Source organism: Plectropomus leopardus, chromosome 11, assembly GCF_026936395.1.
Source record: "Plectropomus leopardus strain MGB_pleo_1.0 chromosome 11, ASM2693639v1, whole genome shotgun sequence".
NCBI lineage: Eukaryota > Metazoa > Chordata > Actinopteri > Perciformes > Serranidae > Plectropomus > Plectropomus leopardus.
Window position 1 is genome coordinate 24,154,560 of NC_142186.1, and position 136,889 is coordinate 24,291,448.

General features: G+C 42.1%; 4 protein-coding genes and 1 long non-coding RNA gene across 9 annotated transcripts; 1 reads left to right on the forward strand and 4 right to left on the reverse strand.

Moving 5' to 3' along the window:
- Positions 1-936: 936 nt before the first annotated feature.
- Positions 937-52,149, reverse strand: pou2f2b (POU class 2 homeobox 2b). Of its 3 annotated transcripts, XM_088084353.1 has the most exons (16): positions 50,735-52,149; positions 20,349-20,414; positions 20,221-20,255; positions 18,716-18,772; positions 17,781-17,900; positions 17,211-17,561; positions 16,770-16,875; positions 16,575-16,666; positions 16,304-16,444; positions 16,077-16,218; positions 15,831-15,979; positions 14,613-14,810; positions 14,324-14,526; positions 13,123-13,191; positions 12,677-12,750; positions 937-9,636 (listed from the first exon to the last, which is right to left on the reverse strand). In XM_088084353.1, the coding sequence occupies exons 1-16, from the start codon at positions 50,832-50,834 to the stop codon at positions 9,308-9,310; spliced, it is 2,232 nt and encodes a 743-aa protein (XP_087940479.1). In that variant the 5' UTR covers positions 50,835-52,149; the 3' UTR covers positions 937-9,307. The 3 variants fall into 3 exon arrangements, with proteins under 3 accessions (XP_087940479.1, XP_087940477.1, XP_087940478.1); XM_088084351.1 differs by lacking the exon at positions 12,677-12,750 and having other exon boundaries at positions 9,459-9,636; XM_088084352.1 differs by lacking the exons at positions 12,677-12,750; positions 50,735-52,149 and adding an exon at positions 25,088-25,219 and having other exon boundaries at positions 9,459-9,636.
- Positions 52,150-82,392: 30,243 nt separating this feature from the next.
- dedd2 (death effector domain containing 2) lies at positions 82,393-96,416 on the reverse strand. Of its 2 annotated transcripts, none has more exons than XM_042489392.2 (6): positions 96,307-96,416; positions 95,871-95,967; positions 94,147-94,664; positions 93,856-93,984; positions 92,797-92,937; positions 82,393-84,441 (listed from the first exon to the last, which is right to left on the reverse strand). In XM_042489392.2, exons 3-6 carry the CDS (start codon positions 94,619-94,621, stop codon positions 84,035-84,037), a joined length of 1,152 nt encoding a protein of 383 aa, XP_042345326.1. In that variant the 5' UTR covers positions 94,622-94,664; positions 95,871-95,967; positions 96,307-96,416; the 3' UTR covers positions 82,393-84,034. The 2 variants fall into 2 exon arrangements, with proteins under 2 accessions (XP_042345326.1, XP_042345325.1); XM_042489391.2 differs by having other exon boundaries at positions 95,769-95,967.
- A 1,128-nt stretch (positions 96,417-97,544) lies between these two features.
- Positions 97,545-102,130, forward strand: rabac1 (Rab acceptor 1 (prenylated)). The gene is made up of 6 exons (XM_042480920.2): positions 97,545-97,660; positions 99,504-99,639; positions 99,897-100,109; positions 100,388-100,485; positions 100,833-100,934; positions 101,189-102,130. The coding sequence occupies exons 2-6, from the start codon at positions 99,518-99,520 to the stop codon at positions 101,275-101,277; spliced, it is 624 nt and encodes a 207-aa protein (XP_042336854.1). The 5' UTR covers positions 97,545-97,660; positions 99,504-99,517; the 3' UTR covers positions 101,278-102,130.
- LOC148188274 (uncharacterized) lies at positions 98,974-99,497 on the reverse strand. The gene is made up of 2 exons (XR_015777926.1): positions 99,140-99,497; positions 98,974-99,049 (listed from the first exon to the last, which is right to left on the reverse strand). It is a non-coding gene; the product is annotated as an uncharacterized LOC148188274 (long non-coding RNA).
- Positions 102,131-104,769: 2,639 nt separating the features above from the next.
- atp1a3b (ATPase Na+/K+ transporting subunit alpha 3b) lies at positions 104,770-130,174 on the reverse strand. Of its 2 annotated transcripts, none has more exons than XM_042489308.2 (23): positions 130,028-130,174; positions 129,806-129,898; positions 117,007-117,084; positions 116,449-116,508; positions 115,487-115,690; positions 115,215-115,328; positions 114,637-114,771; positions 114,411-114,528; positions 113,332-113,600; positions 112,023-112,221; positions 111,674-111,918; positions 111,389-111,581; positions 110,445-110,620; positions 110,186-110,322; positions 109,938-110,088; positions 109,068-109,236; positions 108,651-108,805; positions 107,941-108,064; positions 107,584-107,729; positions 107,366-107,496; positions 107,103-107,204; positions 106,893-106,984; positions 104,770-106,327 (listed from the first exon to the last, which is right to left on the reverse strand). In XM_042489308.2, the coding sequence occupies exons 2-23, from the start codon at positions 129,809-129,811 to the stop codon at positions 106,299-106,301; spliced, it is 3,033 nt and encodes a 1,010-aa protein (XP_042345242.1). In that variant the 5' UTR covers positions 129,812-129,898; positions 130,028-130,174; the 3' UTR covers positions 104,770-106,298. The 2 variants fall into 2 exon arrangements, with proteins under 2 accessions (XP_042345242.1, XP_042345240.1); XM_042489306.2 differs by having other exon boundaries at positions 117,007-117,123.
- Positions 130,175-136,889: the final 6,715 nt, after the last annotated feature.

Here is a 136,889-nt window from a genome sequence, read left to right on the forward strand (position 1 = left end):
TGTGTTTTTCTGCAGAGTCCCTGCCCTCTGCCTCGATTGTCTTATTGTCTTCTTATTTGTTTGGGATGTTTATGGGCATTTACCTCCACAGCACTCAGATGAGGACGAGCTTTAGAAAAAGGTAGAGACCAGGTGACAGACCATAAGCAGCAGGCATCCAAGAGACACAGTGCTGGACAAAAAACAAAAAAAAGGAAACTTTAGCGATGCAAAATGCAGATAGTCAATTTGGGGTTGGATTTTAATTTCACTTTCGCTTGCGAATGTTGTTTATAACTCCTGATTTTATTTATTTTTCTGATTAATCTACTGATTCAGTGTTTCCCAGACCTCTCCTCTTGTACAACTTGTAATACCTGTCCTGCATGTTTTTGATCTCTCTCTGCTCCGACACAGCTGAATCAAACGATCAGCTCGCTATGAACACCTGAAGCTACCTGATAACAAGCCAATCGTAATTCTGCTGTGCTGCAGCAGGGACAAACCTAAAACATGCAGGACAAGCGGTACTCGCAGAGAGGTTTGGGAAACGCTGTACTAATTGTTTAATCTATACAACATCAGAAAACGATAAAAAGACAATTGGTGAGTATGGAGGACAGCAAATGTCATGAAATAGTTATAAAGTATTTAATTTGATGATAAAATAATTTTTTTTTTTAGAAATTGTTAATCAATTTTAAGATTGATATTTAAATGCTCGACACTTGTGGTCCTCCATAACTGAGAGCAAAAACATATCAGTCAGGAACGGAGTTGTATGAGAAGATATCAAGTTTAACAGCACCCTCCTCTGGTTAAAAAGTGGCACTACAGGTTGAGGTAAATTTCCTGTTACGGAGATGAGGTTTCCACGAAACCTGTGGTTCAAGACGAAAATTGATACAACGTGTGGAAACGAAACGAGACAAGAGACAGGGGAAGGAGGATCATCTGTACAGTTTTTGTCTCCTGTTTTATTTGGATGAATGAAACACTTTCAGTTACAAAAATGACTTAAAATGAACAACACTGTACAATGAACAAGTAGAGTTATTTTTCTTCTTTTTTTGGTTTTCAAGATAAATACACTAAAAGGCTAACCTGCTACCACAAGGGAGAAGAAGGGGGGAGACAGAGAGGGAGGTGGGGATTGAAAGGGAGGATGGGGGGGGGGCTGCTCACAGGATGGAGGACACAAAGGGAGGAGTGATGGTGATACAACCGTACCTGCACACACACACACACGCACGCACACGCACACGCACGCACACACACACACACACACACACACACACACACACACACACACACACACACACACACACACACACAGACTGGTATGACAGGGAATTAAAGCTACTTGGAAGTTGGTAAACAGGACGTTACAGTTGACAGTCATGTTTGGGGACATTATTGGCGTCCAAAGAACAAGGAATCTTTTTGTCTTTTTTTGCAAAGTGCTGCAGCGAACCACACCCTTCACACACACACACACACACACACACACAAACAAACACACACACATGCTCGCTTGCTTGCAGTTGGAAATGTAATAGACTGAAGCCCTCCCCCTCTGCAACAGCTAACAACAAGAAACCACTTCCAGAGAAAAAAAAATCATAAACTTCCCCTTGTCAATGTTGACAGTTCACTCTTTCACACTCTCACACTCTCACACACACACACACACACACACACACACACACACACACACACACACACACACACAGACACAGACAAACATCCCGGGGTAAAGGTCAGACAGGTAGACATTAGGACCAAACATTGGGTTGAACCAAATGATAAAGGGCGGGAGGAGGAGGTGGGAGAGGGAAGGTGAGAGAGGGCTGATGGGAGTTAAGCAGTACTCTCCGGCAGCACGAGCAGAAGGGACGAGAACTTAAGAAGGATCAGAACAGCTACAAAGATACCAAGAGAAACTTCATTATCATCATCATCATCAGCATCATCATCATCACCATCATCGCCGTCATCATCATCATGATCATCATAATTATGAGAAGATTATTTTTCCAATGACAAATACTTAAAAATATACATTTCATCATCATCTTAATTATCATTATTATCATTATTATTATTCCCCTTTGGATAGCCGAGGTTAACGCTTCACAGACCGGCTCGCTAGGTGATGGAGGAGAGAGCAAACAGGAAAGGGATGATAGAGAGAGAGAGAAAGAGGTGAAAGATGCAGTGGAGGTTTTGTGTTGAAGAGAAGGTCAAGTTAGAGCTCTTTGGTTTTATTCTTTAACATCTGACTCGCTTTGCAGTGTTGCTGGAGAAACCTTTGGACTAAAGCTGTATTGTAGAAGAGAGAGAGAGGAAGAGGAAAAAGCGATGAAAGAGAGGAAGAGCGTGTGTAGTGTGGATGAGAGTGGGTGGAGGAAGAAGAAGCAGCTTGTTTATTGTTGTTTTCTTTGCTCCGCTCGCTGTCTCTCCTTCTCCGACAACGACTACATCTCTCACGCCTCCGTGTCCAGAGATATTCTCTTTCTAATGGAGTTTTACTGATTCTGAGAAGATGCCACTGTCATATCTGTGCAGTAAATATGAAACTATTGCCAGGGGATGGTTAACTTAGCTTAGCATAAAGACTGGAAACAAAGTGAAACAGCTAGCCTGTTATCATCCAAATGAGGTGGAAATTATGAATCACTTTAGTGATTCAAATAGTTTTGGTTAGTTCAGTTATGGTGCAGTTTGCTTTTGCCTTTTTTCTAAGAAAGGCGAAGTCATCAATGCATCACCATTCCTACCAGTTATTCTTCATTTCAGTGCTAAATTCACGCTGTTGCTGGTTAAAACTTGTCGCATTCAGTACAAAACTTTGCCTATAAAACCTCTGTTTTAAAAATTAAGAGATCAGCGGCATCTATGCCTGTTTTCAACAGCGTCGTCATAGCATATAAGCCTTTAAAGCAGGCAGGGATGTACTGTGATTGAAGGCTGAGCTGAAAACCATTTAGGGGAGCTCCACAGCCAAAAGCTCCTGATTCTCTGTAGTTTGAATATGGTGTTAAAGATTCATTTGGTGTACGGCGCACCACAGGTGACAAAATCTGTCTGCCAGCAGCTCTGACGCTCAGTAATTTAAGGTGAGACACCCCAAGTGAAAGCACAGTTTTTCCTTACGTGGGTCAAATTAGAGATTTTGTCTTCTTTCAGACTTGTGGAAAGAAAACACCCACAATAGGCCTATGCATTTAGGTAGTTATTTTAGTTCACATTTATGTTTTGTTTTTTTATGCAAAAAAGTGCATATTTAATTAGATAATATGTCATTTGCATTTTTAACATAACATTTCAGAAAACTTGTAATATAAAAAAAATGTCTATGGTGACATATTTTATTTAAATTTCTTTCTTTCTTTTTTATCCCATTCACTTGCAGTAGTAAGTTTAAGGCAATTTCCTCAAAATGAGCTTTTTTTTCATGAAAATTATCCCCACTTAACTTTCCAGTTTTGTTTATACACACATTCTGAAGGTTTTTACAGAGGGGTTTGATCATATCATTCATTGGCTAATTTTTGGAAGCTTTTATTCCTAAAAAAAAAAAAAAAAAAAGCAAAAAATGTATTTTTAATGGATTTTTTGAACTGGAAATGTATGCAAATCAGCAAGTATTTAGTTAGTTAATACATAATTTGCATATTTAAACATAAAGTTTCAGTAAATTGTAATATAAGAAAGAACTGTCTTAAAGTAAGTGATCATCTGGGGAACTCTCATGGTGACATCTGTTAAAATTTTTACCCATTTTTTTTTTTTGTCTAAAAATGTGTGGAATTTTACAATTTATATCTTTAAAGGCCAGAAATCTCCTCTTAGTAGCATATTTTCCAGGTTTATTCCTATCGATGTTCTCGAGGTTTTCGCAGAGGGGTTTGTTGATATATCTTTCATACCCTGATTCATAAAGTTTATTCCTAAAAACTGGGCAAAAATTGATTTTATTTAAAATGGCTTTGTTTTGGGAATGCATTTCAGCACATAAAATAATGCCTTATCAATGGAAGAACTTTGACAGTGATAACAATGTTGAAAATTTTACCCTTCACACCTGGGGCACCTCGTGACATAGTTTATTTACACTGTACAAAAAGTGTAAAATTTGTGGTCGTATCATCGTATCAGATACTATTGTAAAGATTCATCTCTGAACGCTTAGAGACAACGCGTTGTGCGGAGAAAGGAAAGAATCTGCTGCCAAATGGAGGAAAGTGGAGTTTCTGAACACTCGGGTGGACATCATGATTTTGGGGAGTGAGTGCATCATGCTGGATCCCATGGCGGGGCATTGACTTTGGTATCATTCACTAAGGGGGTATCCCCACCAGAGAGATCTACACTTCACACCCGCTCCCTCAAAACCCTGAGGTTCACAAAAAAAAGTGCCTCGTCAGAAACGCTCTGCTTCCATTCCCTCTGAACGCACAGAAAACAACAAACTGGACTCTTGGGAGTTTTTGATCACTTGCAAACCTCTCCTTCCACCTTCCGACGTCTCAACGCACACTGAGTCGTGAGAGGTGTCTGGATGCGTCACCTAGCAACCCCGGTCTCAGCCATTCCCCAGTTACCTGCCCTACGGCGCTCCCTGCTACACGTGGACATCAACTGGTCAATATGGCCCCTCATCAGGCAATGAAGACCAAAAGGCGAGAGAGGGCTCGGCGACCGTGGTGATAAAGTTGCTCTGAGGCGCGAATCTTAAAGCTTTTTTAAGCCCAAAAATGGATCCAGATTTGATCCCAGATCTGCGCCAAAGAGCAGCTTTAAGTCCGTGTTTGACAGGGAGGGAGCGGTGAGGGACAGATACGGAAAGAAGGCTGTGTTCAAAGCTCAACACAGACAGCGGGGGGTGTTTTCCAGGGGGACGGGGTGTGTTTGTGTGTGTGTGTGGACCGGAGCATGAACCAGTGTGGCCTTTTGACCTTAAATGGCACCTTCTGAATCCTATGGAGAAAAAACTGCAATCTAGTCGATGATCTGTTACTTCCCAGATCAATCCCAACCCTCTGTGTTAACCTCCATTAGGACGACGACCTTTGACCTTTACTGTGTCTGCTCCGGGCCACACGAGCACACCGTCCACACGAACACCGATCCCCACTTGAACCCCGCATTTTAAAGCATTCATCTATTTGGTTTATCATCAAAGAATATGAGGTATATGATGAACTATCTCTCTTTTACATCCTACAGTGGATGAATTAAAAAGTTTAAACCAACTCCTAGAAAAGTGGAAACAAAAAAGAGGCAAAAAAAATTCCCTGAAAGAGACAAAGTGAGAAGTTAGAGGGCAATTTACAGCTGGGAATCCAAAATCACCCTCCTCTCTCTTGTCTCCTTCTTTCCTCTCTATCATGTAAAAAACTTTAGCCTTTGCCCCAGTTGATCTTCTTCTTTTGTGTTTTTGGTTGTGTAGCTGTAAAGCTTTCATCGTGTTCTCCCTGTGGAGAAAATATCGAGAACAGAAGCAGCACCGCGTCTCAAAGAACACCTCATGCTGTAACTCAGGCACACATAAATCACATTTATACGTTCTCGGTCTAAACAGAATTTCAGCTTTGCTTTTCTTATCTTATTATCAAGAGAAACAAAGGCTTTTTGTCTACCAAATTCATTTTTCTCCATTGAGAAGTCCTGGAAATAATGAGGTGTTCATCCGCACAGTGCTGCCTCTCGCCATGTGAGCTTCCTCTCCCCTTTAAAAGGAGAGTCGTCTCAGATAGGAGAATATCGTGATTGCTGACCATCCAATCAGCCATATTCTCTTATAAAGTCCCGACAGGACCCGCGGTTGCATTTCTGGTATTATTTGGTTTGAAGAAGTAAGAAAGAACTTTAGCAGGGGGCAAAAAAACAACACAAATACATCCCAGAATATGAAAAAAGCACCTCTAGAAATAAATTAACAAATAAATAGCAAGGCAAAAAAAGGTAACAAGCAAATAAATCAACCCTAACCTGAATAAATAGTACAATCAAAAGTCTAAATCATCATTAATAAAGAGAAATAAAATAAAAATAAAAAGTCCAAAGAGAGATAGTTAAAATTTTTGGTCTAAAATCAAGTTATTATCATCAATGTTTTTTAGGATCTTTTTTTTTCTCAAAGTCTTTTTTGTAAGTTTTTTTTCTTTTTAATACATTAGCGATAAGTAAGCAGTAGAACATAGATCTTTTTTCTACAAAATCTATAGAAGCACTAACAGATACATTCCGTCTAAGAGTCAATGTGGAGAAAAGGTTTCACCTTTAAGGTGCAAACCCCACATCTAAAGTTTGGTTCATGAGACGATTCTCGCGTGTCGACTGTTTTTCTGGTGTGGATCAAACCAAATATTCTTTGGATACGTTTACGTCCAACTCTCAAACCGTCAACTTGCCTGAGGCCGCTGCTGTGTGTGTTATTCTGCGTTTGAAGTGCGCGTTAAGCCTTCAACGGGGTCAAAATTATGACAAAACATCACTTAAGACCCTATTCAATTTTCTTTTTTTCTTTTTTTTACGATCTGGCGTCCTATTAACACTTTTACAGAAAAACTCAGCTTCAGCTCAGACAAACTGACCCATTTCTGTGCCCCCACGCAGAGAAGGCAGCTCCTGTTCCTCTCTACTGTGTTTGGTTTGGTTTTGTATTTGGTTTTTTTTAAGGTTTTGCTATTCTTTGTTTTTGGCTTTTTGTGTGTCTTTTTTTATCTGCCAAGACAGTCTGTTTCTTTATCTAATAAAAATCTGGAAGCTAAATTTTCACAGTATTTTTTCCAACCACCTGATAAAAATCTCTAGCACGACTACGAAAAAAATAAGGAGCTCTTGTAGTAAGTAAGCGAGTACGTTATTCCAAATGAGTAATAAGCACTAAAGTACAGTACATAAAACGGCATCAAGAGACACAGCAGAGATAAAACAATCGGAACCAACCAACAGAAAAATAAAAACAGATTTTTTTTTTCTTTAGAAGATTTCAGTTCAGTGAGGTCATTTGCGTTTAGCTCCATCCAGGACCAGAGAGCTGAGCCGGAGAGGCGGAGGAGGGGAGGAATTGTCTGTCCTTCTGTTTGTCCGCCTGTCTGTCCAACCCTCCATCCATGCTACACAGTTTCAGAGTGGGGCGAATGCTGCAGCCCTAAAGCTAACCGACAGACAGGCGGCTTCTCCTCTTTAAACTCCTGCACTTTGTCCTCCTCGCCTCCTCCCTCCAGCCACATTTGGTTAGGGTTCTTTTTGGTTTGCTTCTGTCGTTCCTTGGGTTTTTGGTTTGGGTTTATTTTTGGTATCCTCTTAGAAAAAAAAAAGTGTGACGCCTGCTCCCCTCACTACTCGCCCTGTCACCCTTCGTTCTGGGGGTTCGGAGTAAAGGATCAGTTCCCTAAATAAAGCTCCCCCCGTGGTTTTTTTGGGACAGGCCAGGTGGAGGGGATAACCAGCAGCGGGGCTCCTGTTCTCAGCCCCTCTGTGTCTTTATTGTGTTCACATGTCTTGGCCGAGGCTCTTTAAGAACAAGCCCAGCCTCGAGAACGCTTTGGTTTCCATTTGAGAATTAATGGCAGTCTGAGGTGGAAAATGACAGTGAAATGTGATCGATGGGAGTGATGATGGAAACAGACAAATACCAGTAAACATGTCTAGACAGACAGGTGTCGGGGGCGTCTATGCTGATTGACGAGGCAGGAATGAGAGGCGGCTGTGACTAAACTTGGCTTTATTGACTTATTTAGCCTTCAGTCTCAATGGTTATTACTCCAAATCTCCAATCACAGCCCTATTTCATACTTTCAAAAATGGTCGCCCACTCTTAACAAACGTCAATTTTTCAGCGTGTGAAGTTTTTCCAGGGCATGTTTCATTTAGCTACGGAGTCACCGATAATGGGTTATCTTTAAGAGTGAGGAAAGAGCGGTCTGATAAACAGCGCAAAAAAAAAAAAAGTGTTTAAGTCTTAATAAATTCATTCACACCTTGAAAATCATCTTGCGGCGTGCCAACTCTATTTTGGATCTGCGGCACTTGGTGAGCGTCTTTTTGCCCGCATCATCTCTGTTCCTGCAGACGTTAAAAACAAAAAAAGACAACACAGATGCATATGATGATGATGATGATGATGACGATGACACTGATGATGATTCATACCACAGAAGCTAGCAAAAAAAAAAAAAAAAGCTGCAACAATAAATAGGAACTGGATTGTAAAAATGGCACTAATAAATAATTCAACAAACAAATCCAAACTTCTTAAAGTGTAAAAAATAGATACTGAATAACAAGCCTCTGTCAAGGAAATGTGAAATAAAACGAGAAGTAAAGCTATTCTATGCTCTTCGAACCAGAGGTAGGTAAAGAGACTAACATGTGAAGATACAGCGGTAATCATTCGATCATGAGCTCTTGACTCATTCAGTAACAATCTTTTACAAAATTATTCAGTGTGAAAAACTAGAAGAGACACATGACAGAAAGGATGAGTCAATGGCAAGATGGATTGGCTCTGGATATGTGTGTGTGTGTGTGTGTGTGTGTGTGTGTGTGTGTGTGTGTGTGTGTGTGTATCAGTAGCAGTAGAATCCTGGTCCTGGATAGCTTCAGTATTTACACGTCCTTTGAATAAAGCTTTTCTCTCCGTATTTTTGGTTTTTGGTATTTGGGATTTTGGTATGGTTGTCGTTTTTTTTTTTTTTGTCATTGTGTATTCCTCCTCCGCTTCCTCCTCAGGTAAATTTTTGGTTTAAACTCTTCCTCCCTACTCCTCTTCTTTCAGACCCGCAGCTTTTTGAGAATAATTTTTTTAAAAAAAGGGAAAACGTAAGCACAGTCCTCCTCTTCAGTTTTTTGTCCTTGCCGCCATTCCTTTGTCACATAGTAAAGTTATCTTTTGTCATTTTTGGTTTATGCACTTCGACATGCTTCTCCGCCATCTCTTCCGTCTCTTCATTAAAGAGTCATTGGTTTGTTTTTCCTTCAGAGAGAAAGAGTGGAGAGGCGCCATGTCGATATCGCGTGTTATTGACAAAAAGGTCCCACGTTGCCTCCTCTCCATCTGTTTGGATAGATAAAGATTTTTGGTTTAAATCTTCCCCTCCCCCCCTTCTCCCCTCTTTCACCTCTCTCCCTCCCTCTCTCCTCTTTCATTCTGTGTATTTTTGGCATCGAAAGACTGGGAGAGAAAGAGAGAGAAAGCCATTGCGAGAAAAATAACGGAAGAAGAGCGCAAGAGAGAGAAAGAGATAGCTTTGGTGTGAAAGGCGAGGTTGTCGTGTCCTCCTTCCTCCTCCTCTCTGATTGGCCCTTGGTGCGGTCACTCAATCTTGGCCCCGCCCAGAGAGGGCGGGCTGTGTGCCATTTCGCTGGAGGAGCAGGAAGAGGCGGGGCTGGAGCAGGGAGAGGGGGAGCACGGGGTGGGGCTGATGCTGCTGGCCGAGGGGAAGGGGGAGGCCTGGGAGGCTTTGGCTACAGCGGCGCTGACCATTCCAGCGCTGGGGTTCTGGCCCATGTGGAGGAGAGCGGGGTGGTTGAGGAAGAGGGAGGAGGGGAGGCCCCCGGCCTGGCCCCCGGAGGCCCCCAGCATCACCTTGCTAGCCCCCTCAAGACTGGAAAGAGGCAGCTGGCCACCACTGGCTGCTAGGGCTATGGGAGGGAGAGAGAGAAGAAAAGGTTGACTGAATATTCCACTTTTACAGTCGTTCAGGATCAATTTTAGTTTAATTTTTAGGTTTTCGGTTCTATTTTCGGCTCAGTGTTTTTTGTTATTGTGTATTCCTCCTCATCTCCTACTCAGATTAATTTTACATTTAAACTTCTCTCCCCTTCCTTTAATCGATGGACATGACAATACAGAATGGAAACGCAGTCATCTTGCAATTATGTTTTATCGACATTTCGAAAATATCGCCTAAGTTTTGCACAAATCTGGAAACCAGCCTTCATGTGCTACTACGTGGATATAGTGACAGTTTCAGAAAATATGACAAGAAGTTATTTTCATAAAAGTCACTAACTGTAGCTTAAAAAGGAAATATTCTGCAACTTTGAGTAGTTGGTCTTTGATACAAAGTGTTTTAATTTTGGTCTTCTTTGGTCTCTCTGTCAGTCACCCTCATCTACCACTACTCAAGTTAATTATTTCTGACAGTACCCTGCCAAACCGGAGAAAGTGCCTGAACGTGTTGCACTCAGCAGAAGGAGGTGGAGATAACCGTCACTGCCACTTTAAAATGAAAAGCTCAGGAGTGCGGCTTCTCTTAAAAAAAAGTGCCCTTGCCTGTTTTTATGTTGAATCAATTGAGTGGGAGTTGAGAAACTTTTAAATCCCCCCACCCAACAAAAAAACCCCACAATTTCAACACTGTGCCACTAGAAAATAACTGAATATTATCTAAGATACTCTTTCGGGATCAGATACAGCACAGCAACAGGTAAGCTGACATGAGTGGTCTGTTGTTATGGAAACAAGGTCGACGATTGGCTGCGAACATCGCTTCATGCAGCGCCTCTTTCATACACAAAATGTTACATGTGAACTCAGCCTAATAATGTTTGTGATTGCATAGCAACAGCAAAAGAGAGAGATTTTTTCCAGTGTAGAGAAAGCATGAAGCAGTCATCCAGTTCTCCAAAAGTCTTGTGGGTGCGCTGCAATATCGTCTGTCGAGGCTACTTTTGGTGAAGAAACTGTTATTTCTGCCTCCTCAGTGATCGATCTCTTGGTGTGTGAGTGTTGAGCATCAAAGTGGTGTGAGTCCAAAATGCAGCTCTTGTTCTGCGAAGGTCTGATATTTAAAGTTGATGGTTTAAAGGAACAGTGTAGGATTTGGGGGATGTATTGGCAGAAATGAAATATAGTAAGTGTGTTTCCTTTAGTCTATAATCACCTGAAAATAAGAATTGTTGTGTTTTCATTACCTTAGAATGAACCGCTTATACCCACATAGAAATCAGGTCCTCGTCCACAGAGATCGAGATGTTGCAGGGACAAACTAAACACTGGCGGTAGAAAGGGCCAGTCGTGTTTCGTATTAGCCAGTGTAGCTAGTAGCCCCTCTGTTACAACATTGTCCAAAAAACACTGAATTTTATTTAGATTTATTTTGTGTTTTTATCTGTTCAAATCAGTAAGATACTGAGAATAAGAGCACCTAAATTAGCCCAAAGATTTCTAGCAAGGAGTCCTCACTTTGCTGTGATTTAGGCAAAATCTCAGGGTAACTCAGAGCTAAGAAGGGACAGAAAATTTATCTTAATGAGGAGGGGTGGTTGACCTCATAGCTAGATTGATGCATTATTTTAACAGATGTGATTGGTTGTCATTGACGCCCTTTTGTGACTCTGCAAGGTGTGCACACTGGTTGGAAATGAAATAGACTGCCGCACAATTTAAGTCTTCTAAAACTGTTGCACTGTTGCATTTTTCCAGTTGTCAGATACCTAGGTGTTGTGATCATTGGTGTTATACAGTTATTGCTTTGGGTAGCAGATGTGAGTGCATCTCTAATGATTTTCAACTATCTAATCTGTAGCATTTAATTAACTCGCTGTCACCCAGCATTTGGAGAATATTTGTCTTAAAACTTTTTGTTTCAGCCATTTACTCCTCTGCTCAGGAAACTTGTAAATATCTCAAGAGTCCTACTCCCAACCTCTAACAGTTTTTCACCTTGGGAGCTCTCTTTAGGACTAAGATACTTTATGATTTTTTTTTTTTAATCTTTAGCAGCACCTAGTCTTAACTTTGAGGGGGAATTCTAAGAAAACATAATTTTTCTAAGAATTTTCTAAGCACTTTGTCACTAGAGGCAACTCTTTGTAAAACAGTAAAATTCCCCGAAAGCTTACACACCGTTCCTTTAAATGTTTATCATGACCATTACTGGTGCATATATTAAATGAAGTGCATGAAACCACCCTAATAAAAAACGTTTCCATCAAATGTTTTTAGGCATTTCTCCCCTTAATCATCGACACATTTGATGAGATGAAGAGATGAAAGGCTGAGGATGAGTGAGACACAGACAGACGCACACACAAAAACGTAGCCCACACATTAATGTAGCGATCGTCACTCACACACAGACACGTGATGGGATGGAGTCATGGATGTCGATAGCAACATATGAGAAATTCTTCCTCTCTGTGTCTCTCTGCCTCAACAAACACCCTCTGCTGCCTGTTCATCCGCGTCTCCAGTCTGCAGTCTACCAGCGCGATTTGTTTCACCCACCATGCATAACTGTATTACTCATCATCACACTTCTGTTTTTAATACGTCTCTCCCCCCTTTCTCATCCTCACACCACAAAGTATGATTAAAAATTAGCTCTGCTGACGGTGGTCGGGACTGTTTGGTGGTCAGTTCTGCGGGGCTGTGCACTTTTTTTTCTTGTGCTATTCTTGTGTTGTTCTCAAGTGTAGGAAGGTGTGTGAGAGGGGATGCGTCGTGTCTGAGTTTTATATGTGTGTAGGAGGAAAATGTATTGCCAGGACATAAAAAGTCTTCTATGTGTGTTTTTATGTATCTTGTGACCCTAAGATTTTCCAAGAAATTAAATAATAAAGTACACCACCTCAGCCGTAACCTCTAAACTATGTTCTGTTTATCAGTAAGCTTTCGTTTTTTTTTCTCACTTCCCTGAAATAAACTCATTTCAGCGTCTCTCATTCTCTCACACACCTTGGATAGTGGCCAGGGGATTGTTACCGAGGAGGGCTTGGTTCATCCCTGTGTTAACTCCCATCACAGTGTTCCTGTTGTGTCACACACACACACACACACACACACACACACACACACACAGCACCACACATTTGCAAGCATATGTACGAACACAGACAGGCAGAGGAGAAAAGGTGAGAAAAAAAAGCAGGTTTAGCAGCAAGGACAAGAGGAGGGCAAATTCAGCCCTGCACAAATAAAGAGCTGTAGTCTGCTGACAGTTGACTGTACAGATGTAACAAACAAGAGGTTAGAAATGCAGAAAGAAACAGAACATCTTGCAAAACTCTCATTAATTATGTATTTATGTCAGAAATGATTCAGTAAAAGAACATTCTGCACCAAACAAAGGTACTGTATCGTGTTTGCGTGTGTGTGTGTGTTTGTGTCTTGGTCGCATTCACCTCAAGTTTGCAGCAAAATCGGTGATGTAGTTAGACACGTCACCGTTCTTTTTACCCATACGCCATAAGCTGTGAACACAAGAACCACACACACAAACACACACAGGGTTAGAGTGCACTGCAGCACGGGGGAAGCAGTGGCGCCAAACGGCATGTTGGGATATCAGTGTGTGTATAAATACAAACAGTCTCTGTGTGGTGTGGCGTGTATGTGTGCATTATTAACAATTTAACTACAAACTGCAGGTGAAGCGAGCATGTTGCAGTGCAGTGCTCATGGCGTGCATGTTTAAGTAAGTAAGTAAGTAAGTGTGGTTGTACGTGGTGGCACTGTCAGATGTGTATGTTAAATTAAAGACTATATTTAGATGAATGATGTGTATCCGCTTCCTCCCGTTGTTCAAAATTTAGCACAATATCTCAAATACAGCCACTGCCATCTTGCGCTGGTAATGTCATTTGGGGCCAGAGTCCAAATAGTCCTTTTTGCATAGTGAAGTTCCTAACTGCATAAAAAAACCTGGAAATATCTAAGTGGCAGTCATTATAAAAGATGTTTCAATTATTTAGATGTTGTAAATGTATTTTCCTAAGTTCACATCTTTCATTGACTTCATGCTGTTTTCCATTAATGTCAAGAAAAATTGATTAGGATTAGGAGGGGATATTTTTTTTAAACAACTGAGTTCAGACAGAATCTGTGCCGTGGTTATTATGAATTGGAGCTGTAGTATTAAGTTTTTGCTCCCGTCAGACCCAATCAGGAACTGCGGGTTAAATGCGGGGATAATGGCACACGTTCTTAGACAGTCTCTCCTAGAAGGGATTTATATTGCTGCACTTGTTTGTACACATGAAAAGAGGCAGAAATAGTTATTTAAATAATGAATAAAGAGGACTTCAATCTTCCGAAAATGGCTTTCAAAAAGTTATAGATATTGTATAGCTCCCCAATCTAAACCGTAAAAGTTTTTGTATGTTGAAGTGCACTGTCAACATATAGAGACAAATATCTTAAAACTTGGCCAAATAAATAAAAAAAAACTATCTGGCTAGATGTCCTTAAAAGTAAGTAGAAAATGTGTGGTTTTTTTTTCTCATTTGGATGAACTGACTCTTCAAAGTCTCCAAATTTGCCCTGATCATAACTGCTGTGTAGTGACTAATGGGGGAATCCCTGGAGGTGTATTGTGACTCTTACCCTGTGTTAAGGTTGAGTGTGCTGTGGCTGGGAGTGGCCGGGCTGGCCGTGCTGCGGGGAGGAGGAGGAGGAGTCACCGGGGAGGGTGCGGAGCTGAGGGAGGGGTGGGTGGAGGTGAGGCTGGAAGTCAGGGGGCAGACGGGGGACATGGTGGTCACTGTTGTGCTGAGACTGGTCACGGCCTGCGACAGCTGGCTGGACATCTGGCAGAAATGAAGAAAGATAGATTCAAGTTTCTGAAACTACAGTTGAAAAATAGAAAAACACATTTATTACCAAAAGTATTTACCATGTGAGGGCTGTAGCAGGGCGGTTTGTGCGTTGGTGGGGCAGTAGGGGGCTGGCTGGGCAGGGGAGGGGTGGCACTGGAGGGATTGATGCGTTTCTCTTTCTGCCGGCGGTTGCAAAACCAGACCCGAATCACCTCCTTCTCCATGTTGAGCTGCTCTGCGATCAGCAAGATCTCTTCTGAGGTAGGCTTCTGGTTCTGCAGGAAGGGAGAGGAACGAGAATTCAGATTTCAGCTGTGCTATGTGTCAGCCAGAACATTAATAACGGCAAGCGAGGATATAGGTTATGTTTCATAATACTTCGTAGGTTTTCTGCATGAATTAATGTTGGAAGTTTCTTGAATTTCATAAAAATTAAAGTGTTTTGATACTCTTAAATTACATTAAAAATATTTAGAATACAAAAAATCCGATATAACTCATTTGTATTAACACAATCAGCAGAAACTGACATGAAAAAGCTCTGTGGAAAAATAAGGACTTATTTGTGAAGTCATTATTGTCTGTCTTCAGCCCTCACACACTGTCCAGCATTCACAACATGCTTTAAGATCTCGTCTTTTCTGTGACCCAATAAACTTAAATCAGTTTTAAAAATTTGTAATAGATAACAATTTCTTAATTTCTCACTTAAAGGTCGAGTGTGTAGGATTTAGTGGCACCCAGCTGTGAGGATGCAGATTGTGAACCACCTGAAACTTCTCTGGTGTGTCAAGCGTGTAGCAGAAATATGCTGGCTGACACGACAATGCAAAAATACAAAAATACAAAAATGCAAAAACTCTAATAGCCTTATCTAAAGCCAGTGTTAAGTTTGTCTGTTCTGGGTTACTGTATCTGAACTGTATCTGGAAAAGCACCCTCTCCATATGTCGTTATAAAAGGCTGAGTCAGAGATGACAAAAACACAACGTTCTCAGTTTCATATGATTATAAACTAATAGAAATTATGAATATATTTCATGGGCTTCCCAATAGCTCAGCTGGTAGAGCAGGTGCGCCATGTTCAAAGGCTGCAGCGACCGTGGGTTTGATTCCCTTTGCTGCATGTCATCCCCTCTCTCTCCTGCTTTTCACGCAAAAAAATTTGCCCTTTCAAATATATGTGAAAACACCAAAAAATAATCTTTAAAACATATATTATGATTTTATTTCTGCCAATGTATCCACCGAAATCATATACACTGTTCCTTTAATAATATGGTTAATTCTCTTACCGTCATGAATGCGCGTTCCAGGGCCACGCGTACATTCGTCTCAATGCTGGTTCTCTTCTTTCTGCGGCGACCAGGAACCCCATCGAAGCCCAGAGAGGGAGAGGACAGGGAGCTGGGGCTGGGCAGGGTACTGTCTATGGACATGGTCTCTGATGAAGGCGAGCAAACATAAAAAAAGACTGAGTTTCACACTGATTGTGACACCCTACGAGCATGAAAAGTACTGTTATTTTGTTGAGAGCTCACCTGCGTCATTGAGCCACTTCTCTAGCAGCGGCTTCAGCTTGCACATGTTCTTAAAGCTCAGGTTGAGGGCTTCAAAGCGGGAGATTGTGGTCTGACTGAAGTCGTTGCCATACAGCTTCCCCATGGCCAAACCAACATCTCCCTGGTTGAGGGATAAAAACAGTCAGTCAACAAACTGCTGACGGAAACTGCACATGCACACGTACACAGTAGGCGTCTCTACCCACCTGTGTGAAGCCCAGTTTGATGCGTCTCTGTTTGAAAGTGCGGGCGAACTGTTCCAGCTCCTCCAGGTCACTAGGCTCCTCGGGGTGAGAGGTCACTGAGGGCACCGTGGTCACACCGCTCACCTCCACACTCTTATCTCGCTGTGGCAGGTGCGACGTCAGAGGAATGAAAGTGAGAACGAGAGGGAGAGACAGATGTGTTTGTTTATCGCTGGTGCAGAGGCTGTGTTTTCCTTTTTCCACTGACTAAAGCTTGAAAGTTTCCTTGTACCTGTGCTTGGAGTCCCATTCTAGTCGGAGCAGACAGCAGGCTGCCTTGGTTTGGCTGAGGTAGCGAAATGAGATTTGGTGTTGATAGGAGTCCTGAGGAGGAAAAAAAAAAAGAAAATGATCGGCCATAATAACGACAAAAGTAATTATGTAAACAACTTATTTTTATCACTGTCCTTGCAAGAGGTCTACCCACCTTGCTGGCCCTGCTGTGCCGAAGGGAGGAGGAACTGGGCAGGAGATGGGATCGAGTGGCCGGGCACCAATACCAACTGCTGGAGCTGCAGCAACTGCTGGATGTCCTGTTCATCAGGAGAGAATGGAGATCAGAGAAAAAACAAGACTTTATGAAGCTTAAAGGACAGACGATGGGCTCAAACATACAAAATATGTTATTGTGTTATCTCTCTCCACTTGAGGAGAGGAGCAGATCTGGACATGCAGAAAACATCACAGTAAGAGGAAAAATGTTGATGTTGGAGGAGAAAAGAAATGGAAAATGTGTGCATTCGTGCAAGGTGGAAAGTGTGAATCATGAAAAATACGATAGACATGCAAGAAGAATTGTTCCATGGCTTGATACTGGTTCTTCAATCAAGCCGCTCACCAGGAAGTGGCTCTGATTGGCAGTCAGTACCTGGGCGGTAAGCTGGATTGGCTGGGAGAGGGTGAGCTGGGGTGGAGGAGGTGGGACGGGGACACTTTGGGCTGTGTTTTCCTGTGTGCTCTGTCCCTGTCCCTGGGACTGCGACTGGGCCTGCTGCCCTGTTTGTCCCGCCTGATGCTGCTGCTGCTGCTGTTGCTGCTGGGCTTGCTGATTGGCTGCTGCTGCGGCTGCGGCTGCCTGAGCTTGCTGATTGGCTTGGGCTGCTGCGTGGGCAGCGTGAGCGGCGTGGGCTGCACTGGACTGCTGCACAGCTGCAGCCAGGAGCTGCGCTTGAGCCTGCTGCAGCAACAGCTGCTGCTGCGCTGGCAACAGTGCTGTCAACTGGCGAGGAGAAAGATGGAGAGGAGAGCAGAGGAGAGGAAAGAAGAGGAGGGGAGAGGAGAAGAGAGGAAAGGAGAGAGAGGAGAGGAGGGGAGAAAATAGACAGAAGGAGACAAAGAAGGAAACAAAGTGTTCAAAAAGCAGCACCAGAGAAGCAAGCAGGGTAAAAGCAAAGCAAAGTGTGTGTGTGCCGGTGCAAATGTCAAAAGTCTCTCTCACCCCTGCTAGCTGGGAGCCGGTCAGCATGAGCTGTGTATGTTGCAGGGCCGTCTGTGAGGGGGTCGGTCCGTGAGAGAGAGGAAGGGCTGGAGACATCTCACCACACTCCTCCATCTTAGTCTGTGTGGAAGACGGAAAACCGAGTGGAAATGTAAAAGAGCATTCAAATATTTATACACTTGTATCCAAAACATAAATCCTAAAATGAGTTTTGTTCCTCCAGAACATTTCCATCCCACCGTTACTGAAAACTACACTTCTCCTTTCCAACATAAATGTTTGTGAGTAACTCTTTAAACACAATGCAGAACTGGTTAAAAAGACTACTTAGAAACATATTACCACACAAGCTTACCTGGCTACTCAAGATAATGAAAGGCAGTGTTGAATTTTTAAATTCTGTTTGTAATTTCAATTGAATGCTCATAATCAGTCACAAGTAAGCTAATGAGAACGGTGTCTCTAGTCTGTCTCAGGCACTAAGAGTCCACTCGTCTCTCTTTCTTGCACAAAGGGAGGATGTTTCCTCCCTGGATCAGGCATGTTTGTACTGGCAGGGGAAACTCTTCTAGCTTACTGATTTGCATATCTCCTGCGGTATGCAAATGAGGACCATTCCAGCTTTTGGCAAAAGTTGTAGCACTATAGATTTATTGCTATTCTCAATGCGCTTTGTGAAGGGAGAGTGCCATCATACTCTCTCGGCTGTGAGCGAATTTGTTTACATTCAGCCGACACATAATGAACCTCAACGTTGAACACGACAAAAGGACAATTGAATGTGCAGCGACCAATACAAAGCTGAGGCAGCTATACTGTCAATAAAGCTATTGTGGGACGTTAAAACACACAAAAGATGCACAAACAAAAGCCCAGACATATGCACAGACATGCACAGGCAGTTCAGTGACATGGACACACACATATACACTCACCTTGCTGCCGCTCAGAGTTGGTGAAAGGGGGAAGGGATTGACTTTCATTGACTGAGCCTAAACGAAATGAAATAGACCTTATATCAGAAATGACTGCCAAAAATGACTTTAAATGCATTGTATTGAAATAAATCTTTTTTTCTTTGCTCCTACAAATACCCGATTTATCAAAAGAAATTACATTCTATTATCAATTTTTGAAAAAATCTTTTTCAACAATTGTTTTAGTGATTAATTAAGCAAAAATGCTAAAAGCTCACTGCTTGAGGAGTAGCTGCTGTTCTCTGTTTGATTCATTTGTCAACTGTAAAGAGTTTAGGCAATATGGCTACAGTGGGGTCTGAGAGGTTGGGCTCTCATACAGAATACATACGAATCAATTTACCTCTTCGAAATACATTTGTGCCTAAAGAGAAACCCACAGATGATTTTGGTGCCATTTGCTATATACACTCACAAAAGGGCAAATCTATCTCTGTCATGGTTTCCATTCAGTTTTTTTTTTTTTAATGGTAAAATAGTCAGTAGATGACAAAAGTGTATGCTTAATATAGAAAAACTGTAAAAAAGTATTTCTTATATTGTGGAATTTTTTTGTCATATAAAGATATAAAGAACGGTGATCGCTGGGCAATTCATATGTTGATCTTTTCAAGTTTCTATTTCGTCATGTGGTCAGACAGTATTAAATGTAAGCTAGTGTAGGTAGTTTAGGTGCATAACTCGTAACTGCAACGGAGTCCAGTGTAACCATCTTATGCTGCTGTTGTCAGATGAATTTTTTTGTACTACAAGCAATTTAAGATCACAGCTTCCCTACTGAAAAACTCATAAATGTCATATCATTCCCTTTTCTGTTTAAACCACGTTGTACAATGTGCTTTGGCAATACTGTGATTCAATATGGTCATGCAAATAAACAGGGCTTTTCTTGCTTCTTTGCTTGCTTTAAAAAAATGCTTTCTGGCATCTTATTTAGCCTGAAAAACAGTTTTTAAACTTTCCAGATTAATCATAATGAGAAAATTGAGAAAAATATGAATAGTTGTTAGTAATTACTATTGAGTACAGAATACTTGACAAATGCTATAATTAAAAAATGATTAACTACAGATGGAAAATTATTCAAATGTAGACTATTTTTGTTAATAACGGTGGAATGTAACCAAGTATATAAATAAAATGGCTTTTTGTATTATTAGGCCTATACTTATTTTTGATAAATATATACAGCCTACATATTTAGATCCAGGGCTATTTTTAAGACGTTCAGGGCTGAAGCCTCTGACGCCCAGGACTAAAAACGCCACTGCCAATAAAGCCTCTATGAGTTAAACAGAATACGGAATGAAGGATTAAATTAAAATTATTCCACACATCAATCGATAACGGAAACAATAAGCAGTGCGGCTCTCTGAGTGGCACTGTAATCTGTTTTGGTGCATTAACTATGTAGGTGAAAGAGGTGGGAAACAGACCATAACAATCGGAGGAGTCAAACGTACCTGGTGATTTGATTCAGGTCCATTCCGCTCTGAATCTGAGTGGGAGTGGAAGGAAAAAGTGAGAAATTAATCACGTGTTGGAGCACAAATGCACGCACAGACAACTGTGATATCACGTATGTACTTACCTGTGCCCTCCAAGGGTGAGTCAGCCCCTACTTTCTCGACCTCTACTGGCTTTGACATCCTGATATCTGTAACAGGAAGACACACAAATAAATAAGTAAACACGGGTGATTTTTAAATCCGTGTAAGATAAAAATAAACTGCAGACACAAGCATTTACAAAGCAGGTCATCAGAATCTCAATGACGAGAGGGGAAAGTAGATGGCCAGGGAGTTGATTATACATAGGTTATGGTGTTTTCAGGTCACAGAACAGGCCTACACACACTGTACAACAAACAATGTGGCTGAATCATTTACAAGCTGAACGTAGCCCACATTCATTCATACTTTCCAATTAGTGGTTTAACAAAGGAGTAGGCTGACCCAGGGTGTTTGCTTGTTCTAAATTTAACTTGAGGTGTCTCTACGTGGGAGAAAGTCAGCGCTAAAAAATGTTTTATGTTGTGTGTCATTCATTACATGACCACATTACTTCCTGGTTGATACTGTATTGGGACAGTCCCATGGCAACAGCAGTGAAGATAGGGAGGGAAGAAATTAAAGACTTTAAATCTATCAGAAGAGGAGTGGAGCATTTTGGCAGCAGAGCATTGGAAAGATGGGAATGAGGATGATTTGAAGAGTTTTAAGAGAATACATATGTGTGTGTGTGTGTGTGTGTGTGTGTGTGTGTGTGTGTGCAGCAGTTTTGTTTTATTAATCTCCCAATTGTATCATCTCACTGCAAAACTTTTTATTTGTTGGAAACCACAAACTGAAAGACAACTTTTTGTTGTGTCCAGCTGAAACCTTTCTTCCTCTCTCTCTCGTTCTCTCTCTTTTTGACAACACACACACACACACACACACACACACACACACAGAGCTACTTCCCTTTTGTGAAAACATGCAAATCCGCCCAACGACCAACTAATTATATCTGCCACCTGCATAATAAACTCTCAGTCTCCCTCCTTTTTCTCTCTCTCTCCCCCTTTCACCCTTTCCTCTCCTCTTTATCGCTCCTCATCTTGTTGCTTCTCATGTTGCAGATGAGAGCACGTCAACATTGTGGCACTTTTTAATTTCTCCATCCGCTTATTGCTGAGCTCTAATCAATAAGGCACACTATAAACACAGAAAAACTCTTGTCTGACTCCCGCAATGCCAACAAAGCAAGTGGTCAAGCATGGTTTTAACCATTGGGGGGCAGCAGTGACACATGGAGAAGATGACCGCTCTGCTGACCTGATGCCACTTTTAAAAAACCAAATCATCCGTCTAATGCAATCACCACAAAGACAGGCCAGATCCAAAGAGTCACTCACATTGAGCAGCACATGCATGTGTGTGTCAGTGAAACAGATGTGAGAACAGTGGACTTTTGAAGTGTCTTTAGGGGAAGTGGCAATGAGCTAGAAAAGCTCCAATCTGCTGCCACACTGGTTATAACCCGGGGTCAGGAAACGCACATAAACTGACCGCAGGGTTTCCCTCAAATAAATGGACTTCTGCAAAAAGGCTAATTTTGACACCAGCCATGCGGATGCAAACATCTGGTCGATCTATTATTAGGTTTGATTTGTGGTTATTCCAATATTACACACATCCTGCTCCTGTTGTGGCATTATAAGGCATTTTGGCTATTAGTGAAACTGAAAAACTGTCCAAAGTTGCTCAATTTGTGGTAGAAATGTAATGTCTCCCTCTCAAGATGCACACATTAAAAAATAAAAAATTAAAAAACAAATTAAAAACGTGTCACCTGTATTACATTGGATTGTCTTGTGCTCCAATCATCAATATGTGCGGGCTGTACGGTAAAGCCAAATATAAAATGACTGCCCAGCTCATAAAACAGCCATAATGTGAAGTTCCCAAAGTGCTGCCTCTTGTGCTGTGCTGCCCGCTCGCAGGACACCCGGTGGAACGTGTGTATTGATTCATGGTTCAAAATGGCCTACAGACAGTCGCATGGTGGATAATGTGGTCAGTAATACAGTGGTGGGACAGTATATCAAGATGCTGTGTCTTTTTCTCACTTCCCCTCCCGACTTCCCCTTGTACAGGGTTGAACGCAGAGTGCTAAACCCAACACTTACTGTCAGCGAGGCTATTAATATTAGCCTGCTCTCTCCCTCTCTTTCACTCTATCTTTTAAAAACCTCCTCTTCTCTTTTACATCACATTGCTGCACACACACACAGTTAATTTTACTTGACGCAGAGCAGAGTTACACATTATGAACACTTTTACAATTTTACTGATTTTGTTTAAATAAAAGCATGAGGCAGCATCTCATACCCGTGTCTCATTGGTTTTTTTTTTTTTGGTAACAAGTTAATTTACACAAGAATCTCTCAAACTGCTTTGTTAAATTACTGTGTCTATTTCTGTCCTCATTAAGCTGTTATGTTAATCTTACAGCAAAGCTCAGGGTTTAACTTTGTCACAGTGAGGCCAGAGAGCTGCATCGTACTTCGCCGTCTCTTAAACAGAGCAAATTTAATGCTGCATAATCCTGTGTCATGAATAAATGATGCAAGAGAAAAGGAACAAGGAACAACAGTGTCTGTGCTCAGTCTGGACTGTTTCTGGTACTCTCCTCTGGGTATTTTAGCTGAGATGAAACTCTGCTGCAACTAGACCCCGAATCTTTTTCCCCAGAATCTCTTTCCCCCCAACTCCCTCCACCCCACCCAACAATCCTCACCCCCCACTTCCTGATTCAGGACACAACCCCGGCGCCAAGGGGGGTGTCTGGGAACTGGAGTCATCGCACCTACTAACTACGGATTTGAAAAACCAAGGGGCGCCCGTTTTGATTGCAAAGAAACGTTTTTCGTTTAAAACTGAGCGCCAAAGTGAGGACAAGCTTTAGAGCGTCTGGATGGGGATGAAGACATGAGCTGATGTTTAAATTTAAAAATTAAATAAGGATCTGAACTTAATAAAAATACGTAAAAATAGAATTTAAAATTAAAACGATGAACTGACGAGAAAAATCTGACAATAAAGCGTTACATCTTAAGGAAAACCTGAGGTATCGCAGCAGAATCATTACAGTCTGTGCTGCTGACATTGTTGGCTGTTTTATCAGCGTCAAGCGTCTGTCCGTTTTGTCAACTACAAACTAAAATGATTAAAATGTTGAGCTCATAAAACTCTTTATGAATAAATGCAAATGCTTTTGGAACATATACAGATGTTAGTTTGTAAGAACCTCTCTGACAGTTTGCAGAATTTATAAAATTTTCAGTGAAAAGACAATTTTTTCACGTATTGCACTGAGCAGATAAGTGAGGTTGTATATGCAGAAGGCAAGGAGACTATACTGGCCTTACTATGAAATAAACTCGGGGAAATTCCGTATTTACTCACTTATAATTCTGACATGAATGAACAAAACTGCTGAGCTGTTTGATCAACCTTTATAACTGTACAAAAAGCCTCATTGTTTTTAACTAAGCAAAAATTTAGAAATTACATTTATTCTGACATTTTGTTTTTGCATTAACCTTCTACAATATTACACCAATATCGACCTTTTGTTTTATTTTCACTGAGATCTGAAGTGATGTATTAGTGCTCAGGATGTGTGACTATGGTCAGAGTAAGTTACCGAAGGTCACAGCGGCAACTACGTCTGGTTACAATATGAGTCTGTGATTTTTTAACCCATGAATCACTCCCTGATAACAAACACATGTCATCAAAGAAACTTGTAATTTGTAAGAAATGATATCAGGACATCAAAGACTGAAAAATATGAGCTAATTGACATTTAAACATTGATTTCTGGTAATTGGTGAGTCATTTAACAACCTGCTGCGCTTGTCTTCACAGCTCGCTGTCGGTCAGCTGAGACTGACACTTTTTCTCAGGTGAAGCTGACCACAAAAACAAGGCCCAGGGACAACAAAAGTCTTCTGCTTTGTTTTTGTCCATTTTTAAATACTGAGCATGACAGCTATTTAAGTCATTTCCCCCTTTTGGTAATTTGTCTTTAAAAACAAAACAAAACAAAACAAAAAGAGTCTTTCAGTGCTTTTAAGATGTTTTTTGAATTAATTGGCATAGATTTAAATTTGAAAATAAACAAAACAATAATCAGTGCAACTCCCCCACAACTCCGACACAGACACAGACACACACACACACACACACACACACACAGAAAGTTAACACCAGTTTCAAAGTTGCTCAGGAGCAAAGCTTATCAGCTAAATATCTATAAACTGAACACAAATACAACATTGCCGCAGTGCTGGTCAATAAAAAGAAAAGGTGTTTTATGATGACAAATGACAAATAATCCCAATATAGAAAAATACTGGCCGCAACGCTGGTTTTTCATCACTAGTGCATTTCAAAAGACATTTCAAAAAACTTTTCTTTTTTTACTTAAGCTATTATGAGCATTCAGTGTAAACACACACACACACACACACGGGTATGCTATGAGCTGCGAGGTGGCTGACCTTTCCCTCTGCATGCGACAGGCGTCCATCCATCCTTCCATCCATCCACATCTTTCTCCTCGCACCACCTCTCTCTCTTTGATGTTCTTTAATTAGCTGAGCTTGTTAGACCCGGTGGCATTAATCAACAGCATAGACACAGTTCTTTTTCTCGCGCACACACACACACACACACACACACACACACACACACACACTGCCCTCTGCCTCACGCAAAGCTTAATTGGTCTTGGTAAATGAAGGCCAGCAGAGAGCGGGCTGCACAGACAGTCACTCACCTGGCAACCACATACTGGTGAAGTCCTTTGCTGCTATTGCTGCTGTCTTGGTCATATCTGTCTCTGTGTGAGAGGGTGTGTATGCGCGGCGCGCTACGTAAAGAAAAAACTCTCCTTCTCCCCTTCTCTCACTCAAACCAAAAGGAGGAGTGTATTAAATCATATGGTTAGAGAGAATTACTCTCTCTCTCTCTAGTCCACACCCCCCAAGCCCCACCTCCTCCCCACATCCTGCAACACAACAGGAAGTAAGCCTAAAAGAGTAGGAACTCAGCACAGAGGGGTGAAAAATACAAGACAAAAGAAGAAGAAGAAAAAAAAAGAAAGGGGGACATGCAAGAGGTTAGAGAGTGGGAGAGAGTGAGTGAGCGAGGAGATCGACGAGATAGACAAGGTGAAAAAAGAGGGGGATGACTAGTGTCGACGGAAAGTGATGGCGCGGCTGGAAACAGCCACTCACTCACTCACGCACTCACTCAAGAAAAAAACAGCAGGCTTGACATTCTGACCGAGTTGCGTGATACATTTGCACGAGATGTGACCTAGTGTACCTTCAGAAAAACCTATCCAAGACTCAACGGAGCTTTGAGTTTTTCCTCAACTCTAAGGTGTTCAAACAGGCTCTCGTAGTCCGTTTGGTCTACCATGAGTCACGACTGTCTCCTCTTGGTCGTATCTGTGTCTGTGTGTGACTGCGGGGTTGTTGTTGTTAGCGAGTGCATCAGTGGGAGGAAGGTGGTCGGTCGAGGGAGGTCGGCACCAACAAGAGAAGATGTGAGACATCCTCAGCTGAGTATACCAGCCACAGTTCCACTCTAACCCGCGCGGAAGGAAAAATTCACTCACAACACTCACTGTACCACTGACCAACACACGGTGTGGGCTGCACACACTGATGCACCACATAAAGCCACACCGCCAATCTCCACATGTGACGATAGATGTGGCGTGAAAGAGGAACATTGCAGATGAACTAGATAAGAGCCGCTATCAGGGCCGCCCACCAGGATTAACAGAGTAAGAAGCTGCTAAATAAGTGAAAATCTGAAGTCGGGGAATGATCTGGAGGAAGCAGAATTGCATGTTTCAGCAGAAACACTGCCCAGATTTTCAAATCTCAAAGTGTCAACATGCTGCCCCGACAGTAGGCCGAGTCGACCACAAGGTGGCACTCTTGATTCTCTAATCCTGATGAACAAATAAGCTCCATCTGTGGAAGAGGGGACGAGGCAGACCACTGATCACCCGCCTCCCTCCCCTTCCTTCTCCCTTGGTCCGAGTTCACTAATTCAAAAGCTAACGGCAGCAGAGTTCCCAAGTTTAACCTTATAAATACTTTATGTGGTGATTTACAACAGCCCAATGTACTGCAGGATAGACGCTCACTAAGAAGTACATACAGCACTGCGCTGGAGGTGTTCTGTTATACAGAGACGTCTCTTTGAAATCTGTCCTCAAATACATACAAATACTGATGATCTGAGGTACATAAATATATATTTACCATAATAAAAATATCAGTACAGAAACTTGGGGACACAGTTTATTTTAAAGGACTCACAAAAGCACTTTTTTTTTGTAAGCAGTTGTATTTAAAGCTGACACAACTGGTTGGTTGATTGGTCGACAGAGAGAAAATTAAACGCCAAATATTTTGATAACTGATTAATTGTTTTTGGTCATTTTTTTTCGACAAACATACCCAACTTCTTAAATGTGAGGATTTGCTGCTTTTCTTTGTCACTGATGAGTAAACTGAATATTTTAGTTTTGTCTTGATGATCGGATAACATAAGAAATTTAAAGATACCACCTCAGACTCTGTTTTATGACACTTTATAGACACAATTCATTGATTAATCTAGAAAATAATCAACAGATTAACAAAAATTACAATAACTGTTAATTATAGTATTTACTTCCAAAGTTATTCCTTTTCTTCTGTTGCAAAGACAAACATATAACATCAGAGTCCAGCACCTACAGGCCGGGCACCGAACAGACTTAAAGACAAATCTATAGTTTATTTGACCACGCTATATCCGTGATAACGTTTTGGCCATCACTCGGACATGAACGGATAGACTGCCAGGCCTGTCCAAAGACATTGACAGACTGTGCATTGGGGAGGGGGCATTTCTCTCGGCCAGAGGTCGTCTGGGAAAGCCTGGCTTTGGCCGTGACCTTTGTTCAAACTCCAATCTACCCACACAACTACCAAAGCGTGTGTCTTTGCGAGTGTCTGAGTGAGTGTGTGTTGTTTAGGAAGCTACAATATGTGGCTGGTGGATTTCAGTGTGCTGGCTGTGTGTGTGTGTGTGTGTGTGTGTGTTGTACAAGTTCATGGCCATGGGGGGCCTTCCTGCCCCAAGGAGGTCTGAGCCTTGGTTACCATAGAGACCAGACCTAGCAACACTCCAGATGATTCACCACTTAGATGATTTTGGGCCGACAGCAAATGTTTTCGGTTGAAAACTACATATTAACACATACTACATAATAAACTGAGATATTATTAAAACGGAAAACATAATAAATAAATGAATGAATGAATACATAAATAAATGCTTATTATTTCTTACTCTTTTCATTACACAATAAAAGCAATGTTGAGGGTGTTTTGGTCACCACCAGAAGTTATGTTCACAAGATAATAAACACACACACACACACACACACACACACACACACACACACACACACACACACACACACACACACACACACACACAATCTGATAGTGGGACCCCAGGGAGGAGGATGGGGGGAGGCTGAGGCCTCTAGAGCGCCATCAATCACTCCACTGTCAGAGGGAGAGGGAGAGGCAGGGAGGGAGGGTTTGGGGGGCTTACTAAGAGGGAGAAAAAGAGGAGTAGCAAAGAAAAAAAAGGCAGGGAGTGAAGGAGAAGGGAAAGAGTGATGGGTATGAAGGTGAGAGATAGAGAGACAGGAATAAAAAGATTTGAGAGAGGATGTTAGCTGCGGGTAAGGACGCTGTGTGTGTATAATGGGTCATTGCAGGGACAATTCAGAGGTCTCCAAACCAGTTCAGTATCCCTCCACGGCTCGGTCCTCCTATATCTAGTGCAGCCTCAGGCCTGGAGCACACACTGGCTCTAATTCATATAATCCATCATATTCCTCTTCTTATAGAGCGGACAGAGCATGGCTCAGTGATGGACCCACCAAGTCCTGTACGCAGCCCAACAGCAAGACTCTATTCTACAAGGTGAGAGATTTGAAATCCAGTCTAGTGCATAGGTGTGTGTGTGTGTGTGTGCAGGTGTAGCCCCATGAGGAGTTTCAGGATTATAAACAGTGGGTCTAGCAGTGTGGAGACTACAGAGGTTGAGGTTTTGTGTGAGAAGCAGCAGGGGCTAAAACACACTCACACTGTTGGCTGCCATGGGACCTGCGCCATCTCACACACACACGCACGCCGCCTACACCTTTACAACACCTATTCCTCTCCTGTCCTAATACCTCTCAATCGCTCCTTTTCCTCTGGCCCCTCCGCCCCTCCATCCTTCTCTCACACCGTTCCCCTCTTCTCTATATCATCTCGGCAGCCCGTGGGGAGCCAGGCTTGTCTAGACAGACACCGTTCTCTCCCACGGCGCTACCAAGGTTGAAGCTCAAATCTTTTTCTTTTCGCCCCTCGCTCTCACCCCCTCTTCTTCTGGTAGAAAAGCGAAGGGTCTACTGGGAGGGACCGGTGGTCTTCATAGCTGCCTCGAGGAACTTGGAGGCCACTTTAGACCAAACTGTTCGCATAAGGCTGGCTATTGTGTGTAACCTCAATATTCTCTCTCCCAATTAAAATACAGAAAAATGAATGCACTTAATCATAACAAGCATGGTATATGTGTGCCCCCTCCACCCACCCATCCCCTCTTTCTCCTTGGGATGCTCTTCACCTGCTCTGCCTCACCTCCTTCAAACCCTCTCATCATCATCCCACTCTTTTCTCTGCAACCTTCCTCCTTTTTTCTTCCTCCAATTCAAACTTTTCCCCTCTCCTCCTCTGTCTCTCTTTCTCTCTCAGACCTGCTGGTCAGCAGCAGCTGTGACATCACTGGCCACTGTTCTCGGCTCGGATTGGACACTCGGCCACGTTGCCAGGCAACAGCAGTGAAAGGTCTCAGTGTGAGCGTGTGTGTGCGTCGCGCGCGCGTATGTGTGTGTTTATGTCTGTTTATAGCTACGTGAGTGAAAGGTGTGTGAGCGATTTTCCTCGCCTTGCCCTTTATCTGTGCATGAAGAATGATCAGAACAGATCTACTTCTGAGCTTTATCTCAGATCAAAGCATGTAGATGATTGGGCTGCCTCGCCACTCTCCTTCACCACAGAAGAAGAGGGATGCGTGTGCATTGCGTTAATGAAATAGAAAGATGGTACGAGCGTGCGGGCGTGTCGGCGTCTGCACTTGCGTCGAGCCAAATAAATGTGTACGCTCGTGTCAAAAATACGGGTATGTGTCTGTATGTTGCGTGTGTGTCTAAATGTGTGTGTATGTATGTGTGTAAGCCCCCGGGAGCGGGTGGTTATTGTATCTGACACAGCGGCTCTTTCTCGCGCCTCATATTTCTGGGCCGATCGATTCCTCTGACTCCCGACAAGACAATAATCGCACCTCCCTCTCTCACTCCATCACTACCATTATTACTGACCTCCCCAGGGAACGAACAGGGTGGAGGGAGGGAGAGAGAGGGAGGGATGTGGAAAGAAGGAAGGATGGAGGGGAGGGAGGGTGAGGAATGAGAGGGGGACATGGAGTTGACAAAATGAGCGTATGATGATGAAAAAGCAAAAAGGGACAATGTTGAATATGAGGCGGCCTGGAAAAGGGACATCAGCGGGGCAGAGAGGGAAAAAAAAGAGGGTGAAGTTGAGATAAGGTGATGGAGGGATGAAGTCCGAGGGAGAAAAGAGAGCAGGAAAGATAGGGATGTGACATCCGTGTGAGGTGATAGAGTGAAAGAAAGAATGAGAGGAGAGGACAGGAAAGAGGCCGGAGCAAAAAAAAAAAAAAAAAGGAGCAATATAGATCACAGCAAAAAAACAAAGGAGGACACAAGTGAAGGAGTGCAGAGACATGGAGGGCTGAACGAAGGGACAATAACGGAGAGAATTAGTGGAGGAGAGATGAAGGATTCGCACTATCTTCTTCTAATAAAGGAGAGAATGAGAGACAGGGACCAGGGGAGGGAGATAGAGGAGGGGGGGTGGGGGTTAGGCTGAGGTGAAAGAGAGAAAGACAGAAAATATATAGGAACACACTCGTGCCAACACACACACACACACACACACACACACACACACACACACACACACATAGAGCGATGGCTGTGGAGGTCAGCGCTCAGAAATATTATTAAATTGACAAGAGTACAATAGTTGATTGGCAGGCTGACTCCTGCACTGCCATTCAGTGGAGAAGAATGGAGACAGGGGCTCACACACACAACACACACTCAACACAAAACACACAAAATGCATGTACATCTGCAGTTTCACAGAACAATCAACACAGCATGTAGGGAAGTAGAGACACACACGTGCACGTTGTCTTTTGTCTGTTTTGTGCGTGCGTGTGTGTGTGTGTGTGTCCGCGGTTGCCTGCGTGAGCCTGTCACTGCTGTGTCTCTATGCTTTGAATCCAGATTACAATTACAGTAATTGGCTCTCAATTCAAGGGATTGCTGTTTGACCCCCTCACCTCTCTTTCTCTCTCTCTCACTCGCTCACCCATCCCCACATATTTTGCCTCTTCCTCTGCCCCTCTCCTCCTCCTCCTCATCAATATTCCTCCGCCTCCTCTCTACCTGTATCGCTACATCCATCTTTCTCTGGGTGCAATCCCTCTCCCCCTCCCTCCTTTTCTCTACCTTATCCCTATTCTCCCCTCCTCACACACACACACACACACACACACACACTTCATCCCCAGATATAACTATCCTTCCTTCCTGTTTTCCATCCATCCTACTCCCTGGCTTTTCCCCCATCACACCACCATATTTTTCACCACTTTTCCTCCCCCCTTTCTACCTTTCTCTCCGATAGTTGGGGAAGCAGGGAATCTATTGTATACTTTATTCATGCTGTATTTATTATGGAGAGATAGCTGCTCAGCCATACAGTCGGGGGGATATATCGTGCATTTGGGGAAAAGAGGTGAAAGAGCGATAGATAAAAAGACGGAGGTAAGGAAAGGGGGTGATAGAGGTGGTGTGTTGGGGAGGTGGTGGTGGTGGTGGTGAAGCGAGCGAGAAGGAGGAGGGGGGTTAGGAAATTGGTCTGGCTAGCGGAACAGCTTTTCACCTCTCTCCCTCTCTCTCTTTTTCTCTCTCTCCCTCTCTTTCTCTCTCCCTCTCTCTATTCTGCTTTGTATTCTGCAGAGATGACAGGGGGAAAGCTTTATTGCTCCGAGTTTGTATCGATCGGGGCCCGTCTAAGGGGGGAGGCCGGGGGACGCGCTGAGCTGGCCCTTTCTCAACGACCGCAGCTTCAACCACCCCCCCCCCACCTCCTCCCCCTCCAAACCAAGCCTCCCCTCCTCTCCTACTCACCCCCCTCCACCTCCTCCTCCATCCAAACCCTCCTCTTGGTCGCTAGCTCGCTCTGAAATTCAAATTCAAGGCTCTTATTCTCAAAGGTTAGGAGAGGGAGAGCACGAGAAAGCAGGAGAGACAGAGAGATTGAATGAAAGAGAGGCGTCTGCCTTCTTCCCCTGACTGAGGCCCTGAATGGAGCTGAGATCTGATAAGAAGACCCCACAAACACAAACAAGGGAGAAATACAGAAATAAAAGAGAGCAAAAAGAAATGGCAAGAGGAATGTATCAGCACTCTTCTTTTTTTCCTTATATCCTTTCCCCTCTCACTAACTGTCTCCCATCCTGTCCTCCTCCCCACTGAATCTCCATTTTTTTTTTTTACCAAGGTGAGAATGATTTTGTTGACAGGTGAAGAATGAGCAGGGTCCGGGCATGCATAAACCTCTCTGCTTCTGTCCTCGTTAGAGGGACACTAGGGGACCTGGGATCCACTGGAGACAGAAAGAAAGAGTCCATGTGGATCACATGGAATACTCTATTCATCTATTTCAATGAGTGAAACGTAAAAATATTTTTAAAAAATCCCACAAGGGTTTGCGAAACAGAAATCTCAACAAAAAAAGAGACAAGAATCAAAACAACAAATCGTCGCGCTTCAGCCTTCTTTTTTCACCCCTTCTGTTTGACAAGCATTTAATAAAAAGGGGGCAAGACCCAACGTCAAAGCCACAGCCAACTGACCAACCACTTGACTCATACATGGAAGTGTCCCTGACACACACACACGCACACACACACACACAGGGACACACACAGCCTATTTATCCGTTAATGGCATGCACAGCGCTGCAGTGAAGCTGGGGAGAGGAACAGATTGTCCATCAGGGGGTTACAGGGTTCAAGTCCATGACCAGAGGGCTAGAGGAAGGTTAGGGGTTTGTAGGTTCAACTCCCAAGGGGCCGAGGAGGATCCCTGCTGTCTCCCGTCCGACCCCGACCCTCCCCCCTAAACCTCCTCCAGGACAATATAACCCCGCTGCATCACCTCCCTCCGCCCTCCTTTTCTCCTCTCCATCCCGAGGCTGGCCCTTTTAAGCCCTGCTTAGTCTGATCACACACGTGTAAACCTGAGCCTAGCCTCCAGACTCTCTCCATTTGTCTTAGATGTGTGTGTGCACGTGCACGTGCACACGCTGGCCTGCTCACAAACAAACACACACATCCACATTCACCCGCAGAGATAACTCACAGACGCACAAACATATTCAGAAACTCATACAATTCAAATACAAATGATTTGCTCTTGTTATCTTCTGTTTTCCCATATTACACCGGATCATTGTATTTTGACCGACATCATGATTGAAATGGATTCTTTCTTTCTCCAACTCCATTTCACTTTACTCCTCTCGTGAAGACCAAACAGAAACACAAGGCATTGCCTTAAGCTATCAGCTGCAGCAGATGTGAGTGGATATAAGATATTTGTGTAAACATTGGATACATATACTGTATATATATGTTGTCATTGATATTGCCTGTGTGGTTTACGTTGCAGCTCCAGATGGAGTTCAGTGATAGAGGGTACATCAGAGACTTCTGCTGGATGTTACATGTCTGATTCATAGAGGAATACAAACACACACACACACACACACACACACACACACACACACACACTTGCATGTGTACACTCGCACACCCATGCACATACACACACAGAAGAATAAGCTGCAGGCCTGTAACCTGTCTTGTTGGCTGGATGGGTGGATGCATTATTAAACACACAGGATTTCATATGTAGAAACAGAATATGAATGCCGCACTGAATCCAACTGTGGACATTCACTTGCTCGCTTCAGTCTTCTTTCTTTTTCTTTTAACTCTTTTACACTAAATATTTACTTCATACTTGAGGTAGTTTATTTACCTACTGCATTCTGTTTCTCCATATTGTAATTGTAATAGTGCTGCTTTTGTTTACTCTGAATATGAAACACATTGTTATTGTACATCTGCCCATGCTGTTCCTGAGGGATTTTCTAATATTTCTCTCTTTCTTCTCTCTCATTAAGTTTCAGGTGTTTTTTTTGTCACCTTTTCCTAATTTCTTGTTATTTGCTCATTGCCTTTTTCCATTTTTTGAAGAGATTTAAACCTCTTTACTCTTTTTTCTCAGGTTTCAAAGGTTTAAATACTTGTAAAAGCAGCACATTAAATACTGATGTCCATCCAGGTTTCAAAGGGTTAAAGGTTGTTTTCTGGAGGATTTCCTAACCTGAATCAAGGGTCTAAGGAATGATGATAGCGAATGTTGTACGGATTTTAAAGCACTCAAGCCAGCACTCTAATTTTAGGCAATACAAATAAAATGAACTAAGTTTGACTTGAGCTGCCTCATTAAAGGCTCAGATTCAGTCAAAATGTCAATGGATCGATTAGAAATTTGACCGGGGCGCTCTACTGGTCAGCGATGTCTGCCTTCACGTCACAAGTTTTAGAGATGAAAGGTCACAGGCTGGATGGTGAACGTATGATGGCATCGTCCTGACGATCGCAGGTCAGAGTCATCGTAGAAAGCCGCCATAGACAGGTGAAAACCACCAGATCCCGCTGATTAACCAAAAGGGCCCACACACGAAGAGCGGTCGAACAGCAACTAAACCACAACACGAGCCGTGTGTGTGTTTACATCTGTAGGGCGGACGGGCCGGGCCCTGGCTCTCACGGTAATCGATGAGCGAGGGAGGAAAGGGAGGTAGCGGGCGAGGCAGGGATGTGTGTGGGGGAAGGCGGGTGGGAGAAAATCGGTAAAGAAAGCAGGTTATCTCCCGTGATTAGGGGAGGGGGAATCCCTGTCTGGAGGGGGGGAGGGCGGGGCGGGTGAGGAGGGGTGAGGGAAGACCGGGGTTCATTGATAAAAAGGGAGAGAGGGAGGGAGAGGGGAGAAGGGGAGACTATGTTTGGCATCGAGAGAGAGCAGACAATTATCTGTATTGATTAGAGCGGCCCAGTACTGTGAAGACTGAGAAAACTATGACTGGATCAATAGAGAGAGAGAGGGAGGGAGGGAGGGAGAGGGGGGGAGAGAGAGAGAGGAAGAGAGTTAGAGGATAGACAGACCAATAGAGAGAAACAAACAACAGAGATAAAAGATACATATAATTCCAAACATAAAGAGATAGAAACATAATTTATGGTGCAAAGCAAAGTCAAAGACCCAAGGTGGCAAAAATGGTGAGAGGGGAGTTGAGGGGAGACAGAAAGAGTCAATGAAAGCACGAGGAGATACATTACATTGTTGATGTCATTACTCTTTATCATTGATTTGTCAGCACAACCACAGAGTTCATTCAACAAGCCCACCAGAGCCCTCCCATCACCACAGCACACAGCTAAGCAGAGAGAGAGGCAGTCAGACTGAAAAAGACATAACCTAAATACACACTGCGACCACAACCTGATCACTGAGACAGGTGGACATGGACAAATCTGGCAACCCAACCAGCACTGACTGTGTTGGTTCTACCAGCAACAAAAGATAAAAACATGGGATGTTTTAAGAGAACTGGATTTGGTGTCCAAACTGCCCATTTGTACCAATGTAATTTAAGCTGCTAACAGGACACTGCGTGTTTGGCCTTACTGAGCATCCGCATTGGAGTCCTCAACAGGTCCCACACCAAGCAGATAGTCGACCATTGGTCCATGTCGGTGAGCACCTGTCACCCTGGTTTTTGTGGTGTGTCCCACACTTGGCCCTTGTCGGCTGTTATTTGGCCAGTTCAGCATGTTAGGGTTCCTACAGCTTAAGGCAAGTTATAATTAAGACTTGTTCAGACTTTCTAAGGAACTCTGAATGAAAATTATACATATATTAAGATTACGCTCATACTCATTGACCATCGGCTGTAGTCTTCCGGTGTGTTCAAATGCAACTTTGTAGCCGAGAAGGCAACATGAGGCAATGCTACAGTCAACGCTCAAACAGCTCCCTGCATACATGACATGGCATGATAAAAATATTGTGTATGTATGGCTTTCTAACTGTGAAAGACAACTTTCTCTTCTTTTTGGGCCAGTTTGTCTCATGTGACCTACAATATAGTGTGTCGCCACCAATCCTGTGGCTTCAAGACAATTTCTGCTACCTGCTGCAGCCTGACATAAAATAAAACTTCAAGGGTTTCCATAGCACCAAGAGTTTAGAGACCCCCCAAAATGTCAATATTTACTTTGGGGGGAAAAAAACTTACAATGCCACCAATGCAGCAAAATAGAAGGAAATGTTAGTGAAACAACACATGAAACTTCCTTGTTTTCATTTTTTTCTCCTGTTGTTATATTATTTTTACTGCTTTAATGATTTTGCAATAATCTTATGATTGTAATGTATTGTAAACCGTGTACAACATGCTTTGGCGATGCTGTGTTTAATTATGGTCAGGCCAATAAAGCTCATTTTAATTCAAGAGGAGAGAAAGAGAGAGAGAGGGAGAGCTGAAAAGAGAATAGGTCTGAAATGAGAGAAGGAGGGGAGCTGGAGAGTGTCGGAGGGGGGGCTTTGAAAAATATCAGGAGGGAGGCAGTGCTCAGGTAGGGGGCCTTGCTGTGGGGCCTCTTTTTGTCCGGAACAAAAACCAAAATGGTGGAATAGGGCTGGAACAAAAGGTACATGGGGGGACACAGAAGAGTGACAACCTGTGCTGAGTAAAAACATCCTGCTGGCACACACTCTCACACACACACACACACACACACACACACACACACACAAATGCACACTCACTAATCCCTAATCAGACCACATTGAGCGCGTGTGCAAGTACCCACTCACTATACTTCCGGTTGCAACTTACATTTCATGGAATCCTTGGCCCCATTACCCAGGCAACCCAGACCCACACAAACACACACACACACACACACACGTACACACGTACACACGTACACACGTACACACACGTACACACAGGGGGACCGCATCTGTCATTCCTTAATTTATTGAACATTACATGATGATAGAATTCTGCCTCCTACTCTCTTGATATCTTCTGACACTGAAGAGGAACATATTGTCAGAAAAGGTTTATACAAAAGCAAACAAATAGATGAAAAAACATAAACTCTGAACGGGGGAGCCGGCCTGGATATTGAGGAAACCTTTGGTAAGGGCAGAAAATGTCAGGTTTGACAAATGACCTTTTAAACATGGAGCAGATGTAGAGAGTCATGTACACTGTGGACAGAGGGCAGCTCAACTGTCTGTCTTTTAACGGGAAGTGAAAAGATGAGCGCCAGTGTTCCATACTGTTAAAATAAATATACATTACTGCAAGTTTCAATCCGGAACAAACCAAAGTGATCCTTAAATCAAAAGTGAATTTCATTCTTGTGGGAAGGAGGCGGAAAATAGCACAGTCTAGTAAGACCATCCTGATGACGTGAACTCAACATTCTGCTTTGCTCTGTATCGGTCAGCCGCCCTAAACAATCTCCAGAAATTAAAGTTAAATCCGGGCCAATCGGGGATCTGCACTGTATTTGATAAGGTAAGCTACTAATCAGGGACTGCTTTGTAGCTGATGACGTAAAATGCAGACAGAACACTAATGATGGCCTCAGAAGCAACAAGTGCTAACTCTGACATTAACAGAGTAAACACAGCAATAAGTGAAGTTATTGCAAAAGTAGAGACATAACAAATATTAAATGAGAACAAGTGTATGCACTTGCTCGGAGGATAAGACAGTTTCGCCATTCTTCCGACAATGAAGAAGATGTTACCCAGTACAAATCCACTTTAATTATCGTTTCGCCACTGATTGCACTAATTAAGGACCAGTTAGCAGAGGCTGCAAAGCTGGGGATCACGGCTGTGCAGATCAGTGTTCACAATGCTTCAGACAGACAACATGGACGTTGCCAGCTGGTATTTAGCCGTTCAGAGTCAGCTGACTGCTGAAGGACATGAAAATTATCCAAAAACTACGTAAGGCTGGTACTGGACAAACATATGCAAAACACATATACATATATATATATACACACATCTGGATAAAACTTCCTGGTGTATGTTTCTTTTTATATGTGTGCATGACTATCATGTGATCCAGCTTTGGTATATAAAGATGGCGCCTTTTCATATCAAACTTGCTTGAAGAAGAGCGTGAGATCGAAACGACGCTTGTGGATGTGTCAATAAATTGCACATGTGGGAGCTATGTGTATGGATCTTTTTCACGATGTTGACTCTTTGCTGAATAAGAAATGACGAAATATGCTCCACTGTATCACGAAAACCTCATGGGGATTGTTGTAGAGGAAGTACACGTCACATACAAATTGTATTTTTTAGATGTACTGCTCCTGTCTAACCTAACAACATATTTGCACGCAAGAAAAGGCAGTTTTTGGATGTGTAATAAAGCCACACAGGGAGGAGCAAAAGAGAGAGGGGGGAAGTGTAAAACAGAATCTGAGGTGGAGTAAAACAAACGGAAGAAATAGTTATGTAGAAAAACATGAAAAAAGTAAGGAGAGAAAAATGTGACAGTGACAGAAAGGAAGGGGGGAACAGGACATGAATTACAGGTGTGGAGTTATGCATGCATGACATCACTGGACCCCTCCTCCAGCCTTTGGGAATGGGCACCTTGGAAACGGTCGCTAAGGGAACAGAGTGAGCGAGAGAGAGGGAAAGAGAGAGAGAGAGAGAGAGAGAGAGGGAGGGTTGTACCAAAAAAAAAAAAAAAAAGCAGCACAAGACAGATACCTAATGAACACCAAACTCAACCCGAGCAAGAACAAAGTCATGTGGTCTATTCACTCCCTAACAAACCAGCATTTACCTTCCTCATGTCCCATTCAGCAAATGGGCCACCTCTGCTCATAAAGGGTGAAAAAGCAAGCTCCATCACCACTACAGCCTGCATTGTCCTCCTCCCCCATATACTGTGACCTCTCATCCACTCCAGTCATTTAGAGAAGGGAGATTTAGTGCGGCACCGATGCAGCGTGATGGTAAAAACCGGCACATGATAGAGAGGCAGAGATGGCCTCGGGTCTCGGGTTTTAACACATGGAGAACTATTGATGGAAAAACATGTTGATGGACAAAGAGACGCTGGTATAGTGAAATGTCGGCTGTTAATGTATATGGGTGCTTGGAGGTCACTTCGGCCAAGAAGCTAGAAGCTCCGTAAGTGGATTGAGAAATTGGAGTTAGCACACAACACCCACTTTGGTCTTTTGAGGCGTCGGAGTAATGAACACACAAACCCAAGCCCACAGGAAAGAACCAGCCGTGCCATTCTGACCTCAGCAAACTCTCCTCATCCCTGCAGACGATGCAGTGTCCACACTCGCACATGCACAGTGGCTGAATGGATGCACTTTGCCTGCCTCTTTGCTCTCCTTTGACCGGTAAACAAGTCATTCCCACCTCCCGACTTAAATGCCTGATCAACATTGCCGCATACTATCACCACATCAAATACCGTCAAAGACACAAAAAACATATTTTGCATCACCAAAGAGTTTATGCACATAAAAAAACACCCACATTCAGCATGCCAAAGCAGTATCATATACATATCAAAAGCCTAGATTTGGTATATAATATAGATTTTGTATGTATGCATAATATGTGATCAATATCTGTTGCTGAATAAAACATGCTGCTGGCTTTTGACGGGCCGATTTGAAATGGAGATGCTATGCTAATACCAAAGGCTTCGGTGAGATTGGCCCTGAACCCTCCACATACCAGAAGTTCACATTTAGACGCTCTCACCTGCACTCTCCATAATGCATGAGCTGCCTGAATATATATCACCCCCCTGCTCAGCTCACTCACACACTTCCACATGCACGACAATGCAGGAACACACCAGTGTGTGCACAATGATAGGGGCTTATATGCGAGATAGCCATGCACGCCTTCATGCTGGTGTGCACAGTCCACCACAGTTGTGCACAAAACAACCTGAAGACATAGACTCCATGGTGAGAATCTGATACCATACATGTAGAAAAGAAAGGAATACAGCAAGAAAACATAAACTATTTGGTCTCAGAAGAAAAGAAAAAAAAAGAAAAATGAGAGAATAACAAAACTTTGCCGTAATTTAGAACTACTGTTTGACACCCTTAAAACTATTTACTGGGAGAATTTTGCAGACAGAAAAACGACATAACTGCTATAAAAGCTTTGATTGCTTTGGAACATGTAGGGGCCACATCCAGTGAAAACTAGAAAAACGGATACACTGTTTTTCTTCTTTGATCAAGTGGTGTGAGACACACAGGCAGTGCTTAATCAAAACACTGGTAAGCCATCCTGAACTTCTGGGCTTTCAGCAGCAGGAAACAGGGTCAGGGTTGCAGAACAACTCAGTGTGAACTGGTCTAAAGTTTGTGTGTGTTTATGTGTGTGTGTGCATGTGTTTGGGTCTGCTGTTTACTTGAGAGAGACCGTGTCAGTGGTGTTTGCTGGCTGCCAATTAACACACACATGCAGTTTTTTGCCAGAGTAAGAGATGAAGAATGGAAAGTTAGAAACGTAAAGATATTACTGGAGCTGTACCCGACTCAGAATTATGTCAGTCAAATCAGATTTTGCAATTCAATATGAATATCAACGAATCAGGTTTTTTTCCATATAAAGTTTGAACGAGGGTCAACAGGACATTCAGTGTAACAGCGGCACTCATGTAATATAGTAAAAAATGCTGACAGTGCTAACGACGGATCAAAAGTGTGAAACAACATATCAAACAAAAAGCTAGAGACTGTGTTGTATTAAGTTGCTGTAAACTGTAAATTCACCACTTCTTAGCAGAAGAGACATTATATCATGTCAGGGCTGTACCTTACAGTGTCTCTCCCACTCTGTGCTACTGCCTGCATGTCCGCAGCTCCCTGTACCAAAGAGTAGTGTGAAAACTCAAGAGCAGTCACTCTGCAGCAAAATCTGGGGACCAAAATGTTCCCAGAAGTGCACTGTACAACATACGGACATGTGTATCCATGTATATATATGTGCACCTAACTCATGACATGCCGAGTATTTTCCAGAACTTCTTAAAGTGTTCCTCAGACGTTCACTCATATCTTACAAGGCACTGCTTTTAATCAATACTGAAATACAGAGGACCATCTCTTCGGAACAGCCTACAATCATCATCTATATTATCGCTTTTTAAGATGTTTTTTAAATATCTTAAAAAACATCTTTTTTCTATTAAATACCCAATGATTTTAGGTATTTAATAGGAAAAGTATCCCCATAAGCCATTTTTTGGCTTCTAACCTCTCTTGCACAGTGTTTTAACTTTTTTGTTTTTTGTCTTTTCTATGTGTATGTACAAATAAACAAACAGACAACCAAAAACAAAAGAAACAATAAATGACTTTGGCTTGAAAAAAAAAAGGCTTTCTGACTGATGATTCTCCGACTTTCAAGAGGCAGCCCTTGATATTAAAGCAGGGGAACATTACAGCTGGGCAGATTGTGATTCACTTTACATTACATTCTTATGATAGCCAATAGTAAATATGCATTTACAGGGTAGTATGTCTGTTTTAGAAGACAAGTGGATTTACTTAGTGCTTCTCTCTCTCCCCGTCTCTCTGCCCCTGCTGGTCTTTAACCTTGGCCTCTGGTGCTTCTGCCTATCGCAATAAAGTCACCCCTCCTCCTCTTTACCTCTCCCTCCCTCTCTCTCTCTCTCTCTCTCTCTCTGTCTTTTCTACCTCCTCCTCCTCCTCCTCCTCCTCCTCTCTGTCTCTCTCTGTCCCCCCGGCACCACTGTTGTCCACTGTTCCACTCATTCATAGTAAACACTATTGATTTTCAGCAGGGAAAATAAAAAAAAGGCCATGAATTTTAATGCCCCTATCTGTCCCCTTCTCCATCTCTTCCTATCCCCCCTGCCTCTCCCTTCCCTTCACCCCCCTCCACCTCCAACCCGTCTTTCCTGAGGGGAGGATAAAGAGATGGGGATCGTGCGTGTATGTGTGTGTGCGCTGTATGTGTGAGTGTAAGGTGGTGCTATACTGGGAGGGGGGGGTTGCATTTCTCATTTCCCAGCTGTGCCTCTCTCACACAACTGCTCCCCCCTCCTCCTCCTCACCCCATACACCTCTCCTTCTCCCCATCCTTCTCTCCTCCTCTGTCCTTCCCTTCGTCCCTCTGTCGCTCCCCTCTCCTCTTCACACCGGCTTCGACTCTGGGGAGTGGAAGCAAACGAAGCTCTCTCTCACACACACACACACACACACACACTCGTGGTGATTGTCACACACAGATAGGGGCTGTCCTGTTCTGCTGGTGTACACGCACTTAAACAATCACATGCACACACACCGCAAGTGATACAACTGCCCCTCGGTCAAGGCCACGCACAGGCAAGACAAACACATACATATAAATGCCCTTATTTACCCGCACATAAACACACACATGGGGTACTATATCGAGCGACACCAACCATTCACCGTCACCACAATTTGGCAACAGTCAAGTATTTAAAATTTCCTTCCATTTTTCTCTCTTCCTTTTGATTTCCCGCTCTTTCCTCGCTCTCACCCCTCTGTCTCCTTGCCTTCATCTACCTTTCGAACAATCCCTCCTCCCTCTCCTGCCTTTCTCTACCTCCCTTGCCAGGCCTCTCTCTCTTCTACTCTGTGTATTGATTTTGCTATAAGCGGTGTCCCGGTTGCGACAGGTTAGCGCAGACAGACAAAGGCAGACTTCATCAACCAGCGTTAAACACGGGAGCCACGTCCTCAATAATCACTCCATCACACAAAAGACGACGAGAGAGAGGGAGAGAGGGAGAGGAGCGAGCGGAGAGGAACATGTAGAGAGTATTGACGAATGGTGAGAAGAAGAACAGGAGGGGGGAAATAAAGGGTGGCAGAGTCTTTTTCAAGGTTGTCTTTTTATTTTTCTTTAATTTGTAGGAAATTTTCCACCGCCTGGATTAGACACCTGGAGTTTTACTGCACACACACGAACAAACTTGTCTCTTTTTGTTGAATTTTCTCTGATAAGCACCCGTATTTTACTTAACTTGTCAATAGCATATGTTTAAGGCTACCAACTCCAATTAGTATCTTATTAAAATGTTGTTTCCAAAGGAGGAATTTTCTTCCACTAACCTCATTATAACAGCAAGCGTATGTGAACTTTGCTTTTTAAAACAGTCTGAATTCAAGTGTGTGTGCATGCATGTGTGTGCGTGCGTTTATCTGTGTGTGCACGCAGACAGTTTTCATCTCCACTTAATCTCCCGCTCCTAATTCAGAGTGTACATTGAGCCGCCTAATAGGATGTGACTGGAGCGCCTGCTGCAGCGCTAGCTAGCTAGCCGCTAATGAGAGAGCCGCCACAGCCGGAGAATCAAAGCGCTTCATCAGCACTCCTAATTACTGTAAACCTCGTTAGCTTGCTGGAGAGCTAACATCTGCTCTCGCTAACAAAGTACATCCAAATATAACACGGGGCCGGCCCGGTGCGTCTGGGTGAGAATCAAAGAGCGTGCTGCTACCACACCCTGTGATTTCATTGTTCTAGTCTGTGTTGCAATTGTGATGGCAGTAGAGGAGGTTTGTTGGTATTAGGGTTGAAATGAAAAGCAGAGGAGAAGATTCAAGTCCAAGTTCAATACCAAGTTCATGTACATTTTTCCAATCAACTGTGGTTACAAAGGTCGGTCACAAAGCTGGTGTGTGATGTTCGATGGTACACTGAGGTCTGAGGGTGTTAATGTTGCCCATCTATGAAGCAGCAGGTGTGTGGACAGCAGGTTTCCATGTAGCTCTGTCTGTTTGCCCGCTCACCCCCTCTCTGTCTCTGATCAAAGCACTTCCTTTCAACCCCCCCACCACCACTACCACCACCTTCTGCTGTTCCTCTCCTCCACCTCCCCTGGCCTCCACCTTCTCCCCCCATCATAATTTGACTGATGATTACACTTGTCACTCAAGGCAGCATGTGGCCAATTAGGAAGAGGGGTGATGGCGAGGGGAGGGGCGAGCAGGTTGTGATGAAGGGGGTGGGCTGCAGGGAGAAAAAAAAAAAATTTTGGATTACAACTTTTCATCGCTTGTTCCACTCAACGTCGTCTTTTTAGCTCTTAGCTGCCGGAGAAACAAATATTCGTTTCTGTTCAATTTTCCTTAAGAGACTCGAGAAACATCCAAGAGCTGCTCTTTCTTCCCCTCTTTCCGACGCTCCGGCCTTGTCTCACACTCTCTTGGCCACTTCAGTATCTCTCCATGTTCCAGGGTAATCACAGACTCATTTAAAGTCACTTTTGTACACTACCTCTGACTGGTGGTTAAGAGTGCGACCGCAGACTAGGCTTTTATGGGCCTTAATGTGTCCTACAGACACTTTGGCAACCAGGCTGCTGCTGCTGAAGATGCGGGTAGAGAGAGAGGAGGGGGGAGAGAGAGAGAGAGAGAGAGAGAGAGAGGACAGGACATATGAGGCCAACAGCCATGGCGACTTAACCAGGCTGAAAAAAGGGGGAACGAAAGAGGATGAAAGAGGAGGGAGGGAGAGGGACGTGCACGACAAAATGGACAGAACATGGGAGCGTCAAAAGAAAGGGGAGAGAGAGGTCACTTAGTCACTCTTTCGGCACCCCCCACTCTGCGCCTCCTCCCTTATCCCCTTTACAAGCAGACAAAGGGACAGAGGGGTGCAGCCCTTGTAGAGGAGAAGGAGGGGTTTACGCCTTCCCCTGTCACCCCCCCTTTCCCTCTGCCCCCTAATATTTATAGACGACCAGTGAATATTGTTGGTATAGATAGATTCAGGTGTGAAGGGAATCCAGCATCAGCAATTAGCAACACACTGGGGGTGTATCAAATCTAACATGTAATTTTAGACTGGAAAATGATCCATAATATGTTTGTTGAGTTAATTTATGGTCTTTTTGAGCAAGGGCGTAGGTTTTGTTTCAACATTTGACATATCAAACAAGGCTTTTGGGGATCCTCACCAGAGAATTTTGAGCACCAAACACTTAATTTCCTGCACTGTGGTTCATTTTTATGCACTAATTTGTACCCTTTTGCATCAATTTATGGTGCAAATGGCGTTAATTTTGTCAAAACAAAAGTCCTCAGTTTCTTTTATGTTTCTGTTTGGGGGGACAAATCTACAAATCTACATGTTCGATATATTAAAGAGGTCGCGTCCCCTGTGTCCACCACCGTTATCCATGCCTATGCCCTGGAGTATTTTTTAATATCTTAGCACTTATTTTCATTAGCAACTAGAAAAAAAGTGGGATTATGCACTTCTAAAAATAAAGGCAGAGTAAGAGAAATTGCACAGGGGAATGAGAAGGAGAAGAAGTGGTGGAGTACAACAGATTAATTTCAGAACAGGGTGCTCCTGCCAAGTAAAAGGATGGAGAGCAGGAAGGATAGAGGGGATAAAGAAAAGGGAAAATGCAGAGAGGAAAAAGAGAGGAGGGTGATTAAACATGCATTCAACTCTCTCAAAGGGCTGAGCTGCTTTTGGAGAGTCTCCGTTGTGTATGTGTGTGAGCTGTGTGCACTCCTGAGGGCGCATTTGCGATGACGTGACATTGCTTATAGCAGACATGTTCGCTGCCTCTGCCTCAAAACTCAGTCGGTAAGCACTCTCATCCACCCTCCCTCTGAAGGACAGCAGTGGAACCCCAGAGGTTAATAGGACCCCTTCATTACCATAAATCTTATCAGCTAAATGAAATGGAGAGAAGGACCTCTGATTTAGTCGTCCGCTCTGCTGGGCTAAGGGGAGACACCCAATCAAACCCCTGGATTTTATTGGTCTTTTTTATTATCTAAATGTACTGGCACATGAGCGAGGTGGCAGAGGTTACAGCCTGCGGCAATCAACAACAAAAAAAGACAGCGGCTGGCGAAAAACACGTTGTTGGTGTGTTTATGAGAGCACAGTCAACTCAGCAAATAGGCTGTCCAGACCTTGCATGTTTTGCTTTAAAGAAACGCACAAAGCTTTGGGTCCCTTTTGACCGGAGGAATGTAGGGAGTCCGCCGCTGAGCCTTTGATGTTTGAATAAATCAGACAATCTAGGGTGAAAAAAGCACTAAAATCAGATAATCAAGAGTTCAATGTGGTCAGCGGGAGTTCAAAAGCTTGTTTTGACTGCCTAGTCTGATGTGGGTGATTGGCAGCATGTAGCGAAGCCCACTCCAACCCTGATCACAGCCAGCCACTGTCAGCCACGGTCAGCCACTGACCGAGCGTCCACAAACACACTCAAGAGTAAAACAGGAGGTTCCCTGTGCAGAGGTCAAGCATGCTTGAGTTCTCCGTATATACATCATCTGTATGTTATTGAAAGAGAGAGAGAGACGCCGAGCTACACAGAGAGAGGTATGAATCAATACCCAGAATGGAGTCCGATGGTTTTGTATGTGTTTATTCCTGCTGATGTGTTGATTAAGTGTCCCCCCCACACACACACACACACACTCCATCTATCCCTCTCTGTGTGTGTTCTCCAGGTGATAGGTCTGATTAAGTGGCCTGCTCACGCAGCCCCTGATTAGGACTAATGCTGTATTTCACTGGACACAGTGGCCAAGTTCACAACATTATTCCTCTAAAGTGTGAGTCCGTATATGTGTGTGTCAATTCTACAATATGTTATTCAGCGAACACGTTTGAGAATAATAGACAGCCTTTAAGTGCTACTCATCAAGCTCTTTAGATGAATACATTTGCATGATTTTCTTGCTCTGAGTGTCTTTGTTGGAGTATGCATATTCAAAAGCATAAGGATAAAGGTCATTGATCGGTGACAAAGTGTGTGTGTTTATATGTGCATGTGGTGATGGTTATTAATACACTAATGGATGATGAGGATGTACTGTATATCTCTGTGTGTGTGTGTGTGTGTGTGTGCTCTGGTCCGTCCTGTTCCCCGGGAGAAACTCAATACCACTCACTGTTGCTAATGAGCTTTGGGACCTCATCAGCATTAATACTACATTAGTCTCAAACCAACACACACATCAATACACACACACATATACACACACACATACTATATATAAATACAACCTACTGGCGCATATGAGCACCTGTGCAAATCCATAAAGAAGGTAAACAGTTAATAGGATTAAAAGGAATTTATAACACAAATAACAGTGTTATCACCACACACTTGGATTTGTGTGGATTAATCCAAAACTGTGTAACAGGTTTAATTCCCAAATGTATCAATTTAAACTGAATATTTTCACCTAAAGTACATCATTACAAAAGCAGGGGATTAAATGTCCAGAACATGCCTTTTCTATTGCCAGATGATTTTACTAACATCCCATGTTTACTTTAAATAATTTTCTAAGAGCAAGACTTCAAATGCTGCTATTGCATTAATGCATCAGTTAAACATAAGACGTCACTGCTGCGGCTCCTATGGGCCTCGTCACGTTGTCAAACTGTGTCGGGGACATCTACGTGAGCCTAATCTACGTAAACAGCTGAACCGATAGCCCCATTAGCTCCTGAAGAATTCTGCCGTCAGCCTGCTGCATTCAGGACCCCGTGGCTGGCTCATATACTGCAATCTAATTCTACTACCACGGGGAGAGGAGAGGAGGGAGAGAGAATTGTATTGTGACAGAGAGCAGGAGGGAGTGGGAGGGAAAGGGAGAAGAAGAGGAGAGAGAGGGCTACAGAGAAGGAGAGAGGTAGCTTAATGCAATAAAGCATGTAGTATTGACATCTTTCTCGTGTCTATTGATTCCCCATTATGTTGCTAACAAACCCAGGTTGACATTTTGTCATTTGCAATCATGTTAACACTGCGACTTGCACGCTCCCCTCCACAAACCGATCTATACCTACACACACTGGTTTGCACGTGTGCTCATGCTTGTGCACACACACACTCCCCTTCTCTTTCTCACACAGATAGACAGAGCAAATAGGTAAGCACATGCATGGTCTCACATCAGCCATCGAAGACATGTGGCAGCGCCCCATAAACACGCAGAAATGTCTTGAGAGTCGCCCGGATGGACGGACAGAATTGGAGACGTGGTGATGGACGGAGAAGAATAAAAACATCAGATTGGCCTACATGATCAGGAAAAGTTATGAGGAATACAAATATCAAAAACTGTATGGTTAATGTTACTGAAATTCAGAGACAGAAACAAGTCTAAAATCTGAGTGTGTGTGTGTGAGAGAGAGAGTTAGACGGTATATGGTAGGAGATGGTGGTTAATGGTGTGTGACAGAAGGTGCGTAGCTGAGATGAACTGAATCTAGGTGTTTGTGTGTGTGTGTGTGTGTGTGAGAGAGAGAGTAAGAGAGAAAAAAAGCAGTCTCCATGATGCCCCATCATATCATATCATATCAAGCCCTGCACTGTGTGAGAAACCTGTGGTTTCTCCTCTATGTCCCATTAAACTTTCATACACCAGTTAATGCTGATGGCTTCACAAACCACTTTACTACACATACACACACGTAGTTCACATAGCAGTGGCCCTGACCTGTACCTTCACAGACACAATGCCATTAAAAATAGAACAAAACCTGGATCAGTTAGAGCAGCTCGCTACCCAGGTGGAAAACGCTCTAACATCCTTGTTTTATGCTATATGATGCCTCGTGTGTTTCATGACGATGTGTGTGTGTGAGCCCCCACAGGGGTTGTGCATGAGTGCTTGAGGCCTGTTGTAACATGAAAGAGAATAAAAACACAGGGGGCATAGAGGGGTCAGGTGGGGCTAAATCAAACCCTCCTGGTGTGACCTCTGACCCTATACAGAGCTCCAACTCAAAAGAGTCAAGGAGCTGCCACCAGTCAAAGAAACAAGTTAACTGAGAGCTCGAGTCAAAGGCGCTAAAACTCCCCCCACAGAGCCTGTGTGTGTGCGCCGGTATTAAAATGTTCTTTGAGCTACAAGTGGAGGGTGAAGAGGCACAGATGGAGCTCAGAACTAGACAGCAAGTTACTGAAGGCACGTCTGTGATGTGTCAACTCTTTTTTAGTGTTTCTGTGAGTATTCCATGTGATGCCGTGATGATGCACAACAACCGTTCTTTTCAGTCCTGAGGTGTTGAACTGACCCTGCACCCTTTAAGCAACAAACCCTCTGAGTTTGCAAAGGACAGCACCTTGTACTGTGTTATCAAAATGGAATAAAATCAGCATAGCATTGTGAATCACTGTTATCCCACCATCTAAGGAATCCAGCAGCCTGTGTACACATCCCATCAGTTTGCCTGCTTATTCAGATGCTGGCCCTGGCCCGGGACACTGCAACATAATGGCTCATCCGTGGTTTACTCTCACCTCTCAAACTCAAACTGGGTTTTCCTCTCCCTCCTCGTTTTTCACTCTGTCATCTACTCTTACTTTCACCCACTTCTCCCTCTCTCCCGCTCTCTCTTTCCACATTTTTTTTTATCTCATTCTGACATTCGCCATTTTTCAACGTGCAGAGCGCGAAAACTCCTCCTCCCCGGTTCCCGCTCCATCCCCTCGTCCTCCCTCCAACCCCTTTTCTGTGTGTATATCTCTAGAGATATGATAGGTAACAGGTCCCTCTCATCCCTCTTTTTCCTCCTCGCCCCTCTATCACCTATCCGTTTATTGTCACATGCTGTGCACTGCTGACTGAGTATGTGGAGTAAGGGTGATGCCTGGCATCTCTGAACTCAAATGGGCTTGAACTGATCTGGAAATGAGAGGGGAGCTGTGCACTGGGGGGGCTTTAAGAGCCCATCCATCGGATAAGGTGCACACCAGCCCCATTTATGCACCATTACGCACTGATACGCAAGTTGTCTATGTAGTAGTGAATAACTTCAACACTGAAATGCGCCGGAAATAAAAGCCCATTGACCTCATATGGTATTTTCCCTCACTTCCCTGTACTCTGCAGTCCTTCAGTGTGCAAAAAAACACATTAGAGCCAGCGCATCCTCTCCAAAGATGCAGTGGGGGGAAAAGGGGGCTGAGCAGCTGTTGCATGTCTGCGAAACAGTCGAAGCTGGACTGAGCTGGAGCTCCCTCACAACGACAGTCAGTGACATACTGAAGCCAGCCTTGCTGCTCCCACCATGCGTCCTTTTATTCCGCTTCAGCGCAGATGAAACGCAGACGGCGCCCCAGCCCCAGCCGGCACCCTCCCCCCCGCCTCCCTGACTCCCTCTGCTCCTCCGCTTTCAACCGTGCAGCAGCCAAGCAGCGATGGGACAGAAAGATGTAGTCACTGGAAGTCTATTTCCAGTGGTGTTTACAAAGATGCGAGCCTTGTCCCCTAACAAGCAAGTCAGAGCAAAAGCAGCCACCGCAGCGAATCAGAGATGTTCGCCAAGCAGAAGCCGAGTCCACTACAAATTATCTACATGAATAAAACACAATGTCAAAACAGTGTGAAATAAAACGAGAGAATAGCGGTGTTTGCCCCCATCTCCTCTCGCATTTTCGTACTCCTCCGTGCACCTACTCTCTCCTTCTATCTCCCCCTCTCCCTGCTTCCACCGGCCCAGGAATCGATCTCCGCAGGATCGATAAGTTGGCATGAATATTCCCTGCCTGCCGAGAGTCTAGTTGGGGAGAGACGGAGGCTGAGGCTCAGGCGCAGGCAGTGGAGGAGAGGGGAAGGATGGAGGACGGAGACAGGAGAGAAATACACTCGGAGAAAAGGAACATAGTCGGCGAGGAAATTAAGCAACACACGGGTGGAACAGTGGCGCATCGTTCCACAGAATGGACAGCGGATAAAAAATAACCCGGACATTTTTACGCAATTAATTTTCAAACAGTCTGGACACTCCTGTGCGCCCCGGAAAAGCTTCTTTGATTTGAACAACCGCCTCGCAAGTGTAAAGGACTCCGTTTAAGCCTTCAAAGGGAGCCGGAGGAGTGTGTGCGTGTGTGTAAGTGGGTGTGTGCGCCGAAAGCTCTCCCCGCTGCAAGAGCATCCGTACCGAGCAAGGCAAGGCGGGGCGGGTCTGCATGGCGGAGTCTGACCGACATGGACGTTGTGTAGCAGGGGGGAGAAGAGAGGAGAAAAAATGTCTTACCGGAGTTGGAGCGGAGAGCCAGGGGGGACTTGAGACGCCAGGCGTTGAGGTCAGGGGCAGTTCTCTGAAACACGAACGGCACCGGCAAGGGAACAAACATGATCTTCCTCCGGTTTCTTGTTTTGATGCAAATAATCTGACAGAAGTACTGTAATAAGCTCTGTCCTCTTCTGAAGCTTCTTCGTCCGTTTCTCTGGTAGACAGCTTTGGGGAAATATTTGGTATGGAGAGCTCACAACATTCGCCGTTAGGTGTGTACACATGTAGCCCAGCTGCGCCCTTTTTATTTACATTTGTGGACTGGTGGCCGGCATTAGTTTTGGTGTAAATGTGCATAGAACATATATGTAAGGATGGTCCCTTGAGTGCAGCAGTTATAGCTTACAGTCCAGACTAACACACAGACGGATAGAGAGGAGCTCAGACCTCGCACTTCTGCAGGCTACAGGAAAAGTTGTGTTACAATTACAGGCCTATTGTAGTAGCTTTAGAATAAAAGGCTGCGTGTCACCTGCCTGTCGTTGATGCACCTGCGTCTCTCTCTTACCTTTGCACTACTAAAGCGTTCTCCTTGAGTAAACATAGAGGCCCGGGAGCTTATTTTATCCTCTCCTCACCAGATATGTTTTCCTATAGGTGTGAAAAAGGCATGAGAACAGTCGCTAGCCTACTCCTGTAGCATCACCGGCCGGGCTTTAGCTTTGGTATTCGCTTTGCAATTTAAAACGGCACAGTAAACCATGATACATAGAAACAGACAAGACAGTGTTAAAAAAAAGGCCAGTTAGAAAGTCTTATTTGGATCTCTGTAGTATTTGGTTTGATCTATTGTATTTGGTCTCTAGCTGCACGCGCTCCTTCTCCTCTCTCCTTTTGCATGAAGGCTACATAGAAGACATTCATCCGCTCGCGCAAAGCAGCGGATCGCGTCGCGAGCACATTTAAAACAGCTTCATTAAAGGCGATCAACAACAAATAAATAAACAAGTGGAGAGGGGGGCTGCACACACACACACACACACACACACACACACTCTCTCTCTCTCTCTCTCTCACACACACACACACTCACACACACACACAAACACAGCACGCGCGCGCTTGGCCCTGACGCTCCTCCTCCCTCGCTCTCTGTCACAAGGCAGTAATTAAAACGCAATCAATCGATAAATAAATAAATAAATAAATACAGCGAATAAATAAATAATAAAAAAAAAAGCTCAAACACAAAACAAACGCGGACAAGAAAAGCGTATAGAATCCGGTTCTCGCGTTATTATTTTCTTTTATCGGTGCACTTGCCTATCTCCGTCCATCCGTCTGTGTGTCTTTTTGTCTGTCTGTTTGTCCCCGTTATTATTTGGGAACCCCAATAGCTCATTCGACCCGGCTCCCTCCAGGATTGTAGCGATCTGCCACTGGGCTGGCCGCAACATTGAGGCGAGAGAGGACCCGCTACTACTCACACATCACCACCCCACCCCCGCACCTCCCTCCCTCCTTCCCTCCCTCCTCTCCTCTCCCTGCCTCCCACCCTCCACCCCACCCCCCATCTCCCTCGTTTTCACTACCGCTGCAAAAGGTATCCTGTATTGATTTCTGGATTTTTTCCCCCCTCTTAATAATACCGGCTATAATGATGCCAATGGTGATCAGTGCATTACTACCGGCCTGCTTGGGAAGGGATGGAGACCCGATAAGGAGAATCCATGGATACCTATAGGTGCTTAACGCTAATACCTACCCAGCATGCACACAATTAAGTTGTCTCATCAGTGCTGCTTTTAATAAGCCCTCCTGAGCGCACGAGGGTGTATCATTATTCAGACAGGAAGACAAGAGCGACCACTGCTGTTCCAAGCATGAGAAATGTGAAGCACCAACAAAGTATGCTGAATTCTCAATGCACCTTTTTTTGTGAGCATCTTAAATAAAACAAACCCAAAATTATGACTATAAAAGCGCCAAAGTGTCAGTGGATGAGCTCCTCTGTGATTGAGGTGATCACTCTCCTCCCTCCTCCTCCTCCTCCTCCTCCTCCTCCTCCTGCTCCCCGGATCTTGTTTCCTCCGTCCCGGCGACGCATGCCGGCCTGCCCAGCATGCCTCTCCTCGCCTCCTGCCCTCTCCCTCCCGACATGTTACACGCTGTCAATTACAGGCCAGCATCAGTCAACGCCGGGCGCTTACACACTAGATTATTGTCGATATAGATTTTTAAATAGAAAAATCTATACCTTAAACATCGCAGTCAATACGGGCAAATCAATAGGAATGAGCGAGCTCTTGCTCCTGTAGGGCCTGAGAGCCCCATCCTCTCGCAGGACTGTTTATACACTTAATGCTGCGGCTGATTAGGCCTGTTTGGATGCAAATTTGCACATAAAATAAATGATTTTTCCATCATCACCAGACTCCTCGTTTTCTTTGCCATCAACACACAGCCACATTGTCAAGAAAATGTGTGCTGCACCCTAAAGTGGCATATTCTTAATTATGAAAAATGTGCCATCCTCTGTAGTAGACAACCAGGTTTTATTGTCCTTCTCCCTCCGCTTCATGACAGATGACATCCGCAGGTCCACTGAGGGAGAGGAGGGGAAGGGAGCAAGAGGAGGACAGAGGAGAGAGGAGGAGGAGGAATAGGAGAGGAAGATAGAGAGGAGTAAGGTGAAGCAAATGAGAGAGGATGAGAGGAAGGGAGGTGAAGAGAAAGGAGAAAGAAGGAGAGGGAGGGAGAAGTGACTAGTTGTCCTTCAAAGACCCCCTTCTCTCCACAGAGGGAGCCATGCGCGCCCCCTTTCCCTCCTCCCCACACTCCTTCCAGACAAAAGCAATTATTTCTTGTAGAATGTAGTGTGGTTGTGCGCGTCTGTGGAAGAGAGGGATGGAGGGAGGGTGTGCGAGATTGAAAGAGGGGAAAATAAGATGGTGTTGGAGGGGTAGAGGAGGATGGGAGGAGGAGGAGGGATGCTAACACCTACAGCATCCACCCCTTCGTCCTCCACGCACTCTCCTGACCAAACTCCTCTTTTTCTCTCGTCTGACACGAGCGCAAAGACAACATAACGAGAAGGCATCCACGCGCGTAAAAAGACACCACCCTCAATAGCACCCGCATCTCAGAGAAATTTACAAAGAGGATGCTTGGATGCCATTAACCTACGTTAAGAACTGCAAACTTTTATGTTAGAAAAAACTTTTTCTCTCTCTCTGGCTGACTTTTCTCTCTCTCATTCTCTGTCTGTCTCTCTCTCTCTCTCTCTGTCGACAAGTAAAACACATTCAAACACACAAAATTCAAAAGGTTGTGATACCTGGAGATGACACCCTTCTCGTTTATCTTTTATCTGTCCATCTGTCTGTCTGCGTGTGCGAACGACCACCTAAATTCAGAGGATTGGCCCCTCGGTGTGTTTCATGCTTGGTGCCTATAGGGCCCCTGCAGCGAGTTGGTCTCTACAGTTTCACTCCCCAGGGACCCCAGAGAGACCCATGGGCCCAGAGAAAGAGAAAGAGAGAGAGAGAGAGAGAGAGAGAGAGAGAGAGAGAGAGAGAGAGAGAGAGAGAGAGAGAGAGAGAGAGAGAGCGCACCCCTGGGGGCCCGCTCCAGCCAATAACCCCTGCTGGACCGCTCTCATCGGGGGCCCACAGGGTCCTGATTGCCCACCTCCCTCCCTATCAAGCCTCCCAATCCATACAGAGATATATAGCTGGCTCCATTGTTTTCTAGCCTGTATCTTCCCACAGCAGTATTGAAAAATGCTCTTCCAAAATTGTCTCCCTCTTTTTACCTCTATTTTTTTCAAGATAGAGAAATACTGTAATGGATGTAATATTTGATACTGGATACCAGCCATAAAGTCCAGTGATCACGGATTAATGGGCGTACAATATGTACTTCTTTTAAAAAAAAAAAAAAAGTCACAGAAATAAAATATAAACAAACATTAAATTTGTACCTGAGAGCTCTCTGTATTTTCTTTATACAAAACAATGGCTAAACTGGTTTCTTTTAATCAATAAAAAATGAATAACCCAATTAATAAAAGCATTGTATTTCTAGGACTTTGTACTTTATGTCCATGTTGTGCAATTTACTATTACATCAAATACATGTCACATACATTTAAAAGTTTGTCATTATGTCACAATTTCAATATTTACCCTCTGCAAAAAATATTTTCTGAGTATATGAATTTTCTCATGATTGCAATTGTACTTTTAGTCTATTATATATATATATACACACAGAAAATTCTATATATACAATTTCTCCGCCCGATCATTAACATAATGTGGTTGCTTAATAAAAAAGTTTTTTTCTTACCATATTTGGCAAATGATAACAATTATTAACTTACATATATTCTTTATATTTCTTTGATGCTGACTATTGTTATGCAATAATGATCAGATGCAATTACAGTTAAATAAAAAAAAAAAGTACTGTGTTTTGCAGATGGTGGTTTTGTTATGTGGTTTTCCTCTCCTACACTACTTACAAACAAATTTATTCATAGAAAGCAATTTGTTCAATTCCTCACCACAGCATGTTTTCCATGTCATGTGCTGTAGGTCAGGATGTGGCATGAAATATTTATCCAATCAGAAAGAGCCAGAAGTATCCTTAGGCTATACATTAGTCATAACGTAGACCATGCATTAGTCATATAGTTTATTGCACTCTTGGTAATTGCCTGTTATTCATTTTGAATGATGGATTTGAATGGTTGAAAACACAGTGAATATCGAACAAAACTGTTGTTATTGTGAATGATGCAGAAGAAGCAGCAGGCTATAACTGAGAAATTATTCTTTTGCCTCCTTGAAACAGCGTGTATCTGTCTGACTGCATGTGTGTGTGCAGCTGTTCTACCTTTCAGCGTGTGTGTGTGTGTGTGACCCAGCTCATCCGCGGGTGTTCACATCCATGTCATGGTCGTAGTTAAATGGTGATGTCATGTTGACAAACGAGCTGGTTGAATTAAATTCTCACTCATCAATAACGGCGTCGGTCAGGAATCAATAGCAGCCAACAGTTGCGTTACTGGCTCTGTCGGCGGCCTAACAAGGCCCCATTAGAATGGACAACGCTCTCTCACTGTCGCCCTGTCCCGTCTCAACCCAGCAGCAGAGTGCCGACGCACACTTCTCATATCCTCTCTGCACACACACACACCAATAACACAGCAAAATGCAATATTCACATAAAGCCATGCTCTGACATGATGTATAGATTTGTCAAGATAATATGGATATGATGCATGGGCTTTTATGAGGTTTGTTTGTGGGTGTCTTTGCCACTGTGTGTGTGTGTGTGTGTGTGTGGGTGGGTGGTTGAGTAAGTATTGTTTGTGCATCTTGGTCAGAGCCAATGGCAAGGTTGTGCAGGCTTTGGATCTCAACCGCAGAGTTCAGATCCAACCAGGATTCAATCAATCCGAGAAGACACACATGCAGGAGACGAAAAAGTGAGCTCTGTGAGTGTGTGTTTTTGTGTATGCAGACGTCAATGCCAGTCCACAGTCACACAAAAAAAGTCCCACATGCACACCAAGAGTGATAAAACTTAAATTCAGATACACACGTTGAGACAGAAAATGTAACAAGACAGACGGACACAAGCCATGACTACACCACTATCTCCTCCCTTTCACACCCTGCATCCTTCCACCTTCCCTTCTCTCCCTTTCTCTTCCGCGCAAGCAGCTGATCCAGCTAAAGCCCTTGTTCTTTCTGTATTCCTTGTCTTTTTTATTAGTTTTTATTAACTTTGCCTCCCTCTCTCTGTCAGCACTCTCAATAATCAATGCTGATATATTGCCAATATCCAGCTCAGTCCCTCGTGCCATCTTTCACCGAGGCTCAGTTATTGGGGAAGATTGGCCCAATAATAATGATATTTATTATAGATATTTATTATCTGGGTTTGTGGCAGTGCTGCAGACGCACCCCGCTGAAGACTTACATGCCGGCAAACTCGCCGCGTACACACACACACATACACACAATCTCTCTGGGGCTCTTTAATTTACACTGGTAATATGAGGCGATTATTCCCCATACAGATAGTGTAGGGTTATCAGCAGTGTTAGCACACAGTGGCCGTAACAGTATTCACTCAACATTATAGAGTCCATTGCACCTGTGTGTGTGTGTGTGTGTGTGTGTGTGTGTGTTTGTGTTTGTGTATGTATGTGTGTGGAGACGAAGGTTCACCTATGGCAGCCTACCGGCGCTGAGCAGTGTTTAGAAGCCAAGGGAGGGTTGATGGGAGGGGTCAAGATTCAAACAGCGCTTGGTCAGGGGAGGGGATGCAGGAGAGAGGGGACTGGACAATCTGGCCTCTCGCCCTCCACACCCCTCCCCCCCCCCCGCCTCCACATACACACGCTCTCTAACCCCCCCAGGCCTCATCTACACCCCCTCCATCCCTCCAGTAGCCAGGGCCCCAGACGGTAATCCACCCCAGTGCTCCTCATCCTTTCATGTATTGATTTCCTCTCCTGCGCCACGGTTACATGTCGCACCCACGTCATTGGGTCCCGGCTGCTTCTGCTACCACCGCCTCCCCTCTCCGCCTCACCCGTCCACCCCAGCCTCACCCCCCCACACACCATCCTCAACAACAACAACTAAAAAAGGGTGGGGTGGTGGTGGGGGGTGTCGTACACCCAACCCATCCAGGGGGAGAGAAAGACAGAGAGGGGAGGTAAAAGAGTAGGAGGGGGACTAAGGGGAGGAAAAAGAGGGCAGATAAAGCACTGCAGTATTTCAGCAAAGCAACCAGCATTTTACAGGGATAGAAACAAACAGGAGAAGATGGAGAGAGAAATAACACGGGAAAAAAAATCTGCCCCTGGGGGTTGCAGAGGATATTGTGGAAATTATCAGAGTGCGACACACGCTGGAAGTCCATGGCGAGAGATTTATTTCAAATTTGTCTTTGACAGTGAAATTCATCACTGAGTAGGCCTGCATCTGCTCTAATTCCATAGACACGTCTGGATGAATACGGGGAGCCGTGGTTCCATTTTGTCAGAAAAAGTAAATCTCTAATTCATTGTTAGTCGATTAATCGATTAGTCAACTGACTGAAAATGAATCGCAATCTTTCAAATATCATTTTGAATAATTTTCTATGAAAACTTGCCGAAATTCTCCGGTTCAAGCACATCCAAAAAACTTTTACAGGTGCTGGATCAAAAAAATCAAACTAAGGTGAGAATCAAACAGAAGACACGCACACTGTATTAAAAGCTCCCGGTATTTTTTAGCTGTGCAACGTTTCAATCTCAGAGATCTTCATCAGGCATTTGATCTTTTTTTTTTTAAATGATTGAAGAAGATCAAAACATTGCACAATTAAAAATGACTGGGAGATTTTAATACTGTGTGTGGATCTTCTGTTTGATTCTTGCCAAAATTCTCTGGTTCCAACTTCTGACATGCTTCTCTCTTTTTTATATCCTGGTAAACTTTATATCCTTAAGCTTTGGACTGTTGGCCAGACAAAAAAGATGTTTCAGGACTTTACCTATAGCATTTCCAGAAATTCTGATTACACTTTTTTACCTTTTTCAGACAAACAGATCAAACCGATATACAACCAATAATTATTGATATGAAAAATAATTATTGCGTCCCTTTTCAAAATCAAATACTCTAAAATACATAGGATCCAGTGTGCCCGAAACCTCAAGTGATCTTGTCCTTCATTTATATCATTCAGGACAACACCTACTTTTCCTCAATAATTTATTTTAGAGCTAGAGGCATCTTTTCCAAATCTGACACTTTTTGAAAAAACTCTTCACATAAACATTGATATGAATTTGTGTTTGTAAACATCCATGTAATCAATATATGCTCAAAAGTGTATCTCGGCATGCGTGACATCTCGGAGTGAACGGATGAAGTATGTATGAGACAGCAGGCTGGGAGGACGACAGGTCAAGGTTATGTTTTGAGTGGACGAAGTGTGTGTGTGTCTCGGTGAATGTGTGAGAGGCATCTGTGAGCCCAAGGACGGTGTATGGGTGCGAGAGCTTCGCTGTCGTGCTGTTGTGTGTGTGTCTCTTGATCGTATGTGTGTATATGTGCATAAGCTGCAAGGGACATGTTGGCGTGTCAGATGTGGTTGTGTGTGTGTGTGTGCTGAGTCTGCAGGTTCCTACTTCTCATCTAAAAAAGCAGTCAGTAAGAGTGACCATCAGGCGGTTGGAGCCTTATTGTCTGTGGGTGCCTGCATGTGTGTGTTTTTGTACATACAATCTCACATGAGTAAAGAGACATTCTTCATTTAGCCATGTGCTTTCAAACCAGCCGTGTGTGTGTGTGTGTGTGTGTGTGTGTGTGTGTGTGTGTGTGTGAGCGCGTGCTGTAAGGCCATCCCTATCACCAGAGCAAACACAGGCCCCATCACTACAAAGCAAACAGCAGCTCGGCCCAGCGTATGCATTTTAAACACTTTATCTCTCATTGTCTAGCCGACACACACTCTGCTATGAAATAATATGTTATTTTACATTTTCTGCAGATGCAAACTGCCAGGAGAAAATGTAAACATTGAAAGCTTAGGCAAAACAATCTCTTCTGTCTGTGCCATCATCATCACTGTCATTGCCAGCTTCACTGTCTCCATAATAATGCAGCCATTAAAGAGCACTCTTTTAAACATCATACATTTAATGTCACTGTGGCGCAGCGATACATCATCCCAGATGATGGTGGTGATACTGAAGTTTTTTTCTCTCTTGCTGCTGACAATAGTTGCTTTTTCTTTGCTTGCCATTTGAAAGCACTTATCTTAAGTGGATCTACAGAGAGTAAATTGTAATTGCAACGCAGTAATGCTACATATGGTCCATACGTATATTGTGTTGTGCAAGGCACTCAACCACACGCTGAGACAGAAAAGCAGCAAATGACTTGAGAAAAGGTTAGCACAATTTGGTCAAGTACAGAGGCTATAAAAAGAAAATGCTATCAACTGAATGTCTGAATTTAAGCCTTGACACTTAAGCTGCGAAAAGGTCAAACTTGCACACAGACACACAAATATACAAACAGATGTAAAAACACATATATGTTCCTGTGCACACGCAAAAGGAGACACAGTTTAGATCACATATGGCGTCGCTCACACATACACACACATTCAAGTGTGCACAGAAGCGCGCGCGCACACACACACACACACACACACACACACACACACACACACACACACACACACACACAGACTCGGATACAGCCAATTAGGTCCACCACCTTCAGAGAAACACCAGTGGGCATGTAAGATTCGGAGTCCAGCGGGCCTCTAAAGCCTAACACAGTCATAAGCCAGAAATAACACACACACGTCTCCAGTAGGCTCTGCAGACCATGTGAAATAGCAAGGCAAAGACAAAACACTCCATTCCATCCCTGACATTTCCAATATCTGTCTATCCCTCATAAACCTCTGTTCACCCATAAAGTGACTCATTCTTCACAGATGAACATGTTCCGCTCGGGCGGCTACCAGGCAGGCAACTCGCTGCCAGTCCCCCCTGATGCTTGTTATAATTACAAAATTATGGATTCTCTTTACATTTTACAGCTTCTCAGCTGGCATACAGCCAAATGTGTTCAAGATAAAAAAAAAGGCTTAAATTATGACCGTATACTGTAGATTTGGTGCAGCCATTTAAAAATAGTTTATCTATTAGTGCTGCTCTTTGGTTTCTTCTCTGCATGTACCTGCACTGCGTTTGGGAAGTTTTTGTTCAAGCGCCCTCGCAGCTCATAACTCTGTTTTCTCTCTTCACCTCCCGCTCTCCTTCCTCTCCTTTCACTCTGTTAATTCACTACACTGTCACCGGTCAGTGTATTTACCTAACACCAATCTCTTTCCTTTCCCCCTCTTCCTCTCTCCTCTCCTCTCAATCCTTTTCTCCATCTCTGCCCCTGCGAACGGTGAGACTGTGTGAGTGAGTGTGCAGGAGATTTAGAGCGGGGATCAATAAGAAATTTAAAAATCAATGCACTTAGCGCCAGGAAATCAATGGGCCTAATCGGGATGCCAATCGCCCCAGTCAAAACAATTAAGAGGGAAGAAAAATGTTTAACAACCTCCTCTCTCTTGCTTACATAGACACAGGGGAGAGAGGGGAGAGAGAGTGACGGAGGCCTAAAGAGGAATATCAGAGGCAGACAGAGAGGGATGAGATGGAGTGATATATGGGAAGGAAAGGCTCAGGAGAAAAAGCTCAAAGCTTAGACCCAAGGAAAGCAGGATTGGAAGGAGGGGCAGAGAAAGGCAGGGAGCGAGGGACAGGAATGGAGATAAAGAACAGTAAAAAAGGAAGAATATGTCATGACAGTCATGAAGGACAACAGAGGAGGAAAGGAAAAGTTGAAGGATGTGGGTGGAAGGACACAGCCAGATTCGTCATCCACACTTTTTCTTTGAATATTTTGGTATTTGTTCCAAAAAAGAACCGCGTAACAGAACTGAGGGTTACAAATAAGGTTACGGTTTGTGATCAGAAAGACAAAAGTAATACGCTCCCTCTGGAAGTGGCGCTGTTTGGTTCATCAAAGGCATCCAAACCAGCTGCTCCCTATGGTCAGACACAGCACAGTGCAGCATTCATCCTCAGCAGACAGCCAATCAACTGACAGCCGAATCACAAACAACCAACACTTCCAAATCAGCGACATCAAAAAGGAGACAGTTCTCTCCCCTTTGAAGCGTCCAATCATACCGAATGTTTGTCAGCCTGCGCGCCCAATGAGGAAGCTGGGGATGAGCGCGGTGATGGCAGAACGGGTTGGTGGGTGGCGGCGACGGTGGTGGTGAGGAAGGGGGCTAATTTGGGGTCAATCAATAGATCTCCCCTCTCTCTATCTTCTGCCTGCTCACCACGCTAAAATCAATGGGAAAGCCAATAGTTCCCCGCCCCAGTGTGGATTAGTGAACACACAACTAATCAGCCAGTCACTGAAACTGACATCTCAGCTATTAACCTATTGATACAGGAGACACGTGTTGAACACACACACACACACACACACACACACACACACACACACACACACACACATATACAGGGGAGCATTCCAATACAATCATCTGCTGTAATGACAAGGGAAATTCCTTCAGATGTGGACGCACAGAAACGTGCTAAAATGCTCTTTGAAGCTGTGTTTAAAGAGCTGAAAAAAACATGTACATTTTTATAAAATATCACATGTAAAATTACAAATATTCTTAAAAAAAACTACAACCCGGTGCTGTGACTAAGAAAGCATCACTCCGAGTGCTAACTATTACACCGACCATTGACAATGTCCTCTGATTCGGTGGCATCCAGGAGCCATTTAGATTTTTTTCAGCCTCTCTCACTCCACTCCAGCATCACATCACATCAAATCACGTGCCTCATCTTTTTCTGTGGGATCCCTGGCTTTAAGGGTCAAAGGGGGGACTCAAAATGACTCTGTGCGGACGCCAGCTTCACTCTAATTCAGGTTTTCAGCCACCGGCCAGCCAGCAGTATAGCCTCCGTTAAGGAAAGAGGGAGTCGTGTTGAAGAGGAAGAACATGGTGGCACTCTGCCGGCTTCGACTGATATATAAATCTGACATATGAAAGAGATTTTTGAATAACTAGTTGTCAAAATATTGTGGTAATAAACAGCAAGATACATGCTGAAATTCAGGGTTTTTGTGAGTTATCTCTAATAAAACCCCAACATCAGATTTGAGGAACATTTCGCTGATAAGTGATTTAAAATATGTCAAAAATCACATTATGGACAATAAATTGCACAACTTAAAAGAAAGTATTGCCGATTTTTTTTTTGTCTGTGTGCCAAAACATCTCGCCGAGTCTCCTCAGGAAGATAAAATAATATGTACCTGGCTCTTAAGAGGAGCACTACACAAGGATCATTTTTCAAAAATAACAGCCTGACTAGCTTTCATCCCTTACTTTTGAAAGCCCTCTTGTTTTCTGAGATTGCCTCTCCTTCCTCTGTTCCTCCTCCCATCCCTCCCCTCTCTGTCATGTTTTAGTTTTCATATGTTGGTTTTGTTCTTCCTCATTTTCCCCTTGTGTAAAAAAATGAAAGGCTGAAAATAGGATGAGTGAGGGGGGAAAAAAGGCAGGAGGCGAAAGCAGCGACTGTACATCGGTGAAATCACTGTCTGCGGTGCTGAGACTGCTCTCTTCTCTGCACTGACAGTTACGCACTACCATACAGCCCCCAACCACATCCATATACAGCACATCACACTCTGCAAACCAAACCATCTCCATAGACAATGCAAAAATGCTCCCTTTGCACAGCGTTGAATTACTGTATACCAATGTGACATTCTCACAGCATGACAGGAGGAACAGCATTGATCAGCCACAGGCAGCTGCATAAAAAAACACCCTTTAAATCGCATTCAGTTGTACAAGCTATTTGAAAAGCTACACCCGGTCCAATGCATGTTTTTTGAATTAGTTATCAACCATGCACATTGTAGTGTGACAGGCAAGGCAAAGCAAGGATAACTGTCCTATCTCTTTCTTCTTGACATCCTTTCAGCAATCCCTTTTCACACGTTAAAGAGAAAAGGAAGTGAGAGGCGTATGAAGTGGATTTTTTGTTGTTTCCCTCTCTTCACAGACTTTATTTCCATGGTGGACGCAGCGTGAGAGGCAGGCAGTCATGGCTTTGACCGACATGACTACATTTAAGGCCTAATCCACACCTCGTCCTCCACACTGTTGTGATGGAGAAGGAGAGCGAGAAAGTTATTGAGAGAGAGAGAGACACAGAGGAGGAGAGCAGGAGAGAGAGAGAAAGTGTGAAGGGGTATTGTTGAGATGTCCAGGCAAGTCCGGATGCATTGGTTCCGTATAACATTCCTATTCCACTTCAACAGAGGGATGCTGCCATTCTGAGAGGACGCAATCCTGATTTCTCGCTTGAGACCCAATATCTGCACCATACAAATAGGAGGATATGGAGGGAATGCGATACAGACTTGGAATATGGCTCTTTCTTCTTATCCTGCTCAGCCATATTGATGTTTTTGAGCCTTTCATTGCTCAGCCAAAATGAAGTCTTTCAAGGCCGGAGCCATTGACAGATTAAGAAAACATATCCTATTTTGTAGGACATGACAGAGGCTTTCTTGTTATCTGAATAATATGAGCGGTGCTGAGGTGGCACGGAAACACTATTTGTGAAACATTGTGTGGTTAAACTCAGGGGTGAAATTACAGCCCACACTCGCAACAAAAAAGTGGAAGCATGGAAGCAAAAGTAGTTTCTCACTATGGTTGTAACATCAATTTAGCTTCTTTTCTTCTTTCTATTCAACATCTTGCAAAAGGAAAAACACTCATTACATTCAGTGATTTTGTTATATAATTGACAACAGAAAAAAACAGCCCGTGATTATGCTCCAATATCCACAAGCAAAAAACTTCATATTCCTCTTTCAGCACCTCAGGTGAAGGCTGGAGCTATACATGGCAACACGGCTGAACCCTCACACAACAGAGAGACTGATGGGCTGGAAATCACTGGAGCCAAATCACAGAAAATTGATCACATCCAACAAAATGGCCGCAGTGACTAAAATTGGTGTGAGCTTGAGCTTGCACTGGACAGCAAAAAAAAAAAAAAAAAAAAAAAATCAGTGGCTGGTGGTGCATTGTGACAACTGCACGGTAATTGTTCCTATGTCCAAAAATGATTTCGAGAAGGAGCTCTAACGAATGTATGATATTAATTGCGCTGGTGTCATTTAAATCTGGTCCTGGAGAGGACAGCGTAGTGAAAGAAGAAGAGGCTGGGCAGAGATTTGGTGGCAAAAAGAGGATGTGTGGATGATAACAAAGAAAACAAGAGAGGAAAAAAAAAAACCTGAAAAAAAGGTTCAAGATGAAGGAGAGAAAATAAGGTGTGCTGCAGTCATCTGGAGTGTGTAAAAGGGTTATGCTGAAAGGTGGCATGTTCAGATGCGATAGACAGAAAGGAGAAGAGGGAGGTGGTGGGTAACAGAGAGGTACAGGGAGAACAATTGAAAAAGGGCTGCTAGAGAGGGAAGAAGAGATTTAGGATTAAGGAACGAGTGTGGGGTAAAAGGAGGAGGATTAGGGGTTTGGGTGAGAGAAGGACAAAGTGAGAGGCGGGCGGGATGGAGGAGGAGAAAACAGCAGAGCAAGAGAAAGAGAAACTGTACAGGGCTTTTGACGGAGAGAGCAGGGATAAAAAGATGTATTTTTCCTGCTTCCTCTGTTGTCCTCCCTCTCCTCTGGGCAACTTCCCGCTGCTCTCCCCCTCTCTGCTGCCTTCCTCCTCTGTCTGACACAGTGGGAAGATAGGTAGGAAACCTAATCGAGCCAGACACACAGGCTGCTCTCTGCTGACACTCACAGGCCGAGGGTGGGCACTACAAATTCTGCTGACCAGCCCAGCCGAGACCCCCCTCACCTATCGGCCGCAGCGGCCATCAATCCGGCACAATAGCCTCAGGGAGGCTGCGGGAGATGGGATGTGAGGGAAGGGGATGTGGTCCTGCGATGCTCAATGGGTAACGCACGGCACTAACACTGTCAAGAATTAGGAGTTTAATTCCTGCTGGGCATGGAGGAGGAATATGTGGGTACTGTGGGTGCCCGGCATCCCTTTACCATCAGTGTGGAAAATGATCTGGCATCTTGTAATATTAGCTAAAAAATTTGGCTCACGTGAACCATAATAAACGCTATTAAAGCCTTAACAAGACAACAGAGCTGAAACGATCAATTAGTTGATCAAAAGAAAATTGGTTCTAGTTGCGAAAATAAATATTTACCATTTAGATATTTTTACAAGAAAAAACCAAACACTTGCTGTTAACATCTTCATAAATGCGAATATAATACTCAGCTCTCTTTAATTTTAGTAAAAAGTGTATTTGAGTATATTAGAATAAGTAACCAAATCATAATATCATTTTGGAGTCTGGGAAGTGTGGCTGGTATTTATCCTTATTTTAAACATTCAAAAGGATAGACTGAATTATTTTAAAAAGCATTAACCTTACTAATGAAATAAATATTAACTGCAAATTTGCAAATCCAAACAATAAGGATAATAATTTTCACTGCTGGTGCACTATAGCAGATTTGCAAATAAAACTGATATTTTTTTGTCACATTAGTCGAATTAATTTCAGATAATTTGATGAGCTTCATGAATCTGCTGCCTTTTTTTGTCACATCGTAATTGTGAATTTCTCTCAGTGTAGCTGGTAAATTCTACTTTTTCTTTATATTTGCAGTTTAATGCCTTTGACACTGTTAAATAAACACAGATTACAGCTATATGAAAGGCAACCTGCTACCACCGCTGCTCGCAGTGGTTCCACAAGAATGTTGGGATTATAATGATTTTGTTTTTGGTTTCTTTTTTTCTTGTAAAATTCAAAATACTCTGCAAACTCCAAACCTCCTCTGACACTCCAAATTAAACTACATAAAAAAAAAAAAAAACAAAAAGAGAGAAAACGTTCTTTAATTGTCACCACTCTGCCGGAGCAGACTTGTAGTGCGGTTTCTTCAGAAATCAAAAGGATTCGGGCATAAACTGGTCATGGGTGTGGCAGGGTGCCAGGGTGGGAGCATGTACGCGGTCCGAAAAGCGGTGGCGGCGGGGCCGACGCTGGGCTATGTATCCTGCAGGTAAAATGGATGAGGGTCAATGTGTGGGGGGAGAGTCTGCCTCCCTGGTCATTGTGAGGGGGGAGGTAGTCATTACAGACTGACCGTTACGGTGACAAGCAGTGACACACTGAAGCTTCACTCGGGGGAATTAGATGGTGGACAGACGATGGGATGTGCAAAGGTTGTGTGGACATTGTACACATGCTGCATTGTTCGTTTTTCACTCTCTATACATTAAGCAGCTACGTGTGTACACGTGTGATTCTGTGTTGCTGTATATATATATATATATATATATATGTGTGTGTGTGTGTCCAGGCTAGATAGCACATATTTGCTAATCTGGAGGAGGTAGCTGGAGGAAGGGGGTAGGGTCAGAAGCCGGGGTCAGGTGTTAATTCACTGCTTCAAACCAGAGCCAAGCACCAAAACCAGGGGAGACCGCAGCAGAACAGATCGACAAAAACCACAAGGATATATTCAAGGTCCACTGTGGTAAACACCTCTGTCTCTCCCCCTGCCGATTTCCTCTTTAGATTCCCCTTCGCTCTTACTTTCCTCCCTTCTGTCCTAAATTTCACCTACTTTAATTCCATCTCCCCCCCCCTCTCCCTATCCTCTCTCCTGGCCGGTCCAGTACGCCGCCTTCTCCCCCAGCTGTTAGACCCCCAAAGGTCAGTCTGTCTGCAGGGTCATCAGTCTGGGATGAAGCTGCACTTTGACCCCAAGCCCTTGATGTATTCCAACCACAAAACCCGCAGACACACTCACATAATGGACATGTGTGGCCTCACAAGAGGCCCATTTCATTGTGGTCATTTTTGATCAATTTATCACTTCTCTTTTGTCACTTATTGAAGTCCTGTCTGTGCTGCTGAAGCCTCGCTCTGCGCGCCGGCTGTGCTGGTCGAGTGGTCCGGTTAAGAAACACAACGCCATCGACAACCGGATCTATTCGGATGATTAATCCAGCTACCATTTATCAGCTAATCGATGCGGTGATGATCGTGAATTGCACATTGATTACATTCAATAACCACAATTGATATGTGTGGGAAAAAAACATGTTCTTCCAGGACAGACAGACAGGGCAGCAAGCACACACACAAACACACACCAAAAAGCTACAACACCTAAATGAAGGATTTTTTTTGACAATTTCTCTTCATTTTCTTCTAAAGCAAACAAGCCTAGATGAAAATATATTATTGACATTGAACACCACACGGACAATATGTCTAACTTTTTGGCTGTCCTTGATGCTTTCTCTCAGGTCTTTGCTTTATGTGATTTTTTTTTTAAAGACAATTTCACACCAACTGTAACCTATATCTAAAATATAAACATTAAATAAGAAAATGAATATATTATTTCCACTTTTAAAAAAATAATATTCAGTGACTGTTTTTCCCCAGAAATTATTAAAACTGTATGCATTAAACTTTGGAGAGCATTTGCCTTTCATTTTGGGATGAAAGTTTTCTATTCAGTCTAACCCTACATTAATATATTCTGTTTATATACCGGTCACTGCTGGCGCCTTCTTGTCACAAAAACGATGAATCGTGCAACTGCAATCTTTCCGCCTTAATTGAGGAACTGGCCAAGCGACCTTTGACCTCGGGGTCATTACCGCATTGTGCGCCGGGCCGCGGAGAGCAGCCACACCATTTGGGAGGGGAGTCGTGCGTAGAAAATGGATTAATTTTGTATGGCCTGTGGTGCTTGATACCGACTGGAAGTGGCCAGTAACAAAAATGTATAGAAAAACCTACATCAAAGCCTACAGGAACCATCGCGCTTTATGACGCCAAAAACTGAGCCAATAAACCGTTTTATGAAATGAGCTTTCGGACAGGCGGCTTGGACTTTAACATAAACCATAAAATCGAGAGTATCGGTTGTGTGGTCTGTTTCAAGTTGATAAGGTGCAGGACTGGGTGTCAGGGTGCCAGTTCTGCAAAAAAAAAGGAGAAAAAAAAAGCCTCGGCTAATATACAGGCTTTCCATTGTAACGCGCACCTCAGTCCTATTTGGATAATCTATAAAATATCAATAATCACTTTCCCTGAACACGCTGCTTTTAAAATGCATGCAGAATCATAAAAACTGAATTTTATGGGGAAAAAACGGGATTTTAGCTTGCAGTTTTATTTTCGAAATGTGCAGGTGTCATCACTTGATTAATAGCCTTTAAATACCCTGTTTGTTTGATCTGATCCCTTCATTACTATGGAAACTTTATAAAAGTGCAGGTTCTGCACATCCTCTGTTAAAAAGTTCAATTTCTACGCGGTTTATTTCGCACTTTACATTTCTCACTTTTTACATTTTCCTCGGAAAAGAGAAAAAAACGTTTTCCGTACACTTAAATATTTCCTAAATAGCCAGGGCTATATTAAAAAGATTGTCTTATGTCTTATATGTTTCTATCATAAACGCGTACTACGGATTTCTGTTGTCTTTTAATGCGATAAACTTGAGCCCAAACTGTTTCAATGCTCTCTGCTATTCCTGCTGTTTTATATTTGCACAAACATAACATTTTAAATAATAAATCTACGCGTATATATCAGCCTGACAATAAAAAAATAAATTATTGGTCAACTAAAAGCGAATCACACAATATAAAACGCAGGTAAAATACGAGGCCTGCTGTTAGAATATGGGAACAAGAGTTTCGGAATATTTCTAAACTTTTTTTTTTTTTGCAAAAGATTTTAAATAACCACGAAATTAAAAACGGAATTTTAAACGCACCTAAACTGCAGGCTTTAGTATACTCTCAGCTTACCGAAATACAGATTTAAATACTGGAAAAATAAATATTGAGTTATGGAGTTTTATTCAAATAATATGCATACATTCAAATATATAAATTTTATTGCAACAAGGTCCGCAGAAAATGTAGCAATATTGAAAACAACCAGAAATCGGAATTTTGGTACTTTTAAGATATTCATATTTAGAAAACATCTGCATGCTTATTTACATATTTTCTGACAAAACGTTAACATGCACACACCTATAGACTGACGATTTAAAAAGTGAAATTAAGCTTCAAAAATGTTCAATATGATTAATAAATTTCAGTCCAGCCGTGAATGCTGCGATTTGAAGATTTAGACTTTATATGCAAAGCAACAGGGTTTTAAGTTCTCAACAGCTCTCAGCTGCGGCACGAGTCATTTTCAACTCGCTTTAAATTCTGTGAATTCATTTAATTTAAAGCAAAGATTTTAAGATATTTACAAATGACAAATTAAGGATATTTACTACAGTATTAGATTACGCAGTGTATTGAAAAACACACACACACACACACACACACACACACACACACACACACACACACACACACACAACAGACACACTCGTTTTGGCATATTGCCATTAAAATTATACTGAATTGTAAGATGGAGAGTAACAAATAAAGGTTGTGATCAAGATGGAGCTGCAACGCAAAATACCCAATATTAACGAGCCTTATCAAAATAATTCAAATTAGTGTACCAGCCACAAAGAAAGAACATCAAATGAAATATTTAATCTTTTCTAAACGTTTCGACACATAAACTACATCTTAATATATAATAATAGTATTTAGAGTGCTTTTCTGTTTTATAAGTTTGGGGCTCTGGCATGAATAAAGCACCAATCCTAATGTGTTTCTAAGAGCAGCAACAATGACTATGCAACATACTTAATGAGACGACCTTTGCTAAATAAAAGTCGTGCAATAGGTGCAATGAGGGAAAAAAATAATACGACTATTTGACTGTTACATAAATAATAAACGTACTTTTCCCTCTTTAGAGTCTTAATGAGGGCTGTCTGCTGACCACAACGTGCTGTGTGTCGGTCTCATGGGGTTTAAAGTCATATGCACACTGTGGCAAACCCTCCTTATGTTTGACTGTTTAATAAGATGACTCTGGACACCTGCAACTTGGTGTTTTTCATACAATAAAACTACTAAATTAACCTACATAACAGCGACACGACAAACTTATCACAATGGCACGGATGCAGATTCAAATATAGAACTTAGCTAAGCTTGGGTGGAGATGTGCAGCAATCCTGCCCCTAAAACCGGCACTATAATACCCCCCTTGATTACCTATTTACCTTCCATAATTCAAAATGCAACCCTGGGACACTCAGGCCTTGTGACTGTCATCAGAAGAAACAGAATGACTCCCATCAACACGTTTTGTTTTACACATGTGTGAGGCTCTGCTTGTTAAAATAAGATGCATTAATAGTGGGCCTACGTGTAAATATGTAGTGGAGCTTTTAGTGTGTAACAGTGAGAGCAAAGGGCAAGCGGAAAAGGACAATTAACATCCGAAGCAAACCACAGCAATGATCATCCAGAACCACTGAACCATCTGAGGTGTGTGTTTGTCACCATAACACGTGATAAGATGCTTAAGTGAGATTCTGGTGATAAAATGACAGGATTTAAGGACTTTGCAATGCTGTTTAATACGATGTCGCTGAGGATGTGTTTGTTAGAGGATGCTCGGGCGCCGTGCAGGCAGCCAGCGGACAGCGGGAGCTCAGCGGCCAGCCAGAGAGGCGAGCACCGGCAGGGAGGTGCTCACTGTCCGCTCTCCTCTCCTCTGCCGGTGCGAGCTCCCTGCTCGGCCTTATAAAGCCCATGGATCCCCTCCTTTTAATTGATTTTCTCATAATTAACTCAGTCTGTCCATCGATTTCCCTTCGGCGGCGTATCAGCCCTCACCGTGCTGAGGTGTTATTGTGCTATCTGCGGGCATCGGGATACCGACGAGCAAATATCGACCACTGATTAAAACCCTCACAGCGCGGATGGAATTGGCCGTAAACTGCTGTGTTACATGCCACATTATGCACAAATTAAGACACAGGTTGCCCATTAACGCACCGGCCTGCACGCACACCTGTGCGTAAAAAGCTCCCAAATCAGCCGTGGCCTTTCACAATTACGAATCAAACAACAAAGAGGACTGAAGAGGAGCTAAAGGAACAATAGAGTCAAAAACAGTGTAGGTCTCAGTCTCTGTTTCAAACATAATTTCTCTCTTGAAGCCAAACATCTGCTGCCAGATGTGCATGAATTCAAATGTGTGCGCGCAAAAAAAAAAGCATTCAGAAACAATGACAACCACACGTCCACTCACGTGGTTAATATGAGGCAAATAAAAATGTGCATGACATTCGCAGAGGATGGAAGAAAGCATCGCACGTATGACTTCCGCATATGCATAACACAAGAGCATATTCCGAATCAAATATTCCCGCGTTAATACAACATGCAGAGCAGGCAAGAAGACACAACGCTATTCGTCCACGGAGCAAAGGAGCAAGGGAGGAGAGGAGAGAGAGAGGTAGAGGGAGAGAGGGAGAGAGGGAGTCAGAACACGAGGGTTGCCCCTGTGAATTAATTTCTATCTAATCAATAAAAAAGAAAAAGACCATCCCCGCACACAAAAAAATCATTAGGACCGATATTTCTCTCCTCTCTCCACTGCCTTTTCCCCAGGACGCAGTCGCGAGGAGTGTCGGGCTCCCCTGCAAGTGGACTAAAATCTTTCGCCTTTTGAATTGACACAGAATGGAAAGATTTTGATTTGAGAAGGGGAAAGGGGGGAGTGTATAGTACAGCTGAGGTGAAAAGACACATGGAGGAAAAGAAGTTAAGTCTGCATATCTGAGCCACCCCTACTCACGCGCGCCCCTACAATCATTTTCTTGTTTGTTTTTTTTCTTTTGTGGATGTGGAAAATTTACCAGTGCTTCCATCGGTGAACGTCTCCATCCCCGCCATGCGAGCAGCCTGTCTGGACAAGAGAAGGGATGGAGAGTAAAAAGATGGGGGAGAGGGTACGGGAGGGGGGGGCAGAGGTGTGTGTTAGGGGGGCCAGTGTGTGGGGCGGTTGATCTGGGTGGGGGGCTCAACATTAAATCGTGGGGTGGAGGGGTTAGAGGTGAGGGAGGGAGGGGGGGGTATGGCAACACCCTAACCTTTCATGTCCCCCTTTTCTCTCGCTCTCTCTCTTCTCTTGTCCCTCGTTGTCCCTCGTTCACTCTACATCTCTCACCCTCGACGTGTGTCTCTCAGCGGTTTCCATGGCGACCCGGTGGCTGTGGTGCTGCTGCTGAGGAAAAAGAGGCGCGTGCATGAGACAGGGAAGGAGGGAGCGAGGCGAGACGGTCATTTGAAGTGCAAGGAGGGGACCATTGCAAGTGTGAGGTAATTAGCAATCAGCATTTCCAGGATTAAATATCACACGTTTTCCCGCAGATGCAACTGTGATGTCTGTGGTGCTCATTCAGTTTGTAGGTGCCAGATGTTTAAAGGGCCCAGAGTGACCCAGCTGCTGTATGGCCTGCATAATAATGACATTAAATATGTAAAAACAAACAAAGTTCTGCAGATTTTTTATATTAATAATCTGTCTGTGCCACTGGAGGATTTACTCCGAGTTCTGCAACTTCGTGCCAGGACACATGGTCCTGATATGACACAGTGGATATTCAGCAGCTGCTTTTCTGTTTTGAATATGAGGCCTCCTCAAATTGGTGATGCAACAATATGCTGCCACCTGCAGGCCAAAGAAAACACAGTCCTGCCTGCTCAGTGTGAGCAGAGAGACCTGCAGCTCACACACACTCAGTAGTGACTCCTTCTTATACTAGGTTTACATGCTGTCTTTGATTTACTATTGCGGCGGGTCTGACTTAACTTAAAGGGGAACTACATCCATTTTCAGAATTCATACATATTATTTTCTGTTCTGGGATTTCAAAAAATATAAGCAGAAATGACCAATTTTCTAACAAATCCAATAAACAAGAGTGCTAAAACTCAATTTTGTGATGTCAGGGTAAAAAGTCTGCAGCTGCTTCATAGAAAATGAATTGGGAAAGATGTTCCAGATCAGTAGTTCCCATCTGGTGCATCGAGGTCCAAAAGTGGGCCCACTCTGAATGGACCATAAGTAAGTCATGAACATGTAAATACTGCAAACTGAAAAAAAAACAGCAACAAAAAAAAACAAAAAAAAAACTGAATTTCCAGCACGGAGCTTTTATTTTTAAGGGCCATTTTCTACCATTCAACACCTATTTTATTGGCCTGTTCTTGGTATTATTTGTCCTATTAAAGTGCTGAGCCTTTGTAGTGTTTTTATGTCAATGATCTTGAAGCAATAATATGTACTTTTTTGACTGCATTTGCTATTTATTTACTAAGTTTTAAGTAATTGCACTTTAATTTTGCAAAATGTCGTATTTCATTGTGTTCTGAGGCCATATGTTGTATACACTTTGAATAGGAATTGAATATGTGGTAATTTCTCTTCTGCATGGACCCTGGACTAATGGCTCAAGACAAAATCTGGACCCCACAGCTAGAACCGTTACCACCAGTAGGGAACCACCGGTCAAGATGACACTGAGAGCAGCCAGGGAAATGTTCTGAGTATATGGGTATACTCTGTGTTTCAGACTGAGAACATTAAAATATAATAAAGCTGATTAAGGCGTAAAAAAGGAAACAAACATTCTGCGAGCTCCCATTCATTTTCTATGGAGGAGCTCCAGGCTTAAAACCAATGACATCATAAGTTTGAGACTCATTCCTCTGGTTTCTGGCTTTAAAAATGTTCACAATGTTCACAAATATTGATTGGCCTTTCCTTGGCCATGAGAATAACAGATTGGAATTCTTAATTTGGGTGGTATTCCCCTTTACAGGAATACTTCACCTACAAAATGACCATTTATGTATCAATTAGTCATGCAGTGCTGCCTTGAATTTCTGAAGAAAAACCTTTTTCAGAAAATGGCAAAAATATTAATTTATAGATCGACGGCGTTTGTCATCCTCCATCATCAGTGCATCATTAGGACCCACAGGAAAATAAGTGTTTTTATTCATGTTTTGTTTGGTGTCACGAAGAGCTCACAGAGAAATAACTGATTTTAAGCATTATGGGTAGGCTATTATTGGATTGCCAATCGATCGCATGTTATCAGGGCCGATGTGGGTCCCATACGCAATTGCTTCATTGTTATACCTAAACATAACAGAAAAAAAGTCACAAAACTTTATAAACTCTTCTACTGTGCTCCACTACAGGAGAACAACAGACCAGGAGGTCCTGGTATTGCATTATATGATATGCACTTTCCCCTTAAAAAGCTTAGTATTGGGATCTGGCTTTGAAGAGACCATAGGTAAGGTTCACTTACCTGTTTGGGAATTACTGAGCATACGGCTGGATAAATGGCACTTGGATTATTCTGCATGAGTTGTGTGAAAGTTTGTAAACAGATGTTTTAATTTAGTTTTCTCTTTGTTAATAGTGGTCCCCACTCAATTAATAAATCAATATGTTTGCCGGTTTCCGTGGAGGCATGCAGGAAAATCGAGTTTTCTTCAGGGTTTCGAGATTACACAGCATGACTGTGATATAAAAGCTTCATTCTGTACATGAAGTGCTCCCTCTGAGCCGGCGACTAAACTGTGTTTCACTTTATGAAAAGTGTCCTAACTCTTATCCGACCGTGTGTCGGGTCGTCTTACTTTTTTTCGGCAGTGTAAAGCTGCCGGCTGTGTCTTTCACGGGGGTGACTCCGATGCAGCGTAGCTCTTTTACAAGCCTCTTTATTCAGCCCTGGAAATCGGGTGTTTCTGCGGGACGTTGTTCGATAAATCCGTGATGATAGATCCGATATTGGGTGTCTTTCGTCCATATTTTAATCATATTTCGCTGATAAAAGTATATTAGCGTCTATGCTAAACGCCATATTGGTTTTGAACTAGTTTTCCTAGTTCCTTTGAAGCGGTCAGAGGTTTGTTTTGGCCTTTTCGGCCAATCGGAAGACGATCTGACTCTTTGTATCCGCTTTCACTGACATACGTCATCTGAAGCAAAGTGCACTGTGATTGGTCTAATCCTGCTGTATCTGTCGCTCTGTGTTATTGGTAGTCTGCCTCTCTGCATTAGAATAAACGCGGGTAGCCCTGAAAATAATAATAATAATAATAATAATAATAATAATAATAATAATAATAATAATAATAATAATAATAATAATAATAATAATAATAATAATAATAATAATAATAATAATGAGACCAGGGTAAATCAGGAGACAGTGTAACAGGCAGCAGGGCATCATATGGATGTAATCTCTGTGTTCACTGCAGGCAGAGCAGGCAGGAAAATCAGGCCCCTCTCTGAAGTGTCAGGAGTGTGATGTGGCCCTCTGAAGCATCACAGAGAGGAGCTGCTTTGCAGAGTGGCACAGATAATGGGATATACAAACAATTGCAAAACAAAAAACGATGGGAGTTTTTGTGGAAGTGTGTCCATTTTTTGAACTATCATAGTTTTAATGTTTATTTTTTTCACATTCTGATTCCCAACACTTAGGAGAAAGTTTTCTACAGCAAAAACATAATGCATAATAATTGTGCATAATACTCTTGGGTGATTTATCACTCAAGATCTGTACAATTCAATTTCTGTCTTGTTTTTTCTTTTTTGTCTTTATGGTCTCATAACTATTTGTACATTCAAGTGACATCACTGCAGCCGAAATATTCTGATAGCCCAGGTTGTCCTAAATAAAAAGATATATATAACTTCATTGTACATTGAGAGACTGAGGTTTTAAGTGCATTATTACACAAAAAGTCCAGGCGAACCAAAACTAGGCTCAGAGGGTTAACCCATTGAAACCTGAGCAAAATGGCTTGATTTCTTTCAAAAACATGCGAAGAAGGCACTGAACCACAAGAAGAAATGACTCCAACATTTTTTAATCAAGTAACAAGACATTAGTTTAAAGTACTGAAAAAAAGTACTGAAAATTCTTATAAAATAATTTTTAAATTCATATTCATGGTAATTAAAAATATAGTTTTCCCACAGAAGGGTGGATGTGGCGATGGCACATTGAAGGGGAATTTTTATATGGACTCTATTACATGGCCAATATTTACAGACTCACTTACTGGAGACTATGTGTGAACACTTGGCAGTGATGTGGTTGGCATCTGACAATGTAGCTTTTTTTTCATATCATGTCAATCCTGATTTACGTTAATTTATCATTCACAACTTTAAGTCACAAAAATATATATATATAGTTTTCCATAGATTTTTAAAAATCAGTTTCTAAATCTACTTATTTCTTGCAGTTTGTGGAACATTTCTCATCAAGTTGCTCGTTGCCTTTTTTCCCTGTTTTGAAAGAAATTCCACCAATTCGCACCAAGATTCAAATACCTGTGCAAGGCGTTAGAAAGAAGCCCAGTGATGTGAAAAGTGATGTCGCTCCATGTTTCATAGGGTTAACTTAATCAAGTTAATCTAAATTTTGTGCAATGGAAAATAATCTGCACCATTACCTCTTGAATAACATAATAAGACATACAACAACCATGTGCGAATTGACAAATCCCATCTCATAATCATGTATTTGTAAAAACATGCTCATATGCTGTCTTTTTAAAATCTCTTGTGACGAGCTACAAGCTTTACAATCACACACGGAGCAGAGGTAAACCGAGGAAGAAGGCTTTCGAGAAGATCACCTAATCTAATTTTCTCTCCTCAATAAAAGCCATAGAATTTCCCCCATCAGAGAGATGTACCATATGCTGCAGGGTATACATACAATAAAGGCAGCCCCAGTGGGCCGGCAGAAGGCTGTAGTGTCTATCAGCTTTAGATGACACGTTTCGATAGGAGACTGATTTAGGCCTGAGCTACCACAAGATGACTTGAGTCTCCATCCAATCAAGGAGGTGCGAAGAACACCTGCGGACAGTGGAATAAAGTCTACAGGAGGATGATGACCAGTGTCCTGCCACACAACCCAGCATTACATTAGGTTTGCACTCCAATACAATTTGCACCAAGACCACCTCTGATGTCTCTATGAAGTGTTTTAGGCAATAAACCGAACAGTCACCTCACCAAATGGTCACGGTGTGCTATAGTGTAAAAAAACAAGGGCCGCTTTATATATTTGAGTCAAAGTTATTCCCCACTGCAGGTAATAGAAAGTGAAAACACATGTTGAAACTGATCGATTCATTAAAAAAACAATACGGTTTTATTATTTGCAATTTGGGCTCTGTCATTGTTTCTCTCTTACCATGGCTTCCCCTGGTTGTTTGATCCCCAGCCGACTGCATCACAAGACTGCCACTGTCCTGCCCCAGCTTCGTCACCATAGCAACGGGATCTCTGACCCTGTCTGTGGAATCCTTGACCTGGATGTAGATCAGTGAGGCATCAAGGGAGCCCATTGGTTGAAAGCTGCTGCTGTGCTGAAGCTGCAGAGCAGGGTGTGACTGTGGCGGCGGTGATGGGGAGTGGGCTCTGAGGGTCAGTAGCAGGCTGCGAACATGGGAAGATCCTGGGGTCTGCTGCGGCTGACGGACTCTAAACATCCCCTCTGCTGTGGCTTCGTCACTGTAGCTTTGGACAAAAAGGGTGTTATTTAAAGCAAAAGTTTAACATTTGGGAAATACCATTTATTGCGTTCTTGCTGAGAGTAATACAAGAGGATTAAAGGGAAACCTGGACCCTTTTTTCCACATGTTCTTCATCTAAGTGGCAACTATTTTTAAAATTGATCAAGTATTGAGAGAGAGAGAGCGCTCTGCAGCTGGCAACGGCAAAACAGGCTGTGATGTAATACTTTGGGGCATTGATTTACGTCCATTGAAAGTACTCGCTCTTGCCACACTAAAATCTGACTAGCTGTTTTTACTTTTAAACAAATCTAGAAAACCGGTTGCCTTGAAAAATATAAGGAAATAAATATAAGTTTAAAATATAAACTTATATATAAAATATAATATAAATATAAGTAAATAAAAGTTAGTTAAACCTGAATCATATTAACTTATTTTTTTTGAAGTTGTCACAGCTTAAATATGACAAGTTTAATTCAATCAATCTTTGCAATTCAATGCTGAATCCTACTTGATCATGAGACGCCTATTAGCATAGATAACACCTCCTTAAAACTACATATGGGCAGGTTTTGTGCCGTGTGCACATGGCCAAGACTGGAGCGCTGGAAGAACTTCTGCAGGAGTGAAACTGATGTAGGCATAATGTTAAAGAAAATTAAAGTAAATGTGGTTTCGGGGGAATGTATTAGTAAAAGTATGCATGCAAAAAGTTTCAAATGAATTTAATACATCAAAATAATCAAAAAGAAAAGCAGTAATACATACAAATGAGAGGCTTGTTTTTGCATGAAAAATTACTTTAACGATTATAAAAATTAATTTTACAATTAATCAACTAATTGTTGTTGTTTTTTAATATTGTTTCTCTGCAAAATCTTAATTTGTTAAGTAGTTATCTAATATTAGTAGTGGGGAAAGAAAGTAAAATAATTTGCTCTGCAGTGTAGTTGAGGAGAAGTGAAAAGTGGTCTGAGTAAAACACTCAAATGACATAAACATTCCTCAGATTTTTACTTTACGTACAATACTTGAGTAAATGTACTTAGTTACGTTCCATCACTGGTCGGCACAGGGACACACAGTAACCGAAATTACTGGAATCAACCTGGTTTTTTCTATTTTTTCCCCGATTACAGGTTTTTTTGGGGGGAGTTTTTCCCTTGGGCAATGTGAGGGTCTAAGGACAGAGGGATGCCCTCTGAGGCAAACTGTGTTTTGTGATAATGGGCTTTATGAATAAAATTGAAATTGAATTGAATTCAGCCAAGTATTGTTGTATTTATTTTATATATATATATATATGATATTACTTATAATTGTAATAATTATAAATGCAGTTTTCTTGCCTCACTAATTAAGAAAGTCACTGTGCCCAGCCAAGAAACAGTTCCCCCCATTACCGCCTACAAAAATACAAACTGGCGTTTTTACACTTCGGTTTTTATATGGATTACACAAATGAAATATGTCGTGTTAATCAGTGATCTTTAGAAGTGATGGTAGGTGGATTTTGTTAGCAGAAACAAACTAGCTGTTTCCAGTCTTTATGCTAAGTTAACCGGCAGTTGGCTGTAGTCTTGGATTTAATAGATACATATAACAATCTTCTCAACTCAAGGCAAAAAAGATAATAACCCTAGATTCCAAAATGTCCTTCTTTTCCCTTCAAGCACCCAAACTTACTAGGATATTGTGGTTAACTTTCTGCACAGATCTGTTCTGGATGGAGATTCAGTGACCGCCTCAGCAGCTGGTGCAGCAGCCTCAGCATCATTTTCTTAAGTTTTACAACAAGGTGAAATAAGAGGGTTGGAGAAATGTAGCAGTCCAGGTGTTGGAGCAGTTTTGATGCCTGAAGGAGACGACTCAGTGAAGACCTTCAGAGATCGGAGTCCTCTGAGAGGGGAATCTGTCGGAGAGAAGGGTTCAGACTTGTTGATGGTGCTCTGCCTGTGTCTTGTCCTTGGATATTTGTGAGCGTAATGTTCCTGAGTGCTCCAGATATGCGCCCCAATTTCTTTGACAAACAAATCTCTCATAGTGGCAGGGTCATCCAAGAGAGAGTCATTGTTCAGAGGAGCAACACGGCAGCATCCTTTGAGTTGGATCTCTGTAGTTTTGCAGACTCCTCAGACAGAGCGCCTGGGTCTCCCTGTGGGCATCACATCGCTGGTCTTGCTTTAAGGCTGGGTGTGGTGAGAACTGGACTTTCAAAAATCTCAGTTTTCCCCAAGGCAGGCCTGGGGCAGTTTAGCTGGCCATCAAACAGGCGTACTCTGAACAGCGTAGAAACGGCCCTATCAGGTTTTCCCCTGAGGGTTGGTCCCGCTTATTGTTCTCCATGATGGCAAGTCAATAATAAAACTTCATTTGTACACTCTGCAGCATTTTTAAAGGGTGGGTGCGGTCAGAGTGCTCTTAACTGGCCAAATAATGGTGTCTTTAAGTCAGCAAGTGACAAAGTCGTAACAGTGCACTAAATATTTAAAACAAGAGAGACATCAAATCTGAGAGCAGACCTGGACGAACATAAACTGGCCCTGAAACATGAATACAAGATACATTTACCTAAACTACAAACATTGCTTAATAAAAGCAAACAGAAATATACCAGTTTATTTTTTTGTGTCTTTTGATGTTAATATCATTATTTTGAGGATCTTTCACTGGTCTAAAATGCGTTTATAAGCTCATTAGAAAAAGTCACCAGTCACAGCGCTGGTACTGAGTGCTTGCTTAGGCTTCTGAGTGAAATGAGGTGACTCTTCAAAGTGCCCTTTAGCCGACATTTACATTATTTATTCATGTGCTTGAGGACCGTGTTGGTCTACATCAGAGGACTTAATTATGTCCAAAGAGGTCCAGCAATAAGTCAAAGACCCCACTCAACGCATTGGTAGAAAAAGCAAAATCATTTCTTAATGTTACATTGAAACAAACTATATATAGTCCTTCAGTCTTATTTCTGCGAGTCCCCATTAATAGAAATATTGATTAGCAGCATGCACAAAAATATACAAGATGACATGTGGAAAGAATAAAATGATCCCTAATAATTTTTGCCCTCCATAATTTGATTTTGAGGAGTTGCCATAAGTTTTGTTTTTCAGAGCTGCATAAAAATTAAGTCTAATGTCAAACAGGAAAACATGGCTTGAATTTTCTTTCGATGCCGAAAGAAAAGGACAGAATCTCAAATCTAAAGAGGACCAGACTTTGGCAGTAAGGATGTTGCTGGTGTAATCTGGATCAAGGCTATGAAGGTATTTTAAAAACAAAAGCCTGAGAGGAAGCCACAAAATAATTTTTACTTAAGGTGTCACTCATTTTAGTTTTGTTAAGATCGTTTGCAACATCAGCTGTTTCTGTGGATAAAAATGGCGGCTAAATGCCTAAAATATAAGCACGGTTTGTTAAATGTTCACTGTTTTTTTTTTACTTGAGATTGGTGGCTTTTTGAAATATTATTTGACATAACATCTGTAGGAAATTATCTTGCAGAGATTAGATCTAATTTTACATAAACATGTAGATAATCATTATTGAGAAAATTTTGCATATTGTTTGCAACAATTATGTTTAAATGTTTGTTGTTTTGCATTCGATATTGCTCAAAAGAAAATGCTGATTTTCTGGGGGGAAAAGCCATCCTACACATCCTACACCCCATCACGTAAACCAGCAGTTTCATCTCATTACGCGCACTTTAATCATTTGGCCTTCCAGCAAGTGAATGGTACACAGAGGGGAGAAAATATAGCACAAGGGTGGGCAGTTTGATAAGATGTTCGAAGCACACACCATTCTTCGGTTTCATCGAGCTGACAGCTTAGAGTAAGGAGAAATAATTAAGGATCTGATCCACGGTGACCTGCATTCGATGGACCTCTTCAGACCGTTTGGGGGCAGGGAGAGGGCACACTCCCACTAATACAGGTACGGAGGGTGAAGGACCGGGAAAAATGACAAATCACAAAACTGAGGAAAAATAACAGAAACAAGCACTATGACAAAATGTGAGGCGGCGATTCAAGATAAGTCAGAGGGATTTTAGAGGATGATGAGCAGTGCTCGGTTTGAAGAGTTTCAATTTTATTTGTAAAAGGCTTTTTTCAAAACTTCCTACAGGCAAGACAGCACTTAAAAGCACACTGCTCTGTTATATATATATATATATATATATATATATATATATATATATATATATATATAAATGATCTGTTATGATTTCTTTAACAAGTAGTTTAGGTTTGCAACAACTTTTCTATAAAATGTTTCCTATTTTATATGGACAACTTTAGCGCTAAAGTGACATTTGATTATTTCTATTTTCTGCAGGGGTGCGGGTAACGTAAATGTAACCCACGTGCTTCCAGAATGTTCTTCGCTTGCACGACACCGGTAAACAAGATTGAATCTGTAGCAATTCTGGTTAATAATAAAACAAAGGTCAATGAAATTGAAAGCAAACTGTTTTAAGGCCATCACACCTTTATTATTCACCCGAAATAATATACAATATATAAAGAATTCCACAAAAAAGAATTGGCATACCAAAAGAAATTTTTCTTTAGCAAAATTTTCCCCTGAATTAGTTTTTTTTTCCTCATATTAACAATATAATTATATTTAAACAAACTCAGTATCAAAAACACAATAAAGTAAAGATGGAAATATGTCCATTGTCCCTCCCTCTGCCTGGCCCCGCAGCGTCCTGCACTTCAGACAGTAGCAAGTCTGCCTGCTTAAGTCGTGCCTGTATGAAGGGACTTAGAGGAGGGGCCTTATTGATCGTCTTCTATGAGTGAAGTCCAGGCATTAGTTCCAGCAGGGTGAGTAGACAGCTGTCCGTGAGCCACTCTACTGGGCCTACATAGCAGGGCTGAGTGGAGCTGGGATGTGCACTTTTGATTTTGATCTCCCCAACATCACTTCTATTGACCGACGCACTGTCCTGTGCTTTACTTGCTGAGAGAAGCACTAGCTGAGGCCTAGCTGGAAGCCCGGACACAAGCTGCCATTGCATTATCCTGGGTTGCTGTTGACAAGCTTGGGATGATGAATCTTCCATGGTCTGCTGAGGCCTAGCCCTAATCACTGCTGTCATCTACTGGCAACTGCCGTATCCACTGACCACCGCAATCACAAGTCGGGTTATCGTGGCACACAGGGCTGAGGATCCCAGTGTTTGTTATCTAGGTGTATTATGCGTAGGCTAGGCTCTCCAAAGTTGGACTCAGGGGTCAATCTTTCCTGAGAAAAGCCAACTTTTTCCAATTGTGTTCAATTCTCTTGCACATTTTTAAAGATCAGAAACTTTTCTTGGAGTGTTTCTTTGTCTTTTAAATTAGTTTTGATAAAGAAAAGTGCCAGTTAACATAAACGTTTTTCTTCAAGTATAACATGTCAATGATATCCAAGTGACCGTTTCAACGGTAAAGCATGATTTGTTGTGTATAATGGTCAGTTTGTATAGTGATCATTTCCAGAGCCATCTTGGAATCTTTATGCCCACATTGAGCATAAATGAGGACAAAACCATCAACAAACGATTACAACGATCAGTTTGAATCTGTGTACATGTATGTCTACACCGCCTCAACCTTGACCTCACATGAGCATGAATGCATCAATGTGTCAACACTTTATAGTTATTTGATGTATGCTCTATCACTTGGTATGCAGCAGTTGTCTTAACATAATTGATTTAACCCTGATAATGTTATGAGGGGCTTACCGGGTCTTTTGGCACAGGCTTGCTTGATCCTGTTCTCACTGAGACTAAGGAGAAAACTTGATACATCCTTTTTCATCCTGGTGTCCTACGAAGTAGCACCTGTGCATAAATCCCAAGGGAGAGCACATTGATCCATTATTAAAGTTATCTTTCACAAATTATGGTCAAGTTTCAAGGAAAAAGTGACAATTCTGAAAATGTATGGCCTGTAATGTACCTAATCAACCAATGGTAAGTGCTGCCATCTAGTGGTTATTACATGAAATGCAGCTACAAAAAGAAGGCCTTTGGAAAATTCACATCACCATTACGTTTGATAGCACTCCCTAATAAACCATCTAAGTTAGTATAATACACCCCAAAGAGTCTTATCAGCCTATACAGCCCAGTGACTCTCTGCGCGCCCACCATTACTGGATGACAGCCTTCTCCTAGCTTTCAGCAGCATTCGGCCCTGCTCGTAGTCATCCTGGTCCACACTGATCAGCAGGCGGACGCCCTCCGTGCCTGCTGCCATCCTCAGGGAATCAGTGATGAAGACTCCCTTCAAGGCCTCCAGCAGAGCTCCGCTCAGGTAGTCACCCCAGAAGGCCTCCAGGTTGTCCAGCTCTGTGAACTTGATGTCGCACACAATGGAACCAAGGTCTCTGGAACGAAGCAGCAAGTCGGCCTGGCTGAACAACTCAAACTGCCGCTCCAGGGGCTGCCGTTTGTCCGAGGAGACACCCTCACGCAGTGCCGAATCGTGCTCCAGGTATTCGGCACGGACACGGAGTCGGATATCTGATAATGGAAGACGGAGGAGGAAACAGTGGTGGAAAATAAGGGTTGAGGGGTGAAAGAATGAAAGGGAAAGTAGAGGGAAGTAAGTGAATAATGAGGGAAAGATGTAGTGAGAAAAGGGGGTGGAGCGAGAAAAAAAGACGACAGTAGTGGAGGATGAGGAAGGGTTATGGAAAAAGTAAAAAGAAGTGAACAGTCAAATAGGAGAGGCCCATATACAGTAAGGATACAGACAGAAAGGGAGGAACATGAAATCAAAACAAAGGGAAAGAGAAACAGGGACAAGACAAAACTGTTAAAAGGCAGCTCACTTTGCTAATCTAAGTTAGTGCATTACATTAAGCAGGGATTTAAAAAGGGGGTTCAAGAAGAAGAGTTCCCAAAAGGAGATTGTGACCCAATAAAATGACTTCTAACTGAACTGAAAATTGTACGCTGAAATGCTTCAGGATACTTCTCTTGACAAAAGAGCAAATATTATGGTGCAGCAGGGCAAAGAAAACAGTTAATTATGTGAGGCACTAGAGCTAGACCGACCTGAATGTGTGGATTTTTCTTGTGCTCAATAATGCCGCAACCCATTCAGCTTGTTTTTGGTGAAAATAGCATTTTGGAGCATCGTGAGAATTACTCTGCCACTGAACCATCCGGCATGGTCTACATAAATCTAGAGTTAATGAATACATTGAAATTCTTGTGGTAGCTATAATGAAAGCAACTTAGCAGCGGTAAGCCCCAGAGTGTCGTTCTGTTCCAGACTGGTGTTTGAAAAACAGCAGATTCATTCTCATCAACATGTTTAACAGCGAGAACAGATAGCTGCTCCACTTCCACAGTAACAGGATTGGTGGTCATGCAACAGCACAGCGAGAAAGATCAGAGGATACATACTGTACTGAGTAAGAGCACCGCTGAGATCGTCCCCCATGTCATTATTCCAGAGCTTCGAGTGGAAACCAGCTGCTGATGACTTTCGCTGCAACAAAAATCCATGCCTCCCGCTCAAACCCCTTTAGTTGAGGTCAACAGTTTCTACTACCAATGACATCCATTTCACCGGAAACATTCTCATTAATTTCTTATTGCAAAGGTGCGTAAGCAACATTTTTTCAGGGAGTTTTAAAGCCATAATAACATCTGTAGGTCTTCAAAACCCAGCCCAGTCAAAACCTCTTTGCTGCTCTCCATCAGATGTTTAAAAATGTGAAATCTTAATAGGGAAACAAAAGTCTTAAGACAGTGCTCAAAATAAATGCTCAAAGCTCATACTTTTGTCTGATGGGAAGACAGTGACCAGAGTCTCAATTAAGGTACAGAGTCATTAAATGAGCACACCAAGGACAAGACTTTACCACTTATCGAGGTCTAGAGTAGCTATGATTCCTCTGATAAATGTTTCAACTCAAGAGTCACGTTTCACCACCCTCCATTCATATTTTGTTTGGGGCTACGGCGAATGGCACAAGACTCCAGAGGGATAAAGTTGGGAAAATGTCAACATTAGAAATGCAAATGTTGAATTAAGGCATTGATTTTGCATGTCTTAACATTTGAAGGAGAGCGATAACCAAACACTGGCATTTGCATCCATGCTTCATAAGGCTGTAATTAGATTACTATAAAGACAGAGGACTGGATCAGAGGGGACGCTTAATCGATAACATTTAGGCAGTGTTTAAAATATGCAGGGTTGGGGATAAGACTTGCAGATGGAGGGTAATCATTCACTTTACACTTTAGTTTGCTCATACAATAGAGGCCAAATGTTTTCCTTCATAGAAGCATTATGGTAAAAGAATATAAAACTGAAATTTAACAAGGATAATGATTAAACCCTGTCTCTATTACGTCTTATAAAACTCATTACTGGCAACCTTTCTTCAGCTCAATCCATTGACAGTTCATACAGATACAAGTTTGATACATTAATGTGTCATACCACAGATGAGGACTGTCCTCATACAACATTCAGCAACAATACCAAGTATTCATGCCCCTTTTTCACTTTTTATTGTTTTACAACATTGATAAACTGCTAACAGTCAGTAGGTCTGCTGCATACCAAAAAAAAGTTTCACAAAAAAAAAAAAATTACGGTTTCTAAGGTGACGTAGTGTATGAGCTGACTTTGTCACCGGAAGGTTGGAAGGGACGGTGGATGATGGAGACCGAAGCAACAAACATCAAAACCCATTGCTTCTTTTTTAGCAAGTAATTTCTGAGTTTACAGCAGCTTTTATACCACCAAACATGGGTGTTTTTTAGTGTCCCGTCACAAGTGCCACGAAAAGCAGCTGTTTTTTACTAAGACGTCGTCGTGTTTCTATCTGGGACAGTGCCATATAGAGCAGTTCGTCTACAAGAGACATTACTATGTTTCCTCCTGAGATAGTGCCAAGAAAGGTTTTTTTTTTGTTGTTGTTTCTTGTTTTTGAGACATTGCTGCATTTCCTGCTGGGAAAGTTCAACAAAAAGCAGGTTGGATTTTACCAAGACATCACAGCATTTTCTGCCAAATGGTGCCTTAAAAAGCATTTTTGTTATGTTTTTTTTTTTTATCACGATGTTGATGCGTTTCATAGAGAAGACTAAGTGAACAGAACGTGCCGAGAAGTCAGTGTTGAGAGAAAAAAAAAAGAAAAACAGCTGCGAGATTTCTCTGAATCAGAAGTCAAACTTCCTTTTATGTTCTTAGAAAAAACGCTTAAAATTTTTTTTTAATCTGCTTGGCATTAGCCAATCACTGCTCACAAACAGAAATACACGGCCCGAACTACGCAGTGTGGTGGCGTCGCGCTGTGGGGATGTTTCTCTGCAGCTGGCCTTGTATTGCTCAGTTAAACTGAATGAAGCATAATATAGACAAATCCTGGAGGGAAAAAAAATGTGCTACAGTTTGTAAGAGAGCTATGATAAAGATGTTCTTTTCAGCAGAAACACTTTTGATTTTGATGCTGATGATATGATTTTGTGCAAATGTTTCATTTTCTGTTAATCGGTGTCAAATTGACGCACTGTAATTCAATGTTGCAAAACAAGGTAGTGAGTGAAAACATTTTGTATCCTAGCAAGTATATTGTCAAATCAGCAGTGACATGTTTAAGAATTTTAGCATTCTGGTTTATCACAAAACGTCAAATAGGACATCTATCCTAAAAGGGGGGCAGAATACTACATGTCATCTAACTTTTTGTACTCTTAGACAAAATTCAGCATGGACTCAGTGAAATATTAAGTTAAAGTACTGTTAAGAGTTCACCTTTTGCATCATTACACTGTGTGAAGGCTGTGGCTATGATAAACAACCGCCCTTCATGCAATTACTGTATTTATGGATGACCACCATCTTGTCCTTCCCATTTCATACTGAGCAGGATGGAGGTAGAGATAGTGGCACTGAGGAGAAGGCCATTTAAAACCACAGGAACACAATGATAGTCATTTTGTTAGGGTTACAGAGCACTTCACGCTTCATCAGACACAGAGACATCCACTTAGACAGGACATTAGGAAGCACAGCTTTCATTTTCTCACTTTAAACACCGAGCCCGTTTGGCTTCCTCCATCTCAAGCCCCCCCCCCACACACCACTCCTCCCCCTCCAAAAAAAAGTTTAAGTACCCATTTACGAGGAGTCACTTGGCACGAAGAGCTTCAACTCTTTATCGATCCGTTTTTCTGCTGAATGACTGACCAAGAGAGCGGAGAGTTAGAGGAGCATTGAAAGACGGGCAGACAGAACTCTCTCGTTTCCCCCTTTAGACAAAAATCACTCTCTGTACCATTTTGCGTAGTTTGAGCATTTAGAGTTCGTTCTCTCCCTCTGATTGTGTGTAAGGATACTGTTTTCCTGACACACAGGTTGGTCTTTTTAGAACTGTGAACACAGAGAAAGGAGAGAAAGAGACAAGCACAAGTGGGTTGAACATCTGTCGACTGGGTCGTTTTTTCAACATCAAGCAGGCACAGCACTCACTTCTCTTAGTTGTAATGAGGTCTGAGTCAGGGCAATAGTTGGTACTGACAAGTTAATCAGCTCAGCTTTACTGTACCTCTACGATATCACATGGTAGTGTCTAAGTGGGATGGTTGGGACGACTCTGACCAATTCCCTTACCCTCACCTTCACCAACCCATTATTTAAGCTCCAAACATAACATTAATCAGAAATGTCCATTAAACCAGGTAAGAGACTTCACAAGCACCCCATTTAGATCACACAAAACTGCTACTGAGCTGAGGGTACAAACACCTTATGGGCATTTGTAACAGCAGTCGTCATTGTCAGAATGTAATTGAGACACTTCACTGAAAATGATCTGAGAGATGAATCATGACAAGAAAAAGTATTTCAGGTCTATTTAAAAGCTAGGGGCCAGCATTGGACTGAACCGCCCTATCTATCTCTGCTCCCTCTTGACAAACGCACACCCAGGGCTCACACAGGGCACAGAGATAAGATACAGCAGGAGCTTCCTTCAGCAGAGCACTGTTGGGTTATTTTCCTCAGAACTGCTTGAGTAAAAAGGTTACACGGTCATTTTTAAAACAGCTGTCTGTTGGCAGCCATTTTAGATTCTCTGAAATGGAATACAGGACGTGTCCTTTATGAAAGGACAAGCATTTGTGCCAAATAAGCATTTGTCTTTTAACTTGAGACTCCAGAGCTGGCGTACATCAAGTTTCGGTTGGCCAGTATGAATTGCACGGATTGAAACTTAAGGCAGATGCTTACAACCACTTGTAATGAAGATAGTGTGAGAGGAAAGGATGGCACGAAAAAGGTTTCCCACAAGCGGCACAAACTGGCACCTTCACAAACATGTCCAATGTATTTTTGTTTTATCTTTGCAGGTTATAAACTGGGCTTAATTTTTCCCGATTTAAGCTCCTGGTGTAGTCATTCATCGTTCTTCACTAAGAACCAAACTTTAACCATCAAACTATTTCAAACCTTAACTGATAAACTAAACTGAACTGATTGTTGACTCTTAATATGGCTTGCAGAATATACATATCTAATCTATTTATTTGTGGTATAGTAGCCATTACACACCAAACAGATTTTTGTCTGGGAAAAAAAAAATGCTTAAAAACAGATTTTGTTGGTCATAAATGCTTGCAAACCCCAGTGGAACAGTGCAGAAGACAAAATATTCTAACAAACCCGAATCTCAGAGGATTTCCACCTAAGGATATATATATTTGATCAGTTAAATACTTTGTTTCAATCTTTGTCCTACCTCAAGCTTGCTGCCAAAATGGAGAAACGTCTTATTAACCCGCAAGCGAATATTCTGCACCGTATTTTCGGGTTTTCGGGTGCCACGACCAGTCCTAAATAATTTTCTAACTCTTGTATTACTATTGCAAATCTAAGCACAGCTTAAGCTTGTGCTTAATTTCATCATCCTGTTTGTATTTCGTGACACGTCCTGTAACACAGCTTGTTAACTCCACCCTCTAATGTGGTCAGACCTCAGGTCACACTGAGAATACAGCCATTTGCGCTTGCATTTACAAATATGTAAGATTTCACTTGGAAAACATTACAATGACACAATTAGCACTTAGCTGCTCAGATTAAGTCTCAACCTGGCTGGTAAAGATCGGCTGTCTTTATTGTCAGCAATGTCAAGCAGACGATTTTCTGTATCGGACACATTAAAGATTTTTTCTTTTTCAATACTGTATACAACACAATATATTGTTTATCATTTTTCTGCACAACAGTAAAAATATTTTAATTTAGGGTCTCAGATGCTAGGTAGATGTAGGTAGTTGGCCATGTTTGTGAAAATGCATCAAGTTCACCAGGGTTATTATCCACAGAGAATATCAGGGAATCCGAAAATACACTTTCTCGACATATATCCCCATTATTGTGGTTTTAGTGAGATCAAATGAACTTTGAGTTGTCCAGAGAATTGTATTGAAATATCAAGTTGCGAAAACTGTTTGGAAATCTTTGAGGCTTACTGCTGAGGACTCTGTCAGTTCCGTAAAACACTGACACCAACAACTCTTGTCAGAAATAGACAAGGAATCATCCACAGTGCACAACACTAAAGAACAGAACAGGATGATTTTTTTTAAGGAGCAAATTACTTTTCCTGAGGGGGGTAGGGTGGGGGGCAGCTACATTATGATACACAAGCATCGAATACAGAGCAAAGTGGTGGCACCAGCCCCTGTTGTAACAAGGGGGAGAGCCTCTTTTACCTTAGGCATCGGCCCAGACTCGTAAGCGAGCACATGACAGAGTCGATCGCGCACACTGCAGTACGTATGGACATAGTGGAGTGACAGACTTTTTTGTTTTGTTCCTCAGTCTCCCCCTCTGTATCCATGATCCACTGTGTCTTAGGTTACTCGATCTGAGTCACAATCCTGAGTCAACCTGGTGGAATCAAATGTGGAGTCAAGACAGCGACATGTTCATAGTTACAGGCACATCACGCATCTTGAATAGCTAAGAAGGGCTGTCTTCATTATTCGATTTTTTTTTAATTTTTTTTTTTTAATTTGAACCAGAATCATCAGTAGAAGTATTTCTGAGCAACAGACAATGATTGGACATTTCAAAGAAATATTTGAGAGGGTCATAAATTAATGAGCAAACTTCACACAAAAGGCGTATGATGTTAGTCTTATCTCAATCTCATTGTGCTGAGAGAAACTAGCTTTGGCTGACTGAAAGGCAGGCAACAGTTGAAACGTTGAACAGCACACTGACAATAGATAACAAAGTGCAGCTTTTCAGTGGAGTTAGGTTGTTTCGGACAACTGCTCGGAGAATTTCTCAGGATGGTATGTGAGGTTTAACAGCTGACTCTTGTGACAACTTTGTATCAAGCGTGACAGTAAAGCAGAACAAGGGTTGCATCTAGTGATGACTGGATTACTTTTTTCAGCATAGAGTAGAAAAACAGAAGATGACCTACCAGTCTGCACTCTCATCAATAGCAGCAGCTGAATATAATTTGATGGGTTAAGAGAAAGGGTGAAATGAGGGGAAATGAATGTAAAGATGGAGAAATACACAGGGTGACAAAATCTCCCTGATGTTGCATGTTTAATTAAGATAGTTAAGGAGATACTGTAAGTCCAAACTGAATCATCCGAGCGTGACAATGACAACATGTGCAACTGCTTTGGTAAAAAAAAGAAGATGCCAGTCAACTGAAGGGGAAGTGAAAGCATTTTTTGTGTCCAACAGTTGAATTGTGCATCGATTTTTTTTGTTTCTTTAAAAGATGGTGAGTCAACATCTGCTCTACAGTTAGCGAGGAAGGTGTTGACTTTCTGGTGCCATGAGACATTTAATCATGTTTTAAGACCAAAACACAACTGTAGCTTCACTAACAAGTAAGTTTAGTACAAGTACTTGCACAAAAACATCATACTTAGTCGGCTCCAATTCAGTGCGCCGGTGCACTACAACACATATTGGTGAGGGCTGGGAGAGCTACTTAAAAGCAGTGTACTCTTACCATGTAATTATCCACTGACAAAACAAACAGCGGTGGATCCAGCAGTGATACCCCTTAAAATGGTGTGCAGACTCCGCCTTCCCAGTGCACCACAGGTGTATGCCTGCTTGCTAATGCTGCTGAACCACTGTATTCACCGGTAAAGACTATCATATGAACCAGAGATCAATTTTATCCAACAGGTGACATCACCAAATCCATCAATAAGTTCTCCAATAATTAGTTTTATGTTTTAATGCTGTCATAATGGGTTTCAGAATGTGACACTGGAATTAAAAAAGACTGCTTTCCTGTAAAACAAGCACACCTGACAAAGGCATCCTTCGGTTTGTTTCTGTGCAGTTGAGAAGCCTCTGTATACTTGTCTAATCATGTTGAATTGGCTAGCAGATTGCCAGCTGGTATTAAGGATCAAATGGATTATCGTAATTGGTCCATTTTTTCTGAGGTGTGTTCGGACTGTGACTTTCTCCCTGCTCTTTTAGACTAATCTTTCTCTACAAACGACAGTGAATAAACACAACTGAGCCATTGCTTTAGAACACAGTTTTTCACAAGGAGTTAAAAAAAACTCCTTGCAAGCAAGAATTCTGTGCTTTAAGAATTTTGGGGATCACAGTTTGAAAAAAGTGAAAGAAGAAATGTACACCCAGTATGCAAACTCCTTAACTCCAGCTGAGGTTCAGCAAAACAACATCAGAATTAGTGAGACAAAACAGGAAATGAGATGTTAGTAGGTTGAAAATGAAATTGGTGCTGTTAGTGAAAAGACAGGAAAATGAAGATGGTGGGATGAAGAAGGGAAGGCAAGAGATGAAAAGCTTAAAGAGAGACAGGTTAAGATTGCAGGGGCTGCACTTACCGCAGGATACTTTGTGTGGTCGTGGGGGTGGAGGCAGCGGCGGGACCTGTCTGATTATTTTCTTGGGCCTGCGGGTCCAGCCATTTCCTCTCTTCTTCCTCTTCCTCCTAGCAGCTGGCCCAGGCATCGGAGGGTAAACACCTGACAGCACATGCATAAAATAAGTTTGTGGAGTTGGACAATAAGACATGAACATGGATGGGGTTGCTTTGTGTGGATTTGTTGTTGTTCTATTCATGTCCCTGTCTGCCTTATTGCTGTTACTTTGCTACATGTTTATCCGTTTGTGCTGATATCTGATCAAAATGTACTTTATTGGTTCACGAAAGGTTCCACACAAGTGCAAGGTATGTAACCGTATGTGTAAAACCACTTTTATTTTAAGGATGTACGTGTACTAGGGTTCCAAGCACTCTATTTTTTTTTTTTTTGACAAGGATGAAATTGTTTTCTCCACATTCATCCACTGCGAAAAAAATGTGCAAACTCGTAAATGTAGCAAACATGCTATCAGGGCCTATGATCAATTTAATATTATATAATAAAATTAATATTATTCACTGCCAAATTACAGCTCAAAACTCCGATGTAAGTATTTTGCAGGCTTGTGAAACATCTTGGGGCCGATTTCTGGTGTTTACCAACTGATTGGCAATAATCAGACGACAGCTATTCTTTACTTTGGTTTAAAACAATTATTTAATACATTGTATAAAATAATTTAGCATTATGTTCTTCTTTCAATTATATTCATGTACTTTTTTAAGCACCAAGGAAAACAAATTCTGGTTTTCAAGGTATTCTAAAAATTTAAATTTTAAGTGTTGAATTTTAGCACTTCAAGCACCTCAGGCATCTTGTATGAACCTTGATGTTCATTCCTAGCACAACAGAATAAAGGAAAAAAATGTCAGAAATGATTTCAATGTTACCAAAGAACAGACCGGTTGTTGTGCCGTGCAAAAATGTTACACACTGTAAGGAATGATAAACACTGACAGCGGACAGTCCACCTCGTTGACTGATTGAAAGGTTTGTGGAAACACAGGCTATACTTACCGGTTCTCAAGTGCTGTGTGAAAGATGGAAGAGGCATTTCTGTCTGTCTGTAGCTGTGCTGCATCCCAGAGGCGAACATCAACTCTCTGTTCTCGCTTCCAAACCTCTGTCCAATTCTCTCTGGAGATACTGAAAAACCAAAACATTGATTACCAATCATTAGGCCTATTAACACAGGAATGCAGTTATGGCTGGTACGATCTAGCTGTCTATCGCTAAAAGAGGCAACACCCAGAGCACTTGTCATAATCTCAAGATCTGGTAATGAGCCCCCCTGTAATTAACCCTCACCTGTCCTCCTTTTCTTGTGGGACACTAAAGGCAGTAGGTCATGACGAGTGAGGACTCTCAGTAGTTGCAGTAGTGGCTCCAGGTTGCCATCACTGAGATATCCTCGCTTCTCCAGCTCCAACAACAGTTCAAGGCCACTCTTGGGCTTACATGAGGCCACTAAGGGATGCTGGGAGCCCCGAGGCTTTAATCGCATCCAGGCCTTTAGCAGCTGAGGACTTGGGGACACACCCAAGTCATCCTGATCACCCCCATGGGGCTCAACTGTCCAACCTGTTGGCTCAAGAGGGTGTGGTGCAGGACAGGTTTCATCCAGAAGGAATGACAACACCTCAATGTCAGTCTCTGTCAGCTGACAGCCAACTATTTCGAAGACCTCATGGAGAGATAACATCCCATAGTAGTTCAGGCACTCTGTTTCATCCCAGTATAGTGAGTCCCTGTGCGGGCACCCTGGGTGATGCACTGCGGCCATGGGTCTGCCTATAGCCTTTCTCCACCTTCTCACCTATGTTAAACTGTTCAGGACAAAAAACACAAACGTATTAGCATTACATTAGACATTTGTGAAATACGCTGCTTGTTGTTGCTGTGTTATTGTATTGTATGGATCTGTTTTTTGTTGCTTGCATGGGTTGTCTTCTGTCTTAAAAAAGCCTGTTTGCTAATGTTGTCTTTACGGTGTCCTGCTGTCTTTATTCTGTAAATTTGATCATTTTATAGGTTTTAAAACATCTTGCCAAAGGACTGCAGCTGAAAATAAGCCAGCTGGCTAATGCTGGCACAGAAATGTTGATAAATATCTGCTTTTCTTTTGAATAAAATAAATAGAATGACATGTAAAACTCTAAGTTGGGAAATATCTGCATATGATATGTAACCACTCACTTAGCATTTTAAGGCGTACAAACACCAAAAGTTTTGCTGAACATTACAGTGATGTAATTATAAAAACTCCTTTTTATGCCATTGTATGACAAAAAATTACATTTGATTAAGTTAGTCATTTAAGACATACAGGCCACCACAGATAACATATACAAAGCATTAAAACACCCAGAAAGTCTGTACAAAATGGCCTCGTCAGACTGAAGTCAGTGGTTAGTGTGAAACATAAATCATACAACCATAACAAAGGGGAGCTCAAACAATCAATATTGATTCATAATGTAAATCTCATATTGTCTGCCCCAGAGACTTCAAGACATGCTTAGTGGAAGGGAAGGTCTCACTAAATATGTGCAGCCTCAACCTGATAAAGGTTTTTAATCACAGATATTTGTGTTTTCAATACGGTATTTATATTTCCAGTATTTTCTGACTGTATTGTAGTAAAGAGACTCCGGAGAAATAAAAATATACGATCAGTCTATCCTTGTTAAAATAAAGTTTGAGGTGGCTTAAGACATTTGCATAGTGCTTGAGGTTTCTAGAGATACTTGAAAAAAGCATGTCTCGACAAATGGCAGCCTAACCCTGTAACCAACACCCCTCGTAAACTAGCAGCTTGCCAAACACAACCACTTGCTCTTAAGCTAATGTTATGGTAACATTTCAGTGTCACGCACGTTATCTAGTCTTCGCTGTTTTAAAGCCCGGTTGAGCAAACTCAGCAGTCCTACCTGCTTACGGTGTCAGCTCGACGCCGTCTTGAAACATGCAATGCAAACTGTTGTCAGCTGTGAAAGTGCTTTGCTGTCGTCGTTTCGAAGAATATATCTTACTAAATCAACTGGATGCCAAAGGGACGAGGCGTTGCTCAAACAGTCAGCAGCAAACGTTGCAAATTACCCCCTTGGCACGTTACGTAATCACGTTGCTCTGAGGGAAAAAAAATGACAAGCGTAAACAAAGCACAACTCACATAGCTGTTAGGCTAAATGACCACTGACCACTAAAATAAAACATGTTAGCCAAACCTGTGCAATGTGACATAACAGATATGCCTTTCAATAAGTAAATACATTTGCCAAGCAATTTGCTATAAAAGATATTAACGGTATTAACGGTACTTCCTAGCTAGGAACGTTATTAGCTAAGGTTAACCAGAAGCGGGTCTTAACAGACACGAGCTATCGTTAATATCAACGACAACGTTGATTTAAACCGGTATAAAAGTGCTCAGTACATTTTAAGAAGATAATTAAACATTAAATGTACCTGTAAACTCTCGTTCTTCGTCAAGAGCGTTGGAAGGTCTGCCAACTCCCACAGTTCCGTGCAACACTGGCAGCAGCACAACAACACAAGGAAAGCGACCAATCACAGCCCTCCGCCTGCTCGATGACGTCAGGTTCACGTTTTAATATCACTGATCTGGAGTCAGATTTTCTTTGCGAGCTCCCTCTCGAGTAGGTGATAATGGAAAAAGACAGCCGACCCCAGGTCTGCCCTTTGATTGCACTCACAGAGGTTACTGCTAATAAAAAAAATGTTTTTTTTAAAAATAAATAAAACGTTGTCATGCCATAACATATCCCCTCCTACACATAAACACATATGACAATATTAAATTAAAAGACATGAGCTGCTCGATGGAGTTAAATAGTTTTGTGCTTTAAAAATTATACACATATCCAGTAAATTATATTATTTATAGATATATTCCTGATATGAATGACAAACACACCTTTTGTACATGTGTACATACGACGATCTTCTGGAGTGATTTTCAGTTGGATCTCCGACGACATTTTGGCAAGAACATTTCATTTTGATTAATTATATTCAAAAATACAAATATCTCCAAGAAAGAAGAATATATAATAAAATTTCAGAAAAAAATTGCATTAATAAGTTTATTTATTTTTTGGAAATTGCCCTCATATACCCTAAAAACAAAATCAAATCCAGATGTATATTTTAAAACAATATACATTTTTAAAAATATGTAATAAAAACTAACCCAAACCATTAATTTATGTAAATTTTACAGCTTTACAAGTAATAAGGTAGGTTGTGTCTATTTTTTTAATTAATCAACTTTATTTTATGTGACTTTTTTTTGTCGGTCTGTTTTTATACGAATTACATTTTGGTCATTACTTGCCACTTACCAAACAAACTAAATGTATTGACTACTGAATGCATTGCCTTCAAAAACAAAACAAACTAAAAAAAAGTATGGTCTCGTGTGTTAGTCACCGTATTAAACCTCTAAAGGGACATGGGGGACAAAAAAAAAATACGGTGAAAAAAGAAAAGATGGTGTGAGGAAAAAAATCCCCCGAAACTTTATAGTTCTCGCACTTTTTTCCCCCCATCTATATTTTCTTTTTTTGTGAAAATTTTATATTTTTCTCACCATCATTTTTTTCTTTCATCTATTTTGTCCCTCCATCATTTTATTTAATTATTACACATATATATTTGTCCTCTCTCGGGGTGCTCCCCGGTGTGGTCACTAGGTGGTGGTGTTTTTCACATGAAGAGCAGGAAGTTAAATTACATCCACATCACATCCGTGATCCAGGACAGCAACAAAAGACCTGAAGCAGTTCACTGAAGTTGTGCTGTAAGTATACTTTATTTAACGATCGGAGTTTACATCTCAACAACATCTTTTATTTCCTATTCGTTTAAAACACCTGCCCAAAGACGAGTACAGTATCGCGATGTAAAGTTTATCTATCTGCCTGGACCTGTAGGTTAGCAGAGAAGCTAACGTTAGCTTTGTAAACAACCAGCAAAGTTGATTTTGCTGCTCAGTGTTTATATTTTAATTATAGATTTGGTCGTTATATAGTAACGCTATTCATGTTACTCAGTAAATGAATACTTGAATATATGTTGGCAACAGTTTCCAGAGTATTATGTGTTTAGTGATGTGGCAGTGACCAAGCCCTTTGACGAAAATTTTCCATTACCTAAAAGCTACTGCACTGTAGTTAAGTATTATTAACACCTGCTTATTAATCCTGCGTATATATGTACTTTTCTTGAATATTCTCTCACTTTTTACATGATCTTTCAAATTGCTGCTCCGCCTAAGTCAATGGATTACTCACAGATTTCTACTAATTAAAATTATGTAAAAAAAAAATCCACCCTTCACACCTTTGATAGACCAGCAAATGTTTGGTATTTTGAATTTAATACCTTGATTACATGTTTTTTTAAAAATCTGTATTGAGAAAACAAGTGTGTCAGCACTAGCATGTAGTTCAGTGACCAAATGCTTTACAAGAATTTAAGGTTGTCTACAGCTCCTTAAGATGTCTTAAATTTAATTTTAGAAGCAAAAGTATGCACAGACATCCAATCCAAACTTGGAGCAGGTGCTGAACCAAACATAAGTGAAAAGTAAAAAGGCAAAAAAAAATAAATGGCTCACTCTGCAGGGCTCCAGTTATCACTTAATTAATGCACCAAAGTGAATTCAAGCTCAAGCGCTCTTCAGATTTGTGATAACTGGAGTCCTGCAGTATTGGAGCCATATTTGCCTTTACATTCAATTGTATCAACATTAAAAGGTCATTAAATAGTCTTAAATTTGGTCTTATATTAAGTCTAATTTAATTTTTGCATGCTTAATTTTCGAGTCAAGCTCCTCTAACAGTGCACATTTCTAAAGTAACAAATCTTTGAAGCTACCACTGAACCCAATTCTTTACTTTTTACTTGCACTTACCTGTTGGCAAGAATTTGTTTAATCTAAGTCACTTCTATAACCACATTCCTGCAATTCTGGAATATAAAGATGATTGATCTAAAAATCAATCTTCTGTTTTGTAAAAAAAAAAAAAAAAAAAATTGTCAGATTATAAATCTGATGGTTAAAGTACGGGCTGGAGTGTGCTGGAGACATGGAGGAGACACGACTCCAAGCAGAGTTTAAATGCAGAGCATTTGAATTCTTTTATTATTTCTTGGTTTGCTTTTTCGTTTATGTGTGGTTTTAGCTCTGCAAAGAGAAACAAAGTGTTAATATAACATCAAAAAATCTCACAGAAATAGTGTCAAATAAAGTAAAACACATAAAAATTCAACTTACAGGACACACACAGCCTGGCTGGGGTGGAAAAGACAAAACATTTGGAGGAAAGTGGCATTCAAAGCCTCTGATTAGACTAAAGAGGTTTCACCTGAGAGGGGCGTGTCCTTCCCAGGCAGGAGCGCTTGATCTGTTTTCCTCCTCTCAGGTGAAGCCTTGTGATCCCTGGATGGGGACTCTTCAAAAGGTCTTTAAAATCATTGAATTTCATGGTGAATACCTACAGACTCTTCTCCATATCTGACTACTTTGTTGGTGCCTGATTAAAGCATTTGCCAACTTGTAGATGCGGATCGATGGAAACAGAATTGTATTCAAACAGTATTCACTTTTTTATGTTTGTTTTATTACTGTTACCTTGCAGCAGACAGTGTGTAGATGCCATCTGGAGCTCCAACGGGGGAGAACTGCCTTGTAGACATGGACAGCAAGGCTGGAGATCTGTTCAGTGCTGAGGATGCTCATCCAACTGGCACAGGCGGAGCTGGAATCTTGGCAAAGTAAGAGCCTTTATTTTTATTCATCTCACGATTGTAATGATAATATTACCATCATAAGAGTTCGTGATTTCCACATTTCTTCCCTTCAACCCTGCTGAATTATACTGAAGCATCTGCTACTGTTGTTAATCAGTCTCTTCTCTCCTGACTGATATGTAAATGGATACTTACAGTCTGTAACTCTTTAGGCTTGTTTATGAATTTCTTAATACTTCTCAGTGTATTCAATTCTTAATGTGTTTTATCTTATTTCATAGGCTCTGGCTCCCCAAAGGCTTCTCAGCCAGCATGGCTAAAGAGTGGATCGACAGGCGCAGAGTGTCAATTCGACCCTGGGCCAGCTTCGTGGACCAACGCAAGTTTTCAAAACCCCGCAACTTTGGAGAGTTGTGTCAGAGGGTGGTGAAAAACGTGGAAACTTATAACAGCAACTATACCTTCATCTTCCTGGGTCTCATCCTCTACTGCATGTAAGGCAAACAAAGAGAGAACGATTTGTGTTCTTCTGTCAGTGGGAATGTTCACTCTTTTTCCTGCCGAGCTCTTACTGACACAGTCTGCACCAACACACACAGTCAGCGAGGATTTGGGGTATATTTGAAGAAAGAAAGAGAACAATCTTTGTGAAATTTGATTAATAAGTAACATAGACAATAATTGAAGCTTTAAACTCAGACTAAACAAAAATCTAAAGATGCTGCCATGGTAACACCAAATTGATCTTTCCGTTGATGTTTCTCCTGCTCAGTATCAGCTCTCCCATGCTACTGATTGCCTTGGCTGTGTTCGCTGGTGCCTTCTACATAATTCACCTCAAGTCCCTGGAGTCCAAACTGGTTGTCCTCGGTGAGTAAAGCCGTCAGGTGTACAGTGTGATGTTGTTACTGGAATTTCTAACTTTGATACAATACCTTGAAAAGTATCAATTTTCAATTGCATTTTAATACCACTGGGAAAATTTGACATTTAGGACTTAACATTTAAAGTTTTTAGTAGTAACTGTGGAGAAATACAGCTGATTGTTGAGTCTCAGTCCTAGGTCATAAAATACTGACGCTTTCGGTTTTTTACTCTGAAATGTTAACAAGCACAGAATACAGTAAACATGCACTTACTTAAATCAATATTTTTTTAAATATAATACAAACACACGTGTTTTAAAATCGGTTATTCTCTTTTCAATCGTCTACCAGGCCGGGAGCTGACTGTCCCTCACCAGATGAGTCTGGCTGGAGCTGTTTCTCTACCTGTGTTCTGGTTGGCCGGCGCTGGAGCTGCAGTCTTTTGGGTTCTGGGTAAGCCAAACCTCTTAAGTTGTTCTTGCCATCCGCTGTTATTCTGTGCCTGCAGAATTATTTGTTGTAATGCCCATCAGAGCTCTGGACTCTTGTGTGTGTTTAACAAAAAAAAAAAAAATTCCCTATTTACTCACATTCAGTCTCAGTGTAAATTGTCAGCTGAATAACCTTGATGTAATTGTAAATTAAACCTTCCTCCTCACTGCTTTTCCCTTCTCATTCCCTTTTCCATTTGTCACGTCTCCTCTCAGGAGCAACGCTGTTTGTGATTGGCTCTCACGCTGCGTTCCGTGAGCTGGAAGGGTCCGACATGGAAGAGCTCCTCATGGAGCCCGTGTGAAGAGCACGCTGAACCCTCTGCAGGTGCCGGTCAACGATCAGTCACGACTCTGACCCTGTAATCACGTTAGCCCAGAGGGGATGAGGAAGAACTGCTCCCAGATCTGTTCCTTAGCTTTGTGTGCGTCCAATATTCCCTCTGTTAATGCACCTTGTCTTGCCTCTGAAGTAGTTGTTGTTACAGACTGTATTGCCTCTTAATCAAAGTCATTCATACAAATAACTTGCCATATGCACAAATGATTTGTTAATTAGTATTTAAGCACACTGTTATACAGACGTTATGCCTTTCTCTGCATGTTATACCTCCGATGCCTCTGGTTTGTGTCAAATAGCCTCGCGCTCCCTGTGAAGTCTCCTATATATATCTTCAAAAAATAACTCCTATGTCTGAAACATCTGACAAATTTGCTGCTTTCTCATGTAAAGATAATGTAAATGCAATGTTTGCAATTTTAAACTGCTAAAATTGATAAATTTTCCAAAGGAAAAGTGCCATTTAAAGCTTTAAAGATATCTCTCTCATAATGATCATGCACAAAGAAAACTGACATTTTCATTCAAGAGCGCACAAAACCAAACTGGGTATTTCAGTTAACTTAACTTAGATAGGCATCTTCAAAGGTCAGTGCATAGTTATTGTGTTTTGTATTGGGAATAATATGGAAATTCAGTGACTGTATGCATATCTATCAGCTGTACTCACAAAATTCAGATCTGAAGGTCATTCTGTAAACCTGAAATATTTCTTTTTTGAAAACATTTTTCATTTGTTTACATCTTGGTGTCAGTCGGGTGTTTTTGTATTTAAATTACATTTTGGAAGTGCAATAAACCCCCTGATATATATACAACTTAATGTCCCTTTTTTGTTATTTCCCCTTTTACCCTCAACCTGCAAGAAATTAGTAAAAATGACCAAAAAATTCATATTTTCTTTAAATGCAGAGAATCATTAGAAAATTATCCAAAAAACTGGGAAAACTGTCCTGAAAACTATATAAATACTATATTTATACTATAAATTAAATTGGGGGGGGCGGGGGTGAATAAAATAAACACTTATTTATTCAACACAGCACTTCTCTAGGTAATTTTCTTGTTTGATTTTGTTTTTTACTTTTTTGGATGCTTATTTTCATTACATTTTCTTGTTATTTTTCATCTCTTTGGGCCATGTCTTGTTAGATTGCTTGTTGCCTTCTTCCCACTTTTGAAAGTAATTTTGCCAATTTGCTTAGGTTGAAAGGAGTTTATTCAGGATTTTGGCTTTATTTAGTTAAAACCACACTTTGCTCCTGTTTGTTGGAGTTGGAGTGAACTCTGTGGCCCTCTGCACTTAGTCTGTACATTTTCTCATTATTCTGCACGGGTCTGAATACACGGTGGAATAGGACAGTTCCAACCCTTATGGCTTCGCTTCTTCTATCTCTATCTCTAGTCCGCCAAACACTGCAGCGTCCGCCAACCGCCTCCCCCCCGTGGTCCCCCTCTTGTCCCCCTTTTTCATGTGACCCCTGTGACCTTTGCTCCATGACAGCACAGCAAGAGGACCCCATGCTCAGGTTGCCATGGCAATGACCTTGGAGGGCCCCAGTCAGACACACACACACACACTCATCCACAGACACACTCGCTTACACACTGCGGCAAAGGCGAGCGATCGATATTCTATTATACGGAGGGTGGCGAGGCGAGGGGGGGTGAGGGGGGTGGAGAGGAGAGTCGCACTGCAGTGAGCTCACTGCAGAGACACAGGGGAAATTAGACAGAGGGTGAGAGTGTGAGCGTGTTTGTCAGTGAGAGTGACAGAAAGTGGGTGCGCATGTGTGTTGGGGTGTGGGCTATGTATGAGGAAGGAGACGTTGCGTTTGTCATTGGACAGCGGGAGAAAGTTTTTGTGTGTCTCACTCAAAGGGACTAAATGCTCACAGGATGTGTGAAAGTGACCTCTCCGAACACCTAATCATTACCTCTCACATTATGAAGCTGTATATTGTGTATAATGCATTTGATTTGTGTACCAGGTGGGCAATAAGAGGCTCATTTAAAATAGATGACCCCTGTGGCACAGAGAGGGAGCACAATTACAGCCTGTTCCCTTAAGATAAAAAGATTTACTGTCTTGCTTTATTTGCAGGAGTGTAACCTTTTGAAAATAAGTTGTGTTAATCATAGAAGTCGCTCTTTCATCCTGTTTCATGTTTCATATTACTGTTTCTGACTTCTTATAGTGTAAAGAGATAAATTAAGGGCAGCAGTACGACATTATTCCCTTTCTAAGGCTCTCTTCCTGATGCTGATGTCAGACGAGGCTGACACATTTACTGAGACATTTGGTGCATTACCCTGGGCCGCTGCCAGCTCTTCCTCCTATGGCACGTTAACATCATGCAGGTTGAAGTGAATAGAAATTCACAACACTAGGTGGCATCCCATTCTCATATTTCTACCCTCTGGTTTCTGCTGTGTGGTGCACCACCTCTGACTGAAATCAACCAATTTGCACCCAAGTGTGATGAAATAATGTCACATAGTTTGAATATGTGTGTTGGAATAATAGTGAGTCTGACATATAGGGCATTACAGAGCTGGGACCAAGTCATTGTTTTGCACATCACTTGACTTGGGACAATTCAAGTCCCATCTTTGAGTTTCGAGTCCTAAACGAGTCATAATGCCTTCTTCACCGAATACAAAAATCACGAATGCTTTTAAAATGTCTATTTATGTGTTGCAACAAGTTTGTTAAAAATTGTTGTGTAACTTCAAATCTGCACATTTTGCATGCTGCACTTAATTTTTTAAGTCCTCCTTAAATTATTTTTGGTTATCCTTTTTTCCAACTGGTTATTAATGTAACCCTAGTTCTTCATGGTTCTCTCCTGAAACTTGATTGGATGCTGTCTGATTGGTACAGAATAGATCTGGAGATTTGGATGTTGACTTGCTAATTAACTTTTTTTGTAACAACTTTTTACATAACTTTTTTTTTATTATAATTTTTGGACTTTGGGGTAAGGTATTCAGTACTTTTCAAGTCAAAAGGCTCAAGTGATGTCATGAGTCACTGCTGTCAAGTTGAGTTTCAAGTATTTGATTGTGTCGAGTCTAAATTCATGTAATTTGTGATTTACATGTCTGAAGTATTCCAGACAAAAAAGTTACTTTAATGTGTGATTAAAGGAATAAATATCATTAACACATTACAACTAACAGTAATATGGCCTAAAAATTGAATTTACCATAGAGATCAACACCTTTTGTGTAGCCTGAACAAAAATGTTTAACTTCACAAAAGGTAGTAGTTGTTTCAAGTCTGTCAGAAGGGATGGCATTAAATTCCCCTTGTTTTGTTGTTATGTGCAACCTTGAGACAAAGTTATTTTCAAGAAAGAGCAATAAAGAAAATTATAGACTGAGAGATACAAAAGAGAAGCGTGTGTAGATCTACACGAGTAAAATCAGAGACAGAAAGACACACAGACAGGTCTAGGTTGTATTAAATGTTCTAGATGTTTTATTGGTGTTGGTTTCATTTATTTGACACACATGTTCTACTAGTTGTGGGTTTTTTTTCTTCTTGAATTTCAACTCTTGCAGCCATCTGAGATAGACCCAGCCTGAGACCGCTGGCCCTTCACTGGTCTCCAACACATACACGCACACAGACCCAGGCTACACCGGGACCTGGACCCGATCCGGTAACAGACCCCAGGCCGCATCATCACCACTCACCACATCACAGCACACTGCACCACATCATACCGGCACACCTGCAGTGACAGGAACCTGAAAGCCTTGGTTAGCGTCTTGTGTCTTTTAGTAAAAACACAACCTAAAACCCTGCTCTGCTGTTACAGAACTGCCTCCTGAAAAAACAACGAAAATAACCGCAACCAAACAAAAAACAAAAAAAGAGAGACGCGTCTCTCTCTCGCTTTTTCCTATTCCACCAATATTGTTGACGTGCTTCTTCATGAATGTCTCTCTTGAGCTGTTTTTCAACATGTGTTTTTTTTATTGTTTCATTTAAATTCAGTATAGAATTATATAGATTTCCTAGAGCACACAGAAAGATTGAGTTGTATTTACCAACTTGGAAGGTGGGGTGGGGGGTGTACTGTAATAGTTATTAACAAGGACAATGGTTCACACAGTGCACACAAACAGAGACAAACAGGGCAGGAGGGGAGGGGAGGGGAGGGATGTGAGAGACAGAGGGGGAGAGAGGGGACAGGACGCCATGGGGTGTGCTTTGTTAGGCCTAAATGAGGAAAAGCAGCTCTCACTTACCCCCCCTCCCGTCTTAGAAATAAAAAAAGACAAGTAAAATCATCGAAACCCCCCCTGTACCCCACATATTAAAAAACAACACTGTGGCCGTTGAGAACGGAAGAGAAGGTCAAATGGACGTGGCGAGAACGACAGGGAGGTGACCACTCCGCTGGTCCTCTACAGACAGGAGACGGAGGCGAGAGGTGGCAGTCGAAGTGGTGTCGGCGGTGGGATCTCACTGTGTGATCTTTACATCTGTGTGTGATTGGAGGACAAGCAAAGGGTTGGCGAGGAGGGAAAACGAGAGAGGGGAACGAAGGTATAGAGACAGACGAGGGGGAAAGAGAGAGAGAGCAGGGGGAAGAACAGGGAGGGCGAGGAGCTGGATGGCCCTTTTTTGCAGAGCGTAGACACTCCCTTTGTATCCTTAGCTCATTCAAATCTACATACACAATATGCAGCTGCCGTTTGGTAGATATATTGGTTTATGTACACAGCAGTGAGAGAACACATGCAAAGAGTATCATAGGAGATGGGGAGAAAGGGGGGCGGGTCGATGTAGAAAGTTGTAAAGGTGCTTTTGCTGTTTTTAATCTTTGGGGCAGTTGTGATGAAAATTGCTTCAAAGCGGTTTTTGTCTTTAAGAGGGCGGGGCGTCTGGAGATGTGTCTTGCCAGGGATGAAGTGACAGGGGGGAGAAATAAGTGGAAGATGTAGGGGGTTTGAGCAAAGATGCTCCATCGATCAATAGTATGTCTCCTTTTCCACCCAACCTGGAGTGCACATGAGAAAAAAAACAGAAAAGTTCAGTTAATTTCCATGTTTTCAAGCCATAAATATTTTCCATGGAATTTAGCATTGGTTAAAGAACTAGTTCATTATTATGGGAAATACGCTACTGCCAGCAGGCAGTTGGCTTAGATTAAAACAGACTAGAAATAAAGGGATATTATCTGTTACTGCCTGAAAATCTGCTCACTAGCACCTCTAAAGCTCACTAACTAACATGGGAGTTGTGTGCTGAACACTTTCTTGGCTGGGTGCAGTGATTTCATGAGTGTCATTCAAAAATGGAGAAAGGTCCGCACACTTTAGCTCCCCGTGCAGCTTTTATTGAGCTACCCACTATTGACGCTTCAAGCTAACAGCTCTTCTTCAGACTTCGTAAACAATACATATACAATCATATACATATTTACATCATTACTATCATTATTATGCGATTTAATGCAATTTAAAAACAGGTAATTGAGAGTGAGACTAGTCTGAACCCCAGCTTCCTTTAAAAGAACTTTAGTTTACTGTATAATGTGCTTATTAAGGACCAGAAATACTAACCTCCAGGGTTATGACGGATGAGAAGTTTTCGGACTTCATCATAAACAAAGATGAGAAAACTATAGGGGAATGCACAAAACCACCAGGTAGGTCTGTGGACAAGACAAGAGAACAAGGATTTAACCTGAGCAAGTGGAGAGATAACATAATACGTCTTAACATGAGAGTGAGTGCATGTGTCCGTGTGATGAATTTGGTAATGAGGCTTACTTTAGAGGATACATCCTGAGAGCCACATCCATGCCTGGGCAGTAGGACAGGAAGGCAGCCAGGGCTGTCTCTTCAAACAGGCCGAAGATCAAAATCTTGTTCCTGTGTTGAGAAATATGACAAATATTTAAGAGCAGAAATGCTGCTGCAGAAATTTAGACACATATCACCATAGTTTAGATGATATTATTCTGATGCTTATTGGCAGAAGATACATTTCTGAAAGGAGTACGTTGGTATCACAGCACACTTATTGGACTCACTTCATGCCTTGCTGGAACACGGAGTTACGTCTGGTCTTGCAGATAATGACATCAGCCCACTGCACGACCACAATACTGACAAAGAAGGCTGTGTGGCATGTGAACTCCACAATCTTCCTCTGCTCATATGTCTGAGGGCAGGAGAGCAAAGAAACAGAGTGAGATAAAGTGTCAAAACCTTAAAAACACACCTTAAAACATGCAAAAACGACACTTACCCACTGCTGACCATAGCTGTCTTCCAGGTCGTTGCAGGAGCGGTCATCCCAGTTGAGCCTTATGCCTACGAGTAGACTGGGCAGGAAACCATTTTCAGCCAAGATGACAAAGTAGGAGAAGAAACCTCCCAGGGCCTGGATCATACCTGAGGAAAACATACACACAAAGAAGTTAGGCCATAGATTTCCTGAATCTAGTTTTCCTAAAAACATTGCAGGCTCAAAGATAATCCTGCTGCTGTTGCATGTTAACAACAAAAGGTGGGGTGAAGCTGATTTAAACACACTTTTTTAGCCAACAAAGACCAAATAATAATCATAGACATAATTCTGAAACAGCAGCAGCATTTTACTTACCAATCTGTCCATAAGCAATGCTGATAAGCCTCTCATTCACCAGCTTGTCCCTGAATGGGTTCCTGGGCTGACGCTTCATGATGTCACTCTCAGCCATTTCATAAGCCAGGGAGATGGCTGGCACCTGAGGGGGGAGGAAGAAATGTCAACTTGTAGCACATAATGATGTTTATGAAAAGAAAGTTTCATTTGTTAATTTGCATATGTATATGTATTTGCTTCATTGAATTATCCCAGAAATAGAGGTGAGGTTGGAGTTTAGTGTTTTATTGCATAGGGATGAGAAACATTCAAATATTGAAAACTAGAAGCTGTTGATAGGACCAGACCATAATGTCCCAGAGAGACCGGGGTATGGTTACTCCTAGGACATTCTGGACAGACAGACAGATACATTTTTGCCAATGTATCACTGGAAAAATGTAGGCGGTGAAATAATTAAATTGCATCAGACTGAGTCTTACACAAAAAGATCAAGTGTGAATCTGTGTAATGATATCAATACACAGGTTGGATATTTCCTCTCCCACATCTTATTGCCAAGCAGCCTTTGTATTATCCCAAGTAGAGAGGGATATATTTTGAATTATATTAGATATTTTGTAAATTAATCCCTTGTTTTCTGATCTAGAATTAAGAATTTGAATCAGCACTGCTTATATATGAGTGTAAAGCTACTTGTTGTAGTTGTGTGTTCGATGAGCTCTCACCATGTCAGTTCCCAGGTCGATACAGAGGATAGTGATGGTTCCCAGTGGCAGAGGGATGTTGACGATGATGAACAACAGGAAGGGAGTGATCTCTGGGATGTTGCTGGTCAGGGTGTAGGCGATGGACTTCTTAAGGTTATCAAAGATCAAACGGCCTGAAGGGAGAATAATAGACAGGTTACATCACACACTGAGTCCAACTCCTTGGCTTTATTTTTTCCTATTTCCTTCCTTAATCTGAGCTCTGTTTTTGTGTTATAACATTTCTTAAGGTCAATCTGCAGAAAAAACAAATAAATCTTGCCTCAGTTTCACTTAAATCTTATCTATCACCCTCTTTACACATGTTTTTTCTCTCATTATCAACTGTTTTTTGCTTTAAATGTTGTTCTTGTTCGCTCCTTTGGGTCTTCTCACCTTCTTCCACTCCTGTGACAATAGAGGCAAAGTTATCATCCAACAAGATCATGTCTGCAGCCTGTTTGGACACATCCGAGCCAGAGATTCCCATGGCAACACCAATGTCGGCCTTTTTCAGCGCAGGGGAGTCATTCACACCATCGCCTGTCACAGCTACAATGGCACCCTGGGAGAGAAGAAAGAGGGAAATATTTAGAAGATGGTACATTTGTTAAATCTCTTTATCCCTTTTCTGCACAGCTATCAAGATTTTAATAGAGGTCTATTTACTTTAATAATCGTTTTTGGTCTGCCATTTGCAATTGACAGAAACTAACCATTTGCACTCTCCACTTTAATCTACCTCAGGACGCAAATCACCCTGTGCAACACCGTATATTGTGCAATATTGTCTATAGTTTGTGCAATAACTTGCAATACTGTACATAGATTGTGCAATAATATATGTTTAATAATAATGTTTTCAAGATGTTCATATTTTCTTACATAATTTAAATTAAAGTCTAAATTAAATTGCAATGAAATCTATTCCAATGTTTGAATTAGTTAATATAATTATACAAATTAAACCTTTTGCTATCGCAATACAATCTAACCATTTCACAGTAGCAAAAAAAGTCAGTCTGGGAATCCTCATTCAACAGACAACTAGCGCCCTCTGCTGTTGTAAAAACATAATAGTACCTTGAAGTCTAGTCCCTGAATGTAATTTCAAGGAAAAAAACATACACGTGGTCTTCTATTCAAACCAATGAAAGCATGAGAATAACACCGGATTGGAGATTTGACACCTACTTGTTCAGGGTACACCAAATATTTATCGTCCATAAGGTATTTTATTATAAAACAATCTGAAAATGCTCCTACCAGTCTCTGGCAACCCTCTACGATGATGAGCTTCTGCTGTGGCGAGGTTCTGGCAAAGACAATCTCTGTGTGATTCCTCAGGATGTCGTCCATCTGATCCTGAGACAGATCTTTGAGGTCTGTGCCGTGGATCACACAGGCCTTGGCGTCCCTGAACACAGACAGTGAAGCATTGATGTGGTCCTTGAAATTTACCATCATTTGTGTGACCAGTTGTTTTGGGTGTGCTTGCTGTGATCATTCTTTACCTGGGGTTGACTTGGCTGATAGGAATGTTGAGACGAGCTGCAATGTCCTCCACTGTCTCGTTGCCCTCTGAGATGATGCCCACTCCCTTGGCAATGGCCTTGGCTGTGATTGGGTGATCTCCAGTGACCATGATGACCTAATAAGAGTGATAAAAAAAAATTACATTTTATCACGTGATCTCTTGAAACAAAACCTAAATATAAAACACTGTAAGTAAATAAAGAGTTCATGTATTAGTTGCATTAAAAAAAACCTCACCTTGATACCAGCAGATCGGCATTTGCCAACAGCATCAGGCACAGCAGCACGAGGAGGGTCGATCATGGACATGAGGCCAACAAAGCAAAGGTTGTCTGTCTGGAAGTTGACATCATCTGTGTCAAAGGCAAAGCCCTTGGGGTACTGATCCTCTGGCAGCAGCAAGTGGCAGAAACCTGGAGGAAAAAGATGATTTTATTAGTGAAATCTAAAAATGAACACAGATCTTCTGTTGAAATTCATACCTCTGAATAACTTCAACCAACAGTCAAATTACATTTCAGTTGTGCCTGGTTTTGATAATTAAACAAATATAAAGTTATAACTTGGATCCTTTAATGTGGGGTTGCATGAGGTACTTCTCCGTAATCAGTGTACTGCAAACAGTAGATGTCAGTCGGCATGCAGCCAGTTTAGAGGAGCAGGCAGAAGTATTGACACTAAAAGCTAAGCAATGTACCACTGTGGATAGGGCAGTGGCAAAACCCATTTTAGTCACCTAATAAAATCAATCACTTTGACTGACGCTATATTTAGAATATTTTCACAGCTTCACCATCCAACAACAGTTTCCAAAAGGGAACTGAAGATGTTATATCACTCTGTTGAAAGCCAGACAGTGATTTTAACATCCCCGAACACAGGAACTGCTGGTCTATGGCTGCTTTGATCAAGTAGTTTATTTGCATCTTTTTGTGACTTTGGCGTTTAAAAGGGTCAGTTCAGATTAAACAAGGTTATCCAATAACACGAATTAAGTGGTTGAAGCAGTGCTAAAGTAACAGCTTCCGCGGAAGGCTTTAATTCTTATTAAATTATAATGTATTTTAATATAAGGAATTACTAAAAAAAGCAAAACAAAAAAAACATTTTTTGACATACTTGTGACATACTTGTACATAAAAAAATCCCGTTCTCCTCTCTGCAGTTCTACCTGTCCTTACCCAATACTCTCTCTCCCAGTCCTCCCAGCTCCATGTAAGCATTCTGGAAAGCTTCCTTGAGCTCCTCGTCCATGGGCTGTTCCTTCCCCTGCAGCAAGATGGTGGAGCAGCGGTCCAGGATCCTCTCAGGGGCTCCCTTCATCACCAGCAGGTAGCGGTTGTCATTGGGATCCTCTGTCTCATGCACTGAAAGCTAGAGGAGAACATAAAGTTGATTTAATGTGATGAATTTGTGCATATGTTTTTCATCTTGCGCCCACAGCTGTAATGCAAACTGTTACTCACCTGGTATTTGTTGGTGGAGTTAAAGGGGATCTCAGCCACCTTCTTGTTCTTATCCCTCATCAACCTGACTGAGCCACAAGACAGCTCGATACACTTCAGCAGGGCTGACTCTGAGGCATCTCCGGCCACGTCACGCTTCAGGATGGGCAGTGAGTCTTGTCCTGCTTTGAACTGAGCACGGTTACACAGACCGGCGATACGAGCCAGGGACAGCCAGGTCACTGAGCTCTTGTCAAAAGAGGCACCTGGAGCAGGAACAGAAGAGTACATATTACTAATGTTCATGATTTCAAATCATCATTTATCCCATATTTCATCAGTGGCAGCTGTTTTGCCTGTCCTCACTTACCAGACTGGTCCTCGGTGGTGTCGGCCTCGTGGATCTGGTTGTCAAACCACATGTGGGCCACGGTCATCCTGTTCTGGGTCAGGGTGCCGGTCTTGTCAGAGCAGATGGTGGAGGTGGAGCCGAGGGTTTCCACAGCTTCCAAGTTCTTCACCAGGCAGTTCTTCTTAGCCATACGTTTGGCAGTCAGGGTCAGACACACCTGCACACACATACATTTTGTTACAGTCTGCTCTGTGTCCAGATGCCTTCAGACTTGTTGGAAAAGCCTGGACTGAGTTCTGTCTGCAGCAGACTGCAGAATCATTTAAGATGCCCATATTAGTTGGTTTGTTTTTCTTATCACTCTGATCTGTCTATTAATAACAGAATTGTGTTTTTTGGAGTTTCTGTTCACTGTATTCCTCCCCTCCTGTGTTCCTGTGCTTTATTTCCCCTCATTTCCCATCCACACAGCTGCACTGCATCAGCCTCTGCTCAAGTTTTTCTAAGCCAATCAGATCCCGGTCTGTTCTCCAACCTAATTCCCTTATGTCTCTCACCTGTGCTTCTCTACCCTTTTCACTACCTGCACTGCATCCCCTCTTAAGATCAGTTTTTTTTAATATCTAAATGTTAGTTTTCAGTTTAAAAAAATGATTTATTCAAGCTCTTGTTGTTTGCAGTCTCCCAAGTTTGGCTCTATCTACTCCACACCACATGACCCATTTATGATGTTAATCATCCTCATGTTTGGATGTGTCACCTATTAAGCTCCAAAATAGAATTTCTTGATGCTAAATAAAGTGAGCTTGTGTTACAATTAAATAAGAAGTGACAAAAGATTTCAGTATTTTTAGAGCAGCTTTCAAAATGAAAGACAAATGCAATAAAAATAGCACTGAAGATCCATAATACTTAAAACACTTAACTAAATTTAACAAAATGGAACAGGAATAAAGACATATGGACAAGTTAGGCACTAAAATGAGCAAACAGACATAAAAAGTGAAATAAAGAAAATGTTCTCTGTAGAGTTGAGGTGAAAGAAGAATTTTAAACTTTGATTCAATATAGAATAAACAATACACAATACCACATTTGGATACCACAGCAAGAAGAAACACAAGATAATCCAACAATGATATATAAATTATTCAAAAATGCATCATTCCCCATAATGCATGCTTCTACTTTTTTAACTTATGGTATATATTGATGCTAATATTTTTATACTTTTACTTGACAACAGATTGCAAAAATATACCAAAGTACACAAATTCAGAAGCAAGTAAAAAGAGATTAAGAAGTATCTAATTATTTTGGCACTTACAGTGACAGTGGCCAGCAGCCCTTCAGGCACGTTAGCCACAATGATACCAATGAGGAAGATGACAGCTTCCAGCCAGGTGTAACCCAGGATGATGGCCAGGATGAAGAAGGTGACGCCCAGGAAGACGGCCACACCTGTGATGATGTGGATGAAATGCTCGATCTCTTTGGCGATGGGGGTTTTTCCGGTCTCCAGGCCAGAGGTCAGAGTAGCAATGCGACCCATGACTGTGCGGTCTCCAGTGCAGATAACGAGGCCACGAGCTGTGCCTGGTTTTGGAAAAAGGGGCAATTATGTTGTAAAATATAATTTTTTACTTCATCATTGCCTGTGTGATCTGTCCTATCGACAACATTTTCTAAAGTAAAGTTCGTCAGGTGCAAACTTTATTACTAGGCTCAGTGTAAGCAATGTGGAGGACCAAATGTGCCATAGGAAAAGAAAAATTACTCAGTAAATATATAATTGAAATAACACAAAGATATCCCTTGCCAAATAAATATGCATGATTCTTTTTATATGCACAGAAATAGAAAAATAAATAAATACAGTAAAATATATTTACTATTCATTTGCCAAATTATTTATTATGTATTAATCTATTTTATATTAAATCATAGGGAAATAAATATGTAGATAGATTAATAAAATAAGAAAAAAACATAAAGAGATAAGAATGAATTTGTAAATCATTTTTTTATTTATGTGCATATCAAATATTTTTTTAATAAATAAACTTGCAAATGTAGTTAATTGAGACTTGGGGTGCCAAGTGGCTCAGTGGGCGCCTCGTGTACATAGGCCAAGTCCTCGCGGCAGTGGCCGTGGGTTTGATTCCGGCCTTGTCCCTTGGCTGCATGTCACCCCCCCTTTCATGCTTAATCTTCCCTGTCAATAAAGGCAAATGCCTAAAAAATTATCTTACAATAAAAAAAGATACATAAAAAAGATATTTTGTAAATGGCTGTCTTTATTATTTCAATTACCAATTAATTTATTTATTTATCATGGCAGATTTGGTCCTCCATAGCCACAAAAGTTAATAATTGCTGGTAATGCTGTTGCAGTAGTGGCCATACCTTCCACACAGTTGGTGGAGAAGAAAGCAATGTTGCGGGTCTCCAAGGGGTTGTCATGGGTACAGTCAGGTGACCTGTTCTGGGGCTCTGACTCGCCTGTTAGGGAGGAGTTATCAACCTAATGGGAAACAAAAAAGTAAAACACATAGTTGCAGACAAAAGGGAAGCAAGAGTTTGAACGTGTGTGTGTGTGTGTGTGTATCAGCATGTATGTGTGTGTTCGTACCTTGCATCCATGAGCAGAAACCACCCTGATGTCAGCAGGGATCCTGTCTCCTCCCTTCACTTCAATCAGATCTCCAGCCACCACTTCTTCAGCGTTGATCTGTACCTTCTCACCCTCACGGATCACCAACGCTTGCTGCAGGGAGACATCAGTGATGGTTAGAAAACACAGTGAAACATGGTTTGTCAATATGGGGGGTTGACATTTTCTATCCCTTCATGAAGAAAGAATCAGATTCATCAAATGTAATGTATTCAAAAATCACAACACACACGGTATGCATGGATATTTGCAGGCTGAGTGACGACCACCAGCTGTGCCACCTCGTTTTGCAAAAGCATAAAGCAAAACGGTAGAGTTTGAGGAATTACATCAACAGTGTTTCTACTGAGTCACATTAACTGGGTACTTAGATATGACCCATCATTTCTGGTGTCTACCATTCTTTTTTTTTTTTTTTAAAGAAATCCTTGTAATAATCTCTTTAAAGGCTACCTTGTTAGAGTCCTCTCTCCAGTAGGAATTCAAAAAGAGATTTCATACAAAAACTGGTGTCTTCTGAGCAAACACATATGTACCTGAGGCACCATGTTCTTGAAAGATTCCATGATTTTGGAGCTCTTGGCCTCTTGAAAGTATGAGAAGCAACCGGTAATGATGACAACAGCTGTGAGCACAATACCTAGGTACAACTGGAGATAGAGAGAGACAGAGTCGAACATATGTGAGTGTGGGCTGTGGGAAGACACTGGTTACAGGTGAGGTGTTATCTATGTCTGTATTTCATAGTCAGAGAGCGTGGTGATTGTGTTAATGAGGTGTATATGGGACAGATGTGTGTGCCGCTCACATTGTCTCCTGCAGGTTCGTCCTCAGTGGCTGCCTGGATGGCGTAGGCCAGGAAGCAGAGGATGGCGCCGATCCACAGCAGGATGGAGAATCCACCAAACAGCTGGCGACAGAACTTGACCCACTCGGGGGTGGTGGGAGGAGGGGTGAGAGCATTGGGACCGTCCCTGATCAGATACTCTGCTGCCTTGGCATTGGTCAGCCCCTGGAGGGAGCACAGAGGAATTGGGATGTGGAGTTAGAAGAGAAGGGTAAGCCTGCACTGACGCAAAGCCAAAAAAAAAAACCAAAAAAAAAACCCCACATTTGTTTTAGTTTGTTAACGTTCTCATATTTCTTTAGTCATGACTGGTTGGGTTGGGTTGTAAATTTTCAAAACTCCAATAAACCAGTGAAAAGATGCCATCTAGTGGTCAATTGGGAAAACAGTCTCAAACCATATAACTGCACAAACCATGGGCAGATTATGAAACAATGGGCCCTCAGGCACAGACATGCAAAAGGCCCCAACACCTCCCTGATACAGGGGCAGCAAACATGAACTTTGTGCTGGTTATGCCTTTTCTTGTTGTTTTTTTGCATCTTTTTGAAGATGTTAGTATCTTTTTGTAGTTTTGTGTCTCTTTGTGGTCATTTTTTGTGGTTGTTTTGTTTATTTTGAATAATTTTGTATATCTTTAAGGCCATTTTGTTTCTCTTAGAGGTATATTTCTGTCTCTTTTTGGTTATTATGTTTTGTGTCTACTTGAGGTATATTTGTTGCTTTTTTGGTGATTTTGTGTCTTGTCGAATTAGTTCTGTGAATCTTAGTTCCTTTGAATCTCTTTGTGGTCATTTTAAAACATTTTACCGGGGAAGGCCAGGGGGCCCCTGAAACTTTGGGCCCCTGGGCCTGTACCAGGTAGGCTCATTCAGGAAGTCATCCATCATACATACTCAGAGAAGTTATCATCATCAACTCACCTGGACAATGTCAGTCTGGTATTTCCTGCATACCTCCTCTACGGACATCTTATGTTCTGTCTGGGAGAGAAAATACAGAAATAATCAGTTCTCCGTGTAGTTCAGTGTGATTAGTAGTTGCCATTTTTTTTGCATGCAAGGACATTTTATAGAAAATAGTCTAAATTACAGGAAGAATTATGCTTAATAAATGAAAGAGAGTTTTGAACTATTGCCATACAAGCTGACTGGGATTTACTCCATGCATGCAGTTCACCTGAGAGATATCAGGGCAGCCAGATATGGCGACCCCGGTGTCTGTTTCTTGCGCTGGGGATCAAAGTTATCCTCCTGATAACACGTCACCCCTCTCACCAGCAAAAATACAGAGAAAGATTTCCCTTCTCTCCAACAGAGTTGGTGTCAAATCACTTTCCTTTATTATATCCTCTGAGAAGACGTTCTTCAAAAGCTTAAAATCATTTTTCACATCCTAAGCTTTTGACTGACAGGACAAAAATGAATTGGTCTCAAACATATTTTATGCCAACATCTACACATTGATAAGGCTTTACTTACAATGGGCACTTCCTTCTTCAGGTCATCCATGTCCTTGGTTCCCCCCTTCTTCTTCTTGGGGGATCGGTCATCTTTGTCCTGTGTGGTGGCAACGCGGTAACTGTCTGACCGCCCATACTACAGACACACACATATGTTTTATACATGCCTTCGGACTACATTAAGGAGATAGTAGCCTGTTCGCCTTCGTGTATCATCTTAACTGTTGCGCTTGTGCATGTACTACATAGGCTGAAAACTATACGTTGTGTCTGAAAATACATAAAATTCTTTCTTAATCGAAGTAATGCTTCCAGGTTTTATTGAACTGAACTTGAGGTTTCTCTCTTTTACTGTACAGTAAATAAAGTTGCACCCTTGTGAAGTGGCCTGGTGAAGTAGCCTGTATTTCATCAATTATTCTCAGTTAACGAGGAAGATATAAGATGGAGAGCAAAAACCTATTATCATAAGACTTACTGAAACATAAGCGTATTATTCCGATAGCTCTGTTTTTCCTGAACAAAAATATCTCCATATTTGCACAGTCACTACACATTAAAGCATGTGCCTCCTGTCTGTTCTGCAATATCCATTTGATCTCCTCTGATCAAATAATTCTTGCTCTGATGTCCAAAAACAGCCTGATGGACACATCAAAACACAATCCAGTGCAATGGTTAACCTGTAAGCTTCAACTAATGGCTTCCTGGCCTTTTTCATGTATCCAGCAGCAAGGACATGAGAGAAAGAGAGAGCAGAAAGCAGAGTTCGTCAAAGGCTTTCTGATTATATGTTAGTGTGTTCTACACTATTAGACCAGATACATCAGAGACACTTTGATGTCAAAATCACTAAAAATTAAGTCTCAAGTACATGCATGCACACACACAGAGGCACATGAAATGTCCTTGTCTTTACTGCACTGTCCCTTGTTCCCGGTACTCTTCCCGCTATAATTGTCTCCTCAGAAATTGGCTTATGTTGTTAAACTAGACTTTAGTGGACTATTAATAACCCTGATTTTCTCCAGCACTGCACATTCTAGTCCTTCTAGGTCTATAACTGTAACCCGAGCCTGTTGTCCGGAAGGAGAGGAGCTTGACTGCCAGGTCACATCAATACAAATGTCCCTCATCAAAGGTCAGAGGTGACATGGAGAGACAAGAATCCCTCCCAGGAGGTGTGAGTGGGTCCAAGTGGACAAGCCCTTCGCTGACAGGACCAAGTCATCAAGGAAACTGCCTGTGTGGCAAATCAATACAGTCAGATGCACAATGATAGTTTGACAGAGAAGAGGCTGATTTGGAAGCCACATAATTTACACGGAATCAGACAGACACATCAATACCTATCAACTCATAATCAGTGACAACAATCCTCCTAATGAAGGCATGTGTGTCAAAAAAATTAGGTTAAAGGTGAAGATTTCATTGATAAATTAGAGAGGATGCACTGGCTGTGTGTTTGTTTAAAGGAAATCCCAAACAAACTGAAATTCACTGAAAATAAAGTAAGCACCCTCTAGTGGTGCAACATGGTAGTAACGTCATTAGGAGTGAAGAAAGACCAGGTAACCGCTGCTGGACTACTTTCTTTGCAACTGATATCACAGTGCAGATATAATTTACAGAGAAGCAAACTGATCTTCCATTTAACGCAATGTTTAAAAGTATATTTACTAAAATCCACTTGCCAAAGATACATACTGTGGCTGTTTACAAAAGCGCCAGTGAGGAAGTATGAATCGAGATCTCAACTCTTACACAAACAAACCACACCAAAACACACACACCTGCAGTGCGACAAAATGTGACTGACAAAGATCAACTGAATTTCCTACTGTGGGAGCTGTAATTGTATGGCTGCTGTGTGAAACTCTTGTGAAATCGTGCCTCTGCATGGTACATAATTTGTACTTGGAAAACAAAGACCTGTCTTTCTGGTTTGCAGTCATAAAGAAAAATAGGAACGGATTCATGAAAAAACATGTGGATGACAACTGTGACGTGATTGTAGAGCGCGGGCTGCAGAATTCAAAGCAAACAATGAAACCATTTGTTCAAGCATGTCAGGCTGAGAGCAGCATGTCAGTGGGAAGGATCTGTTTGGCCTGACTGCGGATACACACACACGTGCAAACACACAGAGGTCTGCAACAAAAGAGCAGGTGAGCAGATCTCTTGCCGCAGCAAGACCAGGCAGGCCTGGCGATGCAGGGGCTGCGTAGAGCAGAAACTGATGCAGTGGAAAAGTACTGCTGCTGCTCAGCCCCTCTGAGACGGCTGCTGAAAGTGTGTGTGTGTGTGTGTGTGTGTGTGTGGGTGTGGGTGTGGGTGTCGGTGTGGGTGTGATTGAGAAAGAGGGTGTGCGTAGGCATATATATGTATATATTATATGTATTCACTTGAGATTAACTGAATGAATGATGGCTTCATATCTGTATTTGGAGAGCAAAAGTGTGGAATAAAAAGAAAAGTTGCAGGTTTACCTTCTAATCAGATGGCAAATAGGCCCCATAATGTCACTGATGACAGACTGGCAGGTGTGTAAGTATCAGATTGTTCGTATAATTCTGTTGTTGCAGGTAAATTTGAAACCTGGATTGACATCATTTTTCTTTTACTTCATTTACATGCCATTCAGAAGTATTTAAACCTCTGAGGGAAAACATGGGAAAAAAGGTAATGAGCAATTCTTAATAAAAAGCTTGGCAAACTTTAAGAAATGAGCAGAATTAGAATTTTAAAAATGCTAGAGAAAAATGTCCAGGAGTATATAATAATTAACATAATTTATATTTATTTCGGCAGTCTTTTTAGGTCATTTCCTTATTTATCTTTTTTTTTTTTTTTAACTTTGCCTTTTTTTCTTTTTCTCTCTTTTTTTCGCTTATTTTCAGATAATTTTATGGTAACTTTTTACTAATGTCTCGCTCATTTTTGGGTCATTTCTTGTTAAGTCGCTCATCGCCTTCTTCCCATGTTTTTGAGAGAAAGCAAGCCAGTTTGCTCAGGTTTTAAATGGTTAAGATAGCATTGTCTTCTCAGCAGCACACCTGCTTTTTCGAGCATATGCACACTAAAATAATAATATAAATATGGACACACGCATTTCTTTGTCTCCGTACCACAAACAAACACGCACACACACATGCTTAGACAATAGAAGTGGTTGGTAAGGAGATGGAGAGTGATGCCAAACAAAGCAATATGTGGTGAAAAGTAGCCACACGCAGAGAGATGGATGTTAAGGGGGTGGATGACAGACACGACTGGGCGCATGGAAAGGGAGACACCAGTGGGAGGTGAGAAGCAGGGACGGATAAAGAGCGAGAGAGGCAGGTGGAAAAGGGACAGCGAAAGAGTGAGAGAGAGCTGTTGTCACCCTTCTCTCATGCCTCTAATTAGATATTGACCAGCAGTCTTTGTCTGCTGGCTCTGTATCGGTGTTTGACCTGCAGTGACCTCACTCTAATAGATTGCACAACCCTTGCTTATGGTGTGTGTGTGTGTGTGTGTGTGTGTAAGTGTCACTCTGAGCATGTGCTCTCATATGCTAATAGATGATATTCACACTCCTGTGTGTGTCCTTGAGAGTGCGGATGTGAGTGAGTCCTTATCAGCTTGACTCAAAGAGAAAAGAGAGGCTGCTGATTTATCTTGCGTGTGTGTTTACAGTATGTTGAGTATGTTAAGTGCATACCTGGCTTTGTGTGTGTGAGTGTGTAAGCCTCTCCTGTCTTCCCTCCATTCACACCCTGCTACCTGATAACGTATGTCTTTGTCGCACCCACAGTACACTGCTAAAAAACATGAAACCGGTTAAAGCCATTTTTTATAAATTGTGAGTGGTTAATCATCTTCTGGGCTGTTTTCACGTGTATCACTAAAGGCGACCGAGCATTTTGTGTTCGGGCTCCTCGGTTGCGGAATGATCTGCCTCAGGATCTCATGCGTGCTACACCGTCTTCTTTAGAATCACTTTTGAAGACTTAATTTTATCGAAAAAGGCAGTCCTTTGATTTCTCTTTAAAGGATAATTTTATAAATATATTTTACTCCCGAAATTGCATTCAAGAGTTGCACAGCTCTGTTTTTGTTTTCAAATTCAACCATATTTTTAAAAAAATGTGTCTTTTGTGCTGTATTTTTTGCAATTTAAAATTTTTCTTGTGTTGTTCTTATTCTTTTCTTTTGTATTTCAAGATTTTTCCTGTGTGTATATTTTTGTGATTTTAAGTGTAAAGCAATTTGTAACGTTGGTTTTGGTAAGTGCTATATATAAATATACTTTATCATTATTATTATTATTATTATTACTCTCCACTTTGATTGTTTAATTATTAAGCAGAGAGAGATAAAGTGTCCATGCATACGATTTGAGTGTCCTTTCATTTGGAGAAAACATCAAAGTGCACCATGCGTCTGTGGGTGTCCAGCTGTCTCACACAGCTCGGGGTAATGTAATGAGCCCCCCCTGTCCTGAGGAAGGAAACAGAGACTCGTGGCTGGAATTACAGACGCTTGCTCTGCTGCTAGCACACAGATGAACGGACTGATGGACAGACACATCTCTGACATCATCAGGAAATGGAAACATCGGATGCTCCTCTATGGATCACATACTGCGATCATTCACATCCAGCTGACGTATTAAAAACTGCTTCAATAATTCAATAACGCAGATTGCCTCACACATCTGGTTGTACGTTTGATTTGATCGTAAATTATCCTGCAGGCCTGCTCTGGCTAAACAAACTAAACCTTGCGTTTTGTCCTCATGTCAACAACTTTGACAAGCGAGCGTGTTTGGAGGGCAAGTAACCATGGTGACCGGCACGGCCATTGGCATGGTGACGAAGCTCAGCAGTGGCCTCCTAGGATCCCCTGATGCGATCCGGGACGAGTAATAATTGATGCATCTGTAACTGGACACTGTATTCACTGCTGTATAACACAGACTGATTCAAGGTATTAGTGTGTGTGTGTGTGTGTGTTTGTGTGTGTGTGTGTGTGTGTGTGTGTGTGTGTGTGTGTGTGTGTGTGTGAGCAGAGGTGAGTCATTGTGCTGGCTACAGTCCGTATGTGCAGCGTCTACACGCATTGCGGCAGAGAGAGGGAGGGAGATGTAGAGTGAATGGGAGAAAGAGACCAAGTGATTGTGAAATAATAAGATAAACACAAAGATGAGACACAACTGAAAGCGTACAGTCAGAGAAGACAAGAACCGTCACACATTTCAAGCAGAAATGTAGAATAATTTTCACTTGAACAAGAAATGTTAATGTTCAAATTTTGACTCCTCTCCTACCATGAAACTGCAAAATTGTAATTTATTTTCCAGACATGGCAATGCTACATGAAGTCAAATGCTGCTGCTCTGTTCTTTTGTCTCGATCACACTAGGAGTGGCACCTGAGAGAACTACCATGTCACGCATGTAAAGGACGAGTTGAGGCATGCCCACTGACGGTGGGTTTAACTGGCACAGGCATGTTGAATATTTTTCTTCCCCTTCACTTGCACGCATGGTGACTCCTATAAGAGGAAGAACTAATGTGCATATACAGTCCACACAAATGCAAAAAAAAGAATGCTGTTTTGGGCTTTTTTGTTTCTTTTCATGTGGAACTGGTATGAGGAAGTGGTTGTAGGGAGGGGGAAGAAATACTACCCTAGCTCTAGATTTTGCTCTTATTTTAATGTGGCAACCACCACAGTATTGGTCACACCAACATGAGTTTGCATTTCCTCTTTGTACAGAGAAGCCAAATGCAAGCATCAGATCAAGGCCTAATGCACGTTGTTCACTACAACTTTGACTGTAGAATGTAGAAAGTCTGTTGATCAGTACTCTGACAAACTGATCCTAATAATATCAGAAAATCCAAAAACTGATTAATATAACTATTAGCCTAAAGATAGCTTTTCTTTATTAAACCATTAGTCTTAAGTTATCTTAACTTTGTAAATACAGAAAACTTTTAGTCTCAAGTTATGTTTCATTATAGTAAAGATCAACTTGTAAGATTTTACTGTGTACAATATTGTTGCAATATCAATATCAAGGAATTTCCTTAAAAAATTATGATATTTGATTTTCCTCATATTGCCCAGCCCTTATAAAATAATGTGCAGATGAGCTGTAAAAACAACCCCAATTCACTGGTCATTTCACTTGTGCTCTGCGCACATATGACCTGAGTTAAAAAAAAGTATGAATTTAAAGCAAAGCCAATGGTGTATAATAAGATACATCTTGTATCTCTGGCTGCCTTTACAGCTGACTTTAGATGGATTATGGGTCTAATTCATATCATTTTCTTGAGTCGCCATGCAGTATTTTAGGTTGAAGGCCCTCTGTCTCCATTCTGGACTCTTTCATTCAGGCCAAAATGTGACTGATATGGTGCCACTGAATGTGCACAGGTCTGAATATTAGGAAGGCCTAAACACATTCACAATTAAATTATGATCAACGGATACGTGTCATGTTTATTTAATTAATCAGGCATCCTTGAGAAAATTGGTGTTAAGGTGTTAAAAGGTACAAACATAATTTTAAAAGGTGTTTTTTGGATGTTAAAATGTGGTGCTGGTTTGTCGTTTGATTTCTGCATCTGTATAAATGCTACTATGCATTTTGTGTGTATGTGTGTTGTTGAATGTGTGTTTGTGTGTGTGTGACCTTGCAAGGTCATTGGGCCATCTGCTGTGTCTTGCAGCAGGATGGCGCAGCTCTGGGCCACAGTGGGGGGCTCAGTCTGTGGACCGAGGGACAGAGCTGTTGGGATTAGCTAGTCTGATTACTCCACTGGATTAGCCCACTGTGCTTCGTCCTCTCTTTGTCTCTCTATCACTCTTCTTTCTCTACTACTCTCTCTCGGGAATATTAAATGCTTAAATGCAACCTCTGCATTTATCATTAGGTTGGAGCCAAATATTTTGGGAATGCTGAGTAACTGTATAGATTACATGGTTACTTTTTTGCAGATGATAAGGATTTGAATGCCTTGTAAAAGAGACTTGTAAGATATTTGTTTCACTTATCTGTATCAGCCTGGAGAGTGATATGAAGGCTTCTTATCTTTCTATTTATCAGTGTGAACAGGCATCAAAACGAGGAGATGCCAGATATCAGACATGAGGAAGACAGAGGGAAAAGATGGAGTAAAACTTCTCTGGTACAGCAGTCCCAGCTGACGTTCTCTCAAGACTGTGTGGAATTTAAAATTAAATTATTAAGTACAGGTAATGGATTGATCCTGTGGAACAATACATTTAAATAAAGAAATAAAAAGATTGTGGCCATTTAAGAGCGCTGAGAGAAAATCTTAATCTCTGAGCCACAGAAACACGAAGAGACAGAGAGAGATAAACTCTCTTTAGCTCTCAAATCATCTGTGTTGTGCGTTCTCCAAAAACTAAAAATAAGCTCAGCCAAATACAACCCAAACTAAAAATCCTAACTCGAGTTATAGCTCCTCCTGCCCCCCGCCACTCTGTTTCCTCCTGCCCCTCTGTCTGTCCTGTGTCCATTCATCCCACAGAGACAATTGGGTAACTGTGTATCAGTCCACCCCCCTAAACTCTGAGGGATTTTTGCACTGTAGTTTGTGCGTCTTGGCATGCGTGTGTGTGTCCAGGTCTAGATTTGCATTGTAAATCTCTGGTTTGGTGTTTGTAGCGGACATGGCATCTCGCCATGGTGTGAGAGAGGACTCTCACACCATGGACTCTCTTAGGACTCCTCTGCAGGCAGCTGGTCACGGAGAGATGTCCAGATGTGCATGCACGCACATCCACACAGTTGCTAACTGCACCACTAAACCAAATATCCATATGAGATGTTCAAGCCCATCACGTGTTGCTTTGCGTTTCCAAACCAGGATCTACTGAGTCAATGGTCTACTGTGTAGGATTAAGTGACATCTAGCGATGATGTTGCAACATTGCAACAAACTGAAACTTCTCGCGTGTACCAAACGTGTAGGCAAATTACTGTGAGATGGCCCTATCTAGAGCCAGTGTTTGTTTTGTCCGTTAATATATCAACAGTTAATTCTAAGGTAACCAAATCACAACAATTCTTAAATTCAGGTGATGATAAACTAGGGGGGAATCACCACAGGCCCCCTCGTACAATACTATCATGGTACTTAGGTACAAATTAGATACAATGTTATTGCAATTTTTAATGTTTTGTAATCATCTTAGTATTGCAATAGCATTTGTAGAGAGGGGGCGCGCCATTTTATGTAATTCATGAGAATACCGGTAAAATTTTTAATATGATCAGAAATATTCATTTTGTGATAATGGCAATATTCCAGCTTGTTGACATAATGTCGTCACACCATTACGCACAGCAACAACAAGCGTGCCCGAGAGTTTTTGTGTTTTTTACTGAATATTTAAAGGAAAAGAATTACCTTTATAATGACATATAAAACTAGCACAAACACTTAGTTTGTTACAATTATATGTTCTTGCAATTTGCGATAAAATATAATTTATATTTTTCAGTACTTATCTTATCATCAAGAATATATTAGCTAGAATATATCCAGAATATCATTATTGCAAAAATACCCTAAATATTTTTTTAGGGCCATATCGCCAACCCCTAATGTTGAGATATATTGCAATTTATTACCTTTTTTCAACTGAAAAAGTCAGGGAAAAAACACATAATAAACATTTGTTTTTTATTACTAACAAAAAGTTTCCAGTCTGTTCATTTCACCTCAATATTTTTTTATTGCATGTGTCTAGTGGACTGAAAATGCAAATGATTTTATTATTCTAGTAGGGTACCAAAAGTTTAATTTGTATTTTCAATAATAATCATTAATATGATTAAAAATGAAAAACTTGGCATCTGTGTATTTTAGCACAATCACCATGCAACATATTGTTATACTATGCTGTATTGACACCCCGTTGTTATGCATATTATATACAATATCTGTCAATACATCCACCTAAATCCTACACACTAGACCTTTAGGTATGTCTGAATGAATGGAAAATCATTCGCAATGCGCTATTGAGGAATTTAATTACAATAAATCCTAAAACTACTGGTACCGTCTTCACTGAATGCCACCATTACATGGTAAGAAAATCAAATCAAACACAGCGAGGTGTTGTAAGATGATCAGTTTCTTACTTTAACAAGGCTTTCTTTATTGTCGGTTAGCGGTGTTACACTTTGTTCTTTGGTGTATTCACACAGGGACGCATGCACGCACACATTTACAGTCACACACACTTCACAAACATACACACATCTCCAGGACAACACCCTGAATTAGTCATGTTGATGTAGTCAGGCAACCTAACCCCTCTGAATCGCTCTCATTATGGGAGACCATCAACACGTTGATGTTGGAAAACTGTTAGTCAATCACTGTGGCTACTGTAACCTTGTTTCAAAGTTACGTATGAAGGAGACAGCACTGACCTTTGCATTTTATTAGCATTACACAAGCTGCGACTGAGCTCACAGCTCGGGCTTTGTCCTTTTAGTCTCACACTAGCGAGGAGGCTAACTCCGGGTTTTTTTCTTGTTGAGGCACAAGAGAAATCAGGAATCTGTCCTTCAGCAGTCCTCTCACTAAGGACGTTGTCCTCATTACAGTGGATATTTATTGATCAGAGACCTACAAGAGCCTTGACAGGGACAATAGAGGAGCATTTCAAAGGTCACCATATTGACCTTAATTGACCCCTATAGGCCACAGGGCAAAAAGCTCCCAGCTGGCTGTGCGGTCAGAGAGATCATGTGTTTGATTGGATCCTGTGTGGACGTGCTTTTCTATTGGTTCCTGCGCTGCGTGGACAGATCAGCTGTGGTACAGTGCAGCCTATCAGCATCAGGCAGCAGGTGCAGTGGGGAGGGATGTGCAGTACTCTGCACCAAACTGAGGGCTGGGCCTCTGCAGAGGCCACACACATCCAACTCCTGAACTACCTTCCACTGACACCTTCTAACTTCTTCTCTATCACCGCACACGCCTCGCCAGAGCCGACAGAAAAGTACACGCTGTTTTAGAAACCTTTACATCATGATACAGGTAATCAGCGAGTCTAATCAAAGTCTTACGGGGATTTCGACACTGACAGGAGCATCTCCTCCCCATCCCACATGCATTCAAAGCAACCACACCCCTCGTCACCATCCTGTATGACCTTCTGACAAAGCCTCAGTACCGCTGCTGCACCTTCATCTCTCTTTAATCCTCCCATCTCTCCTGGGGCGGCATCCCACCTACACCACACCTCTCCAACCGCTCCACCACTGCGCTCACCCTCCACTCAGTGTCCTATAAAGATCATCCACAAAACCACATCTGTCCTCTCCCTATCCCATCTGTCTCCTGCCCCCCTGATAACCAACCCCACAGTGTGCAGCAAGAGGAAACAGGAGCCATGGTAATGTGAGTCTCAGGTCATTATCCTGTAACGAGATATACAGCCGGGCAGCCCTCCCCCTCCATGCGCCTCCTCCTTCACTTTAAATCCCTCTCTCTTTCTCTCTCCACACCTGCAGACCAGCCACTACTGATCTGTCCTTCATCCCTCTCTCTCTGAGTCCCTCCTGCTCTCTCAGCAGTGGCACCCTCCCCCCATCAGTGTCACGTGTCTGAAGGTGAAATCCTCCTCCTATAGTCTCATCAGCATCCGCCATGTATAGCTGCACCAATGCAGAGAGGAGAACAATGAGCAAGATGAGCGGCTGTGTGAGTGAAAACACCTCCAACATTTCTTTAGAGACGCTCTGCCAAATGCAGACTATCTATCAGAGTGCCAGACGAAATGTGCCGGTTGTCTCTCCAGTATCCCTGACACATGCCGGAGCTTTGCTCTATAGCATCACTGCTGTCTCTAAGCCCAGTCCTTACTGCGTGGCTTCTCGTGCCAGCCTATCACAGCTCTTTACAGGGAATTTCCACACCACAGGCCCCGCCCCCGGTTTGACGCAGAAGGCACGTATCAAGCGATGCCCCCTGCGGCCTTGGGAAAGGAAAGCTGGCAATGCCATCCACAGTGCGCCAGTGCAAAATTCTCGGAATTAATTACATAAAAAGAGAGAAGGGAGTGTAGTCATTGTCAGGAAAGATATCCATCCATGACTCCATCCCTCCATCAATCTATCCGTCCCCTTCTCATTCAGGGTGACCTCAGCGCTCATCTAGTGAAAGTCAAGGAAACACCCTTCATAGGTCGTTCATATTCTGTTTTATAATGCCAATCTCTGGAGTGCTGCGGCATCTTCTGAAATGACACACCATTTCTCCCTCACGCTGCTTCGTCGAGCTTCCACACAACAGCAGCAGCAGCAGCAGCAGCACATGCGTAAGCACTTTTTGCACTCCCATCCCTTTTGACGCAGTGCCCACTAAAGCTGCCGGGGTTAGCTTTACCCCCTCGAATCCGGCATCTTGAGCGTCTTTCCCGGCTAGAGAAATGTCAGATGCTTGTGTAACTACGATGGCATTGGCTGGTGCTGCCTAAAACAGCCTCCCAGCACCGCACAGTCCCCCTTCTGCAGCGTCATGCCACCGCATCATTCACACGGTAAGAGAGTCGGAGATTAAAAATTACAACTCTTTCCGCAGGATGGAGAGATGGAAAAGAAATTGCGCAACAATGGCATCTGCGCCTTGGCATTTTCCGGGAACGCTGTGTTTGTTCCACAAGCTTCCTCTGATTCATTGGCATGACTAATAAGCTAAGTTTATCCAGATAACCGGAGACACATCGAATGCTTTTAATGGTTTTGACGGATGCGCACAGCAGATGAGAACTCTGACAAACTTTACAGAGCACATCGTGCTCCTGGTTGTTTCTTTAATCTGTAGTGCGCGTAAATGTGTTCAATGTTGGCGATTATCGAGTCCCTGTTATGTCACAAATTAAAGGGGAAATAAGCTGGTGAGGCGCTTATTCCCGGTAACCGCATTATGACGCATGGGTCATCGAGGGTGCCGAGGATGAGACTCGTCCACTGTGAGGACGCGGGGGGCTCAGCATCCCCCCTGGTGCAGATGCTTCTGTGCTGCACCGGAGAGAGGGCAGTGCCTCCAGGGCTCAACGCAGCTAGAGGACATGAAGGGGGAGACGGGGGGCAGCGAGGGCATGGAGGAGGTCACAGTACACCATGTTCGTTCATCACTGCCATAGTCACAGCACGTATGTGTGCCTTCAAATGAGACAAAATTATTATTTTTTAAACTCAACACTTAATGATGGGTGAGCAGAATGTGGATCTAACACGTGCGACCCCCTCCCTCTCGCGCTCTTGGTCGGAATAAACCGATTAGGCCTACCATGGCTGCAAGGTTATAGCCAAAGTAAGGCCTATGTGAGAGCTGAAACACAGATGATACACTGACAACCTCTAAACCACACACACTTGCTCCACTTTGACATCAGTTTTCATCCATATTTTTTTTTATCTCACTGACTATGGATTGACCGCACAGAAAAAGGACACAAAATGTCATTATTCCTAATCAAGTAAAACAAGTGAAAACCAAAGTCAAATCAAAGTGAGCAGGTAAATGCAGCTGCTTTCTACATCCGCACTGTAGACAGGAGCTACATCAATTTGTCGCAGTCTGGGAGACCCGGGTATAAAACACAGTTCCGCATTAGAGTCAATGTCACTCAGGCAAACGGGATTTCCACGAAGGAAAACATGACATCACCTTAATCTTTCCTCGTTAGGTGCAAATTATCAGGCTCATTTCTCAGGCCACTTCAGGTGGGCTACAACGCAGTTAAAGTAAAGTTGTAATCGTCAGTCTTACCCCCATGTTGGCGCAGTCACTCTTCTCCTCTCAGGTGATGCACGGCTTGAGAGGTGTCAGCCCCTCGCGGTGAATTATATCAAAATACCTTGCCTTGAAAAAAAAATAAAGGAGAATAAGTTTTTTCAGGGGTTGCTTAAATAAAAAAAATAAAAAAAGACGTCAGGGAAGTTATCTATCTGGTAAAATGTTTTCTGGCTTTAAATAAACGGTCTGTCAAACCTTCCAAAGGGTTAGGCTACAATCTTTCCCCCCCAGTGAGACGTCTTTCAAATGAAATGTTGCGGTCTCAAGCGGAGCATCACGCGGGGATGCGCTTCCTTCCTTTGCTCTCTGATACTTGCGGTGAAAGACCGGCGAAACTAACGAGCCGCACTGCTACCTTTTCAGGACTTGATCTCCCTCCGCGGCTTTGCCGGTTGCCGCAGTACTCCGCTGCTCCAGCCGCACCACTCCGCCAGTGGAAGAAGCGCCGCCTGGAGCAAATGAGTGAACCGAGGAGCCGTAAAAACCCACCCACCGTTCACGCAGCTGGCCAATCATAATTCGGAGCGTCTCATCGGTGATGGGATCGCTGACCAATTGGTTTCATCACAGTCTTGAAGCGGGCCAATAGAAAGCCAATTCTGCCCCTCCTGCTTTACTGCAGAATTCCGAGGCTTGCAGCCAGCAGCATCGCGAGTCTCTAGGCTGAAATTTTATATAAATGGACGCACAAGGTTAGATTCTAGTTGTCGTGGTTGTGTTTGTTCATCATGTAATGTATTTATGTAACATGAAATAGTGGATTTGTGTGCGTTAATGCATGTGAGAAGCACCCTTGGATGTCTCATCGGTCGTGTTGGTCCTGTCATGAGCATGTTGTGCACCTCCATATGTCACTTCAGTAGTGGGCCTTGGCGCAGCAGACAGAGGAGGCAGCAGCACAGTCCTAGCGTGTGTGTGCGCGCGCGCGTGTGTGCGCATGTGTGTGTGTGAGAGAGAAATGATGCAGATAAAATGAAATGGGGTGAAGTCAGAATCATATTTAATCCTGTTACTTCACAGTTCAGTCATCAGTGTATCACTGCACATCAGGGGCATTGTGAGCTGCAGACAACCTGCAGAATGCCAGTGCATCAGCAGGTGTACAGCTGAGACAACGCAGAGTCAGCAGTTTGAGCTGATGTGGAGAAGCTTGCACACAGGAGGGAAACATATTGACAGGGGTGTACCTCAGTGGATGTCAAGAAAAGAATCAAACCTGGCTTGTTTCAGAACTGTAATGTGGAGTTTTATGAGCTGTTTCTCTACTTGACAATTATGCTGGTGGTTGTTAGGACTGACAGATGGAGGTATCCAGAAAGGAATCAACTAGTCTGACAAAACAGACAGCATTCTTTAAAGAGAGATGAACAGAAATGATAAAGACACAGAGGGAGGTACATCAAGGGCAAGGACAGTGTGGACAAAGATAAAACATGAGGAAAGGAAAGACAGATTGTGTATTTTTCTGTGCTAAAGAGATTCAAAGACAGACAGTGAGAGAGAAACACACAGAGGACATGCAAGAGGAGGCTGGCCCATATGCAGCAGTGATTTGCCATTGCAGGCCTTTTGGTCACGTTGTTCCCCTGTGATTTTCACTGAAGGGACGATGCAGCAGCGGGAGCACACACACGCAGAGTCACTGAGTTGCACACTAACACACACATTCATGCATGCAAAGCCATGCCTGATTTGCAAGGGAAAGCTGAGAGTCACGCTTGCTGTCCCTGCAGCAGATTGCTGCCATGCCTCAGTGGCTTCCTTGCTGCAGGCCCAGACAATGACCACGCAGCACCATGAAACCCCAGAGCATCAGAACGGGGTTAGCTCAGGGCCAGAGGACACTCTGCAACTGGCCTCAAACATGCGCTATATGCGGACTGTTTTTATTATCTAAGCTATCAGAAATACTGCAGATGAGTAACAAATAGCACTAATTAAATTTAGCAGTGACTAATCATGTTTTTATTTATGTTTTGTAACCTTGTTGAACTACCAGATGGGTGGGGTAAATACACACTCTGTTCCCAGTGTGGCAAATCCCACCCATACAGGACCAACAGGGTGTGGAAGCAAATGTTGACAGACCTTATCTGACATCACTGTTATACCCAGGTCTGTTCTTTACAACAGTTTGCACAGATTTAATGAATGGCAGGCTACTGCATGTAACTAGCACCATGTAAATATGTCGTTGCTAAAGCATCATGAACATACTCGGGTAATATGCAGTTTGTGTGAAGAGATTAAAGTCTTGTATTTTTAGTCCTTGTGGTCATTTTCTAAGAAAAATACATTGTTGTAAAAGTATCATATCCTGGGGAAGCATTACAAATTTGTTGACTTCTTAAATTCAAAGCACTTTTCCAGTACATCATTGTAATGTTTTCTTGGAGAGTTATTATCAAAATTTACTGGTCAGTTTGATTTAATTTACTTGGGCCAACACCTAAAAATGTGGGGGTAAGTGTTAGAGTTAAATTAGGCTACAACGGTTGAAAAAATAACAGAAATAATTAATTTCAAAAGCATTTCAGTAAAAACAGTTCATGTTTATTTTTAGGTCTTGGTTTAATTAGAAGGATGGATATCACGTTAAAGGCCTAGTATTTAGGATTTAGGCCTACATATTGGCAGAAATTGACTAAAATAAGTACATTTTCTTTTCTTCTTTTTTAACATAAACTTCTATATTCAGTGTTTTTACCCATTTTAATCACCTGGTCGGTTTGTTCTGGAGAGGAAAAGGCTTCTGCAGGATAATTCAGCTCCCAGTTAAAACCTCCTGAACAATAAACACTTAAGGAAATCTTACCGTGATTCAGTGGTTGTAATCTGCAACCCTCACCACGAGATGCCACATCTCCTTAAATCTTAAAGGCTGAACTTTTTAAAGGAATACTTCACCCACAAACAGACCATTTGTAAATTAATTAATCTTGCCATGTTACCTTGAATTAATGAAGAAAAAGGTTTTTGAGGCATGCTCCAAGGAAAACAGTGAACATGTTGATCTATTCAATGTCGCTGAGCACAGTTTTGTAGTTTGGGAAGTACGAAGCATACAGCAAATGAGACTCGAGCACTGCTCGAGTGGATGTCCTAAATTAAAACATGCTAACTGCTTTTTTATTTCCATGGAGGCAATAACAACGTTTTCGTCACACAATCAAGGTCACACGGCATGACTACCTGATATACTTATTTTGTGGGTGAAGTATTCCTTTGATGTCAACAGTACGACTTTTCCTGTGACTGTCTACTAATTTCATTAATTGCATAAGTAATTCATGCATAATCATTAAAATATACAAAAATCCTTAAATCATAGAAGTGTTAAGACACCACACAGGAAACTGTAACAGACACAGTTTGATCCTGAAGCCCACAGTGCTGCCCCATGAGGGTGACTTTGTCATCGCAGTGCTGCGAATAAAGTTCTTTTCAATCTAATTTTGACCAAAATGGCTGTCGGTAGTATCCTTTCCTAACCTCTGTCATACCTTCATGTTTCTCATTCCTTCCTGCCACACCACCACCAGCACACCAACCTGCCTCGCGGCACAAGAAAGGAGGGGAGGGAAAAATCCCCCAAATCTCGGTCTCCACAGCAACAGCAGTCAGATGACCTTGTCTCTGACTTGTTTTGCTGAGTCAGAAATTGAGGGATGAGTGAAGGGGGATGCAGGCAGGAGAGAACAGGAGGAAGACAGAAAGAGAGGGACAGATGGATGACACACAAAGAAAGCTGGTACTTATTGTTATTCTAACTGATTCAGGTTGTGAGGAGGCTGCTCTTGTAGACAGTGCTGTGTCATACTCATTTACATGAAGCTGATGTCATGAAGAGTTGCTGCCTGTACAGGACTGAGCCAGGAGAGACAGAGGGCCCTGTGCCTGTGAGATAGTATGCGTAGTCAGTGATTTCGGAAAGTAAGGTGCACTATATGAGTCAGCTGCTGATGAATATCATGTATCATGAGGTTTTACTGTCATGGACCATGTGTGAATGAATTAGGAAAATTTGTGAGAGCATGACTAAAATAGAGTCATCATATGTGCAGCATCTATCATCCATCCATCCATCCATCCATCCATCCATCCATCCATCCATCACTGATGTTGCAATCTGGAAAGCAGTCTTGCAGTCTACTTTCCAGTTCATCCCAAAGGTGTCAGATTGTATTTTAAGGTATTATTTGCCAATTTTCAACCATATTTATATCATAACAATGTGGGTAATATGTTTAACTGATTTATGGTAAATTTCCCCCCATGTTGCCAGTGCTCAGGACTACAGGTTGTGCTTCTGAATTTTTCTATGCCCATCACCAGGGACACAAAGAGTATAGAAGCCGACTGAAAGAGAGAGACCGCCCTACCCCCTCTCTCAAACGAAGGCAAAACTCAAAACAAACTATGTTGTGCATTGCTAGCTTAAAATGTCATCAGAAACATATATTTGTGCACTGTTTTTCTGTCATACAAGAATTTGTGAACAGTAAGAAGGCACCACACTGTTTCCTGTATTATAAAAGGCTGGAGGCTGAAAACATTTACATTAAATGGTAAAAGAAAGCAGTGCTGATCAAATATGAACCAAGATTCTGTTACTGCGTTCCCATGTCTTGCCTGTGATATTTTCAGAAACATATATTAGCTTACAGTTTTACTGTAGTTTTACATTGTTTGTTACCAGCCGTCTGCCGTATCACTTCCTGTGTCAAAACTGACAAGTTTGCATCACGTCACCCTCCAGCTGGAGCGTTTATTGGTCTAGTGCAGTGCAGTGCATTCTGGTGGTTGTAGGTTTTTTTTTTGTTTTGTTTTTTATTTACCTCTTGAGCAAAATCGAATGCCACAGTCCTTTGTATCTGTTTTCTCTAGCCATGTAGCACCAGTTTTAAAAAGCATGCATCTTTCTACTGCATAGATAGCCCAGTTTTATGAAAAGACCATCTGCCCTGAATGGAAATACTTAATTCAAGGGTCTTGGAGGAAAGTTAAGTTCTTCCACACCAAATTCCAAAAAACAATTTCTGTATGAACCTATATTTGTGCATCAGGGCACCTTAACCAAACTGATGCTTTACAATGTTGGGATCACTTAAATGCTATATCATTAATTCTCTTTGTTGGAGGTTAGAGATCTACTGTAGCTCAAACCATGAAACAGCCCCAGGTGAGAAGTACAAAAAAACATGTAAATTGGCATGTCAACATACTTACTATATATATTTGTATACAGTCAAAAATAGGATTTGAATGGGGGTGTACAGAGTCATCTGTATTTGTGTCTGTGAATGTGAATGTGTGTGTGCATGAAGGTGATCCTAGTTAATCCGGTTTTATAATTGTCTGACATAATCTGTGTTCCACTCACAGTGGCCAGAGGGGAGGAAAAGAGGCAGAGATGCAGAGAGGAGGGGAGGAGAGAGGGACAGGAACAAAAAGAGGAGAGGGTTGAGATCTCAAAGGACACATGACAGAAAGGCAGATGGGGTTAAGGAGGATGACAGAAATGAGGCGTGAGAGGGGGGAGGGGGGGATGCAGAGGACAAGCAATAAGACAGAGATGAAGGGGGGAGAGCCAGGATGGGTGGTGGAAAATTCCTCTGGGATTTAGCCTGGAAGGAGTGACACACAACTGTCAATGACGGTTCAGTTATCATGGAATGGCAGATGTGTGGTAAAGGGCAAGAAAGGCGAGATGTAGGGTAGGACAGAGTCTGTGTTCAGATAAAAATGCAAAAGCAGAAGGGAAACAAGAATCTGTCAATACACCAAAATGTAGTCTAAAATTAAAATTCATCCAGGGAGTGAAAGTACAGGCAGATAATTGGCAACTAGAAAGAAAGAATGAGACAAAAAGATTTATATTTAGCAGTTCTATTAAAATACATTTGGAGAAATTACAGACAATTGAGAATCTTGTCAGAGCTGAGGGAAAAACATGATGGAACAACACAAATAAAGCTAAGTTTTTCAAAATCTGCCTCATTTGGATTTTTATTTGGTTTCCACCATTAGTTAAAGTGGCTTTATGCAAAATTCCAACTCCAGGTGCAGCGCTAAAGAACAGCAATGATGCTGACAAAGCCAACAGTGTTAACGAGGGGGAACCGAAGGGTGGGCGCTGCACTTCGGCAACACCTCAGGCCCAGTATCAGAGGTAACTAATATATGGAAGCACTGCACAGCTATACAGCCAGTGTGATACACACATGCGCTAACATGCACGCAGCTGGACCAGCATACCAAAACAAATCACAGAGAAGCTCGAATTACAAAACACAGAGAGGTGGCTTGACTTCTGATCAAGACGTCAGTACTCCACTATATTTACATAGTAAACATTTCTTTACTGTTATATAACAATGCTCCGAATGTCATACACAGAACCTTCAAGATATATTTCATGTTAATATATATATTCCTTTTTTCTTATGCTGTAGTATAGCTATTATATTACAGTGTGCATACTGTGCATTTCACTGTCTCTTTTTGTCACAAAAGCTGAATATTAAACTTAAATTGTAAACTAAATTTGCCATTGCTAAACTTATATACCAATAAAGTACAATTTGAACAGGGCTGTAGCTAATGACACTGAGGTCATGTACATTTTCTTTGAATATTCACGCATATACAAATTAAAAATACACATATAGTGAGTATTTTATAAGCTTTACAATTCCGGTATGAACTCAGTATGTTCAAATCTAACTTATTGTAGGCAATTGACATAATCAGTAACACAATTAAAGGCCGTTCACACCCCCACAGGTGCTTTCACTTCTGCAATGAAGCTTAGAGAGTAAGGGAGATGCCAGAACCTTATGTACACACCCACACAGTGCCGACAGGACATCTAATCAACCAAAAATAACTGAAATTACCTTTGTGAGTGTACCATGAGAGTGCATTGAGCTTAAAGATTCAGTATTTTACCACTAAAATCTTATTCCTGACTTGGAAAGAGCATAAAGACCCTACATATCAACACATTTAGATTTTTGGTTTCTTTGTGGGAGACTTAGACTCATGACATCAGTGT

Bases quoted from the DNA above. Each gene is read 5' to 3' on its own strand.
- rabac1 (XM_042480920.2), top strand. From the start codon at position 99,518: ATGCCATCTGGAGCTCCAACGGGGGAGAACTGCCTTGTAGACATGGAC. The intron at 99,640-99,896 runs GTAAGAGCCTTT...CTTATTTCATAG, and splicing joins GGAGCTGGAATCTTGGCAAA to GCTCTGGCTCCCCAAAGGCT. The intron at 100,110-100,387 runs GTAAGGCAAACA...TCTCCTGCTCAG, and splicing joins GGTCTCATCCTCTACTGCAT to TATCAGCTCTCCCATGCTAC.
- atp1a3b (XM_042489306.2), bottom strand. The intron at 116,509-117,006 runs GTAAGTAAAGCC...TTTCTCTCCCAG, and splicing joins TGAAGAAGGAAGTGCCCATT to ACAGAACATAAGATGTCCGT. The intron at 115,691-116,448 runs GTGAGTTGATGA...TGCTCCCTCCAG, and splicing joins ACCAGACTGACATTGTCCAG to GGGCTGACCAATGCCAAGGC.
- pou2f2b (XM_088084353.1), bottom strand. From the start codon at position 50,834: ATGTTTGTTCCCTTGCCGGTGCCGTTCGTGTTTCAGAGAACTGCCCCT. The intron at 18,773-20,220 runs GTACGTTTGACT...CATTTCGTTTAG, and splicing joins GACCTGAATCAAATCACCAG to GCTCAGTCAATGAAAGTCAA. The intron at 13,192-14,323 runs GTAAGAGTCACA...TTGTGTTCACAG, and splicing joins ACACTCAACCTTAACACAGG to CTTATGGCGTATGGGTAAAA.
- dedd2 (XM_042489392.2), bottom strand. From the start codon at position 94,621: ATGGCCGCAGTGCATCACCCAGGGTGCCCGCACAGGGACTCACTATAC. The intron at 93,985-94,146 runs GTGAGGGTTAAT...TTGGTTTTTCAG, and splicing joins CCACAAGAAAAGGAGGACAG to TATCTCCAGAGAGAATTGGA. The intron at 84,442-92,796 runs GTAAGTGCAGCC...TTCCATTATCAG, and splicing joins ACCACACAAAGTATCCTGCG to ATATCCGACTCCGTGTCCGT.